The sequence below is a fragment of the Camarhynchus parvulus genome, chromosome 3 (assembly GCF_901933205.1).
Source record: "Camarhynchus parvulus chromosome 3, STF_HiC, whole genome shotgun sequence".
Taxonomy (NCBI): domain Eukaryota; kingdom Metazoa; phylum Chordata; class Aves; order Passeriformes; family Thraupidae; genus Camarhynchus; species Camarhynchus parvulus.
Genome location: NC_044573.1, coordinates 41,503,107 through 41,646,569, shown reverse-complemented (window position 1 = coordinate 41,646,569; position 143,463 = coordinate 41,503,107). Strand labels below are relative to the sequence as shown.

Sequence of the window (143,463 nt, the reverse complement as noted above, 5' to 3'; positions counted from 1 at the left end):
GAATAAAGGCATTCCCTGGAGTAGTTTTCCCCATTTTTGAGCACTGTTCTAAAGTTTCAGGAAGTTCTAGCCTATAGTTTACTTAGCAGTCAAAATCTGCTACAGGGATTTTACTGCATATAAAACATTCTTAATCATGCTGTGCTTTCCCAGACTTAAAAGCTGTAAGATCTTAAACAAGTAGCCTTCAACAAGAGTGGTCTGTATTTTTATAGCTTTGTGCTTAAAAGGCAGGTTAAACAAAAAACAGTTTATAGTGTCATGGATTCTAGGATTTAATTTAACAAAGTTAAAATTGTGAGTAATGAAACCTTTAGTGATGTAAGACGCTAGGAGGCAGCAGTGCTTGGACCCTTTGCACAATTGCTTTCTTCAAGAACACAGACTTTTCACTAAGCATGCTCTGTTGCAATAGTAATTCCAGAGTCCTCCTTAATCACTGAGATTGTGGAATGAAGCTAAAACTAGTGCAGGTTTCTGCTCTAGAAGTGCAAGTATGCTTCCTGTGGGAATGTGTCCAGCCTGTAAAACACAAGCTTCAAAACAATTAAACTGAGATAACCAACATAAGTAACTAACACACAGCACATCTCAACAAAACTTCAAAGCTCACAACTATAGCAATCATCTGCCTAAAGCATAGTTAGCAAACTGAAAAAAAGATATTTTACAGCCACCTGAGGGAAACAAAACCACCAAGGAAATCACAATGACTGTCTTACTATGTAGAAGTAGGACCTACAAAACAAAAATGTTCAAACTTCATTATATGTTCTTGTTTACTCAAGGATACACCCCTCCTTTCCCTAGCCCTTACCCCCTCCCCATCCCCCCATAAGTGAAGGGTTCTGCACCAATTTCGAGAGGCAGCAAGTTTCTCAGGACATCATCTACAAGTTTTATCAATACAATTTTCAAGTTTAAACCCTTTTACAATATACCTGTACAATACCTCCAAAAAGAATGCATATTGCACTCTGACCCCTACTGAGCATAATAGATACTCTGAAGTGTTAAAAATAGACCTCACCAGAAAGGAGCCAGCCCTCTCCTTCAATAAATGCATTTACATGATTAAGTACAGACTAAGTGTGACCACAAGGTTAGTACAGTGGTACAGCTCTATATTTGTAGAACAAGTAACTGCTTATTGAGTGGCAGCTATCAGATAATGATTGTCTACATTAGTTATTTGGTACAACAGGAACAGCTACAGCAAAATGATCCTGTAGCTGTTTCTTGCCCTGAAAATGAGTGGCTTCTTCTAATGACCTTAGAAACAGTGATAAAAGTTAGCATCAGCTGATTTACTAATCAACAAGGTTGGTTTTGTTTGGGGTTTTTTGTTGTTGTCTTTAAAGTTTCTCTGTACAGACAATACTTGGTATTTGCCTGCCTAAAGCATCTACATTTATTAGTGCTAGTTACCAGACACACTGACTGCCTGCTGCCTGTCTTCATATGCTTATTGTCGTAAAAGTGTTAAATAGTTTTATAATACAAAGGCACCTCCATCACTCCTTTAAAGTCTTTCCCCAATACCATCTCCTCATGACTTGAATTTTAAATAAGGGAAAACAGATTATTTGTAACCATGATCATCAAAAAAGTGACTTTGCTTTGACTCCCTGTATGTTAAGGTTCCCCCTCCCACCCTCAAAACAAACCAACTAAAGCAATAGAAAAATTCCCAAAAGGGGAATTGTTTAAAAGTTTGGGTAGTTATATCTAAAAGCCTCTTCAAATGTTATGGCTCCAAGGATACACCCCACTGTGAGGTAGGTAGCCAAGATAAAAACATTGTAACAAATACTTTAACAGCTGGAAACTCCCTATAAAAACCTTGCATAAGTGTTTTGGTTCCTTGTACCAGTGTCCTGATATGCGTGACTTCTTCTGAGGATGCCTAAGGGAATCCAGGTTCAGAGAGCTCTTGCTGAGTAGCATCTCATGTACTCTGTCATCCAGGGGTTGTCTGCTGGGGAGGGCTTTGCTCGCCAGGTGTTTTCTGCCTCTGCTGATCGCACTCGCCTCTGAGAAAGCTTCCTTTTCTCCACTTGCCTCCTGTTCTTTGCTCGTAGGGCAGATTCGTGAATCTAAAAGACCAGAGTTAGTATTATGGAAGGAGAACAGCCTAGGAAGCCCTCAGGAATGACAAGGATCACTTTTTATTTGTCCCAGTCCTGAAGAAACAAGGATTGTGAGCAAGGTTATATTTTCTTCTCTAATTTGTACCACTAACTGAGCATAGATTTCTTTTTTTTTCCATGAGAAGTACTTTAAATTCTGTTCTGCATTATCTTTCACACTTCTAACTATTAAATGATTGCAAAAATCTTGAATGTTTCATAATCTTAGTCAGATGAATTCTAAAAACCTTAATTCTCTGTTTGTATCATTTAAAAACAGTCCTCAATATGCCTAAGCATCCCTTAAGTCTAATATCCCTAAGCCATATTAGTAAGACCAAACCCTAGGGATCCCTTAGAGACTAAATATATTAATTTTGAAAAATGTGCTGAACACAATTACATACATTTTTATATTGCTAAATTACCATATTTCCCCCAAATTTTAATATGAAGAGCCAGTTTCTATGTTTGTATGTGTCTATATCCATATTGAAAACCCTGTCTCCCATCTCATTAAGGGGTAAGTAACACCTTTCAGACATGCAAGAAAAAGTAACCTCGGCAGGCAGTAAGTAGTCAGTTCCTACATAAAGAAACACCCTCAGTGACAAAACACCACATAATTGGGAGTGTTTCCAAAATGTTCTTCCTGTTCAGCCCAAGCTCAAGACCCAAGCTGAGGTGTTCCATTACTGTTTCTAGTGTAAGAAGTATTAGGTGTCTAAGATAAAATAGAAATAATTCTACTCATGTCAGGCTTCAGCCTCTTCTAAGCTTCAACATAAAGCACCAGTCAACTGTTTTGAGCACTGACCAAAGTTTATCGATTTAGCATAAGTGTCCACTGTCAGGAAAGACAGCTTCATTCTAAAGCTGTAAGGCCCAAGTTCCTCCTTTTGCCCAAAGGTTTGAGGTGTCCAGGAAGGAAAAGCTTGGGCTTCAAATCCCTTCCAAAACAGCCCATCAAAGGCCAGCTCCATCTGGATATGGACAAGACACTGGCAGGGATGCATTAATGATTATGTTTTACCAGCCTAGGAGAGTTATAGAGAAGAAAGAAATGGATCTGTTAAAACACTCCCTTGCTGTTTCTAAGCTAGGAAACAGAGCCCCAGTACAGCAGAATCCTGGTGCTATCCATGCCACATGAATTTCATTTGAGCTATTTTGGTAATATTTACACCAGCCCTGTAATCCATCAGCCATCTGATAGACCATTCTGCTGCAAGCAACATTTCCTACTGGCAAGCCACCAAATCAGGCTGCTAGACAAGACATCTTAGCAGAAAAGCACTTGTACCATCTCAGTGAGGCTCCTAGTCTAGGAAGTGCCCCAGCAAAAGTCACTCTCACAGCTCAAGGACTTCCCCAGTGTTTATATGCCTGCCTGCTGTGGGAGGCCTGGTGTTAACTACCTGCTCTTCTCCTGTTCTCATGAAGTTCAGAATGCAGAAATGCTTTTAGAACAGCCAGTTTTGCTAGGTAACACTGTAACAGCCACAAACAGGACAGGCAGTTTTAATTAGAACTTGCAAGTGTTAGTCAAACCCGGGAAGCTTCCAAACCAACGGTAAAGAGCTCTTATTTGGACATCAAGACTCTTCAGGTTTATTGCTCGAACCTAGTGCTGGAATCTCCATGCATTCAAATAAAAGGACCCCTGAGAAGTTTTACCCAGCTCTTAAGACATCTGTAGGCACTAAGTAGTCACTGCCTTTTCATGAAACAGAAGCTCTTACTTACTTCGTTCACCGAAGCAGAAGCACAGACGTTGTGAGTTTTCTGGCTCCCAGTATCTGTCTGTCTTTCTCCCCACCCATACAGAGCAAATGGATGTTTATTCTCCTTTGGTGCATCTGTCCTTTGTGGACTTTTGGCTGATTTTCGATCGTTACGACTGGACAAGGCACTTCGACTTGGACGTCGTCCTGTACGGCTGGTTTTGTCTGCTTCCTTTACAGAAGTGTGTTCTACAGTTTTCTCTTGCTCTTCCTTCTCCTGCTTTTCTTGATCTTCTTTTTCTTTCTCTGAAGAAAAAAAAAAATTATGCTTTAAGCTCCCAATGACAACATATTAATGTCTGATTTGCACAGCCTCTCAATACATCACTGAAGCTGTGCTTTTTTTAGAAATTCAAGAAGTCATTGCTCCCTTAGCAACAGACATATACCTTGCTTAAATGTCTTCATTCTTTCTTTAGTGACTACAATACAGCTTTCCCATACTTAAAAATGCCTTTCACTGGTGAGGTTACAGATAACCAACAGCCCCAGGAAGAACTTAAAGACTGTTTCCAGTGATCTTGTGTCTTCTCATCCTTGCATCTCTCAGACAGTAAACAGATAGAGTGCTGAATGCCACATAGATGCTGCTAGCCAGTCAGAGATGAAGACTGTGTGCAATATTAAATCCTTCATATTATCAGCTTACTCTGAAAAAGTTACTAATTTTCAAGCTCTGTTTATATGTCTATCTCTGTTAGGGTTTTCTGCTTAGGAAGGAGAGGAGAGCATGAAGCAAAACCCCACAAAGTAGTAGACATCACCTTTGCTACCTGATCTGTGAATTATGTGGTACATTTAAAGTGCCACACTCTGCAGGCATTACTCCCCAAGGCTCATTTATCCCACACATTTAAGCCTTCCATAGCTAGGGGCCAGCAACAGTCCTCCAGGTACTGGGTATGGAAAGAAGGGTTTGTGAGAAAGAATTTAAAGGCTGAATCACTGCAGTTTTAGATCATCACTGAAGACTGAATCAGCATTCTGTAAAAAATTAATAAAATCACAAAGGAACAACTGTTCCATAAGAGCCAATCTTATTGCCCTATAGTGTGTGATCACCTACAAGACACATACCTTTTATTCACCTAAGAATATAGGAGCCCACTAGTAACCAATTCCTTTCAAGTCTGATCATTAGATGCTGTCTTTTGCTAGACTCACACAATGATCACTCAAACTCTGCTGACATAAACACACCAAACTTGCAAGTTTATTTCTGCTTCTGGTGGGGACCAGCTCCACGCCACCTCTGTTCCAGGTCTCAGCACATTCAGCCATCACCAGCATAGACTGGTATGGATAGAAGGAATTCCTTCACTCTCATAGGGAGTTCTTCTGGTTTAGGGCTTGCTTACATATTGACAGGTTGACCACAGACAAGTACTGCAGTTTTTACCCAGGTGCTTTCATCATTAAAAGCAGAAGGGCTTGCCAATCCTGTGACACATTCCTGATAATTGCTGTGATTTCAAGCAGGTGCATGCCCAGTGTGACACTGCTTTAATCTCAGTTCTGCATCCATCCAGTTCTGATGAAATAGAAGTTACCTGCCTGGCACACTGATTAAGCATCCATTTACTCTAGCACTCTCTTCACATTTGCAGGGTAAAGATACCAAGGCTTGTTCCATACCCCAGAATTCCCCTAAGGCAAGCCTTTTGCTCTCTTGCTAGCTGTTAGCCTGGCCAGCATTGTTTCTATGTGCTGCCAACCAGCACAGAGGCCCTGGTGCTGGGCCCTGTTCAGGCTTGCCTATAACCATCTTCTAATATGTGCAGGTGTAGCATTCATCTACAGGTAATACTGCAGTACAGCTGAGTATTTGGTAAAGAGTGGCCAGCAGTGTTAAAGTATTTAGAGCTGTGTTTGTTGAGAGTTCCGTTGAATGACATCACAAAACAACAAAAAAAAATTAGTCAAGGCCAAAGTAGTGGCATGTTGAGAGCAAAAATGGCTAGATGAATATTACATGCCTAAATATTGGCTGGATGTAGTTTCAGTTATTATAGACAAGGCTGGTAAAAGACAGCAGCAGTGAGCTCAGTGTGGTATTAGACTTGTTATGCTTGTTTTCCCTGTGCTCTGGGACACACAGCTTCACTCTGAAACAAGGCAGCTCATTCATCATGGCTGCAAACAGGCAGCACAGAGTTATCCCCTTACAAAATATTATCTGAGCATCTCCCTGCACAACCACTCCAAAGGAGGGACTACCTAGGTCCATTATCAGAAGGAAGCACTATTTTGAGAAAATTAAACTCTGAAAGGGAACATATTGCTGTCAATTCTGCAACAAGACTGCTTTTCCTTTTGGAAAGCTGTTCCATCCTCCATTCAAGGGAAAATGTCATCTTCCTTCTCTGCAAAGGGGGATGGAGCAACACTGACTTCATAAACAGGAGAAGTGGCATTTAGAGACTTAAAAATACAGGAAAGTGGGGGCTCTGCAATTACATGGATAGTTCAGCTTTAAAAAACAAGGCAACAGCCATGCCTGGGGATGCTGCTCACCAGGATACAGCTCCAGCTGGTCCAGAAATGATTGAGCCAGCTTGTCCCAAAATAGCAATAAAAGCATATGGGTAAATGGCACGCAGAGTCCTGTGCACAGCCTTACAGTCAATGCTATATGCCAGAGTGTACTGTAGCACTTATGAGCCCCTGCTATTAGAGCAGGGGTTTCCATGAACCCACTGCTACAATGCCATTTACACAGAACTCAGCTGGTGAAGGCACAAGATGTCTAACAGTTATTTAAGCCTTTTATTTTAAAACTACAGTTTATATCCAAGCCATTTTCTTAGGCATCACTTTTCACAAGAAGTCAGAAGAGCAGCAGTTGAAGCAGGACTTAGACCCAGCTGTTCAGGAGGAAGTCCAGGCACCAGCAACTCCTACCCATCTCCTTCCCATGCAGAGCACCATGCATCACTCCAGCAGACACAGGAAACTCAGAACTGACCAGCTTGCAGCATGACAGGGATTAGAACAGGAGAGGGGAAAAGCTAGAAACGTTTAAAACTGCATCATGGATGCTAAGCACAGCACACTGGATGGACAGGAGGGGATTAAGTGCTTAACCGGCAGAACAGGCCCACCCAACATGGCAGCTGAAAGCTCCTGCCCAGAAGAGGTCATTTAAACCCTGCAGCATCGCCCCGCTTGCGTAACAGCTCCGCTCCTGGCGCAGGTGGGAAGAGCCCAGGGGAGCTGCTGTCTCCCACAGCACTGCCGCACAGGACCCCCATTGCCAAGGCCCTGATGACTTAACCACAGGTATCAACAGCCTTCTGGTTAGACCCGCGGGCCAGGTCACAGGGTCAGCAGTGTTATCTCTGCGTAGAGATGCTGGCTCCTTACAGCACTACCTCAGCACCAGGAGAGGCACTTGGTGCTTGCATTGCTGCAGGCAGAACTGCAAGTTTCCTGCTTTTGTGCCGACACCTCCCCAGTGGGGCAGGTCTCCTACACCTCTTGCAGGAGCCATATAACCCTGTGGGTTTGTTACGGGTATCAACAAACTACAGCTGGGTAGAAAATAAGTTACTACAGATGAAGCAGATTGCAACATAGTTTCTTCAAGGCAGATCTTGCATGAGGCAATAATGGAGCTAGCAGTCATACAGCAGCTCAGAGCTGATTAGATTCATGCAAGCTTCATTTGCAGCAGTTTGGAAAGTAATTACTGGATTGGCTTGATATCAAAGCTTGTTTCCAAAGGAAAAAAAATGGGAGCAACTTTAAATAACAGTACTGTAAACCCCTGAATTGGTGCCCTTGCCTTCTTCCCCCACTACAAACTGCTTCTTCCCACATACATGGGCCAGCAAATGCCCCTGCAACATGGTGACACACAAGATCAGGGAACAAGTTTGAAACTGGATCTTCTGTTTAGTTCCACTAATCCACATCAGTCACTTTCCAAATACTTTTGAGGCAACTCCTTCAATGGCAGCTTGTCACTGCTGTCACTTAAGATCACTGCACAAAAACGCTGAAGGCAAAATGGCAATGAGGATTGAAAGATGCCTTCATCCTGCATGTGTGTGCAGCAGTGTCATTTCACAAGCAACAGGTCTGACAGCAGCACTGCTGCCAAGAGCTTCTGTCTTCTACTTACCAGCCCACTGGCTTCTGTTGACAGCTTTGAGGATGTGTCTACACCACAACTACACCAGTTCATTTAGGTCAAGATTTTGTGGGATTATGTTTAAAGCACATCTGTGCCTGGGCATGCTTCACAGAACAATCCCACAAACAGCTGTCACAAGTGCAGAAGGAATTAACCCAAAGTTGCCTCTGAGCACACCTTGGTATCATCAGCCATAGCTTCAGTGCAAAAGGGACAAAGCACATTTGTCCCACGTGCTGCCCCAGGGGTTCACACTGGCAGTGTTTTAGACCAACACCACTGAACATTAAAGCCAGGCTGCCTACACCCACTTTCTTTCAACATACCAGAAGCATTCACAACTTTTACAAACACACACGGGCTCATTTCAATGAGAGAAAGAGGAAACCAGGGCAGCACATGCCATTATGAATTGTGTTTACCTCGGATATTAAACAACATTAGTGCTGACCAGCTTGTTGCCATCTTGGCAACAGGCATTGTCAATACCACTCAGGCAGAAATCAGATTCCCCACAAAACAGCAGGAAGCAGCAGTAGCCAGGTAACAGCTAGGATGTTCCAGCGTGTGGGTGGATGTCAGATTCAGAAGACAAAAGATGTCATCAACATGAGCACACTCAGCTACCCCCACAGCACTTCAGTGTAATTAAGTTCTTTCAGAGTAAAGAAAAAAAAAGGCAGTTTAATAGAAGAAGCTTCAGAGTGGTAGTTTCTATGTTATCTCTTCCACATGCCTTAATTAGCCACTAAGCAGAAGAAAAATGTATCCTTATGATTGTCCAACACTAAATGGGTCACCTCCTTATATATTATATGTGCATTAAGATAAAATAAATATCCACTAAATCCAGCTGCCTAACCAGAGTTGTTTTCAGTCCTTTTGCTAAACACTTAGCAAAGCTCTTAAATACTCACAGAAGTTAAGAAATGTTTATTCTAAGCCATTTGGCAAAGAAGTGAATGTGAAGTACAGATTTTTTCTCCCACTATAAAATAGCAAGGACCTAGCAAAACCCATACAGCATCCATGGCAAAGGTGTATCAGTTACAGAAGCACAGTTGCCCAGAACCCTGCAGCCTGGCAGGCCACTGGTGCTCCGCAGTCCCTTTGCCACTGCTGCAGGACTGAGGACACAGCTGGATGCACTGGATAGTCACTGCACCATCACTGACCGCAGACACAGCTAGCCAGCTGTCGTTCCCTGCCGAATCCCAACCAGAATCAGACTAGCAAGTAACTCCAGCTGGGCCTTTCCCTAGGGAGGAATCAGGGAAGGAATCGGGGAGCAGGCTAATGAGTGAGCAGAGCACCCTGGCCAGCAGTCTCTAGCCTTGGCAATGCCGGTGCCATTAGATTGTAGCAGGTTTATGTGCTCTACCCATAGGCTCAACAAGAATTAAAAGACATTCAGGTCCCTACAACATCTGCCCCAGGCTTGTACATATTCAAAGTGCATCAGAAAAGCTGGGAATGCCAGGTTCTGAGTGCAGCTTCAACAGCTTCCACCTCTTCTCACTAAAAGCCAAGCCTTTAGAGAGCATCACCCATGCAACCAATCCCTGATCTTTTGCAATTCCTTAATTCTTCTCACCAAGATACTATGGAGTTCTTCCACACATGCTCCGAGTCTAGCTTCCTCAAGGCCTGATTGAGGAAAGCAAAACTAGGCCCACTAATACTCTGTTTCATACTGGTGAGCTGGGGTGCTTCCATCACTGCACAGCTGTTGTGGTTCAACTTCAGCCAGCAATGAAGTATCACATAGCCACACACTCCCTCCTTCTATAGTTGGATGGCAAAAGAATCAGAAAAACTCATGGGTTGAGATAAGAACAGCTCAGTAATTGAAATAAAGTAAAAATATAATAATAGTAATGAAAAGGGAAGAATAAAACCCAGGAGAAACCAGTGATGCACAGTCAGTGGCTCTTGGGCAACTCCACCCAGTTTATGCACTGGGCAGGACTTTCTGGCTATGGAATATCCCTCTAGCCATTTGGGTCAGCTGTCTTGGCTGTGCTTCCTCACAGCTTCTGGTGCACCTGCTGGCTGGCAGAGCATGGGAAACTTTGAAATCCTTGATTTAGGGTAAGTACTGCTGAGCAACTATTAAAAACATCAGCTGTGTTATCAGTGTTATTCTCATACTGAATCCAACACAAAGCACTGTACCAGCTACCAGGCATAAAATTATCCCAGCTGAAATCAGGACAACAGCTTTGGGGAGGTGGAATGTATTACCCCAGCAGCTGTGTGTACCCCATGTGAGACCTGGGCACCACAGGCCCACCCAGCTGACTGCAGGACCCCACATCACTAATATGCTCTGAAACACCAAGCCTCTGGAACAGATGACAGCATAGCTAAAGCTTTTGTGTAATGTGGAATTCTTAAGGTCAAGGAATGCAGTTTAGTCTTGAATATCAGAACACAGATTATTCCAGAAAGCTCAGGTCCCAAAGGGCATTGGATCAGATTTCTTTCCCCACTCCAGACAAACACATCTAACTCCGGGGAGGAAAGAAAATAAAAAACACACACCACAACAACAACAACAACAACCAGGCAGCATGAGGCTTAACTGAACAGTTCTCAAGGATTTTCCCTGCTACTGTACAACAGGAAGGCAGCTGATTCAAAAGGCATTTCGAAACACCAGTCAATGGCTGCTAGATACAGTATTCTTTCACTACAGGTAAGAAACTGTATCTTATGGTTTAAAAAAAATACCAGCTTGAGAAGCTTGACCACGTTATTATCAGCCTAACCACTCTCTTAGGCCGTGAGACAACAGAAGGGAATTACTCTGTGCTAGAACAGAACAAATTGTTACCAGCTCAGCACCTGTTCAGGCTACTTAGTTGACCCCACTCAGCTGTGCACCCAAGATCAAACCTCAGGTGGCATTAAGAACCAAGCGTTCAGCCGAGACAGATCGCATGTGTTGGTCCAGGAAAGCAATTGCGTTAAGAGCCAGCCACTGGCACACAGTCCAACCTGCCGCTGCTTTTGCCGGAGAACCCGCTTATATAATGGCAGAGATGCTTGGCTCCCATGGCAACAGTTTACATAAGTGGCTGTGACTCAGGATGAGAGTTGCCACCACTTGGCTCTTTAAAGAGACACCTCCGACGCCGCAGCCATGGCTTCTCCGCAGGCCCAGCCAAGATCCGGCTGGAGGCGGCCGATGGGCCCTGCCACCCCCGGGCCGTGTCCTGGGGGCGGGTAAGACGGGCCGGCTGCCCCCGCACGGTCACCCCGCCGGCTCGGGCGCCCCCGGGATCGGGGATCGGCCCCAAGCCGCGGCGGGGCGGCCCGGGCAGAGCCATCCGTGCCGAGCCCCGCGGAGAGGGCAGGGCAGCACGGCCCCGCCGCGGGGAGGGGGCTGGGGCCGCACCGGGCACACGTGTCCCCGTGTCCCCCCCGCCACTGCCACCGCCGCGCTCCCTACCGGGGCTGGCCCGTCCCTCCTCGCTCGGCGCCGCCGCTCCCGCCGCCTCCTCCTCCTCCCTTGCGTTCGCGGGGCTGCCGGCGCCCGGCGGCGAAGGGGACCCGGCGGTGCTGCCGCCGCCGCTGCCGCTGTCCTGCTCCCAGCCGTCCCAGAGCCAGGGCCGGTGCGCCTGCTCCAGGAGCCGGCGGCTGAGGCGGTAGTGCAGCAGCTCCAGGTAGCAGGCGCCGCACGATTCCCACTTGGGCTCCTTGAAGCGCTTCATGTACTCCGTCTTCACGCGCCGCGCCGGCACCACCATGGCGGAGCCGGGAGCCGCAGCCGGGAGCCGGGAGTCGGGAAGCACCGGCCGAGCCCGCCCCCTCCCGCTGCTACGTTTAAATCCAAACAGCGGCGTCCGGCCCCGCCCCGAGCGGGGAGGGACGCCTGGAGGGGGGGGACGGGGCCGTGAGGCGCAGAGAACAGGATGATATAGAGTAACAATTGGATCAAATATAAAATAGATCATAAATACACCAAAGCACCGCAGCCCTGAGCGCAGCAGTAAGCGTGCTGGGGCCCGGGTGAGGCTCCGGGAAAGCCTCCCCGCCGCCCGGCTGAGGGGCAGCCTGGCGCTGCTCGGCGCCTGTCGGGGCCCATTGAAACCCTGCGAGTCCGTGCAGTGCGTCAGAAGTGATGCAGCAGCAGCAGCAGCGCCTTCTGCGTGCGGCACCCCGGGCCGCGGGGCAGCCGCTGCCTCCGGGGCTGCTGCTGTGAGAGCAAAGGATGCGCAGCAGCCGGGGCCGGCCGGAGGGAGGCGAACGCCTCTGCAGCAACACGGACCTCTCTCAATTTTCCACTAATCTGCTTTAAAAACCCGTCGCCAGAACAGCATTCACCTAATCCAGCCCTGCGCTGGGCGGCCACCGTCTCTGGGGATACGAAACGCTTTAGAGACAAATGCAGAAACCAGGGCGGCCTCTGAGCCCTCCTGCCTGCCCGCGCACGGACACGCACCCTCGGCTCTTCAGCGATTTCTGGATATTTCCTTCTCTCACACACCGTATTTAGGGCATCACGGCGAATCTGCCCCTGTGGGACACGATTGTCCTTGAAAATGGTTTGCCGCAGAGCCTTTGCCACGGCTCGCTCGCTTCACAGCCCCCTCTGGGAGGGGACAGCGCGACCCCCCCGGCCAGCCCCAGCCGCTGTCCTGTTTTGGACACCTGCAAACCCGCCTGCCCTTGCCATGCGCAGGCTCTGCACAGAGCCTCTCCTCGCCAGCCCCCGCTCCGACACACGGGGGCACTGACGGATTTTCAGAAACAGTGTTTTTCCTTCCCTTGCCCTGTGCATCCCTTGACTGGCACAAATGAAAAAAACAAACCACAAGCTGGCACGGGTTCCCGGGATGGTAAACGATGGCCCAGACTCCTCCAGTGAAATAAAAGTGTTGGTGGCTTTAAGGTGAGGGGGCGGGTGTTACACACAGCACCTCTGCCTGCGCGGCAGTGATGCAATCATCGATACGGCTAGCATAACCAAATTGACTTACTTTAATCGATGCTCAGATCGAGGAGTATTTAGATCTGGTTTTGCATGTACTGGCTCAGGCTTTCTAACCCCGTGCCCAGGCATGAGTGAGGGGGACAGAGATGTTGTCTGACCTTTGCAGAAGCACCTGGGTATCTCCCTCCAGCCCCCCAGCCCTTGCAGTTATGTCAACAGCCCTGTGACAGCAGATGTTGGAGAAATCCAGTGTCCAGCTGCAATTCAGGAAAATGCAGTCAGGAGGGGTCAATTGCAGTGACGCCCAGTGCCTGGTGCTGCAGGCATGCACATTGCAGATCTGCATCCATTAACCTGTTAAGTCCCATTTAAAAATCTGTCCTAACTCCCTTCAGCTCTGCCTGCTGCTCTCGGGGGTGGGTGGTGATAGGGCTGCCAGGGAGGAGAGTCTGGGCACTGTATTTACTGGGAAGAGAGGCACAGAAATAGCAGGGCACCTACCCCTGCTCAACAGCCTCAAAAACGAGAGAGGAGCTCCCTCAGAGAGCTCTTCTCTCCCTGCTGTGACACTCATGGTGCCCTGCCCAAGGCAGACATGCAGGAGCCTTGCCTGCATACTTCCCTGGAATTAAACCAGGCAGATGGAGCAGTTTTCTCCCTCCACCCAGTGCTGCCCTGAGGATTATATTTGGGAGCTGCCTCGCTCTATTCTTTTCCCCACTGAGGGTTCCAGTGGCATCTGGGTTGTCCCTGGCGCCTTTTCCTTTTGTCCTTAGTGGTCCCTCTGGGATCCAGCTGTGTCCTCAGCACCACCTGCTGTGACAGAGGGTATTTCTTGGAAAACAACAGGGAACAACAGGTTTCTAAACACCTGTAACTGGAGACAGCACCAGAGAAAGCAGCTGTAGCAGTGCTGTCTAGAGAGAGCAGATTGCTCCCCAGTTAACCTGGGCTCTGGTTTCTGACTCTGATACTGTGCTCAATCCACACAAGCTGATGATGTAAGTGGATTTCACATAAACAGGCAAGGTCTAGGGGCTGCAGAATTTGCTTTCCTTTTATAAAATGTTATTTTGTACAAAACATCTTTTTGAACCAATCTGCACAGTTTCAGCTGGTTGCAAGCATTATGAAAATGCTGCTGTTCTTTCCACATATTTTATAGTATCAATATTTCATTTCCCAAAGGACTTCTGTTCCCTGTTGTCCTGGTTTCAGCTGAGGTAATTTTTTTCTTAGTAACTAGTACAGTGCTGTGTGTTGGATTCAGCATGACAATAATGTTGGTAATACACTGATTACTCCAAATCAAGATCTTCAGTTTCCCATGCTCTGCCAGGGAGCAGGTGCGCCAGAAGCTGGGAGGCAGCATGGCCAGGACAGCTGACCCAAACTGGCCAAAGGAATATTCCACACCATAAAACATTATGCCCAGTGTATGGACTGGGGGGAGTTGCCCAGGAGCCACTGGTCACTGCTCATGGGTAGGCTGAGCATCAGTCAGAGGATGGTGAGCAATTGTACTGTGCAAGCACTGGTTTCTCTTGGGTTCTATCTCTCTCTTCCTCTCATTTTTATTGCTATCATTATATGTTATTATTGTTATTATTATAATTGGTATTATTATATTTCACTTTATTTCAGTCATTGAGCTGTTCTTATCTCAACCCACAAGTTTTACCTGTTCTTTTCTCCTGTTTCTCCTCCCCATCCTCCCAGGGAGTGAGAGGATTGAGCAAGGACTGCAAGGTACTGAGTTGCCAGCTGGGGTTGAACCATGACACCAGTTTAAAAAGACACATTTGTATCAGAGGTATATGGATGCTCTTTGATGGCTTCTCTGTCAGGAAGGGATTGCCTTTTGCAGAACCAAACTTCTCCTGGGGTGCTCATGAATATACTGCCCAGTCATTAATCCATGTCTGATCCATCACACAGGAAATACCGGTATGACAACTTCCAGATCCTGGCACACAGTCTCTGAGTTCCCATTTTCTGCAATTTTTTTCCCCCTAAACTCTGCACTCTTCAGAGGAGGCACCAAATCTTCACAAGCACGTGCAAGGTGTCAATGTTTCATGATTAACACATGAGGTTGGGTCTTCTTAGCAGCTGCCTCCACCCATCCTCTCTGTTGTACAGCACACACTTAGCACTCATGCTGACAAGACAATGAGCACCCAGCTCCCGTGGTATGGGATAAGCTGCACCTTCACACTCCTGCCCAGGTTTCTCCTTCACACTGCAACCCTCCCAATCCAAGTTTGCCTGTACAACCCCCAGTGCCTGGAGAAGGGGCAGCTGCAAGGCTTGGAAACCAACTGGGAACCACTTGTGTAAGAAGACTTGTGACAGAAGTGTGCAAAGGCCCCAGCAGAGCTGATATTGTACTTCACACATTATCTGAGGCTGATGCATGCAAAAGCCTGGATGTGGCTGCCAGGCACCTTCCCCATGACACAATCTAATCTTGGCACGTACAGTGCAGCAACTGCCACACTGGGCCCTGGAATGGAATATGGATATGGGCCTTTATGGAATATGGAATAAAGAACCCCAACCCCAGGGCCCAGCATCCCAAACCTGCTCCAGAGACATTTTGCAGCTCCAGGGCAGGATGCTGAGACCATCCTGGGCAAAGAGCAGCTCCTCCCTCACCCCTCCAGCTACAGCCAAGCATCTCTGTATGTGCCAGACAAGAATCATTTCCCGTCCTCAACACTGCAGCTCTGGATATTCTCAGTGTAGCTGTATAAACATTATTATTAATCTAATCCTAATGAGTTTTGGCTTCAATACCTCATGGCAGAGATTTCCATGTACTGAGAAAAGCCAGTTATTAAATGATTCCTAAATGAGGAAGTGCAACATTTATGAGGCTGGTACTAACATTAGAATTTCCTCCCTTGCATACTTTGCTGCATTTTTGCCTTCATTAAAAAATGAAATAAAGACACCATTTGAATCATGACACTGAAATTCTAAACTCACTTTTTTCCTTTTAAAGCACTCTTTCCCTGAGGATCTTATTTATGCCTCTTAATCCCTATTATTGTTTTTCTACACCTAGCAAACCAGATGGCCAGGTAGGCCAAGAGTTTCTGACCAGATCCATGACACATGACTGATTGATGCCAAACCCCAGGAGTCCTAGTTTCCTCCACTACCCCCATTTGAATGGGAGCACCATTCCCACCAGGAAGAACAGCAGCCAGGGCTGGGAAACAGCTTTATTTCTGGCTGAAATAACCACAGCAAAGTCAAGAGCAGAGAGTTTTATGCAAAAAGTATCAGGTAATGAAAAATGGATGGATGTTATTTTGTGGAGTGTGGTCCAGAAAAACACTGGGTAATCACATGGGTCATTTCCACATGGTTTTGGCTTGCAGTCTTTTGCAGCTGCACCTCTCCTAGCTCCAGGCAATAAGGGGAATAGTGGACATTTCCTATGCAGTAGGAGTGAGAAAATTACATGTCAACACGTCTTTCAGATCCACAGACTGGCCTCCAGCCAAATCAGAAGCTGTCAGAGTCTGAAACTGGGCTGCTGAGTTTGCTTGGATAAGGTCTGGAGGAGAAGGAAACCAGGGAAAACAAATAAGTTGCTTCTTAAAGAGACATGCATTTTTAAAGTATTTAACAGCATAAACTCCAAATCAGCAAGAAAAACCACAATATTTTTAGACATGTAAACTCTGCTTTCACCTAGATCAGTGTATCTTTGCCAAGTACTGGGGGTAGCTGTCCCAGTCACTTCACAAAACAAGCCATCATGCTGCTCATAGCAGCCTGGTTAGTCCTACAGGTGAAGGTTCTTTGGTTTCATGGGCTTTTATCCCTTTTTGGTCTACACCAGCTTGCCACAGGGTAACACTGTCGTGGGAGAAGGATCAGAAGGGTTGATTCAAATGCTCTTAGGGACAGGTTAGTCAGCAGTAGTTCACATGGCTGCAGAAGTCTCCCAGAACTGCCTGATCCCGATATCCAAAGTTATGGGAAACTTGACCACAGCTGTTGTGAGTTGCAGCCTGCTGGGGAAGCCCTGCAACCCCTCTCTGGCAGCTCTGATCACAAATCCTGTTATTTGTGCAAGTCTCACATTTTTTCTTGGAGCAGGTTGAATCTTTTTGCTTTTACGCCTTAGTGGCTGTGCCTCCAAGCACCCACAGCAGCAGAGCTCGCAGCAACCTTAGCAACTCCTTGTTGTCTTGTCAAAGGTCCATGCTTTCTATCCACCTTGCTAAAAGATGAAAAGGGAGATGTAGCTTCTTGGGTTGTGTGCTAGGAGTGTGGCCAGGAGCAGGGAGAGGCATTTCCCACCCCTGAGTGCCTTCTGGCTTCCACAGTCCTGAATCTTGGACTGGGCATCCAGTGAGGCTGGCTGCTCACACAGCTCAGCTCCCAATTGCAAATTGTCACAGTGGCAAAGAATAAAGTCCATACTGGTATCAGCTCTTTTTTTCCCCTTTTTTTTCCTGGCCCCTGAAGGTTGCAAGGTTGCACACTGCTGCTGGCTGGTCAAGTGAACAGTTCCTAGCAAGGGAGCAGATCTTACAGCCTGCACTAACGGGGCGCTTGTCACGGCACTGCCCCCAGCCGCACATTTGCAGGCTGCCCACTCAGTCTGAGAAAAACCCAGGTTTACATGCCAGCTGAGTAAGAGGCAGGAGAACTGGGAGACATTTCCCACCTGTCCCTTTTTATGTCCTGCCTGAGCAGCCCCAGTGAGCAGCAGGCTCGCTGGTGACCCCTGGGTCTCTGCTCAGAAGCTGCCTGTCCCATGGCCAAGGCAGGGAGCTGGTGTCCAGGGGTGCAGCTCCAGGGCAGTGCAGGACACCCCACTCTCAGCTACAGCCTGAGTGTTTTTCATGTGGGCTTCCCGCAGCTCCTTACAAGCAGTGGGCTGTGGGCACGTGTGGAGGTGACTGCTCACCACATCTCTTTTTCCCTAGTGAATGGGGAGTAAATCCAGAGTTGGCTGCTCTCTAAAAATCCACATGTATTCCCTCCAAACTAAAGGCTCTGCTAAAGGCTTGGGGCCACTGTGGGCACCTGCATCCACCTCTCCTTTGCCATGCTTAAAGGGGTGGTTCAAAACAAACCCAGTCTGAAAGTGCCTGGGTTTTGAAAGTCTGTCAGGAATAACTCGTGTCATTTATGAAGTTCCCCTGAAAGAAAAGGTAAACAGGGATTGAGGCAGTTCACCCTGTGGTGGGATCTTGCTCCCAAGAAAGTCATCAAGGCAGACCTACACCATGCTCCAAGTGGCAGAGTCCAGCACAGTCGCTTTGCAGTGTGCAAGACATTGCAGGGTTTGTGGTCTCAGTAGCACCTGCAGGATGCCACCTCCATGAGTCAGGGCAGGAGGCAGCCTGAGTGCACCCACTCAGGCAGAGACAGGTGATGGAGAAGTATCTGTGCCCACACACTTTCCTTCAGTCTCATCTCAAGCTCATATGGCTGCCCAAAGCTGCTCTTGGCTCATACTCCTTCCCTCTGGAGCTCTGGGGCAGCCATCTGGGCACTGGACAGGATCACTTTTGCTGTTTCTGCTCATATTCCTTTTTCAATCCCAGCACATCTTCCTCTCCTTCTTTTGGGATGACACCCAAGAGGCTGGTACAGCATTTGCCACAAGCAAGGGATTCGAAATCTCCACTTAAAGGCTGTGTCTGAGCGCCCATCTGTCACTGAGAGAACATAAGTTTTGGGGGCAAAAGAGACACCTGCGCTGCAACCTGCTCCCAGTCTCACAGCAGCAAGGGGGTGCTGCTGAAACAACGAGTTCTGAAAGATCTCAGACCATCACTGCTGGGCTAGAGGCAGCCTCTGGTGGTGGGGACAGAAGCTGTTCCCATGGCTTTGGGATGTTTCTTCCAGCATAGGAACCCATGCCTCACATTCCCCACATGGTGGCCCAGTGCCAGTCCTGCATCCAACAGCAGCCTGCTGTTAATGATGGATCAATTTCCCAAGCAGTAAATTGATGGGTAATAACAAATGATCTGTAGAGAATAATTTAATGCTTGAAAAAGCTTCACAGAATTTGCAATGAGAAGGCTTGGGAACAAGGCTGGCTCAAGTTCATATTACAAAATCTGCTTTTAAACACCAGAAATTATTGGCAGCTCAGTGCTGGCTCTGGGTTGATTTCACTGGCAGATTGTGAAATCTCTGTAACCTAATCTCATTGTTCCTCCCCCTGGAAATAAGTGGGTCTTCAAGACAAAAAAACCCTCATTTGGATATAAACTCATTTTATGGATCCCAGTGCCATGACCATGTGCTTTGAGGTCGGTCACTGAAGGTTGCCACAGCTACCTCATTTTTCCTGGAGCACCTCCAGCACCAGTTCACAAAAACTAATGTTTTTGAAGTTCTTTCCCAGATAACCTAGAGAAGCAGTCCCAAAGGATGCCCCAGCTCCTGATGAGCACACGGGGTAGAGGAGGTTGCCACAATGGGGGCAAGATGAAAACTGTGCAGGGAGCCCCTGAGAGGAGTTTACCTGCCCTCGGCAGCACCCTGCAGGTGAGCAGGAGTCCCAGCCTCTCGATGCAAAATTTCATCCCAAATAAAGCCAGTCACATCGAGGGTTCAGCTCGATGTGACTGGCTTCTGCTTCCAAAATTGCACAGGGCCAGCAGGAAAAAACAGGAAATGGTGGTGAAGAAGACAAAGGCAAGCTGGAAAATCACAAGCAGCAGGCTGGGCACAGGCTGACAGCTCCCCCTTCTCTCACTGCTGGCACCTTGGCTTGTCCTCACTTATACCCATCTGGGACAAGTGCTGGCTTGGAGGACAAGCAGTGGGGTCCCATTGTCCCTGCCTCACCCCAAAGATGCTGCCTTCACTGCTTCCTTAAGACAGTGCAGGGGGGAACCCTGCAGGGAGCCTTCCTGAGGGGAACCTGGTGGAAACAAGGAGTTCAGGCTCGGGGAGAGGCATCCCTAATATGGTCTCAGCCACGCTGACTGGCTGGGGGCTCCTGAGGGAGGAATGGAGCCCCTTATAAAAGTACCCAGGTCCTCCCACAAAGGCAAACCTCCCTGGACTTCAGCAGAGCTGCAGTGAAGCTTGCTTGATATGGGAATTTCATCCACCCTTTGGAGATTATCCAAGCTTTCTTGGGTTTCATATGGCATGAGGTGGTGGCCTGGTCTGTGCGTGAGCTGGCGGATGCCAGCAGAGAAATCCCCTTTTCAAGCAGCACACGGCTCCTGCCAGCATCACTCTGGGAAGGAAATCTGCTGGTACCCCCCTGCCTTGCTCCCTGCTCCTCTCTCCCTGCCAAAGCAGCAGCAGCAGCAGCAGCACATGCCTCAAGGGTGCAGACCAGTGCCACCACATCAGTGCCAGCCCCACTACTGCTCTTCTCCACAGCAGGACCGGCAGCAGCTCCTCTTTGCTTTTGCTTCTTCCAGATGTGCTCAGGCGCCCGGCTGTGTGCTGTAATCACCCCATCCACACCCTAAGCAGCCTCCTTGGCCCCAGGAGCCACGGGTGGGGAATTCCCTGACCCGCAGCGCTGCCCAGGGCGGCAGCATGCCCGGCACACCTGGGCAGACCCTGCCACCCCTGGGGAGGGGGCACTGCGGGAGCTCCAAAGGGGCCGGGCCGGGCCTGGGGCTCACTGGAGCTGGGGTACCTGGAGCACAAAGGTCCAGCCCCAGATGTTTCCTGCAGCACACGTGGAGAACGCTTGGAGGACCACGTGTGCCAGAGGAACGCTGCTGGGCTGTGCACCCCGAAAGGCAGCACATCCATCCCAACACGGCCAGCACGAACGAGTAGCAGAAAGGATGGTACTTTTCTAACAGCTATTCTCTGGCTTATTAAAAAAAAAAAAAACATTTTACTCGTTTAGATAGCAGCACCCTGACTTGCTCAGAAATACAAACCCATGATCTGCTGGCTGTGTGTCGGGGCAGGAGCACCACAGCCATGCCAGCAGTCACACTGCAGCTGCTCGTTCAGAGCAGGGCAGCCCCCCGAAATAGCGCTCAGAGCGGGGAGCCAGCCCGGGCAGCCGTGGGCTTAGCGAAGAGAAAGAGCCTTGAACAAAATGTCAGCACCATGAAGGCATTTGCTCAGGTCTCAGGGAGGATGGAAATGCATGGCACACCTTTAAATGGACATAAAATGTGCCATCGGCGGGGTGGGATCTATTTTTAACCCCTTGGAGTCTGCAGATGTGCAAACCCCCTGAGAGCTGTAGGGATCAGCTTTTGGCTACCGGGCTGGGAAATGCCGCGCAGCCAGGGTTGGTTTATCCCCCAGCGAGGAGGGAGATTAAAGTCTTATCGTGCCCCTTCCTTCGCCTCGCTAGCAGCCCCGGCCGGCAGCCTGAGGGCGCACATACCTGCTAAGCACCGCCAACCGCTCACCAGCTTTGCAGTTTTCCTTTTGGAAAAGGACTTTCTGGGCCTGGCTAAATAACCTCGGCACCCCCGGGCTGTGCCTGAGGGAGCTGCAGAAATGCTGCTGCAAGGCCAGGAGCGGCAGGACACGCCGGGGAGGGTGAGGCGCACGCCGGGACGCGCTGGTGGCCGCCGGCGGCGGGACAGCCCTGCGGCAGGGGCTCAGCCCTGTCAGCGCCGCTGCGAAGCCACCAGAGCGGCGTGGCAGCCACCCTGGCCTGTCTGGCATTGTCCTGCACCCCCGACACCCGCCAGCCCAAGGCTCCTCCAGCTGTGTAGGTAAAGCACCAGCGCTCCTTGGCGGGCAGCAGGGTGTGTATCTGCAGCCCTTCACATTGCACAGCATTCTGTAAAATCACCCGTCGTGTCTTAAGGGTTTCCTCATCACTTCCTGGGAGGAAATCCAGCTGTTCAGCAAAGCCAGTAATGATTTAAAATGCAGAAAAGCAAACACTACAGACATTTCCCCAGATTAAAGTTTTAATACATTTGTCTCTGGACACCTGTTTGTCCCTGGACACCTGTTTGTCCCCTCTAGCACTCTCCATCCTCCAGCAAAGCAGCCTCCTCACAAGGACATTCACCAAAAATCCAGCTGCAATCAAAAAGCAGCTGTGGATCCTGCAGCATCCCTACAAGAAGGGTACCTCAGTTCTGCTGTCACATGGCTTGGCTCTCAGATTTCAGTTCTCAGAGGATGGGGAGCAAGCAAAACTTGTGTCCAGTGGAAAAAGCCCCAGCTTGAAACCCAGCATCCCTCTGAGGCACCAGAAATTATCTTGAGAATGGTTTTGACAAATGGATGCTCTTGAGGAGAACCTGTGCACCACTTGTGAGCTGCTCCTCCAGAGAGTGCTGACATCTGCCTGTGTTGTTTATAATGAATTATCCACTCAGCACGGGGAACCTGTTGGCTCTGGAGAGCAGTGTTAGGCTGGCTTTCATCTCCCCAGCCTGCTGGTGGGAATCCAGCCTCAGCCTCCTGTGAACCAGACCTCCTCCCTGCAAAAATCCACCCTGGAGCCCTGACCCCCTTGTCCCTGCCACCGCACAAAAAGTGAGACATCCACATCCAGGAGCATCACTGTAAGCATCAGGCAGGCTGCTTCTGGAAAATTATGTGCTGATTTTGCCACTGAAAAGAGCCAAGGGTGGCATAGAAAAGGAGCTGGTTGTGGAGCATACAGAACTAAAAAAGCTTCACTGGGCCAAGTTCACAGGAGAAGCTCACTGAGCAGGACATTTTGCTAGCAGTGGCTGCTGAGGTGGCTGGCTTTACCCCTGAGAGAGGAGAATGGGATTTTGGGGTTCTCCTGGCACTCCCACAGCTGTGTGGGCACCTTGTCAACCCCACAATCCTGCTCCCCATGCCCTGCAAGACCAGAGAAACATATTCCTCTGGCTCAAATGGATGAAACACTCATTCATTTGTAGGTGTAGAGCCCTGTGTGCCTGCTTCAGATGCTGTCCCGTGGTGCTCAGCCCCATTGTCTGCTCCAAAACCTCTTCAGAGGAGGGCACTCAGGATAGGTGAATGAACACTATGGCAGCACTGCCCTGCTGAGCTGGACAGAAAGAAACTGGCTTCCTGTGAAGTCCTTCAGAGCCAAACCACATCCAGCAGAAAGCAGTTAGCTCCTGCACACAGAAAGGGGTGAACAGGAATAAAAGCAGTTCCTCCAGTCACTGAAGTCTCAGAAACAGGGGATGCTGTAACCCCACCAATCTGCTTCCCAAGGGGCTGGCTTTGGCTGGGGTAGAGTTAATTTTCCTCACAGTGGCTACTGTGGGGCTGTGTTTTGGATTTGTGCAGAACACAGGGTTGATAAAGTGGAGATGTTTTTGTTATTGCTGAGCAGGGCTTACACAGAGCCAAGGCCTTTCCTGCTGTTTCTATTGCCACACTGGTGAGGAAGTTGGGGGAGAATGGGAGTCTGGGAGGGGACACAGCCAAGCCAGGTGGCCCCAGCTGACCAAAGGGATGGTCCAGACCATATGGCATCATGCTCAGTATAAAAAGTGGGAGGAAGAAGGAGGAAGGGGGGGACATTTGGAGTGATGGCATTTGTCTCCCCAGGTAACCATTACATGTGATGGGGCCCCACTTCTGCAAAGGCAGGCTCAGGATGTATTGTGTGTCCCACATTCAGCCCCCATCTCTCATCCATCAGTCATTTGCAGATGATCACTATGGAAAAAGGACTGGCAGGGAAAAAATAAGATCATGCATTCATCCAAACCACTCTTTAAAAGAAATTTTCATGTGTTTGTCCCTCCTTGCCTGTTGTTTGTGAAGAGGAGATAGAAAAAGCAGGTCAGGATTCTTCCTTCTACTTTTATTGGCACTCCTGCTGTGCTTCCCAGTACAATTTCCATGCATTCCTCATGTCCTTTTGCCTCATCTCCCCTGTCCTGCACCCACTTGATAACCACTGAGCTGTCAGCATTTGGAAACAGGCTTTATTGCAGCTCCAGCCAGCTGGGGAGGAGGATGCAGCTCTGGAGATGTGTCCCTCCTGTCCTGCACATCTCAGCCCTGTCAGCACCGAGGCACCCCACAGCCACAGCCAGCTGGGGGCAGTGACCTGGAAAGGGCTCCCGTGTGTGCAGGGGCCAGGGCAAATGCCAGCAGGGACCCCCTGAGGCTCCGCTGCACTCCATAGCTGGGCAGGGAGCAGCTCCAGCAGCTCCCCAGCCTCCCTCCAGGCACTGTGCACAGGGAGAAGAGCACTGCCTGTCGGGATGGTTGGCATGCTTCCCTGGAGTGACCTCCCCCTGCTCCTCCACACATCCTGGAACACCTGCAGGAGCTCGGCTCAGACAAACCTTCACTCCGCTCTTCTTCCTCCACCTTGTGCCCAGCAGACTGAAGCCACCCACCCCTGCCTCCTGGGCTTTTTCATGGTGGAAAAGCCTAGCAGCCCATTTGATCTGGTCTTCAGAGGGCAGTCAGCATGCAGGGACTTGTGGTCTCCTTTCTATCTTCCCTTACCCCTCCAAACTGTTCCCTGGTTTCCACACTGTGCCACTAGAATCCCCTCCACAACTTGAAAGGCTTATTTAGAGAGTCAGATATAGCAAGGCATGACTTTATAAATAGAGAGGGGCATGGTTGGGGACTGTGCAACATGACTCACAAGTCAAACTGCCAGTGAAGGACTTATCAGACACTTGCTTTAAATATTCATTTAGCAATACCAAACCCTCCTTACAGTTACACCTCCCATATGAAAACACCCTCCCCATGTGCAGTCAGTGTATTCATGCTGCTTTCTCCAAAACTATTCCAAAGCCACTTACTGTTGTTCTGGTCAGAGATAAACCAGGGTCAGAAAGGAAAACACCTCCTTGGAGTCTGAGCCTGCCACTGCTTCCAGCACTGCAGCTCAGCACTCTTTCCCAGCACAAAGTCAATGGCACAATGATTATGTCATAAAACATTTTCTCTCTTAATGCTTTTTTTTTTTCCTACCCATGTATCTCATTTGTCAAAACTACATCTCCTACAGAACACCTGTGGTCCAGACTTGGGTTTTACTGCTCTTCACTTTCCTTCTATACCTTCATTTGCTCAACTGATCCCTAACTGAGACAGATTCTTCCACAGAAAATGGAGAAAAATAGATGGGAATTATGAAATGAGCAATAAAATCTCTACAGAACAGGCAATTGATTCAATGCATGCATCTTATACATTCCATGCCTCAAGCCATGCCAGGTTCTGGACCTACAGCAGCAAAATTAATTATTCCTTCTTTCTCCTTTCAGCTTCCTCTTGCGATTGCTTTTATTGCTATGGCTTTTTTACTTGAGCTGGGATCTGATCATTCAAGCACTTAAAAATTACCCAAATCTGCAGGTCCCTCGCAGCTTCAGTGGGGCTGAATGAACTCCAGCACATTTGGATGGCAGCAGAGGGTGCCTGAGACTGGGTACACAAGCTGAAACTTTGCTGCAATGCTGAAATGGAGCCAACCTAACACACACAAACAGAAATGAACACTGAGTGTAATGTCACTGCAGCACCCAGAGCCTTCTCCATTACTTCTGTGCTGCAGAACATCCCAGACACCTCCCCTTTACGTGGCTATGCCTCCATCCCAGGATTTGTCCTGTCCTTGCCCAAACTCCCCTGCCCAGGCACGAGCCCTTCCCCTGCCATCTGCTGACCTTGCAATATTTTCCATGTTATTCTTTTCTCTCCCCTTTTTATTTTTAAACAGTGATGCACATTCAGCAGGTGCACTCCCCAGGCTGCCCACATCCTGCTGCAGCCTTTGCCACAGGAGGCTGCAACTGGTGAAGAAACCAAGCACCCCCAGTTTGGGCAGAGCCACACCTGGTTTCTGGATTCTGATCAAGGTTTTGTGGGAGGAGTTACATCAACTTTCTGTCAAACAATTGCTTCTCCACTCAGGCACTTGTGCAGCGGGCACTAAACAAGATAAAGCAATGTGTCAGCAGAAGCTAAGTAGTTCAAGGATTAAATTACACCCTTTTAAAACTGACTTTGGAATTTAGCTCCAAGTTCCACTTAATACCACATTTTGCTGTCTAAGCAGAACCAATCTTCTTTATTAACCTGTCTGGCATTTAACCCATCAAATGTGACCAGAGGAATCATAACACCTTGGCCATGCAGTCTTGGCCAGGATGGGCTGTCTTCAGTGGACCAACAAAAATTAAGGAAAGAAAGAATACATCTCAAAGTAGAAGATCTAAAATCAATCACCATGTTTCTCCTGAAAGATTTATCCCAAGAAAGACTTTTCATATAGTCCCTGAGTAGACTGGTTTGAACACTGTAATTCCCCTGAATTTGTCATTTCTATTACATTTTAGGAATAATCTTACCACAAAGGGCTCTTGGAGGACCAATATAGAGGCACCACACCCAGAACGAGGACAGAAACTGCTGGTGTTCGGGGTTGCTGGTGGGAACAGCTTGGGAGGAATTGGGAGGTCTGGGCTCTCAGCAAGGCAAAGGACCTGCAGGAGGGGCAGCCAGAGATTCCCAGAGCCACCTGTGGCTACTACAGCCTCCAGCTTGTGGCTGCAATTGGAAAATGTTCAGATTTCAGGACTTTCTCTGGTATTTGTGCCAGGAAATTGGTCTGTATGACTTTCAGAGCTAAATTTAGGATCACAAGTATTTCACATTCCCCAAACACCTTCTATGACAACATCTCAAACCCCTTTATGGGCATTAGCTATTCTTCTTTATCTTCCTTTGAGATGGAAAATAGGAAAGCCACTTCGCTGGCAACAAACAGGGCTGTGAATGTTGACTTGCTCATGGTCACAGAGGAAAATTGTGATGGAGGCTTGGTATGGGAAAGGAGAAAGGAGGGAGAAAACCAACTTTCCAGTGTGAACTGCTTGGTTCCTGCAGTCACAGAAACATGGCCTGCCACCTGTTGCAGTGCTGCTGGGATTAAGAAGGAATAACACCACCGCTACTTCAAAATGGCTTGGATAACAAATTTCTGGTAGCTCTTAGTAGATTTTTTTTTTTTGTTTTAAAATGTTTCTAGTGTTGAGGATAAGGGCTTCCAGGACAAGAAATCCCTGTAGAGAAAATACCCTGCCCTTGGAAAAGTGTCTCGGTACCCCCAAACCACTCTGAAAAACTTCTGGCAAGAAAGTGGGCAGCTTTAGCGCCTGGACCTCCCAATTTTCAGTGCAGAATGTAGTGCAGGGCAGGCAGAGCTCCCCACGGTGCCCTTTGGTGGTGCTCTGCAGGCACAGTAACAGTATTGTTCAATGCTAGCAAACTCAAACCCGTTTAGACTCTTATGCCTCTGTTATTGTAACTATTTTTTGTGATTATTCCTGCTAAAGGGAATTAAAAAGTCACAGAAGGAGGTACAGTTGCCCTGGGAAACCTTGAGGGCTTCTTTTGTGCTGATCTGCCTCAGATCTCCTTCCCTCCCTCTGCAGGCAGGCACAGGGAGGTTTGGGAAGAGCAGGACTGTTCTGCCATTGTCTGCTCACGGAGATTCTTGCATTGCTCCAGCCCCCAGCCCTTCCCCTTCCCCAGCTCTGACCTGCCCAATGCAGCACCAGCAGCTCAGAGCTGGCCACCCCAAGCAGCAGTGAAAACTCCCTTTATTCTGCACTCAAATAGGTTATGTAGTGCCTGTGTCTGGGGGTTTGAGGAAGCAGCGGTGTGAGGGGAAGGGTGACTCTCCTGTGACCACCGTCACTCTGCCCGTGGGAGCCCCCTTGTCCCTGCCTGCCTGCTCCAGGGCAGCTCTTCCCCCGGGGAAAGAACAGAGCTACGCCCACACAGGGATCTCCTCACACACCTGCAGCCTTACAGCTGCTCTGGAGAGGGGACAGCCCAGCGGGAGGGTGACAGGGCGTGAGCTCCCCTGCAAGCACAGCCCAGCTCCCGGTGTCTGTGAGCCGGGCTCCAGGGCTGGTTGGCGCCTGCTGGCGCTGGCTCTGGGCTGCTCAGCTCCAGGCATGTGCCAGAGTCTTCTTACAAGGCCATCTGCCCCCTTTTCCCTCCTCCCTCCAGCAGTAGATTTCTCAACTTTAAAGCCTTGTTTACCCTGGAAGAGAGAGAAGCTGCTGGAAGCCAAGCAGTGAGGGCGCAGGGGAGCGGGGAGTGTTTGTTTGGAGCGAGTTATGGGTGGCAGTGATGTGCCAAGGAAGAAAACTGCTTCCAGGGATCTATATATATGCAGCTCCCTGAGGTGGGGTTACAGAGAGGCTCATTCCCGGGCTGCCTGTGGCACTCCCTGAACATCAACAGCCAGAGCTGCCTCCAAGCTGCAGCTTTATTTTCAGAGCGTGGCCTTGAGCAGCCGAGACAAGACGGGGTTTGGCCGTGCTCCCTGCAAGCACACGGGGTGGGCGGCCAGAGTCACCACACTGAGGGGCTTGCTCGCTGCTGGCCCCAGCTCTGCCCTGGGCAGTGGAGTTTCAAGGCTGACAGGGTGTCCTGGAGGGGGGAAATGAAAGATTTCCCCAACATCTGCTCATCCCCATCACACAGAGCCCACAGCCTGAGTGGGAGCCAGCGTTGCTCCAGCTTGCCCTGTCACAGAGCAATCAGCAGCTGCTTTGTATTTCAGATTCTGTGCAAATGAAAAACAGAGTCTTAGCAAGCTGCAAATACAACTACTTCCCCAAGCCTGCAGCCGGAACATTTTGGTCTCTCCAAAACATGTTCTGGCCATGAGGGTCTGAAGAGGACCCCCAAAGCCACCAGCAATTCCCAGGAAAGCGCTCAAGGCTGGGGGACACTTCCAATGGTCCTGTTGCTAAAGCAGCCCACGCTGACTGGCATCTGTCCCACGTGGGAGCCCTGCACACCAGCACTGCCTGCAGTCATCTGCTGGCTGATCAATAGGTTACAGTCACCCTTGTGCACTCCATTTTCCAGCCCCAGGAGATGAGCCATGAAAATCTATACAACTGCATAGCTCTTTTTTTTTTTAAGAAAAAAAATGCCTGTTTGGTTTAAAATAAGTAAATAAACAAATATGCCCTAACAAGAAACATTCAATTATTTCTTCCTGTGGATTAATGAAGTAGAAACAGCACAAAATTTTCCTATAAAATACAATTGTTTGAATCTTTGAAGGTCTTCATTTTAATGCCTCACTTTAGGAGTTTCCTGTGAAAGGCAGTGATAATTTTCAAGTGTCCCTTTAGTAAAACTCTTTTAATAAATATTACTGGCCAAACCTCCATGGGAGGCACACAGAGTACACAGGAGTGGGGCTGCACTGATGCCAGGTCTGAGGGGGTGTTCAGGTCCTCCCAGCAAAGCCAAGCCCAGTAAATACTGTGGGTCAGAGTGCTTTTTATTTCTGCAGTTTTGGAACCCAAGGGGAAAAGCATGTTGGGGTGCCAGCTTCCTTTGCACAAGGCCATCACCTTTGTGGGAGGGTAGCCCATCCTGGGACATGTTCTGCTCTCTGTGCAAATGCACATTTCCACTTCAGCAAAATCTGTACCAAAATAAAACTAGGAAACCCCTCCAGTGTGCTCATCTTCTCCAGGATTTCCTGTGCTCTTTTGTTCAGAGGCCCCCTCAAGACTTTCCCTCAGAATCCAGGTTTTCCCTTAGCTCCTTATATAATTGAGGTAATGGCCCAGGCATCTGCAGATCTGGGGGAAGCTTACATCAAAACCCAGTCATGACTGTGCCTCCCAAGCTCATCTAAACAGCTCCACATCATTTTTGGCCTTTCAAGGACTCTTCCTCTCTTGAGATTTTCCATCCCTTGGTGATATTTGGACCGAGGGCAGCTTCTTGTCTTGCCCACTGGATGTAGACTGAAGTTATGGAGGGTTGTCCAGCACTGGTCCAGCTCTGGATGCAGATGGCTGTGGAGCCAGCAATGAGCTGCAGCCCCAGAGGATGTTTTTGGTGCAGGGAAGAGCCATTCCCTTTTGTTACCCTCCCTCCCACAGAGTGTGAGCATCCTGCATCCTTCCTTCTATCCCCTTTTACTCCTCTGATGCCCCATTTATCCCTCTGCCTTTCTCAAAACAGAGGATGCTGGTCTTGGGGATCCTTTGGGTCCTGGGGATCCTTTGCCTGCTGCCAACAGCGCTGTCAGAGGCACAGGGAGGGCAGTGAAATTACTGAGAACTGCACAATAATACCAAACCCAGGCCACTGTGCACAAGCAAAATCCTCCAAACCACCTTCCCAGCAACGGGGCTTGTGAGCCATATGAAAATCCAACTCACCTGTTTCCAAACAATCTGTGTCTTCAACTGATAAAAATATTAAGGCAAACCCCAAGCTCAAATAAAAGGCTGGTTTCAGGATAAAGAGAGTGTTTCAGTTTGAAATTAAAACCTGAACAGGGTGGTTTCATAGGTTGAAGACTCATGGCATCCCTGTTCACTGATTAAGCAACAAAAACAGCAAACCAGTTATTTCTTTTCAGCTGTAAGAATGTACTTTAGGTCATTTATCTTCAGCTGGAGGAAACTGGCACAGAGGCCGTGGAGAATACCTGATGCTGTGGGTTAGAGCGAGACCAAATGCTGCTGCTAGAGGCAGCAGACAATGACAAGGCAGTGGCAGCATCAGTCTCTCAGTGCAAGGCAGTCTGACTGTTGAAGGACTCACTTCTGCCCTGCCCACAGTTGTGCTCATGAGGGGTCCTAAACCCAGGTTTGGCACTGCAAAATACAGGCCTTCATTCAGGAGGAGTGAGCATCTCCTGATCCCTTTGATTTTGATCAGGCTGGAGATGAGTGGCTGGCTCAGCATCACTTGCCCTTTCAAAAATCAGCCTGTCCCATTGTGGGTTTAGGGCCATAAATTAATATTATAGGTGAAAAAGTGGAGTCTGAGAATGCTGTCTAACTCATGAGGCTACTATTCTAAGCTAACTTGTATCTGTGCTTTTAAAATGGTCTTTTAGTTAAATAGCAGAAGCAGGTCCTAAAATCCATCTCACCACCTAAGCCACACCTGAACCTGAGATCAGGGGTCAGGTACTGAGGACTTAATGCTAAGTACCTCCCAAAATCCCAACAGGGAGCTGACAGATGGAGCATGTGCCACTTCACAAATGGCAACAAAAATTCGTGTTTGCCTTTTTAGAAGCAACAGTTCTTTTGAGAAGCAACTACTTTCCAGTCCCTCCCCAGGCACTGAGAGCCCTTAGGGCTGCCCTGTGGCCCTCCCTGCTCTCAGGTACCAGGGAAGGACCAGGGCAGCTCCTCCCACAGGCTTTTGCTTTGGGATAGTGCTAAACAAAAAAGTGAGCTCATGCATGGGTCTCAATGCAAGTAACACCAGCAAAAATGCAAAACAAATGCACCCTTAGCATAGCCACGGCAGAACAAAAAACCTTCCTGGGCTGGAAGTTCATTGAAAATCATCTTCTTTACCTAGTACTGCTGTCTCCCGCAGCAAAAGAATATCCCAAAACTCAGGCACTGCTTTCAAGACAGGGTGCTGTGCTCCAGGAGTCCTCCCTCTTCATAGGCTGATGGCTCCTGCACGTGTGTCCTGACCCGGGAACATGTGCCAAGCCTGGCAGGGCTTTAGGATGGCTCCCAGGGGGAGGGGAGCTCCCAGAGGGAACACCTGGTGGGTGTGTGTGTGTGAATGCTGGAAATAAAGAGGGGTCCCGGAGATCCCTTGCCCCAGTAAGAGAGAAATGACACAGGCCAGGAGCATCTTTCCCTCCTTCCATTCTGCTCTGCCTCCTCACCGGCAAATAAGGCAGGCAAACGCCCTCGGCAAGGGGAAGCCCCTGGAGTTTTCCTTCGGGCTCCTGGGGAGTTCCTGAGTGCAGGACGTGATCCCGGGAAGGGAAGGGGTGGTTCGAGGGGGCAGAGGAGGGGGTGGTTCCTCAGCAGGCAGCTCCCCGTGCGTGACCACTGGCAAGGGCAAGCGTGTCAGGCAGGGTGAGGAAGTGGCCCTGGCTGCCCCCAGCCCCCCGGGACAGCACCACGGCAGGTGGGCTTCCCATAAGTGGAGTGGAAAGCTCTTTATTTAACCTGCACCCGCCACCTGCCCTCAGCACCAGCCTTGCCTTCCTCGGGAGCATGCCAGGGCTACTTTTTTGGCAGGCTGAGCCAAAAGAAATGTTTTGCAAGCAAAGGCTCCAGGTAACCCTTTCCCGCCTGGGACTGGCACGCCGCAGAGCATCGGGCACTCCCATGGCAGCAGCATGACGCTGCACTGCCCTCAGTGCCACCGAGCAGCCTGCAGCCCAAGGAGTCACAGAGCTGGCTCCTCTGGCTGGGCTCCTGTCCCCTCCCCAGTCCCCATCCAATCTGGGGACTGCAGCCCCACCGCCCCCACGCCAAGTCCACAAGTGATGGAAGAACCCGAGCAAAAGACGACAAACGACAGCATTAGGGGTGTGACAGAATGACTGATGATTTAATGCTTCTTGAAGTTTTTTGTTTCCTTCCACAGGGCATTGGTTTTAAAAACAAACAAAACGAGATAAAATAAATTAATTTATGTACACTTTACATACACTGTGTCACATGGAGCTTTGCAGCAACAGTAACCAGAAATTGTTACAAAATAGAAAGTTACATGGCTGTTGCAGGCCCTCGGCCGCCTGCAACCTTGAAGGTTGTCATCCTGAGCGTGGTTGGCAAAGTGATCATGTAAACATGTTTAGAAGCATTTACGGTGGACAATGGATGGGCCAGCTTCATCGTATTCCTGCTTTGTGATCCACATCTGCTGGAAGGTGGACAGGGAGGCCAGGATGGAGCCACCGATCCAGACAGAGTACTTACGCTCAGGCGGGGCAATGATCTGGAAAACACCAAGAGAGCTGGGATCAGTACACAGGACTCTGCTGCAGGGGGCAGGTACGGGGCTGGGCACAGCCCCATCCAGCTGCTCCCAGGAGCTGCGTGCTCCAGCCTTACCTTGATCTTCATCGTGCTGGGGGCCAGGGCTGTGATCTCCTTCTGCATACGGTCAGCAATACCTGGGTACATGGTGGTACCCCCAGACATGACGTTGTTGGCGTACAGGTCCTTCCTGATGTCAATGTCACACTTCATGATGCTGTTGTAGGTGGTCTCATGGATACCTGCAGACTCCATACCTGGGGGCAGCAGGAGGAAACAGGCAGGCACAGGTTAAGTGCAAAGCGAGAGCTGACACCTCACAGAGTGGGGTGACTCTGGAGAGAGGGGAGAGCTGCCAAGGGAAGAGAGAGGGAGGGGGGCACGCACCAATGAAGGAAGGCTGGAAGAGGGTTTCTGGGCAGCGGAAACGCTCATTGCCGATGGTGATGACCTGCCCGTCAGGCAGCTCGTAGCTCTTCTCCAGGGAGGAGGAAGAGGCAGCGGTGGCCATCTCGTTCTCGAAGTCCAGAGCCACATAGCACAGCTTCTCCTTGATGTCACGGACAATCTCACGTTCAGCTGTCAGGGGGAAGCAAAGACATCAGTGTTTGCAGAGGAGGAACAGGGAGCACTTGCGCTGCCTCCATAGCTCTGCTGGCACTCCACACCCCCAAGCGCACATAAGCTCCTCCCGGGGACTGTTTTCAGGGCTTGCAATGGGGTGAGAGCAACTCTAAAAGTGTGAGGGTTGGAAATGGGAGGGATCTTTTTGGAGGAGGGAATGGTGCTTACCTGTGGTGACAAAGGAATAGCCACGCTCAGTCAGGATCTTCATCAGGTAATCCGTGAGGTCCCGGCCAGCCAGATCCAAGCGCATGATGGCGTGGGGCAGGGCATACCCTTCATAGATGGGGACATTGTGTGTCACACCATCACCAGAGTCCAGCACGATACCTGTGGAGACAAGAAGCAGCCGTGTGAGAGATGTGGCCACAGAGGGTCCTGCCCTGGGGGGGCAGAGTGCTTGTCAGAGGTAGGGGACCAGTCCTGGGCGTCTCTGCTCAGGGAAGAGGAGCCAGCAGGACTTTGCACTCACCAGTGGTACGGCCAGAGGCATACAGGGACAGCACAGCCTGGATGGCCACATACATGGCAGGGACGTTGAAGGTCTCAAACATGATTTGGGTCATTTTTTCACGGTTGGCTTTGGGGTTAAGGGGGGCCTCAGTGAGCAGAGTCGGGTGCTCCTCTGGGGCAACACGCAGCTCATTGTAGAAGGTGTGGTGCCAGATCTTCTCCATGTCGTCCCAGTTTGTGATGATGCCATGTTCAATGGGGTATTTCAGGGTCAGGATACCTCTCTTGCTCTGGGCTTCATCTCCTACGTAGGAGTCCTTCTGACCCATACCCACCATGACGCCCTGCAGGGGAGGAAAGCGGGGACTCAGCAACCTCTCCACGGGCAGCAGCACGGGGCTCCCCAGCAGGACAGGAGGATGCCGAGGGCTGGAAGGCAGCAGGGATCCGCAGCCACGGCTGTGGCAGGGCGTGCGGGGAGGCTCGGAGGGGGAGTGCGCCGTACCTGGTGGCGGGGGCGGCCAACGATGGAGGGGAACACGGCCCTGGGGGCATCGTCCCCGGCGAAGCCAGCCTTCACCAGGCCGGAGCCGTTGTCGCACACGAGCGCGGTGGTCTCGTCCTCGTCACACATGGTGTCGGCTGTGTCTGCGGGGATACAGGGCAGCGGGGCTGAGCCTCACGGCCGGCCGGCAGCCGCGGGCGGTGGCGGCGGGGCCGGGGCTTACCTGGGCTGGCTGCGGGCTCCGCGCGTCGGGCAGAGAGAGAGGCTCCCGCTCCTCGCCGGGTCACTCGTGGCCGCCGCGGCCGCCGCCGAGCCTTTTATCACGGCGGGCGGCGGCAGCGACCGGCCCCCAGGAATGCGGCCCCGGCCGTCCCCATATTTGGTGTCGGGCCCGGCGCGGCCCCGGCCCGGCGGTGCCCAAAGAAGGCGCTCCTGGCCCCGGCCCAGGTAAGCCGGGCCCGGCCGTATAAGGCGCGTCTGCCGAGCCCCCCCCGCCACCGCCCGCGGCCGGGGCCGAAATAATCCCCCGGCAGCACCGGCCCCGTTAAGGGCAAAGCAGGTGGGGGCGGCCGGGAGCGCCGCGGGGCTCAGCGGGGCCGGAGGCGAGCGGGCATCGGCTCCGCGGCCACCACGTGCCACGGCTTGGGGCTGCGAAGGGAAACGCGTCCCTCCCGGGTCTTTCCCAGAGCTGTAGGTGAGCCCAGAGGAAGAAAGGGAGCTGGGAGAGAAGTGAAGTGACAAGGTGGATCCCTAGTTTGCAGGGCACACGGCGACAGCCCATGCAAAACCCACAACTTTACACATGAAGTTAAAGCCGTGCATGGTTTCCTTGCTGTGATTTAAAAATGGAAAATAAATGCACAGGATAACATCTGTCAGACAAATGCCTGAAGAGAAGCCCGGTAAAGGATTAATCCTGGTCTGATCCCAGAAGCCTGACGTAGTGGTGAATGCTGGTGCCATTACGAGTGCCCATTGCTGGCCACTGAGCTCGGCCAGGCAACACAGAAGCCCTTCAGCCATCCCTGTGGCTCACCCTTTCCAAAAGGAGTGTGGTCTCACAGGCAAGTCATCTCTGACGAGCTGAAAGTACTATGCAAGTGAAAAGGAACAGTTCATCTCCTTCAGCTATGGGTATTTAGGCAGGGATTCCATCTGGGACACTTGGAAGATTTTACAGATACTTGGTTTCCAACGGAGAGAAGAGGCAGTAATGCAATCAGATTTGCAGCCCTGACACCATGTTGATGCAAATCAACCTTCATGATCCTCTCAGAAGACACAGTCAAGTGTAAATCCTTCGAAAATTTGGGGAGTCAGGCAAGAAGGAAGAGGAATAGTAGGCTAGAAGCACTGTGCTGTGACGAGTCTCCTGCGAGTGAAGCTATTTCTGCAGGTGATTTCCTCCACTGCAAGGCAGAGCAGACAGCTCAACAGAGAAGCAGACAACTTTTCTTCTCCTCTGTTTAATTTCTGCATCCTCCAGGTTGACAGCATTCTTCTTTACCTCTGGCAGCCATTTAATTCCTTCTGCTATAGATTTTGAATTCCTGTCAAGTTGTTATTCAAATGTGTTCTTCTCTCGCTCTGTTCCTCAACTTGTGTTATTCTTCAGTTCTGTCATCAACAACTGGCATAGTACAAAAATCGGAAGCCTGAGAGCACTTAAAGGCATCACAACCACCAAATCTATTTACAGAACTGTAGTGCTTCATTGTGGTTTCCAAAATACGGCTGGTTGTGTTGAATCAGAAATCAAGTAACAGAAACTCGAACGCTGCTGAAAGATAAACATCCTTAATCCTGCAATGAAACATGATGCAAGCATAAACCCACTCTATCCCTCCTGTTCCCTTTTATTTTCTCTCTACCCCAATCTAGTTTACAGCAAAGTATCCAAATGGCAATGTTAAATTCTCCCACTTCTAAGTTAAATATAATTTTCTGCAGGTAGATCTGATGTTTATCTGGATTCACTAAATGAATGTGGTTTTTGTCTCAAGTTGGAGTTAGTTTCCAGCACAGGGCACAAAGAACTCACTATCCACCATGCATATGTTCTGAAACTGATCACAAATGACAACTGAAAAACTTTCCTGCTGCTCTGGTGACAACAAAGGATACAAATATGTACCTCCCGTACCTTGCATGCTCTCCATTACTGAGAAAATAGCTATTCAAGAAACAACGTATATCCTTATTCAAGAGGAGCTATCCATCCCCCCTCGGGCAGTTTTAACCCTCATCTTTTTGTCACAAGTTTGTTTTTGTTACACTTAGAAACAAGCTAGAGCTGTGGCATTTGCCACCTTCCATATGCAGTGGTAAATGAAGGCATCCTCCTGGAGCAGTAATCTGAGACACGAGTTCTGCACCAGCACAGTTTATTACATAATGAAGCAGAGGACAGAGAGGAGGAATAACCCTGAGTCCCAGACTCTTCAAACTTTCCAACAGAATAGAGAACCAGTTCAACATTACTAGTACAAGAACATTAAACATCTGTTTAGACATGGAAGTTATTTTAATGAGGCTTTGTTTAAGTAAACTCATTGTAAGTAGCCTTCTGTTTTGGCAATAGTCAGATGGAAAGCTGTTGTATAAACGCCAAGTGCCTCCCAACCCAGCAGTAGAGTAAAACAGTTGAAAACCCTACACAGCTCATCCTTTCCCAAAAACCTGGATAATACTTTTACACCAACCATGATAAACATGATCCAGCAGGGAATCCAGGCACTTTGAAACAATGGATAAGGGTGATTAGAACTGCTTGCACCTGGAGAAAGCTTTCCAGGGCTTGCCCTGCCACTCCTGACAGAACACAGAGCTCTGGCCAACAGTCTAGGAAGATATGAGATATCCCCAAAGTGATATATGGTGGACAGTCAAAGAGATTGCTCTTCAAGCAAAATTCAGGAGTCTAGGAAAAGTTAAGGCAGAACATATTTTGGCAGGGGCAAGCAATCACTTCTTCCATTAGTCCCTTTCTCCCAAAACCGTGCTAAGTTTATCGATGTGAGACCGCCCTCAAAGTGACATTCAGGCGAACACGTGGAATTCCTCCAAGGCTTTCAACGAGAGACTCCTTTGAAGCCGGAGCTGGGAGTTAGACTCACACTTCCCAGCCATGCAAGACTGCAGAAGAGCAAAGTTCGCTGCTCAGAACAATCTTAGAAGATGACTGCTCGTGCATTTCTTTCCCATATTAGTTTGAACCTCTCTACATAAATCTATTCTTCCAAACATGTTCAGACTCTCAGCCCTGCTTACTGTATTAGTACAGGGAGGAGGGGAAGCCACGGAAGGGGAGCTGTGCTTTTAAAACGAGAAACTGGATTCTCTTCAACCAATTTAACTTCTGACCTTCTCAGCTGTTAGATCAAGTTGTTGCAGCAGGCATGGAGCCAGACAAGTAAAACATAAGGGCGTGCAAGTTGCTCTGCAGTTTCTGGCTCTTGAGCTACATGCAAAAAGAAAGGCGCAACACATCGGATTGCAGTAACTTTTATTGAAAAACCAAATTCTGCTGTTAATCAGAATAATTGACAAATTCGGTTTTTTTCTAAATTATTCCCATGTCAGAGATAACTAACTGGGGCAGTGGGGTTAAAAGGGAAAAAAGGAAATTAGTAGTGCCTACCAGTAGAGACTAAGGCATGGGAGTAAGTAAGATCATGTTGTACTCCCACACTTTCATAAATGCTTTCGAGGTTTCTTCTGAGCCTAGGCACAAGCAGTTGCTGTGAATGACTGCATGGTAAGCTGCTAATCCCATTTTACATGTATGCTAGAAATAGCTTAAAGGGAAGTTAAATGGACACAATACTAAAATGTTTGGAAAAAGTTTAATTTAACAGATATGAACTGAAAGAATGGAGTCTTTACTGGACCAGAAGGCTTTGAATGAGAGCTGCACTTTATTCCTTTCTGTCACAGACAAGCTGAGTGATCAGTGACAAGCCAGTTATCCTTTTTGTGCAAATAACAAACATGCAAAACTGAAATTACTTAGTTTCTACTAGGAAAGAAATGTTGTAAAAAGATAGAGTGGAGTTATCTGATAGAATAACCTGTTGTTCCTCAAGTAATGTACGCAGCCACCCAGCATTAATGTGTTCACTATTTTCTCTGAACTGAAATCACAGCCCCAGCAGTGACAACACAAGTTTCCCACCCTCTGCAGTGGGTCTGATTTTCACCCTGTGTGTGATTTTCACCCTGTATGTATCCTTTAGTCTCAGACAGGACACATTCTAATCAAGATAAAGAACAAACCAGCAATTTTATGAAAGGCACAGAAAATGAAAACTTTATTTTTATTTCTCCTGAAAACACAACTCTGCATTCCCTGACTAAAGCATCAATGTGGATACATTTAAGACCAAGTATTATTACTCATACAGACTTCATCACAAAGCTTTAGCAAAAAACCAAACAATATAAAAAAGTAAACATGAATTCAAGAGTCCTTTAGAAAAAATATTTTAAAATCCCAGTGAGAATCACACTTGTCCCTGAACGTAGAGTTCATAGTTTGCTTTTAACACAAATTCAAAGTAAGAGCTGTATTTCAAGTTGCCGAGTTCATTTGCTTGAAGCAAGTCCTTAACCTCTGGTAAATACTCACTTAACTGAACTCCTACAAAACAAAACAATTTATTATAACACTGAAAAGTACTTTGCATTAGCAGTTAATATCATTTTTAAGCAAACACTCTGCCTGCCTCACAGCTAAATTACTCTTCTGGAATTGGGAAGCTCTGATTCTATTACACACATCAAAAAATACAATGAAGCTTAAGTAGCCTGTAAAACAGAGTTAATTTTTTTTTGAAATCCAGAGTTCAGTAATTCAATGATTAAACAATAAATCCAAGTCTTTACATAGTACTTCATCAAAATAAAAATAAATAAAAAATAAAAGAAAGGCAAGAGAAAAGAAAGCTCAGTCATACAATAACTATGTATCAGTTGCAACAGTTCCAGCATAGGGTGTGCAAGTCTTAAAAAATGCAAGGGAATTGACAGGATTGAACACACAAAACTGGAACTTTTCTGAAGTACTTGAGTTTTGTGTTTTTCACATGAAGCCTTATGTGATCTGCAAAAAGTTCCTAAGCAGTAATATTTGAAACAGGCTTTGACTCCCAGCTGCTTCCCTTCTCTCCCTCTCTCCTCCAGCTGTAAATTCCATGGCCATAACTTCCTATAGTCAGCTTTAAGTGGAGAATGGGAGATGTTTTGGGTTTTTTTTTTTTTTTTGCTTTGGCTTTTGGAGAGAAAAAACAAAAGCAAAAAAAAAAAGATTAAGTTCTACTGAGTGACAGTCAATTAGTTACTATCCTGTATCTTACAGAAGAGACGTATTTACCCCCAGAAGACCTACTTTACTGTACAGCAAGCAAATGCTAAAAATATGTTCAGTGCTCTACTGAGAAAACAACTTAAAGATACTAAGATTACAACCAAGAAAACTGCTCATCTCTTATCTCCCTGAACAGTTTACAGAGATAGAATTAGCTCCAAATGATTTTAACTGCCTAGTGGAATGAATTTTTTATTACTCTGAGAATTTAATAATGCTACTTTTTACATATTGATCTTAAGCAGCTTTTGAAACAACAGTTTCATTCAATTATATTTAAGTACACTTTACCTTCTTTCAACAGCTTTTGTAGTATTTTCACAAATATACTATCTTTAGATGCTTCAATTGGATCATCTCTACCATCTGGACAGTACCATCTGCAAGTCAAAGAATAATTTTGGGAAAGAATTACACAGACAAAATAATAGGAACACTAACAAGAAAAAAAACAAACCACAGGAAAATTAGATAAATTATCAAAGGTGATTACTACATGTCCATATGGAAGCATTATGTGCTTGGTTATAGATCAAAGCAAGAGTTTTTTTCCTACCTTGTGTTAATTAGTCATTATTCCAGTAAAACAAGAACAAAACTGCTCTACATATATGTATACATACATACATAATGTAGTCCAGTTAGGAGGAGAACAGAGATGTTTCCCATTTTTAAACCATTAAAAATCATAACAAAACGACATTATTTCTTTGATAACATAAAAGTATTATCCATTGAGATAAGAACTACCTATTGTCAGCAATTATATTTTACAATTGAGGTGATGAAAATGTAGATTTTTTCTTCTGGCAGAATAAAACAAAAGAAGCAATTCTCTAACGTGGAAAAAACCAAAACAAAACAAATATCAAAACACTGAGAAAATAAATGGGGAAAAAATTGCAAGACCTAAGTTACAGGCCTGTAACAACACACGCAATCACAAAACAAATAGTTTATCTACTCTGTGATTAAACATAAAGACTCATGAATACCAATCTCATTTGTGATAAAAAAAAATCCCAAACAGATTTTTCTAAGAGGAAGATTGTTTTAAATGATAATTTTTCATCCTTGCAGAGCTTTTTATGCTCCAGTTTAAATTCAACACCAACCTAACTTGTTTTGCTGTGATTCTAACCTTTCAGTTGTTAAAATTTCCTGTTCCACGTGTTAAGCTGTCAGACAAAACTGGTTCTCATATCACTCCCTAAACTACCACAGGCCTGTGGGACGTGCTTGTAACAGATCTGAACCTGGATCCAGAAGCTATTATTGACAAATCCTCTGTACTTCACTGGTTTTACCCTGGATGTCTCTTCAGCTCCAAAATGTCTAGGATTACATCTTTAATTCCACTGGGAAGAATGTGAGGAAAGGAAGGAGGGAAGGGGGATTTTCTCCCCTTGGGCACAGAGGAGGACAGTGAGGACACAAGGAGAGCATCAGGAGCCCATTCAGCAAGGCTCTCCATCCCACCCAAGAACCTTCTCACCATCTGTAGCCCTCAAGTTAGAAACCACAGGACATCCTCAAAAGCAGGAACTGTCACATCTCGAATGTTTACTTTTGTACACAGATGAAAGTTAACATCACCTCTCTGTAAGCCTTTGTGAGCCTTGCTGGACTGGAAACTCAGCTGGGACATCAAGTTTTCTACCCACTATTCAGTGTAAAGTCTGCATCTCAAATTGCCTCTGGTTAGCTGCCAGAGTGGTCAAAATATTGCCACCATTGTACATGCTTGAACTGTTAAAATACCACATTGAAAACCCCCTGCTTGTCCAGGGTAGATAGATCATAAACCACTAACTGGACTGGTGCTATGCAGGAGCTCTAAATTCTTCTGCCTTTAAAATTACAGGAACGGAAAACAGTTGGAATAGTGGGAACCTCTCTCTGCTTATGATTTGTGTTATATATGGACATAACTTAGCCATGCAATTAGGAATTATTTCCTAGACACCACTGCCATTTGGAATCTATCCTATGCATAAGTGTGAATCCAAATGTTGCTTATTTCCTTTTTAATTGCATATGGCACAGTGCATTTGGAATACTCTCTCCTCATCTTTTCTTCCTTAGCTTCCTCTTGGAACATAGGTGGGAGTTAGGAAAGTGGGAAGACTTCTGAGAGTTGGAAAGGAAAGGGAGGAAATGCCATTTGTGTTATTTAACCTGGGAAAGAACAGTACCACTGTTTGATGAGAAGATCCCTGTGACCAACTGGATTCTGCCTGTATTTGGTTTTGAACATCCACAAGAGTGGCTCTTCTAAGCACAATTTAGGCTTTGATCTCTTACAGCCAAGAATGCAGTTTTAACTCAAAAAGGTAATGAAATTGCCAGTGTGGCTCAATGGTAAAACCCAAGTGAAATAACAGCTTGCAGGAGTGACCTCTGCCTATGTAATCTTATTAAAAATCTTCTACTTGAGATGCTTCATAGGGAAAAAAAAAGGTTAAAAAAGTTCAGCGTTGGTCACTTCTTTTAATTCAGGAAAGGGTTCAAGAACAAAAGCTGCATGGGTTCATTTCTACATCAGGTGCCAGGACTGCACAGTAGGTTGCCAGTGAGATAAACCAACAAAGTGCAGATTTTTTTTTTGCTGTGGTTTCACTTTACAAATAAGAATACATGTTTTGATCAGACACATTATACTTTATTAACCTTATCCTGTGAAATTAAGTATTTTTTGTGAATTAGAGAACAGTACACTAAAATATAATTCTAGAAGAGTTGTGTCTCAGGAACTTATATTTATACTTACCCATCTCTTTGGAGAGCCTTACAGAGAATTTTAAGTTTAAGATCATTTACATCCACTTCCTCTTCCTTCAATTCATGTAAGGAGAAAAGACAGGCATATTAAAATTCTGGGGTTTTTTACAAAGAAATAATCACTCTGTCACACAGATTGCACCAATGAATTAGATTCTTCAATCACCAAATGAAGTTTTTATGATTTGCTGTTTTAACAGATGATCTGATTGGATTTTTGAAACACCAAACACTGTTTGTTTCCATATGAAATCATGGATTCATTCAGCCTTTCTACAGCATCACTTGATTGCTGTCGACCAACTAACACAGCTTGCAAAAGGGCACAATAAAACCAATTTGTAAAACATTGTATTCTAGGCAAATTTTATTTTACCACATGCTAAATGATGAGTGGAGTCAAAGCTCTTTTTTTGGTATGGCCAAGCTAACTAACATGCACTAGTGTCCACATTAGCATATATGTTTTATGAATATATTAGTAAATGTTTTCAAAGATATACATTTAATTTGAAAAGGGCAGGTTCTTCGTTGCACAGAAACCACCACCTCTGATTTGTGCTGAATGGTTCTACACAAGTTGTTAGGAATTTTCAAAATTTTTTTCCCACGCATATTAAATTGCATGGGTTTAGAGTAACATTTACTTAATTGAGAAGGAAAAAAATACAATTGGAAAAAAGCATATGGCAAATCTGTGGTTCAAAGCTATTTACGTGCTAGAATGTGGTGACTATCCCACAGTACCTCATGACAATCAGTGAAACTGTCAAGAGGGAAGACACAAGAACTAAACTATGAAAACAAGTTCATCTTCGTCCTGTTTGGAGATAGCCTGTAAGGAAGCAAGGCTCTAAAAAGAAACTATAGACTATAAATGGGCAGTGAAGATGAAGAGTGTAATTTTTCTTAAATTATCCAAACTACATTTGGCATCATGTCTCCAGCGACTTAAAAACAAACTGAAAAAAAAATCAGGGGTTGCCTTAATTACCATACACTAAGCTAATATGTTAATTAATTACAGATGCACCACCCTAGCTTAAATAATAATAAAAAAGTCTCTAGGTTAGAAATCCTTCAAGAAGTTTTCCTACCTCATCAATATATTCCAGGAGATCAAGTGCCTTCTTGAAGTCATATTCATTGGCTCTTCTGTTCTCATCACATATGAACAACTATGAAATCAGAGATTAACACGGAGAATTATTTTTAGCCTACAAACTAATGTAACTGGTATCAGGGACAACCCACTGTAGGAAGACCACCACATATTTTCTACTTACATGACCTTCTCATGAAAATATGTCTTGATTCAACCGCTAGTATTTTTATAGTAAGGAATATACTTAAGGTTTTAGAGCAGCATTCCACCTACGTGACAATGGCCTGTGGACAAATGATACTGGATACAAGGCTGCTGGGTTTCAAATTTAAGTGCCATTTAAGGCTGTAACATTCCTGGACTACTGTAGGCAGAGCTCAGCTCCACAAATAAGCTCTCAGAATTATTTTGGTAATTAATCTCAAAGCAGTACTTCGGCACATGTGCTGCCTTTCACTCCTTAAAAACAAGTTCCCCTCAGTATTTCGTATCACCCAATTATAAATTAGTACTTCAAATAAAAATTAACATTAACACTTTTTTAATTTACACTTTCTGAGTTTCATTTTTGCATTGCAAGTAGCAAGTATTAACACTAGTTTGACAATAAGAGAGAATTCAGAAGGAAAACTGTTGTGGTGCCAGCACTTGCCAAGTCCTGACTTACACTTCCTACCCTTCCCTAATCCCACAGATAGCCTTACTTAAAGACACAGGTAAGGACTTCACAGTCTGCTATTGGCACAGCTCTAAGAAAATGATGAGAATGTAAACAAGCAGCTTGTTTACATGTTAGCTTTTGATTTTCCACGGGATTACAGAAAAATACAGAAATACTGACACCCAGATATAAGTGACTTCTTTTACAATGTATTGTTGTTAATCATGAAGTATTTTTTGTGTGCATCACTGGATGGTAAAAAAATGTGGCAAACAAGGCAGAATCAGTAAGGCTACTGGTTCCTGGCTGATCCCAGAAAAGAGTGTGAAAAAGGAGTCAGCACTATTACTTATCCCAGTACTGGAACAGTTCTAATTTTTGTTTCATGATGGGTTGGATTTTTGTATAAGAAACAAAAGTAAAAAGACTTTTGGTGCCTCTTTGCAACAGGTGACCAAAAGCCTCTTCCTGCTTCTAGTACATCCTTTTTTTAACTTGCAGCATCCTTCTCCACTAAGGTAGAATTGTTTGTTCATTCTGCCCTACCAAGTTCTGCTCTATCAAGAATGTAAAGGAAGGTAAAAACTGTCTCACATCCAAAAACTGGTTTAGACCAGTAAATCAACTTCTGGCACTGATCTGATTTGCTTTTTCTTGCAGCAGCACTCCAAAGCACACATTCAACAGAAAAAACTAGGACTAAACCCATCATTCTGATGTTTGCTGGTAGAAACTAAGTGAAGTTAAACTAATTCATACATCAGATCTTCAGGTGCTTAGCAAGTAATATAAGGGACAAATGAGAAGGTCACAGCTGCCTTTATTTCATCACAAAGGGGCAGAAAACACACTGGAAGTTTACCTGTGTAATGCAGACAACATGGGACACTTACTTCAATGAGCTGAGATGCAGACAGCACTGGCATATCGTTGAGGTTCAACTGCTTCTCTGCCAGGAGTTGTTCGGGAAGTGTCTCCTGATGTAACAAAAAGCGCTCCTGCTCTGATATTTCTTGTAGTCATTTAAGGAAATGAATGTTTCATGTTACTAAAATGTAATAATAAATTTTGTGGCACAACAGCAACTGTCAAGCCACAATATTATTCAAGCCTACAAGCGTTTGTTACGAAGCATTCCCTTTGGACTCTCATCCATGTTCCCAAAGCACAGAAATACTTCCACTTCAATACTGCCTTCCCAGGGAACCAATTCTTACTTTCCAGTCATGTTCCCAGTGTAATGAAAATGCATAACTCTAATTTTGCCCCAAAACTTCAAAATTAGTACAGAGGATTGAATGGAAGCTGTTGCACTGTGCATGAAAATGAGTTGGTTGCAACTTGAGGAAGCTGTGCCATGGACATGTCCCATCTCATGAACTGTTCAATTTTTGACTGTTTTATACTTGCCAGTATGAGCTGCTTTAGGACGAGAAACTTGCTAGTCTGAGACATCCAAAATGGAATAATATCAACCACACTATATGAACCCTGCCCTTCCCATAACTTTCACTGCATGTTAGAATAGGGAAAATAATTCTGTGGAGCATTTTATCTGTTTAGAGGAATAAGCAAAATGTGGCAGAAATAATTAGTCTTTCTTTATCAACAGGAAAGTGATACATGAAGAGTTTAAGTTTTAATAACTACATCATGTGCCACACAGAAATGTGTAGCAGAATGCAGTCCAGAACAAATTTTGAGAGTCTTCTAGTCCACTGAAATAAAGCTTTGATTATCTCATTTGTCATTTTTAAATTTTCCTATTTAAAGGTGAGATTCTTCACATCAGCACAGTCATTTTCACAGAGATAAAAAACAGATTTAAACTTCAAGATTTCATGTAATGCTATACAACTTAAAAGGCAGATAATATATTATTATTATGAGCTAAAAATAATTTTTAAAGCCTACTTAGTTAACCTAATTATTACCAGGCTTTTTTTACAGGATTTAAGAACTATTCATTACATAGATGGATAAATACGCAGATAAACAGAAGTAAGCTTGAACAGCAACCCTGAGTCATATTCCAAAGCCTCCCCCTGGTGGCCAGAATCCTTTAACCAGTACTGCAAAATTGCTTTTTCTCAAACTCACAGCACATGTGCCGCACAAACAGTATTTTCCAAAGGGATAGGAATGGCAGAGCAGTGGAACCATTGCACTTGGTAATGAAGCAGGATAGATATTTGTACTTCTCCCATTCACATAACTTCAGAGAGAGTACAGCGAAACACTGTCATGGTAACCTTCCTAGATAGAGAGCAAAATCCTGAGAAAGCACTTCTTGATCACAACTGTATATATTTGCAACTGCATTGCTGCACTACAGCACAGTTACAGGATTTCCTTGTATAGCCTAAGAGCTTCAGGACTTGAGAAGAATTCAAAAGTGAAAGCCATTCTATAAATGGGCTCTAAGAAATTAATTTTTACCTTGCATCTGAAATATAAAATGCAGATTCATTAATATACATTCAATGTGAATGGCTGACAACTTTCAGCCACTTCTCAAAGCACAGGTGCAGCTTGTTATTTTTGCCAATATTATACATGTTAGTAGAAAAAGTGGAAAGGTACAGATTTGCCATGCTCCTAGTCCTCACAGATGAAAGTGAACACTGAGATTAGAGTCTCACGCTGTCTTTCTTGTGCTTCCTAAAATGAGCAAAACCATCAGCCCATTTATCCTTACCACATTAAGTCACCACCTTCAACATAAAGATCAACAATCTCCAAAATTAATGGGATTCAGTGATTTAGTAAGTCTTTTCTTCACTTTGTCCTGTTTTTATTTCTTACCTTCTATTTTCTCTTGTAGTATGTCTTCTGAGAAGTCTGATGCCAGTGCAGCTAATTTGCTCAAGCCAAGAAGTGTTTTCTTCTTTGCAAAATACCGTGTCTCCATATTTGCTAAAGTCTGCAACGTTCTGTGAGCCTAAAATAAATACAGATGATAGAAATCAGTTTTGTAAATTAGGATCAGAAGTTTAACAGATAAGAATTTTATCTGAACAGAAGTCTCACAGCTATTTATTGTTTGTAATACTACAACCTTTAATTTTAAAAGTTGTACAATTTGCACAGTGAAACTCTGCATTACACTCTTCAAGAAGATGCTCTCTCTTTCAACAAAACATTCAAAAAATCTTTTCATCACTAATTAAAAAACCCTACTGCATTCTCAAAGGACAAATTGCAACTTCACACATTGTATCTTTAGGATCTAATTCAATACTTTGCAATAAAAGCCAGGCAAATATGTTTTGACAGAACACTTTTTCATGCAGATTGCTTTACCTGTTATATGAGAATTTTAAAAACCAGAATTGTGTATAACTTCTGCAGTAACCAAATACAGAAGCAAGAATTTATCAGACAAAGGAACAGTTTTGAGCACTTACTCAGAAATAAACCATCTACACGGAATTAAATGTATATTTTAGAATCCTTAACCCCTCTCAAAGTGCTTTGCCATGACACAGAAAACCTCAATTGACACAAATGGAATATTACAATACTCTCAGAGTGGTTTTTATTTGTTTTGGTTGGGGTTGGTGGGTGGGACTTTTTTGTTTGTATAAGAGGGATACAGCATCATGAACCTAGAATTTGCAGTAGGATAAATGTTTGCATGGCTTTCATGCTTAACAAACGTGCATGTGGATTGAAAGAATCCATTTTTGATTTGAAATACTTTTAACTGTTAAATGAAATGCATTTTTAAGTCTAGCAGAATGATGGAAAGACTGACCAGCAAGAAGAGGTGATGTAAATTGAAAGCCCAGAAGGCAACAAATGATCATGTTTAAAACCAATGTCACATTAATCTATCCACATCCACATTTGCTATTAAAAATACTTTAAACTAGGAATGTAAGTGATTAAAGTTACCAATAGCTTTTTTACTTTCATGGTACCTCCAAATTCCTTAGCTTTAAGATGTTAGTCTTGAAAGAGAAGTTTCAGTTTTTCCCTGGCTGGATAATATTATAATGCTATTGATATTCCCTATAACTCCCCAATTCCATCAAAGTCGTGATTGTGTAGCCAAACCAAACTTCCTCAGCAAGAAGTACTAGCCACCAGCCAGGAATGAAAAGCAGCCCTAATTTCCATTACATGGTGCAGTGGTTTACAAGAGATACCAGATGGTGCCTGAAGGGAGGCTTTTGGTACTCCAAAAGTACCAAATTAATTATCTGCCATCTTTCTCCTAACTCACCTGGACAAGCTGCCTTTTGATGGGGAAGAGTCATAACTCAGTAAATTATCTACTTGAATATGTACCTGACCTGTTCAACATGTGGTATTTCCATTTGGCTGTATTTAAGAAACCCCACCTTTTGCAAATCCTGGCTGTTGATGTCATGTAACCAGCTCAAATGTTCATGTGCTTGCAAGAAACTGGCCAGCTGTCCATGCTGAGCAATAGGCTGAGATAACAGCTTTCCTCGCTTTCCTTTTTCCAGATACCAGCGGAACAGGAAATCTGAGAAGTTCTGAACACAACAGAAATATGAACAAAGTTTAAAAGTTACATTTCAGTATCTGGCTTGCCTTCTAAGTGCTTTATAAAATACAATTAGGAAGAAAATAGTAAGAACCTGCTTGACAAAGCCAGACACACACATACATACACACGACAGAAATTACAGTGTTGATAAAAATCCCCCTAAGAGTCCTGATAGAAGGTGTTTAAAGCATTCATGAGCTCTCTGCAACAGATGCTGATAAACACAGAATCCTTCAATTAAAGTGATGGAAGTGCCAAAAGTAAATTCTTCATGTTAATACATATGAACAGGAATCACATCAATCACAATTCTTCTTGTCTCATTTTCAGACCTGTTTCTTTGCCTCCTTTGAAACTCCATACTTACTATTTCCTTTCGTAAACAAGTTTACTTCAGCTGTCACTGTTTTTGAAACATTCCCTCCTACCTACAAATTAACCTGTAACCTTCCTTCTCTCAGGCATTGTTTAAAAAAATCCTTTCTTTTTTTAAAAGAAAAACCATCCCATTTTATCCTCAAAAACTTGAATGTGAAATAACTAATCAGGACTTCTGTTCAAGATTTAATTTAGTATTTTCAGGACAATATTAGAGTAATGCTAAATTTTAATTGCATTAACACTTTAAAAATGAAGTCTGAAGAAGCCATCAATCTGATAGTCTATCCATTATATTTATCTATTCATCTCTACATTTGCCACAGTAATTTCTTTTCCAGAAGTTTAATGTTTCCCCTTTAAAATAAAGCATATGAAGAGGGAAAAAAAAGCTAATTTATCTGGTTTGACAGTCAGGCTGAGTATTTTAAGATGCACTATTTTAAAAATTTGCTATAATTTCTGTCTATTACTGACACTTCTGTTTCTTGTTATTTAAACAATCTTTATGCACTCTCTTTACTAGGAAACATGTGGACTACAGGATTTCTCTTTCCCCAATAGTTGTGGAAAGCTAAACAAACTCATCTCACCAATTCTCAAATTAACACCTTTCTGTTCCAGTCCCACACATTTCAAGTAATCTCTACCACCTTTTCCTTAAGCTTTCTAATATTTCAGCACACTTAATTTTTACACTAGATCTTAACAGACAGTGGAAAAACCATCCAACAAATACATAGCAGGACAATGCAAAAAACCCCAAAGCAACAGCCCTACCTTCCTACTCTTCCTAACTGCCCTTATATTAACACATTAATTACTTTTCTATGTATACATTTAACAATTTCATCTCTTTTGGAAATTATCCTCCATTTTGTATTATGTTAGTTTAATAAAACAACAGTGTAATGACAACAGCACCTGAGTGAAGAAATCACAAAATGTTAAGAGTGAGAAAACATGTCTGGGGCACAAAAAGGTCCCATGAAAAGGCACTGCCCATACAGGCAGTATCTTTATTTCTGCTGGCTAGCTTTGCCTTCCCAATGTAAAATACTCCACTGAATATTTTACAGTGAATATCGACTTCAATTTTCCACATTACCCCTGCATGTATACATAATTACATAAGCATTAAAAAAAACAGGAAAAGAAGCCCCAGAAAGAAATAATAAATTTTGCAACATTTCAGGTGCAAACTTATTATAAAACACTGCCTAAAGGAAATAGAAGAGACTTGCCTGATCTGCAAATTGAGTCATGTAGCGTTGTAATCTGGCCTGGTTGTCTGTCTGCTCACACATTTGCACCAGGATATCAAAGTCGCAGTACTTCTCTGCTAAAGCAGCTGCCAACTGGTACTGTCCCAGGGAAACTAAGTAACCAAGAAAAAAGTTTTATCAAACGAGCTCACCTTTGTCTGAGACCAGAAAAATGAAACAAGTTTCAAGTGTTGCTATCGAGGAGATACTCACATTCCCAAAGGAACATTCCCCTCCTGCATAAATCTCCCATGCACACCCGCACTCACAGACCTACCACCTCTGTCCCACAGCATGAGAGGGAAAAAGGGAATACTAAATGGCATCAAGTCTTCTATTTCCTCTGGAAGCTAGTATCATCTGCTATTTGCACTGGGGGAGGCAATTCCACCTGCGACTTAACATCTACAATAACAGCCACTTAGATGCACAAAGCAACAAAGCAGCAGCCATAGGCTTTCAAAAATGAACAGAACAAACAAGGATAATTGGGCTTGCATTGAAGAGAAACTACTTAGAATCTTCCTTTTTGTTCAGTTAAATATGTAAGAGTCAGCGGAAGAATTAGGTCTGTTTGTAAGGAAATATGAACCTTAGATTGAACATAATGATATAAAATGCATTTATAAGCTAATAGAGCCCATGAATGTAGGCAATGATAATTTAAAGGAGTTTTTTCTAAGAATGCTCAAAAATTATCATTAGATTGTTCTACTTATATAATTTACTTCAGTCAAAAAAAGAAATTAAACTTTCCAAAGCCACTAAAATGCATCTACACCAACTTATAGCCATTTCAAAAGGGAACTTTTCTATGGCTTACTCATTCAGGACTTGACCACATGCAACACGGTAAACAATGGGTACGATAATTAAATAATTTGGCTTATTTGGCTTCAAAAAGTAACTATTAATTGATAAACACCAAACAAGCTTTCAGGCATATAGGTTACCCTCAGCTTGCAACAATATAAACATTCAGAATCCATTAACAGGGCTATTTTCAGCCAGGCAGCACAAGATAAACTACCTAGATGTTTAACAAGAGGTACAGGCATGGAGTGCGGTCCTGGATGCTAACTTGTAATCTGCTTTTATTTTGTAATTATCTCATTAAATCATAGACCAGCCATTTGTACTCTGAAAGCAAGTATGTAAAGCAAGCAGAACTCATACACAGATGCCACCTCCTCATCGAATGGACCACTTAATCTTTGCGTTAAAGAACACGGAGAGCACTCACGGAGAGGGGACAAGAGCTCGGATCTCTTCTGGACATATTCCATTTCCACGCTGCTGTAGCGCTCCTGGTCAGCCAGGCGGTCCACGGACTTCAGCTGAGCCACGTAGCCATCCAGGAAGCAATCCAGCAGTGCCACCAGCTGCTCGGCCAGCACGCTGCGGAGGTTGCTGTCCACCTGGGGATACACCACCTTCAGGATGGTGCCGTGCTGCCGTGCTATAGCCGCGCGGAGGCTGCTGGAGGCTGGGGAAAACAACACAGGGAACATTAAAGCAATAATCCAATCACCACAGCAATATGTGGCAAAGTGAAAGAAAAACATTACTAAGCATAATAAAAAAAAAACAAGGAAAAAAAGCCAATAAATCAAAGTAATACCACCATCATTTCACCCCCAGCAATAAACAACTGCTCCCATCTACTTCTACATATCAAACTGAGCCCAACTAAAAGCCTGAACTATGCAGATTCATGCTACCAGCTACCAATATCAGCTCTTTTTTCAGAAGAAAATAATTACTTGCACTATTTCTAAGCAAAGTAAGAGAATACACACAAGGAAATGGCAACTTCTGTTAACCTGATTTAAATGCTTTGTCATCAAAACACAGGATCAAAAGAGTTTGCATGGGTCTTGCTTTTGCGAGGAGGAATAAGGATTTCAAGACTTCTGTCTTAGAAGCACTAAACAAAAGTGTTTTACATGGAGAAGCTACAAGGAAGCTCAAGCATCAATTGGAAAGTGCCTGCTTCTGAGAACATTTGTTCTGATAGCTTTACACAATATTAAATCACCAAACAAAACAACATTTCTGCAAGCAGAGTATCTTCAGTCCTTTTAAAACAGCTATGGATCACATTTTATGATTTATTTTAATGTTATGTATCCCGCAGATCTGCCAACCAGAAGCAACGCATTAAAAAAATCTATAAAAATTCTAAAACTAGTTTTCTTTCCCAAATTTGGAGTTTTATACCCAAATCTGAAATGCAAGTTTTAAAAACGCATCATCAGTACTGGACAAACTAAGAGTTCATTGATTCATCCCATTTCATTCCCCAAATGAAAACTTCGTTTTCACTTACTCTCACTGATAACACTGTAGTAGCTTTTAACAGAAAGTTTAAAATCCAGACAGAAATTCATGTGTTCTGAAACTTATGAACTTGTAATAGTATTTTCTCACCTGTCCATGGAATATATTCAGGTTCTCTTTCTGGAAGTTCTCCTGTTTTATATAAAGAGGCTCTAGACTGACGATACTGACAGGCAGCTTGTAGCATATCCTATTGAAAGGTAAGGATGTCAGTATTTTAAAGTTTACCTCAGTATACACAGACCACAGAAGAGGCTGTCTTTTGTAATTCTGAAATGTTCCTTCAATACCCACATTATTTCTACACCACTTTCTCAGTTGGACAGAAGGGGACATATTGACTGAGCAAGAAACCTCAGTGCTCAAACACAAGCTCTTCACTCTTTGCTACATATTCATGACTTCACAACTTCCAACAAAGCTGCAACTTCTCAAATTATCTTTAACAGTGGCTCAGGAGGAAAGGGAACATCCCTAATTCTGCCCAAGGCTGTCTTTTCCTTCCTGCTTTATTTGGACATGTGAAAAGCACATTCATTTTTCTTCACAGGTCAGTAATTCGGATGAGCTGCACTCAACTTGTTCCCTTGTTCTGTGCCCTCTGATGCTTATCTTCCCACAAACATCTTGGTTAAGGCAGTTCTGTACCTTAATGATGTTGTTCACATTGACAACTATCTGGGCCCACTCAATTGATTCAATAGGCATGTCTTTCAGGATTTGCTCCTCCTCTTCTAATAAGCATTCAAAGATGGAATCTATCTGGGATACCTTGAAGACAGAAAGAAAAGTTACATTGAACACAAACATGTTCACTATCAGCTGACACCTGAAAGCCAAGAGCTATATAGAAAATAAGTACATTAGTATAAACCACATAAATAGCCAAAAATATCAACTAACCTAATGCATAATGATAATCAGCTTATGGGTCATCCAATACTTAAAACTACAAAAAACACCTTCTTTCTGGACTTATATCTGAAAGGAAAAGGAAAAAATCCTCACTTCTGAAGACAACTCCATACACTTCCATTAAGCATATTCCTCCATCATCTTCTGGAATATTTGGCAGCAGAATCTTTGTTACATAAAGTATACTGGATAACATATCTGCTTTAAAATAGCAGACTATTATTTCTATTTTCTTTTATATTTATTTTTCTCCCTTAGCAACTATTGTTCTCTGCAGTAAAAAACTTCCTAAAAATAAATGTTTTGTGCATAGTTCTTCTTAAGAAGGAAGAAAGAAATAAAGACAGAGCACTTGACTGGAACGCAGCATAAACGGAGAACTAACTTAGCTTGACTAATGTTAGAGAGGACAAAAATTGTAAGTGACTGAACTTATAATTTCATCCAGGACAGCTCATCAAAGCAGCTCTCCTGTCTGGAAAGCTTCATAATCTTCAGTTCATCCCTTAAATATTATAATTTAGCATGCATCTTCTAATGTGTCAGAGAATTTTTCATTGCTTATCCATGTTGGGTAGTTGGAAATTGTAACTTCTGCTACATAAAATTTGTCAGAAATTGTGTTTCAGCTACAGACACAAAAAAGTACATACACCAAAGTGAGGAAAATACTACCACATTATCCCTATTTAAAGGGTAGTTGTGTAAAGCTGAATTGATTTTTACAGTTTTACAGGGAAAAGTTTCAAAGTGTATTTCAAAGCACAGAAACATTTACTAAGTGCAAGGCTATACAGTAATTCAGGAAGGACAGGTTTCTTACCTCTCTGAAGAACACATCAGCAGGGGTAAGGCTTGGTGGAACATCACATTCCCTTTTGTTCAATGCAATCAGTATAGCAGCATTCACCAGCTCAGGCAGCCTGGAGTGGTGATTCTTGAGAACAATAGCTGCTGCCAGTTTCTCTGCGTGTTCACAGAGCAGCAGTCGGGTGGCCATCGGCATTCCTCGCACTGGAAAACTGCCCAGACGCTCAAACACACCAACCTTTTATTAAAAAACACCAAAACAAAACACCTCATGCACTTTAAACAGTGTTCTAGAGGAATCAAGACAAAGTAATAAACTGTGTGTGCTGATACTGTAAGAACAGTAGGACTTACCTGATGAAGAAACTCAATGAAGAACGAGTGTGCTTTTGTCTTATCCTCTAGCTGATGAAGAAGAATGAGAGATGTGTTGCTGAAACCAGCTGCTTCTAAAAAAGGTAAAATCCTAGGTCAGAGCACTTGATATCTTAATTTCTGGATGTTTTGTGCCTCTGAGATAAACTAATCTGTCAATTTTTATAGCGGTACCACACTGGTACTTTTTACAATGTATGCACACACATTTATATACTGCTCACGATGCTATTTTAGTCTGTCTTTTTCAACTCTATCATGGCTGAAGAAAAGCTTTTAGAAGAAATAAAGTATCTTTAGATCAGTACTATTCTGAAATATTCAATTCATTATGCTGCTAAAATAGCAGCTCACGAGCATATTCTAGTTTTAGTAGGATTCAGACTCATTTTTATCCTTGTGGTGGACTAGCTATTGCTAAATTTATTATGCATTAGACCACAGCTACTAGAAGCTACAGTGTTAGCAGGCTCTAGTCTATTTGATAGATCTAATTGTCTCTGCATCCAGATTTTTTGTACAAACTAAGTGTGCTTATAATATCAAGACAAAAAACTTGGAAGAGCTATCACTGAGCAAACTTAGCAAGATGATTTCCAAGAAGCTATCAATTTTCATTTCTGGCTTTAGTCAGGAATAAGCACAGGCAGGCTGCCAAATTAAAGATGATTCAGAAAATAGTGAGGATGTGATGCCTAACAATTTCCAACTGGCTGCCCTACACGAACAACAAAACATCATCCAACTGTAACTATTTACATGAACTTTCAAATTAAGCCTCTACTCTGTAACTGGCAGCTACTGCCTAGAGGTTTGAGGCCCCTTTAAAATTAAAACTTGTAAGAGACACCAACACGTGAACAAAGAAGTTTCTTGCTGAAAACATGTCTGCTTTAATCCTTTCCGTACAACAAATACCCATAAACCAATTTCTCTAGTCCTCTTTCAGGCAGATATAAATACCAAAGCCCCAGAGAAACACCAGTTCACTCTACCCAGAATCCAAGGTGAACAGAAGCTGTGCAGTCACACTGACAAAGGGACTAAGAATGAACAAATAAGCTCTTTCTCACAACACATCTATTTTTTGGAAAATTATTCCAAATTACACAAGGCATCATGGAAATACTAGAGTAGCACCACCTGATCCTTGCACAAAATACCCTTCTCAGAAATATTTTTTCCTTGATGTTTCTGCTTACTGTATGAAGTCAAGAACTAATCACAGCAGACTGCAAGCTTATCTGGTAATATCAAAAGATGCATCTTTAAGTCTTTCTGGAAATGTATCTAGTGGTGATAGAGGGCAAGGGACACTTATGCCTTCCTTGCAAAGCTTAAAATATAATGTTCTCTAGAATATTATAGAAACTACTTCAGAAAAAACAACAACAACAAATAAAACCAAATAACAACAGCAAAACAAACAAACAAAACCACAAACCAAAAAGCTCAAAAACCAACATGTTATATTTACCTTCAGGTACAGATTCAGCCCATCTTGGATCAGAGGCAGGGTAATCATCCATTAAGTCCCCACTGATCTGAGTCACTGCTCTATCCAGCTCAGCATCAGATTCCAAATCTGCATTACTTGGAAAGAGCTCCATTACCGTGCTTTGTGCATTGACTATATCTTTCCTGAAATAAATGAAACAAAATACGCTAAATAAAATCAACCAACAGGATCATAGAGAAAAAACCCCTCAGTTAACAGGATTTTCTGATACACTTTTTGTGAAGCTTTTTAGATTATATACATCAAGCATTTTTTGAACTCTCTCTAAACTAACTGTGGATAAAAGGTACTCCAATTCTTTAAAAGCAAGAAGGCCGCACAACTTATCAATCAAAAAAGCACAAGCAAGGAGTCAAGGCACACTTTTTATTACTACCTCTATTATTATTATTCAAGAGAAAAGACTCATCACATAGAGCTAAGCCTGGATGTATCTAGTAGTTAAGTCACTAAATTTCTATTGCTTGCTTTACAATTTTCTCATTTTCTCAATCATTCCCACTAATGGCAATAGAGGGGAAGCTCATAAAAGCTCAGGAAAATGCTTCAGCAAATATAATGCATTATTTTTATTTCCTATCATTTCAAAGAATCCTCTCTTATTCATATCAGTAAGTCAAAGAGTAAGAAGCAACCAAACACAGACCTTCAAGGCATGAAGTTGTACTTCTATGTAAGAATTATGCAATATACACAAAACCCAGGGATTTGATTTTGTGACTAAAAAATTATAGTATTCTGATTGAGAAGGGATATTGTCAGTCCAACATTGGATGTATTTATATTTTTAATGAAATTTTCAGTTTGAACATTTAAATGACCAAGATGTCCACGAATTAAAAAAAAACAACAAAACAACACAGCAGTGCGTCCAGAAATTGCACAAAGGTAAACTAAAACAAAGGATACTTTTGAAAAACTGGAATAAACTGAATCTTCTATTAAAAAAGAAAGTCCCATCTTTACTACCCAGCAGGATGTGTTTCTAAGGAAATTACATGGGACTTTATTAGCTCCTTCTAATCATTAAGTGCCCTGAAAAAATGTCAATTTGATCTTTCCATAGAGTTTCCTATCCCCTCTAAAGATTACAAGGTCTACAAAGCTGCCAGAGTTCACTGCACAGCTGGTACACTTTACACCTCCAGCGGCTGCACAACCTTCCATTATTTGGTCTGCATCAACTCACTGGCCATCTGGACAGGCCACTGCTACATCTGTTCAGAGGAAGACTGCTCCATTCATTTTACCAGACTATTTTTTTTCTGGAAAAAAATTCAGAATAACTACTATATACATAAAATTATTATTTTCTTCTAGTTTCATAAATATAACCCAGATTTTTATTGAAATAACTTCCAAATAACTTTCATACTGTTTCACACTGTTTTCCTTACTACCTCCCACTTCCTTCTGTTTCCAACCCCCTTGTACACATCCTCAATGACACTGCTTGTTAACTGTGCTCTCAGACCACAACTACTCCAGCCATGTTCAGTAGTTTCTGTTTAATGACACTTCTGAACACAAGCAGAATTTGTGTAAATTCTATGCCTGTTTACAAATCTTGTATTGGTATCCTTTATTCTCTGTACCTAATCCCCTTCATTATTTTTTACCTCATGTGAAGTTCTATGGCAAAAGCACTCCTACCCTCTTCTCATCTTGAACCTGTTCTTTCCAAGTTCTAAGACTCTTTAAGGAGATTAGTCCTAAGAGGGTGTGTGGGTTGTTTGCTTTGCTTTTTAAATACATAAATATTGACAACAATCCCCTCTAAATATAATTAATCTAAGCCTACAGATGTGTTTATCTTCTTTCTCCTTTTCCTTCTTTGTTTACATCACTCATCTCAACATCAAACCTGGCAGGAGCATCACATGCCTCCCCACACTCCAACTGATTTAATCAGGATAGTTTGACAAACAGGGTATTTTGTTCCACTAATTCTTCCATATCAGTCAATCTGGAAAAAAATCATCATCCTGCCCAAAGTCTGCCATACCAATTATCCTTCATAGCCATAAGTACACTCAAAAGTATTACTGAAAACAGCCAGGCAAATAAAAATGAGGACAAAAAAGTTTCTTCAACAACAAAACAACACTTACTAAAGAATAAGTAAGTCAAAATGCAAAACTGAAAGTTGTTTCACTGGCACAAACGTACCCCTAGAATTTACACAGAGCAAGTGACAAGTGATTGAGATTACAGAAGTCTGCTACTTTCGAGCACATATCCCTTCTACACTGGCCCAAGGTGCATTTAATGCTTTCTTAATAAAGATGTGTGTCGTTAAAAAAGCTGCAACTAAAATAGCAAAGGAATATCCTAACCAAGACAATCTCTTACTCAAATACCAGAGCGCCTTCAAGCACAGCAAATAAAGTCTCAAAAATGAAGTGCAATTTCTACCTGCAGTACTGTAGAAAAGCAGCTTTCAATAATTTGGTTTTATCTTCTTGAGCTATAACTTCTAGCCTACCAGTTGCATCAAATGCCGGACTCTGAAAATGAAAAATAAAAACTTCAGCTGCAAGACAAATAATAATCTTCTTTATGAAATAAAAATAATTTTTTCAAGTAGTAATGCCACAGATTTAAAATACAATTACCACTGGAATTACACCAGTTGTGTTTAGTACGTCAAACATAAACCTCTAAGATACATTATAATGGAAGTGACACAGAGGTTTGACCAAAATTCACACCATCTGCAAAGGAACTTACACCAACTTACTCTGCCCATCTGATTTTTAATGAAAATTATTTGAAGATTGAAACACACCATGTTTGACAGGATTCAAAAGGTATTCCTGAGTACTATCACCACAAAAACAGTTTAACTGTAGACAAACTAAACTAGAAACTAGTTTGTTAAGAAAAACAGTTTCATCAGCTCAATCACACAAAGGACTTCCACTAAAATACCAGCTAATAGTAACAACTGATTATAGTGTTATATTAGGCCTAGTGATTGACAGCAACACACCTATAAGGAAAAAATGCAAATTTCATGGAAATCTCAACTGTGAAACAAACAACACCAAAAAATACTACTCAAACTGGCAGATGCAAAAATTTTTGTTTTGAAAACTGCTTTCATTACAAGTGTTTGAGTCTCTATTAAAAAAAAAAGTTTTAAACCCAAACAAGCCAGGATTTCCACAATGAAAACTCAAAAGTGACATAAAAAACCACTTTATTTGTACCCTGTTTTCAACCAGACAAGCAAATAACCATTACCTCGCTTCTTGGTCCAGCAATAGAAGAGGACAAGGCATCTTCAAGGTCTTCAGGAAGCACAGAAATATTTTCCCTGGACAAGATAGTGACAAGTCCACTTTTTTTGGCAAAGAAGATGGGAAGGCTATTACAGGAACCTGCTCCTAAAATACTATCTCCTAAAATAAGGAGAGGGGGAAAAAAAGCAAGCACATAATTACCACTTTATTTAAAGGCCAAAACCTAAGAGTTTCATAAACAATTATTGCCTTTTGTCATTAATAAACCAACGGTAATTGGTAACTGCACCTGACTTAGAAAAATTGTGGAACTATTTGCTACCCTAGATGTAGACTTCCAGATACTGCAAGTGTTAAAAAAAAAAAGGAAGAAAAGAGAAGAAACAAGGAAAAAAATTCAAGATTCATTTAATTCAAATTCTACCTAAGGACTGATGCTCCTTCTGTACTTCAAAACACCTCTGAAGGTCATGGATGACATACCTAGAGACATCTGGCACTGAATTAACTTCAAGGAAAAATATCAACCCACAGTGCACGTTAAGAAAGAGAAAAACCAAGGAAAAAGACCCACAAGCAAAACTTTCCATCCTTTCATATACCAAGAACAGGGATTTGCTTCATTTTGATTTGAAACTCCATAGAGTAACAACGTGACTGGCTGTCACATCAGCACTTCTCCATATACCCAAGAGACAATCTCACCTTGAAACATTTAATACAACACTGCTCTCTGAGATATCTAAATACTGTAAAAATATTGAATTAAGAGGTACCAACAAAATGTGATTTCCCTCCACAGCAAGTTACCTTGTATGCCAAATATGATTTTTTCCTGTGGTAAGGAAACTCTGCCAGTTCCAGTGGAACAAGCAAACACTTCATCTTCCTTGTAAAGGTAAGCAGCATGGCTGAAGAAATCTGGGACTACCAGGCAGCACAACACTTCATCTTCTGACTGAAAATGTTGAATACAAACAATATCACATGTGTAATCAATCCCTTAAACGTTTAAAATTTTACATGCTAAAAATTTGCTGCCTGAACTTGCTAAAAATGCTGCCTGAAGTTGTTTTACTTTTTAACAATGAGGCATGGATGTAACTTACAACCTAAAAAAACAAATAATATCACTTTTAATTAGCCCTAAAATTTTAGATCCTGTTTTTTTCCCCTTCCATATGCATTATATTCTTGCTAATTTCACATGGAGAGGTAAGTAAACAGATCAATTATTCAACAGTTTTCACACTCTTCTTCTACCTTTTAGCTTTAAGATGCCATTACAGGCAGTGGGGAGAGAGTGGAAGAAGTTTACCAAAGCAATCTAATCCCCAGGTTTATGCTTCCAGAAGACACAGTACAGACAATGTACTCCACACACAACCAATGCGTCCTCCCCTCTGAGCAAGCCAGCTGCACAGCAAGGACCAAAAAACAGATCTCATAATTCCTTGTCCCACAACAAGAGTGTCAGAGTTTGAGATCTGTTCTAAATGGATTACAAGAGCATATGATAAAATCACTCCGTAGAAACTTTCAAAGACAGCACAAAAATTAAAATAAATCAGATTACACTTACTATACTTATTTTTGACGGTTTTATCTTATAACTTAAAATGCAAAGCATAAACTTTACATACAGTTAGTATTAAACATTAAGAGATGCTGGTACACATTTTCCTCAGAGTATTACAAATACATACTTCCAAAGGAAACTGATTTTCCTTTAGACAAAAACCTGACACTGAACTTAATCTTAAATCGGTATCAGAACCTCCACTAGCATACCTGAAAAGTTGGATTATACTGTGTGACCTCCACAACAACATCATCAGACATCTGACAGCCTTTATCTTCTACTGTTATCAGAGTGTAGTAGACAAGACATGGACGATCTCCAGGATGCCATGCTGCAGCGAGTATGACCAGCCCATCACTATTCAACAACAGATACCACACCATTGAGAGATGATTATTACATAACTTTACTTGCTCAAAAATTATCACTCAAAACAAAAAAGTTTTCTAACTACAATCTCAACTAGATATTGTTCAATCTTTTATTCTTTTAGAAAGAAAAACTATGCTTTTTGTTCTTCCAAGTTGCTTTATTAACAGTATTCACATTGCAGTACAAAACTGAACCAAGACAATTGTAATTTCATGTAATTAAATCAAATGCAAGAGATACTAAATTCTCTGCATCTGCTGGAACAAGTTACAGTTGCTTATTTTTTATCTTTGTAAAATCCAGACAAAATAAATATACAATCTTCATAAAATGACACTAAAAAAAGTAAAGGGAATTATTATCAGGTAAAGATTTGTACTGCTAAAAAGATAATAGCATGAAATATAGGATAACCTAATTACCTAATATAAAGTGCTTATTTTATCAACAGTTCCACTCCAGTAAAATTAAATTGCAATTCCTCACATGAAATTTTTGCAGGTAAACAGAACAGATTAATCTCATTAAGGAAGGTCTTACCAGATGCAAGTGCACTTCCTTACCGATTCTGTTGCAAATCCATGTATTGTATATTTACTCCTCCTTTAATATCTTCATAGTTACTTTCAGATCCCTAAAAAAAGAAATATATCTGTTGTGTAACTGAATAAAAACAGGCTATCAATTAAAACAAACACACTGACCCTTTCCAGCTGGGCTGGCTCTTACCCAAATTGCATCTGTAATATGTTCTTTCAGGATCCTGTTGATATCCCAGCTGAGAATGTAACGTTCTGATGAATCATCGATCTCCCATTTGTTTAGATTTGAACTTGTTAGCATGTAAAAGCTTGACCTCTCTCTATCCCAAAGAACACTAGAAATCTGCATTTAAAAAAATGAAAAAGCTAAAAAAGTTAAAGGAAAGCCTGAATATTTGGGTAGAATAATCTGTATCACCCTCAGTCCACAAAGAGTCACTTCCTTGGACAATCTACAAAAGTTGCACTCAGGAAGAGCATTATGATAACTTCCAAGAGAAGTCTTATTTTATAGATAAAAGAACATCCACACTAAAATACATTTCTTGTACTTCCTGCCAATTTCTGTGGAGTTCACTGACAAAACTCAAGCCAATCATCAACCCTTGGCAGTGCTAAATCAGAAAAGAAGAATTACAGGGTGGTTTCTTCAATTAGTAACGAGGCTATCACTAGAAAGAGGCAGGACATGCAACCATTGTATGTTCCCCGGAAAGGACTACTATTCCAAAGTCGCCTTTTATTCAGAGCTAAAGAGTAAACCAGCATTTGCCTTCACAAAACATAAAGATTTATTTGGTATCTGTTTTTATTCCAAATTTCAAAGAAATATAAGTAACATAAATAAGCTGAGTGAGTCATGTCTTTTGTCATCATACATCTTTATACAATCTTTTCTTTTTCCTTTCTTAAAGACAGGCTAGAAATTACAAAGAGAAATTAAAGAAGATTAATGTTTCTCAAGCTTACCACTGCATCACTTCCAGGAGATAATATACCCAGGAAAGAAGAAACCTTTCTACCAATTCCAGAAAACATGCCCTGCCCCTGTGGCAGGGCATGTTGATGAATCTTGCCAGAACTATCAGGTATCAACCGGACTAGTTGACCTCTGGAAGATGATAAAATAAAGCTTCCCCCCTAACAAAAAGAGAAAGCAACTACATTAAAAAAACTTCAAATCACATTCTAGAAAACTCTACTGTCAGCTAAAATGCCTTATGACAGCTCATATGGGTAAATGCTGAACAAGACACAAGGCATCCTTAGAAAAAGACAAACATCTCACAGGTACTTAGCACTGCAGAGACTCATTTTCTTAACTTTATGTAACATTTTTATCTATGAAACTCAATTTCAGTTAAAAAACAGAACTAAACTCTCACATAATCCTTGGAATCTAATGACAAAAAATAGTGTTACCTTCACCACATTTATTGCAGATTTAAGACTAATAAAGTAGAGCATGCTTTTCCATCTTTAGATTAGGAATAAAACCGGTATTTTAATAAAAATCATACAGTTTTACCTTTACTGCTGTGAGGAAACTGCACAGAGAGCCTCCAAAGTCTGTGAAAGTGTCTGTATAGGATCCTTCATGTGCAAGATTGGGCCAGTAGCGCACAGAACCTTCACTGGTAGCAACCATTATTGCCAGAGACTTTAAGTGAAAAAGCAATTAAGAGAACAGGCAAGATGATGATAATAATATTAAATCAGACTGCAGCTCTAACTTAACTTATTTTACACATCAAGACTGTGGGCGACAAAGACACAAGAAAGTAGCAAATACACATGGATGCACACTGATAGACCTGGAACTGAATCACAAAAATATTCTGCAGCACAACTTAATTAATGCAGGGAATATTATACACATTTATTTTCCTAATGAATACTTTCTACTGGTTCTTGTTCCTGATAATTCAGGGTCTGCTGCTGAAATGCAAACAAAATTTACAGTTGTAAAACAGAAAAGGGCCTATGGAGAATTTCAGATGCCAAGAGCTAAAAGCTACTATAGAAGGCTTCAAATACAGACTATAATTTAGCAAAGAATCTGCTCTAGTGTCTTTAAGAGAAATATCAAATCACATGGCAGCTCTTCTTTTCAAAGGCATAGGCCTACAATGTAACTCAGGAAATCACAGATACCAAAATAAAAGTGTGAAGCAAGAGACTGTTAGAGATTTAGAGAAAAGCATTGTATTTATCAACTGGTTGTCAAAAAAAAGTAAAAATCACAGAACAGTAGAAAAACTGTAGCTGGGAGTTGTTGTAGAGCTCCTTGGCGTTTTCTAACCAATTTTTTACTAGACATTGACTTTCAGTTCACAAGTTAAAGAATGGTGAAATCAAAAACTATAATAAAGCTTTAGGGTTAGGTGTATTACTTCCTCTTAAAATAAGTCCAAACATTTCAGGTTTCATGAGATAATCCCAAAAAACTAAGATTGCATTTTATCATCTGGAAGAGTAACACATCAACAAATCAAAAGAAAAGATCGTATTACATATTCTGTGCTGCTGCTTACTTCCAAACACAGCTTCTTGGCCAGTTTTATCAGAGCATCACACATATTAACTGAAATCTAAGCTGAAAGTGAGAGGTTCTTTTCATGAATGATAGTAACAGACACATTAGCACACTTTCAGAACACAACTGATCTTCGAACCTCACCCTCTAATACAGTAACTCCGGCAAAACACCACTTAGGAAACCAATCAGTCAAGACAGATTAAGCCTGTCCTTCCAGTGTCAAATTCCTTACAGAGAGCAGCCAAGGGAGGGTGCTGGGGTTTGCCTCTCATCTATGGATACTGGGAATTAATCCACAGAACAATTTTTTCAGCCACCAATTAAACTGCACTTGGTCAGACCCCATTTTGATTGCCCTGGTGTTTGTTAACAAAACACCTCTGAGTTTACTGCATTGTTGTTTGCTATGAAAGCATCTCAAGTAATCCTTAGAAAAACTATTATTAATCTGATCCTACAGGATGCACAAGGTGCAATTTAACAGGACTAGCAGAAGTGTGTTTAGTCCAAAGGTATTTACTGCCAACTATCAATCCTGACCTTTTGAATAGATAGCATACCATCAAATGTTTTCAAATACTTTGAATATATCCTTTTGACAAGAAAGGATATATTCAAAGTTATTCTTAAGGCACTTTTAAACACTAAAATTTAAAATTTGGTCACCTGAAGAGAAGGTGCTTCACCTGAAGAATTGAGACAAGATATAGCTGCTAAACTAGAACTCCATTGGAAGTCACTGGGTGGCAGCTGCAATTCCTTGCACAGAGATAACTGGAAGAAAGAAAGAGATGTCATAATAAATAGGTGACTGGAAGAACTTATTCCTCTGCCACAAAATCTTTGGACTTTTTGACCCTGCTAAAAACTACATTTCAACTAAGTCAGACTCAGTGTAAGGGAACCAAAAAAAGTCATGAAACAATTTCAACAAGGTTGTCACAACCAAAAAACAGCTAAAAACCATCTTCAAATTTTCAAATATCACTGGTTTTCTTTAGTTATTTCTGAGTGTTTCTCACAACACTACAATATTGGATTATTTGACCATTCCCTAATGTAATATTAAAAAAAATTAAACTAGAAATGGTTGGGAGAACTTACTAAGTACTAACAGGGTAGAGAGGGGAAACACTTCCCACTCCCCTACGTCCTTGAATTTAAACAACCAGAAAAATTTTAATCCCTTGAAAAATCTCTTCTGGTGCTAGAATGTGTACCTGACACTCCCCTGTAAGTGCAGGACCTGTATAATGAACATACATTGTCCTGTTTGAAAGAAACTGATTTTCTAACTTTGATTTTGTTTCTCTCCGACCATCACTGAAATGATGCTGAAAGAAATACTGCCGAGAGGGGATACAAAAATTCTTGACCTTAGAAATCTAGGTGAAACATATATTCAGTACCTCGGAAATTAACCGTGTTTTTGGGGCTTGTTGCAAATTGAAAATTGGTCCCAGAATAATCTAAACCAATCCATAACATATCAACTAGATTTTAATTATCAAAATAAGCTTAATCAAGTCTATCTAACTTAAGAGCCACATCCATTAAAAGATAAAGAATTAACCTTAGTGCCAAGGTGACAATTAAAACTGAAGAGAGGAATATAAAAATTATAAGCTCTCTCAAAAGCTTGAGTTTCAGTTACTGTTGTTAGCATGACTTCATATCAATCCTGCTGCTTTTGGGGGAAACCAGACAAACTCCAGCTGAAAAAAACCCCCAACCTCATAACTGCATGACCACAGTTGAAACAGCAAAAAATATAGACTTTCCATCTTGACTCTTTAGTTACCTTAGCTACTGCAGATTGACCAATCTTCCAAATAATCAGCCTCTCCTTATGAACTAGCCAGGCCCATCCACTTTCATCCACTTGAACACTGAGCTGGTCATCAGCTACATAAAAAAGTAACTTCTTTAAAGCATTCAGATTTTTAAAACACTGCAGAGTAACATTTAAACCAATAAACTTTCATTCTTATATGACAATAAGAAATATTTTCTATTAAACTAGTTTTCATGTTAGAATTTCCGTCTATGTGATTAACATAAATTACTACATCTAGTTTAAAAATCCACTTGATAAGCCCTCAAGCTTTGAGAATGAAAAGACAACCCCAAAACCCATTTCCATGTATTTAGAGCAGGCTATAATAGCTTTGTAAATCACTCAACAATTTTAACATAATTTTTAAGATACATATTTGGTTCCTTTTGTATCTACTATAAAGGAAAAACTTATCCACAGAGAAAAAATTGTTCAGGAGACCAATTTCTGGAACTCAGGGAAAGGTATGTATCACTAGGGATACAAACCTTTGGAAGAGATAACAAATGGGAATTGAAATAAAGAAAAATATTAAGCATCCACTCTAGGACATAGCAAAATCAAAACAAGCAAAAAAGGTAATGAAGAACCAATAAGTAAAAGCTACTAAAAACCTACTATTAGCTTTCCTTATACCCTTATTTTTTCACAATAAATTGCATAAGCAGCACCTGAAGGGTATTTTCATGCATTCACACCCATATGGGCATTATTATAATTATTGTTACAGAGATAACCAGGTTGGATTCAAAGCAAGGCACACATTTTAGCTTCCCCTGTAAAGTCAGCATTTCAATGGCAATGATGCGTTAAGAATTCTCTCACCTGTCAATTTTCATGGGGAAAATAACATAAATTCTTACCATCAGCCTTCTTCAGGGCTTCCATAACCTTAACAGGCAGAGAGGATCCAAAAGCCTTAACATCATAGTTAATAGTCTCAGTTCCTGTAGGAAGCTGGATAACTCTAGTAGGAGTCGCTCTTAAACAAAACAAAAAGTTACAATTAACTTTTTATTGCTTATTCATCAGTTGCAGCAGGCATTTACTTCATGAGTATCTATTTAGAAACAGATTTATGTAAAATAAACATGCTTTCTCTGGGAACACCACCTAGAGCAATAATTTGGTGGCTTCCTTACAAGTCGCTAGCTGTCATTAAATTCTTTATTTTTAAAGAACTGACTTTGAATATGCATTATTAACTGACTTTGAATATGCTCCACCAGCAACAAAATCACTGTTCAACTTCTCTACACTCTGTTTATCTACAGAATAAAGACATTCACAATGTCAGCAGAAGCTCTCCCTTGACTGCAGGGACTACTTCCACCCCTAGCACTGGCACTGCAGGGCAGCACACACTGAACAACACTTTAAACAGCCATGGCAGCTCGGATCCAACAGCACTTCTGCCACCCTTAGCTTGCTCTGGAGACTGCATTTCCTACCATTTATAAAAGCAGCTTTGCATCTTTCCCCACCTCCTCTCTCTGGAACAGCACAGGTCTGTGTTGTCTTCTGAACACAACGAGGTGGGCAAATTTCTCTGCTTTTACAAGTTAATGCCCTCTTTTTATTTCTCCTCACAATGATGCCTCAGACCTCCCTGCGTGAAACGGCAAAAGCTGATTCATAGCTAGTGGACAATCCTTGCACTCAGTTAGCAAAAATTATTAAGCAGGTTTGAAGTAAAAGCTCCCCAAAACTGAACATGGGCAATCCTTTTTATCTCAACTACACAACAAAGAGCTGCTCCCAAGAAAAGAGATTATGTAGCCTGAAACTGCTCTGGGGCTCATGCCGTATCTCAGTTTTGATCCGTATGGAAAGGAGAAGAGAGGGGAAGAAGCTGGGGAGAGGGGCGGCTGTGAAATGCCTGAACTTTGACTGTTTTATCTTCCTTATAAATACGGAAGTTCTTATAATTTTCATATATCATACTTGTATCACACAGGGACATATCTGAGGAACCCGCGAATTCAAAACCTAGTAAGAGGTATTCATAACGCCGAACACGTGATGCCGTACGTGTACCGCTTTAATATACAGTACTGTAATGTACCCCACACTGGCTCTGCCACCGAACAGCGAGGCCGGCTCTGCGGCGAGGGCCGGGACTCACCGAGCCGAGAGGGAGCCGCTCCTCCGCGCCGCTGGCGAGAACAGCACCGGGGAGGCGGCTGCCGCCACGACGGGCAGGCCCTTCTTACCGCCCGGCCGGGAGAGAGGGCTGGGCGCGGCGCTGCCCAGGGGCCTGCGGGCCGACCCGCCCGGGGTCCGCGGGGAGGCGGGAGCCGACGGGAACATGGCTGAGGACGCGGAAGCAGCACCGGCACGGCGCTCCCGCCGGGCGCCCTCTCAGCGCGTCACCGCGGAGCGCGGCCGCGCGGGAACTGCCGGGAGCCGAGCGCGACCGGCAGGAGCCGAACGGAGCCGACTGCGACCGGGAGGATCTGGGAGGAGCCGAACAGCTCCGGGTGGAGCCGAACAGAGCCGAGAGGATCCGAGCGCGGGGCGGCCCGGCCCCTCTTGGGGAGCGGCAGAAAGCCCACGGCGGCCGCTGGTGCAGGGTGCGCGGCCGGACCCTGAGGCGGTGAATGGCGACCTGGGCTGCTCCTCAGCGCCGTCGGCCCTCAGCGCCAAACTGAAACACGGTCCTGTCGCTCAGATGTTCCTGAAGCTATGCTCCGTCCTTCGGGGCGTTCCCAGGAGCATTCATGGGGTGGGTGTGAACTCATCCCTCGCTGAGTTCATGCGATTCGCTGGCACTAACCAGCTGGATATGTTCAAAAAGCAGCTGTTCAAATACCATTTGGAAGGACGCATTTTTCAGTAGGAGTTGCCTTATCTTTAAAACAGCCTGTGCATACCTGTGTTTGTCCCCAAATTTCTAATAAATAAACAATTATGCAAAACCATATACCATGCAGACCTTGGCATGTTTCACATCTATGGTAAATAACAACCATGCATTACAGCTATTTTGTGGTATAAAAATAGATTGTAGCCTTCAAGGGGAACTAAATGCTCAATGGAATCATTGGCATGAAAAAGCTTTCAGAAGGTAAGTATGTACCACCCTCTTGGGGAAGAAGTTGAGTTGAATGTGTATTAACAAAGCAAATCAGTTAAGATAAAATTAACTAAAAAGAAAATATTTTTTTAAATTGCATAACTTTTCAAAATGTGTTCTTTGATAATAGATTCAGGGCTGTTAGGCTTTGTATGTGGATTGTGGTCCCCTATGACTGAACCCAAATGCAGATGACATAAACTTGAGATGGTTCATCTGGCAGGACTGAAGTATGAGGCACCTGTCAGTGCCAGTGCTTTGTCTTTTTCATTCAAATAAGCTCCTTTGGCTTTGATTTTATGCAAAAAGCTAAATACTAAAATTTAGTGCAGCATCACTATATTGTTACTATATTGTTACTATATTATTAATATAATAGCCTTCTATATAGCCTTCATTATACATATGATGCTAAATCATCAGATTACTGTCTCTTCATCAAGAAAAACAAACTAAACCAAACCAGGAAATGCACACACAAACAAGCAAATACAGAAAAATCTGGAAGAAAATTCAAGATGACATCCACATTTCCCAACATTCACGACTGGTGACATTCAAATTATTTGAGAAACTGAAAGTTCCTCTTCACAGCTTGTTCCTAAAGTATTTAAAACGATGCAGCATGAGCAGTTCTGTTTTGTTGATTGAACCCTATCTATATGCAGCTACACTTCCTCAGAGAATTAGTCGGTTTCCTTTGGCTGTCCAAGCCCTGTAAGAGCTCTATCTTCAGGAGAGAGAGACACAATTCAACATTCAAATCTCATTTTCTACACAGAAATAATTTGTACTGATACCAGTTAGAAACTTAACCAGTTCTTGACTGTCCCATAAATATCCCAAGGAGTTTTTTGTATGGTTCTAACGCAAATAAAGTCTGTTAACCAATGTACCTGCTATGACAAACACTTGCCTTTCGGTGGACTAGAGCTTTTGTTTAGCTTTTCCACTTCTCTGTCGGCTGCAATACTTGCCAGGACAACTAATGAAAAAAAGACATGAAACATTCATTCAGTTCAGCTGCAAGTAATTCCTGTAACCCATGTAAATACAGGGATAAAGGGGCTCGTTGGATCTCATGTAAGGAGAAATTACGTGAGTGAGGATTACAGGTGCAAACCCCTCTAAATACATTAACTAATAGTCAACATTGAAATTAAATATTGGGTCACAAACATTTTTTGAATCCCTTTAGTACAACATATGCTTCCAGGAAAATTTTATCTGACGATACAATCACATCTGGATGTAATTTTATTTTTATTCTCTAATACTTTCACTATATTCCACAAGGTGCCATTAATGGCACTAACATTTTAAGCTTGCCCAGCACTAGGTGTTTCAGCTCTTGCCAATAAGGTCTTCCAGCAACAAGTTCTCCTAGCATAGATGAGTTTTAATGTGACCTGGGACGTTTCTAGCTTTGTAAAATCTCCTTGTGGGGTTTTGCATCTTCAGAGATTCTACTGAAAGAGGCTCTTCAATCAGAAACATGAGGCAAACTCTTCACTGCCAAACATATCCCCCTGCAGTTATTCAAATTAATGTAATGCTGCTATTTTACTAGTTGTCCTTGAGAAGGTTGTTTACTGGTTGTTTCTAATAAAGTAGTTAGGCAAAACTCATGATTTCTATCACTGAATTTTTAATTAACAATAAAAAACTTACATATGCCTTTAAAAAGGACAAAACCATGTGGGAGGTCATGTTGTTTTGGATGTCATCTTAGAAAGGAAGTGAAACTAAAGAAATGGGAAAATAGAAAAGGGAAGAAAACACATGCAAATTTTAGATTTTCCTATGCGATTTCATATAGTAATACGCTTCCTTTGTCCTTTTGTAAAGTCAGTTATTTTGTTTGGTTGCCTTTTTTTCCATTGGGTTGTTTGTTTTATTAAAGAACTTTCCTCCAACTTGTGCTTTCATATTCTCTAAAATGTGTTTTAATATGTAATTCTCTACAGGAACTGTAGATGGGGATCATAGTCAAGTTCAGAACACATAATCACATTTCAGAACAAACAGTAACTGGAAGGACAGTGCAGTGGAAGTCAGACAGAACTTTCAGAGTGTGTTAGTGTCATGCATTTTTGAATTCCAGCATTTTAAGACTAATGACAAGCACAAAACATGAAAGTTCCTTGGAAAGAGAGACAATGATATGAAAACGATAAGAGTGTCATTTAATTACCTTTAAAATACTGAAGTTACTTGAGAATGGAGCACATCTTCATACAGTGCATTACAGCAAACAAGATTCTAGACAGCCTCAAAGTAACACAAGCAGAAAAATCTATGCCCTGAAATTATCTCAGTGTGACAGGTATTTTTAAAAGTTACAATAGTTATTAAAAAGCTTTCAATAAAAAGTTTAAACACATTTAAGTTTCAAAAGAATATTTTGTACATTTTGGAAAAATATAACATTTACTTTACATAACTGAAACATAAGTTATAGTCTTTGAAGTTTGTAATTATTCATACAATGTCTCATACATTTTCTTTTAATATATCCTTTTCTCTGGATTGTAAATCCAATGCAAAAGTATCATTATTCTGAAGAAAAGCTTGTTTCTGCATTAGTTTCCTGAAAAGTCCATTTGGATTTGCAAGCAGTTCCTCATGTTTCCCACATTCGAGAATTTTACCCTGGCCAAGGACGGCAACGAAATCAGCATTTTGAATAGTAGACAGACGATGAGCAATGATTAGGACTGTCCTCCCTTCCATCAGCCGGTCCAGAGCTTCTTGCACTAGATACTCATTTTCAGCATCCAAAGCACTAGTAACAAATGGGGTGGGGATGGGAGAGACGAGGAGATTTGTTATTGTAAGGCAGGTTGGTTTTGTATGCATGAGGCTTATTTTGCCAAAACTGCAAACCCTCTCTATTTGTGGTGAGGATGAACCACTGGAACTGCAGGAAAGTTTAATGAACGTGCTCAGTACTCCCATCCAAGCTATAGGCAGGACATATTCTCATATGCAAAAGCAAGCATTGAGAAATAACACCAAATTAAGTTGGTGGAAAAAAAATCAGTTACATCACACAATAATCCTATTTCTTTTACACAAGGATCTAAGTTTAAACTGAAGATCCAAAAAAGCCTTAAGCAGATGTTTCAAAATCATGTTACATATTATGAAGGTAACTCCATGAAAAATCACAATGTACCAGCTATCCTTTCTGCTTTGCATAAACAGCTTTTATTATAGGTTTCCTAAACAAGTCACACATTCTAGAAGGCACATTCTTTTTTGTGACTAGAGAGCAATAAGGGCTAGATAATGTATAATGAGAAAGGAAAAGGAAAGGAGAAGAAAAAAGAAAGAAGAGGGAAAGAAGAGGGAACAGTTCCCAAATCTGAGTTTTACAGGTACATATTTTCTAAGTTTCTATTTATTTTTCTTCTTACCTTGTTGCTTCATCTAACAGAAGAATTTTAGGATTCTGAAAAAGAAAGTAAAATTGGTTATAATAACAATTAAACAAGATCTGAATATTTACGTCAATAGAGAATAGGATTCATATAACTTAAAACTCCAAGTAAGAGTACCTACTTCATCAAAAGTGTCATTCAAAGCATTACTTCTAAGAAATCTAAATGCTAAGAAGACAAAACAGAATCAACACTCCTCCATTTTCAAATTTTCCAAACTAAAATAGCAAAATACTGTTCCTGGACAACCATTTGAAAGATACAAACTAAAGGGGGGAGATGATTTTTAAGGCATTCTTGGCAGCACTGTGGTCAAAAGTTCTACATTCTTATGTGGCTCTTTCACAGAGGCTCAGCTACCCTCTGCTTGCAGTCAGTCTGCTAAATAAAACTCTCTTGGTAACTGAAAGTAACAAAGCCCTACCAACAAGCAGTATTTCACTCACAGGTAAAACACATAATACTTAAAAACTAGCATTTAAGAACTTCTCTCCGTTAGAAAAAATTGCCAGCTCTCAAATCCCTTAGAAGAATTCACTATTGAATTACAGAAAATAACCCAAACTTCCTTGATGAAGTTGAGAGTAAAAGCTTCAAACTTTATCAGTTTAAAGGAACAGACAGGAATCCACTACACGCACAGATATCCCAGTATATCAACTACTCATTTATTTTTTTATAACCTTTTTACTTCCACAACATTAAATCTTTAATCTCATGAACCATATAAAATGCATGGCTTGAAATACAACCATCTTTTCAGCATCAGTGGTAAAAGAGAACAGGTATAATGAAATTCCTATTAATCTAGCAGAACTGGGCATGCTAGGATGCTACCGACACCTGTGTGGCTTAACATGAATGTAAACTGTGTTCAGCAAGGATTAAAACTTCCAGCTGAGCATCAGCACCAAACTGCCTCCCTGCAAGGCCCCGTGGCTGTCCCTGAACCAAACTCTCTGTCATTCTGATCCTCAGAAACCCCTCAAATTTGTGCAGCACAGAATCTGCCCTGAAGCTAGACCCATACCAATCTTCAAAGAAAAACATTGTGCCTGAAATATCACCTTGGTCCAAATCCAGGCCACCTCCCCTCAAAGCTAAGACAAGGCATCTGAAGTCCTAGTAAACTGCAACCCAGAAAAATTAACCCATGAATGATAGAGATCTGAACAGAGACACGTCATATATGCATTTAATAGCACCACATTCTTAAAGTCTTACTTCATTCTTGACCTCATCTTATGGAAATAGGCCATTTTACAATGATTTAACATCAGTCTTTGCAAGAACTATCAAAAAACATGGCTAAAATACAGGGAGAAACACTGACATTAAGTAAGTTATCATTAGTTAAGCTACTCAGCCCTTTCAAACTTCATTAACATAAAAGATACAGTTTTTCCCTTTTAAAACATTTTCCTACCTCTACCATTGAAATACCTCCTCCTTGTTAATCCTTCCTGCCTCCCTCCAAGAAGTGGTTAAATAGTTGTTTGGATGCTGGCTTACCTTGAGCAGAGCTCGAGCAATTGCAATGCGTTGCTTCTGTCCACCTGGGGAAAAATAATCAGTAAATTGAAACAGGAAAACAGATGTCAGGTAATTTTAACTGAATGCCTGGGCTGAGCAGAATTAGGTCCATGCACTTTAGTGGAGAATGGAGATGAGGGGTGGATTCTCTTAATACTTATGACAGGCCACAGCTTGGAGAAAAAAGTGGTAACCAAAAATGATGGAATTTTCACATCACTCAATCGCATCAAGATTTTTAAAATAAGCAACATGAAGACATACCTGAAAGCAAAACTCCTTTTTCTCCAACTACAGTGTCAAACCCTTTTGGAAAATCTCTGATAAAACTAGCAGCATTAGCTATTTCAGCAACTTTCTGAATCTCCTCTGGAGTCACAGTAGAAGGATCCTCTGCACCATAGGCAATATTTTCAGCAATAGAACAGGAGAAGAGAATTGGTTCCTGACAAATGCAAACACATAACTGATATGGTAGATCTGTAATTGTGTGCATGTGTTATCTAGTACGGCAGATAACATAAATCCCACTTACAAGACCGCACTTACAATATCCATATAAATAATATGTAAGCTAGAGTTAATTGAATAAAAGACTAATAAAAAACCTCCTCCCCTAACACCAACATGGACAGTGAAAACCAATTAAAAATTAAGTTGCTTTTTTAACTGACAAAACAGAACTCTCAATTCCTAATATTTTAGGAAGAGTTTAGGAAGAGCTATACATTCAAACATCAAAAGTCCTTCCTTTGTATTTTGCCACATATTATCAAATGGAAGGGATGGAGCACCTGTCCTGTGAGGGAAGGCTGAGAGAGATGGGGCTGTTCAGCCTGGAGAAGAAAAGGCTCCAGAGGGACCTGATGGTGGTGTTTCAGGACTTAAAGGGGGGCTCTAAGAAAGACAGAAATAGACTTTTTAGCAGGGCCTGTTGTCATGGGACAAGGGGTGATGGTTTTAAACTAAAGGAAAGTTGATTTACATTAGATATAAGGAAGACTTTTTTACAATGCAGGTGGTGAAACTGGAAGAGGTTTCCCAGAGAGGTGGTGGATGCCCCACTCTCAGAAATATTCTAAGTCAGCCTCATTCAAGCACAGGGCTCTGAGCAACCACATCTAGTTGAAGATGTCCCTCCTCAGTGCAGGGGGATTGGATTAGATGACACTTAAAGGTACCTTCCAACCCAAACTATTCTATGATTTGCAACAATGATGATTCTTTTCTTAATCTCTACACAGATTTTATGGCATTATGTGCATTTAATTTGTATTCAAGCTTGCAACAGAGAACTGTGAGATAGGACAAGTGATGTACAATGGGAAAATGTCTGAAACAAGGTAAGTGAGCTCTGTTTAAAAAGTAGAGTCGTGTTCTTTAAATACCAGTATTGAGCTCCTACTGGTAATTTAAATGGAATAGATTATTTCAAAAAGAAAAATGCTAATGTGCCAACAAGAAAATAATTTTTGCAGAAAAGCTTTTGGTGGCATTATTACATAAAGAAGTTGTTTTGAAATGCAACAAATATTCAGTTACTCTTATGCTTTTAACCAGAACATCAGCCTAACAGTTAATTGCACTGTGAAATATCTGGGGAGACGAGGGAATGAACATTTTAATTGATGAAGTAGCTTATTTTTAAGACACCATTTACTTCCAGAGTCTGGAGGTTGCTAGGGAGGTGGCACTATAAAAGTAAGTAAGTGCTACCTGTGCTGTATTTTCATGCTTTCCTAATGGAGATTATGGTTTCCTGGAAACTACTCAGAGCACAGAAGGTCAGTTTTTTAAATGGCTGTGTAAACTATTATTGTATAACTTTTATCGATACAAAGGTAATTAAGTGTTAAGATTTTTGTTACTTTCTTCAACAAATTGCAGCAAGCATTAGGTTGGTCATACCTACACAATTTACAGCAATTTACCTTCCAGTCTCCACCTGCACACTCTTCTTCTAAACTAACATTTTGGATCTCTGTGATTATGTAAAACCAGACTATAGAATACTGGAACTAACTCTAAATACTTATTTTTATAACAAAGCCTGTGCAACAGCAGTTATGGTGAGATGGAGGGATTTCACTGAGAAGCAAGATTATGTCTTTTTAAAAAGAAGGAAAGTGAGGAAAAGCTAGTTGATCACAAAATTTCATCCACTTGGATTTTTTTTTCTTCCTTACCTGACTTACTGTTCCAATCTTTGTCCTGAACCACAGTGGATTTAACTGACGGATATCAAAGCCATCAACGGTGATAGTACCTTAAGTTAGGAAACAGTGAAGTCAAGTGTGTTTGACACGTACTGAAAGAGTCTGAAGGAACAGCTGAGAATGACAACCCCTGGGGAATCACACACTCTACTGGTGGATGAGAAATGCAAAGCTATGCAGGCACCACCACAAGGTAACCATACACCCCAGAAGGAGACAGGGACCTCAAGCACAGGAACCCCAACTGTTTATAAGGTTTATCTGAGATGCAAAGCATTAATTATTCCAAATGAGAGGGCAACAACAGACAGAACAAGAGGACACAGTCTCAAGCTGTGCCAAGGGAGATACAGGCTAGAATTAAGAAGGAAGTTTTTCACAGAAAGAGTGGTCAAATACTGGAATCATCTACCCAGGGAGGTGGTGGAGTCACCATCCCTCGTTGTGTTTAAAAAAAGACTGGATCTGGCACTTGGTGCCATGATGTAGTTGAGGTGTTAGAACATGGGTTGGACTCGATGATCTTAAAGGTCTCTTCCAACCTAGAAATTCTGTGATTCTGTGATTATACACAAACCATACCTGAGATAGGATCATACAGCCGCAGAAGAAGGGATACAATCGTTGATTTCCCTGTACCACTTGGGCCAACAAGAGCCATAACAGAGCCAGCTGGAATGGAAAGGCTGAAATCTTTGAAAATGGATACTTCTGGACGTGTTGGATATGCAAATTCAACATCTTTGAATTCCAAAGCACCTCTGAATACGTCTTTGTCTAATGTGATTCCCTCTATATAACAAAGAATAAAATACAGAAACATGAACAGAAACAAAAATTAGCTCAGCCCTCCTAGAACTTGCTTTACAGACACTCAATAGAAGTATCTATCTCCACATTCAATCTATGGATGACTGCAAGCCACAATTCAGGACCACAGTGGTTATATTTCAGCCATGAGTGAATCAGTGTGGTATACCAATCATTCCTGAATGCAATTTCAGGTTGCTCACCAGCATGGAACCTGTAGGCTACCTCCAGCAAGAGGGAGAATTTGCATCTTGCTAATACCTAACCACTAACAACAATCACTTCTCATAGCATTATCTGAATTAGTGAACATACTGTAAACAATTAAAGTTTTGTCAGTTAAGAGCAATGAAATAAAAAGGCATTGGTGAAGGCCAAAGTCCCGTTGCCACAGAACACAAAAAGATAAACATTGCAAATCATTTATTGCCCTTTCACAGAGCCACAAAAGTTGCCTGAAGCACCCCCCTCTGAACAAGAGCAGTTCCTGACACTGGAATAAAGCTGCTGATACGTTTGTTGCACTAACAGACAATTTTTAGTTTTATTTTCTCCTTTCAGTGGAAAGAATATTTAATAAATTCAAATACCAATCAGAGGTCTAACTCTTGGGCAACAGCTCATAGAAATGAAAATTTCACTTTGTGAAATTTTCCATCAATGAAAACACCATGAATTAACAATTACCAAAGTTAAATAAAACCAGTTTCTTTCTGGAACACAGCATTTGACTTAAATAAGTATCTTAATATCATTATTAGAAAAAGCTGATAAATAGTTAAGACAAAGAAACAAAATTTCTTCAAGCCCTGTTAGAACCCAGTGACACATATCCATACAAAGCAAATTAATTGGACAAGTGGGGCTGCATTCCCAAAAGATGAAGTTCCCACCAACTTTGTAAAAACTGGCAGTGCTAGAGCAATACCCAAGTCATGTTTGTTTGTGCTGGAGAAGCACAGCTCAAACCCTTAATTCTTTTCAGATGCAGCATACAAGTAACTCCCAACCAGCCATAGCATAGGGGAGCACATGCCAATGTTTGGTTAAATAGTAACTGTGGATAGGAAACAAAGACACCCATCAGTAGCAATCAAGATTTCACTAGTTCTGCTCTTTTTTTCCCAGGTTTCCATTTCTTCTCCAGGCTTTCAGTTTAATGATAGTAGCATTGGAATGGAAAAGGCAAGAGCATACAATTCCAGATTCCTTCCTTGACTTTAACCGATGGACATACACACTGTAATGTTTCCACAATAGCTTGTAAACCTCCTTTTCAGAAAAGAAATGTGTTTGCTAAATCCTGTGTTAGCAGAATAATCCTTATTATTACCACGGCAGCAAGTAATCACTTGTCTTAAGTCTCAGTTGCAGTTACTGCACAGTCTATCCATGGCCTGAAACACTGAATCTACTGCAATACAGGAAGTCTGCTACCACAAGTCCTTCCTCTATATATAATTGTAAAAATATCTGAAAGCTATGTACTTGTCTCTTGTTTGGACACAAGAAAAAAGACATTATTATTTGTTCCCAAGATATCTGCTGTCACCAGCAACAATCGGAGTTCTGCAGAAATAGAATCCTGCCCCCTCAAATAAAGAAGAAATGTGGGTAGTATTACTGCAAGGAGAAAGGTGCAAATCACTCCAAAGCAACATCTGCTGTGGCTGCACATCCATACTATTCCAAGAAGCAAAAGTCCCCCTATCAGCCCTACCCTTTATTTCCTTTTATTCCCCAGTCATGCCTCAGTCCTTGATTCCTATGGCAGAACAACCCAAAAACTCAGTTTAGTATGTGTTGCTGAAAGGCCTCAAATTGCGTGTGTGCAAGTTAGGATTCATATCAACATGTCTTACTATGGGCTGATTTTCACTGGATCAGTATGAAATGTTTAAGCTTGCAATACTCTTCATGAAAACCACCTGGTTCTGAAAGCTTCTCTGATCATTTCTTAGCCATTACAGACGAGCACGGTAAACCATTCAGTGGAAATATGAGATACAGCCATCTCAAAGAACTTCTCCCTCCTCTCCTTTTTCGTCTTTCCATTCTTTTCACTCTAAAGCTGAATCAAGAGGAAGTAGTGATGACATCAACAAGAAATTCCAAAAAGCTAGAAATGACCATGTCCTCGGTCACATAAATTAGAAAGTGATATGATTTAAAATCATATTCTGAATTAAATAAATAAAAATAATTAAATCAAAAGTAATTAATTAAGCTAAACTTTTGGCTTCTAAAATTTTTTAGTGAAGAAATTTTTCATCATCTGTTTTGTACTTAGGTAAAGTCAGAAGGATTATGACTATATTTAGTTTCTTTGAAAATTATGTAAGTCAGTACTACCTTTAAGTGTTACACACGCCCTTCTAAAGTATTTCTGACTTATAAGAAAAATCAACCTTTAAACAGTAACAAACCAAGAACCTACCATTAAATGGAAGTTGGGGCTTCCTTTCAATAAGTTCCCAAAGACGTCCACCAGCACCTAGTCCTTTCATTAGCTCAGAATAAAAGGAACTTAGACCTAAACAAAAAGCAGAACAGTATTATGCATCCGTATGCAATGGAAGACATAGAAGAGATAAAATTAGCATTATACATTTCAGCAGCAGCATTGAAGGATTAGAGTGTAGAGGATTTCTATTCCAACAAAAGGTTAAACGTGTTAAATCCTATCTAGACTCACTTGAGAGCTGCCAAAAACTCTTATTCACCATTCTTTATATCTGTAAAACAAATCATTCTGAAGAAAAGAAAATGTTAATACACTTCAGCTTATGTATGCCCTTTGTCATTCACCTGTCAGGAAGAACAGCATCCAACTTTAGGAAAATGGCTTTGCATTCAACCAGCTATATTCCCAGATCATTCAGTAGAACAGAGCATTCTGAAGCTCTTCTTTGTCAGTAGGTTTACACTAATACAGGGGAGCCTGGCTGAGTCAGCCACAGCAGAGAGAGGGCACAAAACTTAAGGCTGAAGTGATGCTTGAGAAGGTGTGTGGAGAGTGGACAATGGAAAGAAATGTGTCTCCCATGCCAGAATACTTCAAACAGTACTGGAGAAAGCAAAAGCTAAGAACAAGGCCTGCACATAGTACTGGGTCCCAGTTCTCAGCAGATGTGTGAATCATCTTGAAAGTAGCTTGGTTGAAGGGCTTTCCAGCTGACATAAACACAGAAACTAATACAGGACTAAAAATGGAATAGTACATAGATATAAGATGTCAAATTTCTTAAATTTTTGTGTGCCTTTCAAAAGAAAGACACCGATTTCATGATCTTTGAGTTCCTGGAAAGTGCTTAAGAGTTATTTCAGGAAGGCAGAAAAATGAAGGTGCATATAAAAATATGTATATCTAAATATATATATATATATATATATATATATATATATAAAAATAATGGATTTACTTTTGGTTTTATAATGGTTTACTTTTGCAGAGCAAGAAGCCCAGCTCAAGGTCACAAGTCTGTAAGTGTAGGCAGGGTGTTTCACCATGCTGCTGCTGAGGACTATCTGAAAGTTTGCAACACTAGCCATGGCAAGAAGCTGTCTGCTTGGAAAAAAGAGCCAAAGAATCACATCCTAGAGCAGAGCATGGCAGGGGAAGGCATAAGCCTCACAGAGCAACTTTGAACTCAAACACCGAGGTTTGCAAATCCACAACCACTCATAAACAAAACATTATATAATATGGACAGCAAACACAAATTAGAAAACATTTTTATTTTTCATAGCCCATGTTCTGTGTTTGGAAGAAAGCACAGCAAACTTACAACAAAGAGGGGCAAAGCCACAGATTATGCAGTGAACTTCACAGTTGCTGCATTGACTCCTATGTGTATTGATGACATACACAGAGCAGACTTAGGCCTTGGAAGATTTATATGCCTTGTAGGCATCTAGGAAGGCAGGCCTCTTGTGGCAAGACACTGCTTGAGAGTCCCCATGACTACATTCTACAATAATCTGACCTAGAATTTAAAAGTATGTTTTTATAGGAAATGAAAGTTAATTCAATGATATTTTTAGCAGTGCTTCTAATCTTCATTTATTTAATATTAGCTTGCCCCATGTTCTCAAAGCGTCAGGTATCTCTCCATTGACCAAACTCCAATGATTTAAGCAAAGAAGAAAGGGGCCTGGAATGGGTGCCACTGGAATTTTGATATACAAAGAAGCAGGTTTGTTAAATTTTGCCCTCAAATGCATCTTTGTGCTTGCTGTGATATCCCACCTAGTCTTAAAAAAGAAAAAGCTGCATTGCCCTCCTAGTCTATCAGAATGAACAGGCTCATTTTAAAGAAGAATGCTTCCAGTAAATTGTAGAGCTTCTGAGCAACTTATCTTCATTTTTGCCTGTATGCAGCCATGAAGACAGCTCTGACAAAAAGATGAACAGCTTGTTGCTGGGCCAGTAGATTACAGAGTGTGGGCTTCCAGGAGGAGTCAGTGAGTAAGGAAAACCAGAATGTTAGCACTGAGTGCAGTATTCTGCTGGCACTTTGTTTACTCTACCAGTTGAGGACACTCTATACTGAATTACAGCTAAATGTTACATGCCTTTCTAAATAGAGTATGCTTAACATAGACCCAAATATTTTATTGCTTTACACAATACAGCAAGTATCTTAATTTAGACCTTAAGAAAATTAAAGTAATATATACTGTCACATGCACACATTGAAAAAAAAGACCTTTATTTTGGGGGAAAAGAAGGCTTATATTAAGTTACAGATTATTATTTTCATTAACTCTTCAGAAAAAAAAATCATTTCTTGAGAAGTTCATTTGCAAGACTTTTTAAGAAAGTCAGATTTTTTAAGAGCTTCTTCCCTCCCGCCCCTGTTATGACTGTAATGCTTTGAAGTGAAGAAAATCTAACTTCCCATTCCATACCTCCAATGCTTATGCCAACCCAGAAAGCATACATTAGGAAAGAGGAGAGTTCACCAACTGTCATGTAGGCACTGCCCATTAGTAATCCTCCTTTGTATAACACTGAGAGGACAATTAAGTTCCCAGAAAGGCCAGTCTAAGGAAAAAGGAAAAGGCAGATTTTGTCACATACATCTTAAATTTCATCTTCTAAAATGTTGTTTCAGAACTTTCCTTGTAATGAAAAGAACTCTCACACTATAGGCATCTAGACTTTTGGAGGACTGGGGTAAATTCAACAATTCTAATGTAAAGTCAGCCAACAGCCAGCCAGACATCATGGCACTGTGCTATCCAACAAGTGTTCAAAAAGCAAGCAACTCTTTTTGGCTTTTTTTTCCCCACAGTGGAAAGGAACACTAAACATTATTCTCGAGTATCATTACCAAGGAAGAATTGATAGTCTGCAGTTATGTTCCAGTTTTAGAATTCAATTAGACAAACAGTTATGGAAAAATCCAAGCCTCCCTCCCCTAGCTGTGCACTCCCCACCTTCCTATGATTGATGCTCCTCTCACAGAGGAGCCAAACCTCTAAATGCTAAGGGTAGGGGAAGGTTTTCACTGGTTTAATTCCTTGAATAGAAGGTGTGGCCTCAGATAAGTAGTCCCCTGCTATGGGGTGTGGTGCAGAAATTGAGGCTTATAGTGACTTTATCATACTGTTTTATCTTGAGATGCAGTTTCACAGCAATTTAGGCTTATTTAAGTCCAGTCTTCCCACAGTTTTATAAACGTTCAATTTATTCTCAATCATTTACTTGCAGATTTTTAAGTATCATTGGGAGTTTTAAAATAATTGACATTTTGCATAACGTGGTTGGCTTACTTTCATTAAATATACTTACTGCTCCAAAGAAGCCTGCCCGAGCTAGTGCCTCTTTTTTAGCCAGCTGTAGCACATAATCAACTTTATTTGTATACTTCTCCATTTCAGCCATTTCTTGTCCAAAAGCTCGAACTGTTCTGATGTTTCCAATACGCTCTTCAGCTAACTGCATTGAAGCAAAGCACAAAACAGATCCACAGAGACACACAATTTGAAATGCTCATATTACAGAACATCTGAAAGTTAAACCAATATCACTTCACTAATCTACATATCTTTGGATAGCACTGGAAAATTTCTCATGCCTTCCTCTCCCCACCCCAAACCCCATTTTTTAAATTTTATTAAGTTAAAAGCAAACTGCATGCCCAGGCACTTTAAAAAAAAAAACCTCAAGATTGTCTTAAGTGCTAGCAGAGACAGAAAAATATAAAAGTAGGGTTAAAAAATTTGGTGTGAACAACACCCATAGGGAAGTTACTATTCACAATATGTAATAACAATGTGGGAAGGGAAAAAATAAAGAATATCTGTTCCATACTAAGTCTGCAAAAAAGCCTGCAGTTATTTCCTAAAGCAATTCCACTCATTTGATCAAAGCAATGCTGGGAATTAATTTAGCCCAACTATGAATGTCTAATTTCAACTTAGTATTTTAACTTCTAAACAGCAAAGTATTAATTCTAAAATACCTCAATTGTAACCAATTACACTAAGTTGTTAATGGACATTGTAATGGTCTTAGAAAAAACGAGTTCCCCTTTTGTAAGTAAAAGTATGATACAAAAAAAGAATTCTCCTTCTTTCATCTCCCATTCAACCTGAAAATTCGAATGGAACACAACAATTGCTTGTTCATATGAAGTCCCACACCTGGTTTACAAAGGCACAAGCTTCCCACCAACACAGTCTGAGGAAGACAAACAGAAGAGGGCTAATCTTCCTCCTACACAGTTCTACAAAGGACATCCCAAGTTCATAACAGCTGACAACTGTGACTATTTTAACTACAGCTTTCCTAATTATATTTCTATGCTTTATAATAATGTTTCCCCATGCTAAGCCTTTGAGGAAAATGTTTAAGAAACAGGCCCCATAAACATTTAAGAGCTGACAGTAAGGTCAAGCATCAGGGATGCATTTCAGAGACAGACTTGCTAGCAAAGGAAGCATTCATCTAGTATGCTCCAGACAGCTTCAAGCTCAAAACCATAATCCAAGTGGTGTCCAAATCCAGGTACCAACTTCCACAGGACTTCATAGGCTGATTTTTAAATTTTTTTTTGCTCTCACAAAGCTAAAGCCTAAGCTCCTTATAATTTCTTACATTTCCAAATTCTCAAGGCCTAGTATCTCTGTGTTATATTGCTACGGACAAAGGAAGCATGGTTGTTTTTGTAATTTGTGAATAAGTGTTACTGACATTTACCTGTCATACTACTCAAGTGCTAAACTACAGTGTCAGAACTAACAGTACAATTGTCTTCAGAAGATCTGTAACTTTAGAGATATTAACTTAAATACATTAGAGCAACTTTAACTGGAAAGGTTACCTGTGTTGCTTCTGCAAGAGAATCTTGAGTAACTTTAGTAAGCTTTCGCAAGTATCTGCCATAAATCACAGCCAGGACAGCCAAGGGTGGCACAACGCCCAGAACAAATGCAGCAAGGCTAGGGGAAACAAAAAACTAGAAGAAAAAGGTATTGTCAGAGTTTAGCATTCAGATTAAAAATAATCCCTGGCATACTGAAGTGCAACTTTGCTTGCTACTTTTCTAAAACTAGTAGGGATATAGTGCTGCCATGCTTTCATTTATCATGTTTTAATTCTTTTTCCAGGCAAAATATCCATTCTTTCACAGCATTTGGGAAGTTAGAACAAAGGACTATAAACAAAGCCATTTGGATTTAATTTCTAGCTTTCTCACTGGTTCTCTGTGTGGACTTAGTCAAGCACTTTAACCTGCCAGTAAACAGGCCTACCAGGAAATCCCTTGGGGATGCTGAAAGACATAAGCTATTACACAGTTTCTAAAGTGCTTTCACAACTATTAAATAGATGGTGTAATACAGAAGCTCAGAGTAGAGAAATATCATACAGTACTTCTGGGTAACTGAGGAACAGACATGGAGTCACCACTACTCCCTAGCACCCATGAATGGGTGGAACAGGGTATTTAATTTATTGCTGCAAAACTTATCACTTGTAATGATCATTGCTTCTAATGAACCTAAAGAGGTTCTCTTCATAAGATTTACTGACTTTAGATCGAATGTGTTTTAATTTCAGCTTGCTTTCTCTATTGAAAACAGAAATCTCCAGAAATATTCAAAAGCAACATAATTGATAGACTTTATAATTATTTAATAATAATATCATCTTCTTTTCCTTGGCAAGCTTTTATAGTCCTCCTCTTACAACCATCTCATGGCAGTATTTTGGAGTAGGATGCATTATATAAAGTTATCTCATTTTATCTATGGTAAGATAAAGCCTTAGAGTCCCTTTGTAAGAGAGCACAGAAAGCCATTCTTATCAGCAATTCTTATCAGTGACAAAATATTAAAGCTTTAAAGTTTCATAGTGGAAAGTCTTACCAGTTTATAATAATGACAATATTGGATGCTTATTTTTATGAGGAGACTATTTGCTGTCTGTTTTTAACTCCAAGTATAGAGCAGGAATTACCACACCAATGCATAAGCATAAAAAATTAAGGCCACAAAAAAAAAATCCCTCAAGAGAAGTCAGATGTTCATGTAATCCAACTGACCACCAAGGAATATTGACTGATGCCCTGCACTGAAGCCTCCATTAACAAGGCTCCTACATAAACGTATTCTTTACTGACAGACTAAAGCAGAAAGACTAATACTTGTAAAAATCCTTGGCATTAATTAGATATGCAGTGCTGCCTTTGCTTAACCAGAATCAACCAACTTAAATTATTTTCTATCAGGCCCTTCACACCATATTTTACCTGCAACCATGGGAATGTTATCACTGATTTTAGTATCTTCAGTAAGAATGGAATTCAACAATTTGCCTATTACATTTCGCTTCATAACTTTGGCTAGAAACAGTAGCTAATATCAATCTATCATCCTCCAAATTTTGCTTATGAGTAAACATCAAGTGGCTGGCTACTGGCACATCACCTACTGCAATAATCTCTGCATCTGTTGTAGATAACCAGTGAAATACAGCTGTACCCAAAAGCACACAATTGTTACTGGTCTGACTCACATTCACCTAATAGAACTGAAATAAATATGAAACCACAAGTAGTGTCAAGCAAGTAAGAGACCACCATACCATCATTCCAACCCCCACAGATGCTTGTGCTCCTGCCCTGAGCCCATCGGAAAGGTTTTCAGTCACTGAGCGGCCCAAAAGGGCTGTATCTGAAGATAAGCGGTTTATCAGCTCTCCTGTTCTGGTCTTGTCAAAGAAAGCCGTTTCTTGCTTCACAATAGAGGAGAACATGGTTGCTCTCAAACGCTTCACAATTCTTTGTCCTGCCAAAAGCATAAGCCAGTCAAGCATGACACAAGAGACTTTACATAGACACCAACAATATAAAAATCACAGGATTGCACAGCACTGAACAAGGCACATTACAGGGCATAGAGTCTGGTAAGATGTGTAAGATAAGATCTTTAAGATGTCACCTAACAGCAAATAAAAATGAGCAATCATTCCAGCATACTTTTCTTTGCACTATTAGTTTACCTTTGCCCTGGTTAAAAAAAGGTACCAATTCTAAAATCATCTCTTGGCCATGGCCAGGAATTTGTTTAAGATCATTAGATATCCTGACTGCAAAAAAACAAGGTGACTTTCAGTACCACTTCTGCTTCTGTTTTTACCTGCAGTCTGCATGAGGTAGACACGTGTAGCATTAGCAGCAGCACCACATAAAAAGATTCCACTCAGCAAGGCACACAGGCTGGTCAGGCTGTCAGTGAAATCCTCACTGGGATTTGTATAAATAATGTCAATAACTTTCCCCATAAAGAAAGGAGCTGACATGGTAATGACACTGGAAACTGCCAGAAAGCCAACAGCAGCTGCAAATCAACAAGAAAATGGAAAGTTATTCTGAACTTACAAGATCGTTAATAGTACAAATGAAATGATTTTTCACTTGAAACTTCTATTAAGCTTGCAAGTGCCAATTGAAATAATCAGCAGTCTTTTACACCCAGTGAAAGGGGTATTTTAAGCTACTGTATAAATTAACTTAGGCAAGGCACATTTTAAGACTCTGAAAAGCCTCTGTATACAGACAAAAAATATACTGTGCTGAAAGTCCTGAAGTTTAGATCCATTCTACTGAGCTTCTTGTATCACTTCTATGATGAAGACAGCAGCCAGACTCCCTATTGCACACTGTTGTAAGCAGTATCTCTAACATTTGACACAGGTGGCTTGATGCCTCTTACCACCTTCCCACATACATGCAAAGCTTTGTTTCAGTTTGTTCTTGAGGTGTAAATAGAGCCGTGTATTTATAAGGAAGAATTCAGAGTACAAAAAATGCATAGCTGCAGCCTGTGCTTCTTAGTCAAGATTTATTTGCAATCTTTCCCTTGTATTACAGTTCAGCCAGCAAGTGTGTGAAAGATACAGGATTTGGATCTGTACTTGAAGCTATAGAAACTATAAGAAACCAGAGGAGGAATGAAAAACTTTCTGGTGCAAATTTACTGATCTATGCCATAGGCATATCTCATAAGAATATTACTTATTGGCTAAAAATGAATGACCTTATTAACAGCCTGGCAGCACTGGTGATTCAAGCTGTGAAGCAGCAGGGGAAAATCCAATAAAACCCAGGTTATTTCCTGTCAGGAAAAGCTGGTTGGTCTCCAAGGCAGCTGGAGATGGACAAAAGCATTGATTATAAGCACAGTACTGCATGCCAGCTCAGTCTCCATGAGTCCAGACAATTTCTCAGTTATGGATGGAACAGTACATATGAGCTGCAGATATAACTATTCACAGAAGGAAGAGGATTGTATAGCTAAACCCCTCATATGTTTCTGTCTAGTGGCTTGAATTTATCTTCAGTTCTTCTTCATTCAAACTAGCACGGGTTTCACTGTAATTACTTCCAACAGCCTGAAGTGTTGAATGAAAAGCAAATACTACTATCTAAAGCAAACTGAAAACTACTGAACTAAGCAACATACATGTCTTTATTAATTTAATCACAAATCACATGTACAATAAGGTTCCCTAACTGAAACTCTCACGTCGATTATGCCAGCAGACCAAGTAGAAAATAGCACAGTTGCAAAGTGGCTGCTCTTTTTTGTTTCTTTTAAAATGTTGACTAGTTGAAAAAATAGGAACCAGCAAACACTCATTGCATGGCCTCCTTCAAAGGAGCTGTCATGGTGATAACTGGCTGAAGGGAGGAGTTCAATGTGTTCAGCAACCAGATATGAAGACAAGCCAGTGACACTGAAGGTTGTTACTGATAGAAAAAAAGGTCAGAGTAAACTCTATAGTATTAGTTTTACATGGCTTATTCTCTTACCCAGAAAATGACATCAAACAAAGACCCACAACACACCCTTTTATTTTTTAAAGTAATTTTTTGGTAGGCTCTGAGATGATAGTAAAGAAAATGTGAGGCAGATCAGTGGAACTTATAAAACCAGGACTTCAAAGTGGCAACAGGAGCAATGACAAAGAAAGCTGGCTGCAGCAGCAGCTGAGCAACCCTCTTGGAAACGTTAGGCAAACATTTTGCTTGTCTACTTGCACAGAAATCCAGATTGCTGAACAAAGTGATGCCTTTATCACTATTAAGATCAACACACTCTCTGTTAAGGCCGACAGGACTTGCTTCTTGACAGCAAACCCGCGACTTACTAAGAGGATGAGGTTGCCAACTGATAAACCACGATATTTATAAGCAATAACTAGGCAGAGCTATCAGAAACCTCTCTTCAGAACGTAGACTGACTCCAAAGAATCATAAATTAATTTTTACACACAAAAACAACACCAATAGAGTGAATGTTTCTAATTTTGCTGGTTTTTACCAGAGCACCCTTCTCACCTACTATAGTATATGGAAGTGTATGAAGACAAAATACTTGCAAACCTGTTTGCTGAGGGGTTGTTTTGAAGACAAATACATAAGGATTTTACCACAGATGAATTAAGATCATCCAAACCAATCAGGGATGAAAGATAGAAAAATGAGGTATTGATGAGATCTGGCAGGGCACAGTAATCCAGCAACAGGTCACAGTAGCTAGATTTTACTATTCCATAAACTATGAGTATTACTTCCTCAAATCTTTTAGGTATTGTACTGGTTTCATTTAAATATGGAGGGCTGCTAGATCAGACACAAGCTTTGGATTTGTGAGGAATATCTTTCTACCAGTAACAACGAACATCTGTCCTTTACCAGTTATCTGTGCAGTTTTACTTCATATGTGGGGAATTTTTAAGCTGAACACCGACTGGCCTTCCACAAGGGCATTTGGAGTGCTGAATAAAACCTACCACATTATAATGTGCATTCAGGAAGATTGGGCTCTTCAACTGTTCTTTTACGGGAGAAAGATGCACTGGTAAATTTTAATTTGTCGGTCAAATAAAGTTCATTTCCTTTTGGTGGATCCTGAACCACAATATTTTTGGGCATCAACCCTGCAAAGGTATCAACCCTGCAAAGAGTCAGCTCTGCAAATACAAGATAAAAATCTTCCTCCAGAGTACATTGTGAGCACTTAATGATGTTCTGTATTGTTCTAGGTTAGGTATGAGTGGTGTGTTTTTCTGTATTAAAGTAAATTCATACATGACATCTGCACTGCATCTGTTATTATGCAAGAACTTTTTAGAACCATACTCCTTACATTGTCAAGAACAACGGTGTTACTGTCCTCAGGAAAAAAAAATACAGTTTTCAAAATGCTATAAAGTAACAGAATAACTCTAGGTTTAGAGGAGAAAGTATGGCTTCTTTTTTTATCGTGCATTTATTTAACAGTAAAGCATTTAACTTGTTCACATTTACCCTGTATAGAAGACAGTCTTTATGTCAGACCAATCTAGCTATTACTCCTTCCATATCCACAGTTCACACAAATAAAGCAGCAACAACATTCCCCAAGGAAATTAAGGTCTAAGCACCTAACTGATCACAGTGATAAGCAGCTACTGTTTCTGCAATATCTTACTTAAGTAGCTTCGCTAACAGTTCACGCCCAGTTTAAAAGAAACAACCAATTACACAGAAAAACAAACTTTCTGTGGTAAAGCTGCAAGGCTGCTCGGACCTTTTGAGAATTTCATACCAAACATTGACAAAATCAGAAGAAAAACTAGGGGGAGAAACAACAAAAAGCACCTAGCCTATATTTTATTGGTGCACTGCACATGTGAAAGCACTCAGCAAGTTACCTCTACATATATATCCACATAAGAATCACGATTTTAAAACCACAAGAATTGCCTTCCAAAAAAATCAAAGGGCATCACCTGGTGTAATTTTAAAGTAAAATAAAACCCGATTATGAATAAAGCAGTGCTCTCCTAACTTAATTGAAATTTTAATCTGTAGGAAAGCAGCTATTACAAACTTGCCAAAAATTACCAAATAAAATATCGGAGATAACATTTCTTGAATGCCTCTAAAGAAGACCTGTGTAGAAAACAAACCTTCTTACTCAGTGCACATAAAGTTTGATAGAGGGAAAGCGCACACTTTGCTATGGGATTAAAAATCTCAGAGTTCCTTGTGCTTACTTTACAATTCAATACAACTATTGTTTCCTTCGAGTGTGGTTTGGATAAAGTGCAACAGACAGATTCTCACGGGGAGAAACAAGGAGGCAGGAAGATATAAAAGGGATCATGTTGAAAAGGCATTTTTGTGGTCTCTCACATACACAGCAGGATTTAATAATTCCAACAATGGCCCTGTCCTCTTCCCCAGGAACTGAACTGAACCAAAGATGCAGGTTTACCTTACCTGACTACATCAGATCGGCCAAGGAATTCCTACAACTACTTCACTCCTTTGTTAAACCTGGGAGGTATTATGGGATTTACAAATTCCTAATCGCTACACAAAACTATGGTCACTAACAGAGTGAATTCCCACCATAGTATTTGGGCTTCTTTTTACCACTTTAATTGCAAACAACAAAATTTAACACACATGTCCCATTTAAAATACATTCATACCTCTATCCCACTATAGAAGTAATTGGAATGGAACATATTACACTGATTTTTTTTTTGGACATTATGACATTTGATACATTTATTTTCATTCCTAGGAGCCTCCAGAAGGTCAGAAGCTCCTGCTGCAAGAGGTGCTGTGTGCCAGCGCATGGGAAGTCTGGGCCAGAGCACACTGCTTCTTCCTGAGCCATTGGATGGTGAAGAGGCCCTGCACAGAGCAAGATGGGACCTTCTCCTCCGCTGCCAATCACAAGGGGAGCGGGTCACCTTCACCTCTGGACCTGCACCTCATCAGCTGACACCACTTCCCCTGCTCACCAAGATGGGTGAAGCTAGGCTTGCTCAACTTCCTCACAAATCCTCCTCTGCTCCCAATCTCTTCCACCGCCCTCACGGCAACCACTTCAGCTTCTGTGACTGTGAATTTCAACTCACAACTGCAAGGAGCAGGCAGAGCATCATGACTCCTGCCATGTGGGATGCCAGGAAAGGCACACAGCACTCCACACTGGTACTGCTACACTCCTAGGCTACCAGCCACCCATTCTATACAATACAGAAAGCCTGGAAGAACTTGGCCTTCCTGCAGAACTGAACAGCACCTATAGAGATCTCAACACCTCTGAAGAGATCTCACAGCATTTGCGTAACAGTTATATGGACTTGAAGAGGAAATTAAATGTTTTACCCTTGGTTCATTGCTTCATATAGTGAAACGTTTTTTTTGAATGGAGCAAATCCAGACATATTAGGTTTTTAAGGACTAGTTTCTCTGTACAAAGCTGCAACAGGAACAAAATGCAACTATTTTAACAGATTTTAGATACAATGGGTACCTGCAATTGCCCTACAACCACCTACAATGCATTTTACCCATATTTGTTATCCCTGCACTCTATAATGACCAAAATAATTTTCCCTGTTAGCTTTTCCATCTCCCCACCTAATTACAACTTAACTACAAAATTTCCCTTAAGCAGGGTGTCAGTAAAGAAGAATGCTGCATAAATTCACTCTTCTCCCAGAATGAAGACCAACCGAACGCTGAAAAGCAGTTATTACATTTCCATATTTTTTCTATCGTCATGACTTGATATGATCAAGTTGTTGTGTTAGGGTTTTTTTAAACTTTAATTCAGGCCATTTTGTTATCTTAAAAGACAAAACTGCACGTAGCTGGTTCTTAGCAACTGTGATAGCTGATTACTTAGATAAAACCATCAGCAGACTGCACAGACTAAGGATACTTTTCTCTATTTCAAAACATAATTACAAACAAGCATGCCGTAACCCTGCCAGTGATAAACAAGCTGGCAGCGAGTGCCCGGTAACGTGAACTAAATTAAATTTTCAGTTATTCGGAAGCCTAGGGTCCTAAAAGCCAGCCTTAAAATAACTGTTTTATTTACTTGATTAAATTTAAATGGGAAAACCACAGTCTTTTAAAACTTCATTGTAAAACCAGCAGGTAGTCCAAAATCTATAAACATTCATTTGGATCCAAATTATGTTGGCTATATAGTACCAACATGTAATGAAACTCTGTAAATATCCAGTGTGAATAAAATCTTGTGCAAAGTATTTTGTATTCCACAAACCACTTCTTCATGTGTCTAACTACCTCACCTCTCCTCTCAAACACCATTTACTCATTCCATGGGAGCTACCTATATTTTTACAGAGGACGACAGGCCTCTCACTCGTGGGACAGTGCACATGCTGTCTGCCAACAAAGATACCTTAAAAAACCCAAAGCACATAATAATTTGACATTGTTTTCTTACCAACAGCTATTATCATATTAACCCATGAGAAGGAATGTCAAGAAAAGTTCGTTTACACTATGTTGAAAATATCAGTGTTAAGGGTGTAATTTATACAGCCACAGTGTTTTGGTTTCACCGCACAGGCACTAGACATTTTACAAAAACATCAAAACACCTTACAAAAGTTTTAAGCAAAAAATTCTTGAGGGAGAGAATTCAAATTTATTTAAAAAAAATAAACGCATCAGGTTCCCCTTTTTACTTAATTTCATGTAGTCTTGGGCCCAAATTTATCGCAGGGAGATTGTGAAGCCAGCGCTGAACATGCGCAGAGGCATTAAACAAACGGAACCGAGTTCTGTTAACTTTCAAAACTTTTGCCTTCCCTTCAAAAGCCAACAGATTAAGAGACGGCAAAGTGAGAAGAGGGGAGAGAATGTATGTTTTCAGCTTTTCACACGTATGGAAGGCTCGCTCCAAGACCCCGCGCTGTGCTGGGATGCCGCCAGCAGGGCCGGTTCACCAGGGAAGCACGACCTTCTCCTTCGCCCCGGCGGCGTCCTCGCCGGGGGCGCACTCCGGCCGCGCACCCCGGCCCCGGCAGCCCCTCCGGGCGGGGCGCCCGCCGCCCCCTCCCGCTCGGGCAAAGCCCCGGGGCGGCCCCGATACCTGTCAGTCTCCGGCGCTCGGGGTGCGCCAGGGCCAGCAGCCTCCGAGCCTCGAAGCGCGGCGGAGCGCCCGCAGCCCCCGCGGCGGCTCCGCGCCCGCCGCGCTGCTCAGGGAGCGCGGGGCGCCGCCCGCCGCCGCCGCGGCGAGGAGGCGGCGGCGGTAGGACGGAGAGCCCGGCGGCAGCGGCGGCAGCAGCAGCGGCGGCGGCGTGGGGTGCGCCCGCACCTGCCGGGCTGGCGCGGCGGAGCGCGGAGCCCGGCGGCCGCGGCGGCCGCCCGAGCCCAGGGGGCGGCGCCGCCCGGCGCAGCAGCGGCAGCAGCCAGGGCAGGCGCGGCGCGTAGCCCGCCATGCGGCCGGCGCGGCACCCGAGCTGCTGCTGCGGTCGCAGGTCCCCCGCCGCGCGGGTCTGCGGCGGGAGGAGGAGGAGGAGGCGCCTCCGAGCCGCCGCCGCCGCCCATGGGCCGGCGGCCGGGAACCCGCGGCCGCGCGGGCCCGGGCCCGCCTGCGGCGCGCTGATAAGGCTGCGGTGGCGGCCTCCTCCCGGCCGCCCCGGCCAGCGCCCTCTGCCGCCGCCCGGCCCGGGAAGCGACGGGAGCGGGCCCGGGCCTGCCGAAATGGCGCCCGAGAAGACAGAGGGGACCTCGCTAATGCGTGTGAATATCTCAAAGACAGGTGCCAAGAGGATGGTGCCAGACTTTTTTTCAGTGGTGCCCTATGAGACAGCAAGGAGCAGTGTCTGTAACTGAAAGCATAAGTTGTTCCATCTCAGTGTGAGGAAGAACTTTATGTTGAGGGTGGCAGAGCACTAGAACAGGCTGTCCGATGAGGTCGTGGATTTTCGCTGTCTGGAGACATTAAAAACCTACCTGGACGTGTTCTTGTGTCACCTGCTCACGGTGACCCTGCCTTGCCATGGCGTTGGACTCAAAAATCTCCAGCGGTCCCTTCTAACCCTAACAAGTCTATGATTATTTGAGTCTGCCCTGCTCAGTGATGGCAGAGACTCATCTGGGAGGGGATGGGAGGTCAGACAGTCAATCCCAGGAGAAGAAAGCAGGGACTTGGCCCCCTCTCCTGTTCCTTCCTTCCAGGCCTGCATGGGTCACAATATCTCCAGCCATCTCAGGCTGGCCACCCGGCCTTGCCGGCTTGTGTCCATGGGTTTGGTCTTGGTCCCAACAAAGGAAAATGTGCATCCAGAAGAGACCTGCCTTTTGGGGCCACCATGTGCCTGATGCCATGCTCAGGCTGGTGTCTAAAGGATCAATATAAACTGGCCTTGTGTGCCCATGCTTGGGCTAGAGCCCACAGGATTAGAAGGACTAATGGGTTCAAATGGAAAGAGAGGAAATTTAGGATAGATATTAGGAGGAAATTCTTTACTGTGAGGGTGGTGAGATACTGCAACAGAATACTCCGAGAAGTTCTGGATCATGCCTGGAAATGCTTAAGGCCAGTTGGGATGGAGCTCTGATCCAGTGGGAGGTGTCTCTGCCTGTTGCAGGGGAGTTGGGACTAGATGGTCTTTTAAGGTCCCTTTCTACCCCTTAACTTGACTATTTTTTTCACATATCACTGCTCAAGGTGCAAACCATTTCCCAAACAATCTCCTGCCCGAAACTTGATTTAAGAAAAAGAAAACAAGTCATAGCTTTCCTGCGGCCACACAGTAGCAGCAGCCAGAGCAGGGAACTGACTATCCTGTTTTCCCCACCAGAGTGCCCAGCATCGGGATACCTGTACTTTAATTTTAAATTTTTGGGTCAAACATCTGTATAAATTAGTTAATATCAGTTTGTGAGACTAGATTTGGCACAGTGGGTTGAACAATCACACTTTCAAGTCTACAAATGAGCAAAATTGTATTAAAATATAACGAGAAAACAGGAACAGGCTTTTACTACTGCAAATGATATAGCCAAATTCCCAGTATTTAGGGAAATCAAGGGGTTAGCACACCCAGCGACAGTGCTGAAGAATGGAGCCTCATCCTGGGAAAACCACCGTAGCAGTTTCCCTTGATATTTGAGTGAATTAGCATAAACCTCCCTTGATACGTGAGTGAATTCCCATAAACCTTCCTTGCAGGAGGCATGCAGTGCAAGGGCAGTAGCTCCACAGCCTCACCCCAGTACCTGGGTTTCCTCCTTTCCCACACCCAGCCTTCCTGCCCTCTATAATGCTGCTCTTAGGCGCTGCTAGGAGGGCATGGTGTATACACTGTGTGAGAAATGCATATTATATGGCTCTACGCAGATATTTACCAAATGGATTTTGATGTATTGATTAGTAGTGCTGTATTAACATTTTAATAGTGAATGTAGTCTTGTAATTAGAAGGTAGTTTTTTAGTCACAATAAGAACTGTGTTAGTGTAGTTTGTTTTTCTTTTTTCTCTCTCTAAAAGGAAAGAGACACTCTAATCAGATAAACAACCACAAGGCACCTAAATCTTTCAGAGAAAAGAATTTATTGCTTTCCTAACAAGAAGAAATAGGCTCCGTTCAGCCTCTTTGGCGCTGTAGAGATTAAGTGAAAAAGTTAACACTGACCAGACAGAATCCTGTGTTTGAATAGAATTTATGCATCATGTATGAGGCGTATGAATATGCAACAAGCTATTGCTCTTAAAAGATTACTCCTTTTGTTAGAGCGTGTCCTTTTTCCCGGGCCCGTGCTGCCTGGAAAAAAGTACCTGGACGTCCGTGCTCTTTGTCTTTGTTGTCTCATATTGTCCTAAATCCTGATTGTCCAAATTATTATTACTCTAATTGTATTACCACTTTTATAACCATTTTTATTTCTATTAAACTTTTAAAATTTTGAAAACAAGTGATTGGCGTTTTTCACAGTATTAAATCACAGAATGGGTCAGGCTGAAAAGGACCACGGGCAATCATCTGGTGCAGTCTCCCTGCTCAAGTAGGATCACCCTAGAGCACCTGGCACAGGATTGTGTCCAGATGATTCTTTAACATCCCCAGTGAGAGACTCCAGACAACCTCTCTGGACAATCTGTTCCAGGTGGAATTTCCTGTGTATCAGTTTCTGCCCACTGCCTCACGCCCTATTGCTTGGCACCACCGAGAAGAGCCTGGCTGAATCCTCTTCACACCCACCCTTTAGCTATTTACACGCATGCATGAGGCCCCCTCTCAGTGGTGTCTTGAGCCGCAATCCCGTAGCCATTTCCCGGCACTCGGGGTCCTCACGGCAGCCGGGCCGGTGTTACCGCCGCCGCCAGGGGGCAGGGTCGGGCCTGCGCGGGGCGGCTCTGGGCGCCGCTTCCCCGCGCCGAGCTCCCGGGGGCCGGGCGGGCCGTCCTCCCTGTGAGGGGCGGTGGTGGGGTGTGTGGGACCCGGGCTGCGCTCGCCCCATGCCCAGGTTTAGGGCGATTTTTTTTTTTAGTAATTCTCTCCCGTTGGAAAAGGCGTGGCCGCTTCCCGCAGGCCAGGAGAGGGCCCGGGCGGCGCCTTTCGGCGAGATCGTCCCGACCGAACCCGCGTTTCCCAAACAGAGGGGCGGAATCAATCGGTTTGACCTCTGCGATCATCAGGTCTAACCTATGACCAAAGATCACCCGGTCAATTAGACCATGGCACCCAGTGCCACATCCAGTGGTTCCTTAAACACCTCCAGGGACAGTGACTCCACCACCTCCCTGGGCAGCTCATTCCAGTGTCTAATCACCCTTTCTGTGAAGAAATTCCTCCTAGTGTTCAACTTTAAACCTCCCGTGGCACAGCTGAAGACTGTGTCCTCTTGTCCTGTCGCTGACTTCCTGGGAGAAGAAGCCATCTCCCACCTGGCTATACCTTCCTTGCAGGTGGTTGTAGAGAGCGATAAGGTCACCCCTGAACCTCCCCTGTAGGCTAAACAACCTAGTTTTGGAAAACTACTGGTGTAGTTTTGGGGCAACACTACACAAGGCTGTTAAAGGGAGAAACACTCAAATAGTGCATTTTAGTGAGAGGGTTGGTGAACTGACCCTGCTGCGGCCTGAGGAGCCTCACACCACTGCAGGCTGTGTGCCATGGTGTCTCCCAGCACTGCGTCCCCCACACCTGCCCCAGGGTGGCTGCCCCCATCTTGGAGGGCTGGGGATTAAATGGGGTCCGGGACACAGGACAGAGCAAACTTCAAACCTGAGTGTGATGCTAAGGGCCAGGGTCTTGCCAGACCTGCTGCAGCACTGGCCCATATGGGGTGCTGGAAGGTGCAGAGGGGAAACCTAGTGAATGCAGGGGAGGATACAGGTGAAAGCACCACAAGATGGGCACACCCTTCTTGTTTGTGTCTTGCAGTGAAGCTTCAGGTGCTGTTAAACCTGTACTGTCCCCAGGTTATCTGACTGGGTGTACGAAAGCCGATGGGGTTAGATGTTGTAGATTAAACTGCAAACATTAAATTTCTATTTAGTTATTGCATGTTACTGAAATAGTTTTGTAGCCTCTGCATCTTCAGGGAGAGAAAAACAGGCACTTCAGGACAAAAGTTTTTGCATTGAGTGAAGCAAGCAATACAAAAGCAACAGAGCATTAAAATCCCATCATACATGTTGTTTCAAAGTGCCGTTTAAAGGAAAATGAAACATTTCCATTGTGAAATTAAACCTGAATGAAGCATGCAGTTCCCAGTGTACCCGAGCAGTGAGGTGTGCAGGGTGGGGCTCTGGCACCTCTGCATGTATATGTCACTGAGGTGTGTGATCTCTTTGTTCAATAAAACTATCCATGGAGACACAAATAGTGCTTCAGAAAAGCAGGTTCTCAGCATTTGTGTTTATCCTATGCTGGTTGCAGGATGAGGGCAGTTGGAAAACCCAGGATGTTTTCTCTTGAGAGACTTTGGGGAAGTGAGACTTATGGATAAATAATTTTAAAAAGAAAAGAGAAAGCCAAGCACTCCCCACCTCCTGCACAACAAGGAGATCTGCCTAGCAAAGGAACCAGAAAGTTTAGGTTCAGCACAGCTTTACACTCCTGTTTGGTTTAGGCTTTATTTCTGGGTTAAAAAATAATATATAAAAACACGACCACCTCCAAACTCACAGATGGTTCCACAGTCATCCTAAGTGGTCATGAAATATTTGCACTAGTGGAGTGGAGTTGCCACGGGGGAAGAGAGTGCCTAAAATTCTGGCTATTCTTTTCCAGTCTGTTAACTGCATGCAGATTTCTCTGCTATTGCCTTAAGCAAAAATGGCAAAAAGCAGCAGCAGTCCTGCACGTTTCCAGCTAAGCTAGTCACCAATTAAAAAAAAAAAAAAAAAAAAGCTGTGCAAACATGCCTTGTTTCAACTGCAGTAATGGGCTGAAGTTGTGACGTGTTAACCTAAAATACTCCAGAGTGACACGTGCACTCACGACTCCAGTCCCTGGGAGCGAATGTTTAGGGCTTGGCGAATTCCTGCTGTTGAAGTACATGCAGCTCCGGAAGGATCTGTGCTAGTTCTAAAGGGCAGCTTGTCAGTACATGAGTTTTGTTGTGCTTTGTTGTGCTTTTCTGGATGCCAGACAAATGGCCATTCTCCACATGCAGTTGGCACTAGTTTGTCTGGAGTTGTCTTACAGCATGACCCCAGTTTATCACTTCAGCAGCACACAGCAGCTTCTGCCCTTATTTGCCCCATCCCTCTCCATGAACTACAAAGCACCAGTGGCTGTTGCAAAGCCAGACACAGGGCTGGCCTAAGGCGGACATCAGGGAGCACAGGTAATATCACTGCTGTCCAGAGAACAAGAAACACCTTCTGGCAGGAGTGGTTTGTTATCTAGCAGCCTTTCTCCCCTTAGTGTCCACCTACCTCACTTCCTTCCAGGAACTTCCCAAGATTCATGTGCAATCCAGCCTTTGGATTTTTCAGTGGGGTATTGCTGTGTCTACGAATAGAGCGACGGCACTCACTGCTGTCTAGGTAGCCCACTTGCCTAAGTGTAAAAATGGAGTCTGATCTGGCAGCTTCCAAATTATGGGCAGGGGGTTCAAGATAGCCCTGAATATCCCAAAGAATATCCCAAGATCAAAGGTTTCTTTGAGATGGAAACAGGCAATTCAGTCTGCTACAGCCTACCTCTGTTAAATAATTTTAAGCCACAGGAAAAACAAACAAAACAATAAATAAAAGGCAAATAAAAATCGAACAAACAAAAGAATAACAAACAAGAAACACCCCAACCCAAACCCCAGGCTTGATATTTACAGGCCATTTACAAGGAAAGCAGGATGATCATTTCAGTTGGCTGCCTGACCAGACCAGCCCCACTGCTGCCCTTCCAGGGCTGCTGGACTAAGTGTTGATGCTTGATGTGCGGCAGTGAACAGGAGCATCGCTACTCCATTGGGGAAAGGAGTGATAGCAAAGAAAGAACTGGATACCATCATGATCCTTGTCTTGTTCCCTGACACTCATGGCTCCCAAGCTGCCTCCCATCCCATTCTCCAGAGCTGGGATAGCAATTCCAGTATACCTCCTCCCTTTGGCAGCCCGGTAGAGGGATTAGGATGAAGTTACTTCCTCCTGTTCTCAGGCAAAGTGTCAGAGGAGCACTGCCCACATGCTTGTACAGCACCAAACACTATAAAGCCCTGCTGTTAGCTGACCTCCCATCTGTATATGCTAAAATATTGTTATCAGGATTGTCATAAGCAGAAGACCATAACTTCAATGAAGATCACAAATCTGTGCAAAGAGAAGACAATTTCATCCTAAAAGGAACTGCAAACACCTGGACTAGGTAGGAAATCATGGCTACTGATAAAGTAGGCTTCTGAAGTTGTCTCTTTCCTCCCCTAACCTTCAGCTTAATGCAAGAGTAATGCTTGTAATATCAAGTTATAGAAATAACTTCTACATCTTCTTTGTTCAACAACTTCCTTGTCCCAAGAGACTGCTTCTTCAGGATAACATACAGTAGATAACACCTTGCCTTAAACTGTGCACTTAGAATGTATCACCTTCTCTGTTCACCTGCTGCTCAGTGCTGCTGTATAGCAGTGTCCATGAAACAGAAAGCCAGACAGAGGTTTAAAATCGTTGCAAAAAATTACAAGGAAAAGTTTTATTAGTATTTTGTACTTGAAGTACACTGAGCAGGGTGAACGTTGTTATTTCAGTCAGTTTGGGCTCCTATCCAGTACCTTTTTAAAAAAACCCCATAGCTGATGTGCAACATGCCAGGATAGTCTTTGGCAAGGGACATCCAGGCACTTAATTTTACTGTCACATTGGTCTCTTGTAGTGGTACAGTTTTAGAGCCTGGCTCACCATGAGCGATTAGACACCACTCAGAAGAAAGGCCATTTCAGGACTTTTTTGAACAACCCACAGAGCCCAGAGGTCTAACAAAAGGCAGCAAGTGTTCAAACAAGGTTAGCAACATGGCCTGAAGCCCTTTTTATTTTTCTTGGCAAACCCGAAGGACCTGTTAATGGAAATACCATTTCTGTAAAATGTTTTTAGACCTAAAAACACTTTTAAGAGACAATCTTTTCACAAAGTGACAAGAATGGGGAGGAATAGGATGAACTTTACCATTTCAGAAATTATGACATTTAGACTGAAGACTGCTTGGGAGATGCCTGTGTTGAAAGTGAGAAGGGAAACTTTAGTACAGACCTGTGAATGGGTGTAGCAATTTATTAGAGCACATACCCTTTTCTTTCCTCAGTATTCAGTGACTAAGCATGGACTTTTACCTTAGCTTTGTCTATACCTGCTGTGGCCCGGACTACCTTACACCCTGGAAAGGGGTTTTGCTCTTCATTGTCTTTTTCAATTCAAGAGGTTAGGGAACAGAACAAAATTATCAGATAGCAAATGCCAAAACCAAGGAAATATTCCCCCCCCCTCATAAAATCAAGGTGTAGAACTTCTTGCTGCAGCAAACTATGTGGAAGTATATAGCTGATTAATAAAAGAGATGAGTCTATTTTAGATGAAACTAAGTGCATCAGCAGCTACCTAGCATGCAGTGCCAGGGGTCTACTATAACAAACCCCAAACCCCAGCACACCTAAGTGTGAGAAGACAGGATTCTGTACACCAGGAAAGGACTGCTGTCCGTTTGTCCTCTGAGTATCTCCTGACAGCCACTGGCTGGGACCATGCAGTGCCTCATGCCCTGTACATCATCCAGGAGGCACAGGAAGGAAAAAGTTTTGCAGGGGAAGGAGGACCCAGTTACCCAACTGAGAACTATGTTACACATGGACACCCAAACTGCAAGATCCTGCTATCACGTTTCTTAACATCTGAGTGCTTAACTACGTCAACTTAAGTGCTTTTGTGGTTTTTGGTATATATTTAGAATAGGAAGTGGTCCATCCAAGTGTACTTATTTCTGAACTAGATAGCTAATAGAGACTAGTCTAAATTTTGCTGGACTTTATGATGTTCCTTGCTTCCACTCATACTTTCCACCCAATTCTGGCTTAAAATTCAGCCTGTCAATCAACTGCAGACATTTTTTATAGTTTAGATTATTTCCTAGCTTCCTTCAGAGAGCACCAAAAACTCTCCACACAGTACGTTGCTGCTTATATATTTGAAGCATGTAACTAATGTTCGTTTTTCCAACAATTCCAGGAATCACTTTTACATCTTTTAGCCTATGTGCATATAACAGGATTTGCTGCTGAAGTCTCTTTACCCTTGTCACTTCTACATGCAATACTTCAGAGCAACCGAAGTAGTAATAAGCCCAATTCTGCTGTAGAAGTAAGATGTTAAAGGGAAACTTTGTTCTCAGCCCATCTCACTCTTACTTCAGCCCCCTACTCTTTCCCCCTCCCTCCTCCCCTTCCCTTTTGGTTGTTGTTTGCTCTCCTTCAGGACCAAAACTCCAGCTGCTCTAAATCTAAACACTGCTCAGGACATATGGCAACCAACAGCAAAATGAGTTCCAGTGAGCACTGGTGGGCCATATCCTTCCTGGGTATTCACACAGGCATTCAGCCAAAACAGTCATTTCACAATAAAATCTTTGGGCTAGAAACTACAGAATCCAGCAAAACCACTCAAAACAATTAGAGGGATTACTGCAGGTTGAAAAATACCATGTGCTTGGTCTGGTGAGCAGCACTGACTCAACAGAGCTGAAGGAGGTCTCTCTAGAGACCTGTATAGCACAAAGTATCAGCAATACAACTGTCTTCCATACATTTTTCCTCAACATGCCAAATCCTGGTCAGGGATTAAGCTGCTTTACACTTCTGATATGCAGCCATCAGAAGATCAGCAGTGCAATTCAACTCCAGGTGTACAGAGGGGTTTCTGGTACTCCCAGTACTGAGCTGCAGCACATGCTGGTGTTAATATCAGAAAGGTCAAACACTTTTCTGGTAAAAGATTTTTGTAGTTTACTGTTTTGTAAATATACAATAAAATAAAATGGCAACTGTGAGTTGTTGTTTGAACTCTTCGATTGTTTAGACATTCAAGAGAATTTTCTCATGAAAATCCAGCAGGGCTGAGGGAAGCTGATGGGAATTATCATTTAATACCCACAGCCTGTCTAGAAGACATCTGCTTGAAAGAGGCATTTTGACAGATCAAACCACAAAGTAAAGGTCATGTAGTACGGCAGAATGAGGCCTTTTGGTGCAGTGTTAACCTCAGAGGGTACCTAGATCCTCCCCATACATATCAGCTGGCCTACAAAGCTGTATCAATATCCCACTCCATGACGCGTCTCATCAGCTCTGTGGAAAGCAAGTAGGGTGACATCAAAACAGCACCAAGTGAGCGACACCACCAGATTCAACCTCCAAGTGGATCTGTCTCATGCAGTGTAGGGGAAGCTGCTGCCCTCTTCTTGTCATACAAGTCAGAGTGAACTTCCCAGAAAGGGACCAAACAATTTTTATTTTTCTTTTTAAACTAAATGCTTTTAATAGAAAACAAAATACAAAATAACTCTTTCCAGAAAGCAGAAATATTTAATCTCTCCAAATGACAAACTAGAACGTGCTTTTTCTGCAGATCCTTGTAAATGCTGATGATTTATCTCACAAAATGTTCATGAAACCGGTATTGCAACATTTGAGAAAAATCCAACACTGGCAGAGCTGCCTCTGTGTACACACAATAATTTAGTAATACTATTTTTTCCCATGTCATTTTGTGTGTTTCTCCTCATCCCCCTCTCCCTAGACTACCAACTTCCATTTATGGAAATCTTTCTGTGAGGTGCAGTGGTGGGTTGCCATGCCCTGTTTCCATTAGGAGTCCAAACTTGGCTGTTTCCATTCTATGGTGCCCTCCCTCCAGACAAGGCAAGTTGTTCATTATTCTTAAAGCCACCACTCTGTCCCCACTGTCCTCCCACCCTCAAAACACAGTGCAACCAGAGTCAGAAAATTTCCTAATTAATGGAACATAAATACACATAATCACAGCTAGTACCAGGAACCAAACCCAAACAACAATGCAGAGATGGGCCCCAACTGAGGTCAGATTTCCTTGCCCTTACTGAAAAAGAACAAGGGTATTTTCTACTTATTTAGTCCAAAATATTCTGGAAGTGCTATAGGGAGCTGAAATATTTAGGACTACTATCACTGTAGAAAATACATAATGTTCTTTTAATAGAAGGGTCTTAAAAATGCTGGTCCTCTGCAATACCAGGAAAGCAAAAGCAAAACAAAACAAAAACCACTGGGCCAGTAGTTCTCCACACACTCAAGCCAAATTAACAGTAGATAAGATGTGCCCATCAATCAATGAAGGATATTTAAGTGCAGGTCACCAGCTTATCTGGTTGGCAGTTTCACTTGTCTGGGCCAGGCTTTCAGTTTCCTCAAGTTACTGGATTTACTCCCCTTTTTCCCATTCCTAAAAGTACAAAATTAGAATGTGTATGTATTTTCATCAATCCTCCTTTTTTTCCTTATTTTGTTCAACAGCACAGGCATTTTTGTGACATCTTAAAGCATTTGCATCACCCTGAACAAGCCTTTCAAGGGGGCAGAGGAAGAGAAGTGTTTCACAGTCAGTAATCTCAGTTTGCAATGGACTCTGGCATACAAGACACCCACCCACTTCCCTAAGACAAAAAGCAAAATTAATGTTCCTGATTTTCTTGTGCAATTCCAGTCACTAGAAGAAGATTACAGGCCATAAACTGTACGCTCAGTACATTATTCATCTGTCCGGTATATACACCAACCAGTTCACTGGAAGACCCATCCGCAGGGGCGTTGCAGTACGTGTTCCGAATGTCCCAGACCCGAACTGAATTGTCCATTGACGCCGAAGCAATTAAACTACTGTCAGGGCTAAAAGTAAGGCTGGTTATGTTGTCTGTGTGCCCCCTCAGTTCTTTGTAAAGAGTTCCTGATGCCAAGTCCCACAGCTTCAGCCGCTGGTCTTCACCTGCCGATGCCAGGTACTTACCGTTGGGGGAAAAGGCGAGTGCCAGCACGGGGCCCCGGTGCCCAGTGAAAAGCCGCACTGAGTTGCCCTGCTGGGTGCTCCACAGGCGCACGGTTTTGTCCGTGGAGCCCGTGGCTAAGTAGTTGGAATTGGGGTGGAACTTGATGCAGTCCACATCCGCCAAATGGCCCGCGTATATTCGCAGCGGGTACGTCCGATCAAACGACCAGAGCCGGGCGGTGCGATCATGGGAACCGCTGGCAAAGTACAGGCTGCAGGGGCTAATATCCAAATCCCAGACAGGATAGGCATGTCCTTGGTACAACACAGTGTTTGTAAAGCTTCCGAGGTCCCAGTACCTGATGGACATGTCCTCAGAACAAGATAAGAGTCCTGAACTGTCTGAAAGGAACCTTGTGCTATACACAGGTCCACAGTGTCCTCTCAGGATCTTCATTTCTGTGCCTGCATTGTCATCCTCTTCCTCCTGGTCATGAAGAAAAAGAAACAAGGAAGGAAAGCATGTTTATCGGTTCAACAAATATAAAAACCTCCACTAGGAAATCAGGAGGGTGTTAATACAGAAGGAGTTAGATTATTTACTTTGGATGTGGCACAGTTTGTGCAACTCTGAGACACCAACATTGCTGGTACATTTGCTACAAGTGAATACTGAAAGAGATGGTGAGATAAGACTTTAATTCTGGTAGCCTTATGCTCAGTCCAGAAGGCATCCTAACCTGAGACTGCAGGCACAGAGGGGATAAATATTACATGACATTTTTCCTTTTGCTAAAATATGTTTTTAGCAAAACATATGCATAGTCTCTATCCACTTTACTACAAAAACATTTGGCTAAGATGTTCAAAGCAGATCTTGGCATCTACTCTTTTTGTGTGGTCACTGTTGGAAGTGAATCTCACAGTAGAGGGAAACAATCACAGATGTCTTAAACAAAAGACAGGAGATGGGAAGACAAAGCATATTTGACAAGCTGTCTGCTTAACCTTCTTTCTCAATCCCGCATGTGAACAGAAATGCAGCAAGGCTCTAACATCTATTTCTACCTCCAAGCTCCATCAGGATGCTTTCACATCCTCACCCTCCAAGAACCACCTTCGAGAATAGCAAATGTAGGCAGCTTATTTAGGCCAATGTATCTACTTTGGCATAGGAGAAGATGAATAATCACAAAAATGATGGCACTGGAAACCTTTCTATCCTGTTATTCTCTAATTCAAGTACCAGGACAGATAGTCAACAAGTAAAGACTTTTGTGTTTAAAGACTATTCAGTGAGCTGAGCTAAAGGAATCACCTGATGGATGGTAAGTCTCTAAAAGCCTACTCAGCTAGCACCTCTTGACACTCTAAGGCTACAGACTACACAGGTTTCAACAGATCTCAGAAGTGTCCTTGCCTGACAAGCAGGGTTCTCACTGACAGTACAAGATAATCCTTGCTTGGGGTACAACTGTGTAGTAGCTTGAGACCAGCCCTCCTCAGGGCTGTCAGGAAGACACTTTTCCTCAGTACCGAATCAGTAACACTCATTCACAGACAATCTCTGCACATCAAATTCAACACAACATCCTTTTGTTTGTGAGCAGCCCCTTTATCATTTATCATCTTGAACTGGCCCATTTCCTGCAGAGGGAGCACTTCCTGCCCTGAGAGGAAACCCAATTCCCCAGGGCTGCTGGATTGTTGACAACCAGCAGAAGCCAGAGCAGCAGAAGTCAGTGTGTTGTAAGCAGCTCTCTATCTCCCACACCCCCACCCCCGACACCTCAGGACCCACAGACAGTTTGGCTTCAGACTTAGCAATGGCCCAGAAAGTGCTTCTCCTCCAGTGGTTTCAAATTTCATGCTGGAGGTGAGCAAACTCTGACTTGGCTATCTCCTTGCCTTTCTCCATCTCAACAGCACAGTACGTAGTAGGCAGCAAGCCATCTTTAACAATGCTGCTTCTCCTCATAGTCAGTGCCCATGGGAGCTTTATGGTGGGGCTGGAAGCCAACTTCCTCTCTGCTATGGAAGTGAGGCAGAGAGAAACTGCAGGCTCTGGCATGCAAAGCACCATTCTTATTCAAATTGCTTTTCTACCTCACATAGAGCAAGGCTTACTGGAATCTACAGCATCTCTAGGCTGTGTTGCCACATTAAAGGAGAATGGCTGATACCTGCAGCATTTTGTACTATTTAATTATGACCATAAGACTCCTGAAAAGTTACCAGTGGAAGCCCATTCAAGTTGCCTGTATTGTACTACAGTTTCTGCAAATTTTGCAAGTCCTGGTACTTAATTTTGTGCATTCAAATACAAGGCTACATGGGCTGTCTGCAAGCACCTCCTCTTCCCTCTTCCATATTACTGTACCAGGAGACTTGACAACACCTTCTGCAGCGTTGAAACTCATACTCCTATATAGTCACAGGTAGCAAATCTTATCTTTCTGTTTGACACCCACTTAGCACAACTGCACACTCCTGTCACAGCTCACTGAAAACAGTACATCTATAATGCTTCTGAGTCACCACATTTTTCAGTTTCCTCCCTATCCAAGTTAGTCTGCTGACCAGATTAGCAAAGCAGCTGCAAGTGCAGCCACCAAGCCTCAAAAAGCAACAATGATAGCCTCAAAGAAAAACAAACCATAAGCTCACATTCCTCCCCTTTTTTTTCCTAACCAGTAACAGGTTTTCCTGGGCGCCATAATCTCTCTCATCCTGCAGTGCTCTAAAGATGCCAAAAGGAAGACCTCATATCTGCCTGTAGCAGGGAATGATGAAGAAGGATGGCACAATTTGCAGGACATTTTTTACTGCTGCTTCCAGAATTCCCTCCTATCTGCCATCAAGCAAGCATCATCCCCACTCATTATCACTTGAAGGACCACTGCCACTTAAAAGCAGAACCTTAGAAGCAGAGCTAAATGGGGTCAAGTCTTAGTCTTCACAGGATTTAAAGGCTGGCACTGTTGTGGCTTGGAACAGAGCATTATTTTCTGATGTTGATTTATGGAGTACCAGCAATGAGCATGGTAAAACTGCAAAGAGACAAACAATACTTTCATTTGTACAGCTACAAAACTCCATTTTTATACTGGACCCAAAGTTAGAGAGACTATAAAGTGGCATTTGTGAGATGCTACTATAAAGAAAACAGAATTACTGTATTCCAAAATAATAAGCCTCTCGTATTTGCAAGAAGCAAGATTACACTAGTGAAGTACACTGCAGCACGACACTGAGCAAAATTTAGTAAAACTACACCTAGAAGATGATTTTGACCTTTGTGACACAAAGGCTTCACATGGACTAGGAAAAATCTTGTTCTAACACATTTGCTAAGTCTCACCTTGGTTTACATATATATATATATACACACACACACTCCTTCACAAGAAGAATTAATAAACCCAACAGAGTAGCTTTAGTGCCACCCTGAACAACATTCACTGAAACTAGCATGATTTTAGACCTTTGTGACTGCATAAAAGGAAGGATCTGTTTCCTTGCAGAAAATTAAAAACCAGGCTGAAGACTACTTATTTAATGCATTACTATTTAAACACATTATCCAAAGCTAATTATAGAATACAGAAATCAACCAAACCAAATTTTAACATCCTCGCAAGTTATTCCATAGAACTCACAGAAGTAATGTCAAAGTGCATTCAGAATTTTTGTTCTTTGTCAAAGTCTGAGTCAGCTTTATCCCTGTGAATTGCTACTGATCAGACTGCAGTGACAATCTGAAATACAGCCCCTGCTCATACTGAGCTGCAGCCCAGTCAAGGTAGTCTGGTTGGTCTTGGTATCTGGCTTCCTCTCCCATGGAATCAAAGCAATTGCTGGCCTGTTCCCACCTGCAATGCTGTAGGTGCCTGTGTATTTCAACTTAGGGCTCCCAGTTAACTGAATTTATTTCCTTGTAGTCAAGGGGCTTTCATTTGCATTTGGTAACCAAACTTGTGTTGAGGCTGGTATTGGTATCCTCTCTGAACTCCTGCTCAGGTGACTGTTTTGTCAGTGGTGAAAATTATTCAGGGCAATGATGACTTTGATCTGTGCTGGTTTTTGACCAGTTTTTTGCTTCAGACCTGTGCACAAAACATCCAATAGCCACCAAAAGCTATTTGCATTCAGGATTCCATGAATTCCAGGATACCATGGCTGTCTCCTAATATGTGTACAATAAGCAAGTCTATGACTACATGCCAAAAAAAGCTAATACACATACTCCTGACAACCTGGCAATATCTAACTTTTCCACAGTCCAGAGCCAAAGAAGGTGACCTGCTGATTTACCAAATTTTCCTCTGTTGCAGGTGCTGACATTTGGCTTCTATGATGGGCAATACACAGTACATGCCCTATGAACTCTTGCAGTTTACAATGAAAATGAGCCCATAACTCTATTTTGGGCTAGTCTGACCTACTTATCTGCTCACTCTGCAAAAAGGGTTAACCTGGGAAATCCTGAACACGCTGCTGTGCTGTCTCACCTTGATGCTTGCCTCTTTTCTCAAGCTGTTTAACAAAGCAATCCCTAATCACAGATCCCTAAATACACCAAGCTCTCGGCACTCTTCCAAAATAAATAGAACCTTGCCATTAAGTATTTTTTAGAAGAAAAAATAGTGGAAAAAAGGGTGGCTCTCCTGCTAAACACTCAACACAAGAAGAAATAAGTTAGGTTTTTTTTTTAAGGAGAAGAGTGATTAAACAACAGAAGAGTCAAAATTTTGATCTCTAACCAGATATAAATTGCTACTTGGGCACTTCTGTGGAGAGGGGAGGAAAGGTGTGACTAGAAAGGAAAAAAGAAAAAAAAAGTCAAGCAGAAGATGCCACCTAGCATTGCATGTGAAGTAACGGTACACACATCCCTGTCCTCATCTCCAACACTCTGGAGTAGGAAGCCTCTAAAGTTTCTACACTTCAGAATCCTTAACAGGGACATTTTGCATAATTTTTCTATAACTCTTGACCTCTGGTAAATTAAGGTGACACACCTGAAATACAGTTTTGCACATAGGCATCTGATCAGACTTCTTTAGCTCTTTTCCTTACTTTGTCTATATTTTCCTCTTCCTGTGCATCTGCCCTTCTCTCCACCCTTCTGCCTGGCTTTTCTGAGCTACTTCTCATCCCAAAGAAGGCTCCATGCTTCTCAGGGAAGAGAGCCTACTCTAGTCACCTGTCCTTTCTGTGTTGCCTACCTACTGTCATCTGTTCAAGGACAGCTGGAGGAGGGGGACCAGCACCCAGGACTAACAAACTATGACCTAAGCACAGACTGATTGCACCTCCGTTTACCACTAACAACCACTGCAGGAAAGAACAAGGATGACAGTAAGTTATCAAATCTGTGCATCAAGGCAGGCAGGTTGTGCAACAGCCTCAGAGCTCCCTAACACATGACTACATACTCAACAATCCATGTTCAAAGCAGTCCAGTAGAAGGGGAAGAAGGGGGGAAAAAAGGGTATCCAAACCTCCTCATCCAGGATGTCACAAGCCAAATGGATGCGGGACACATCAACAAGGTGGGGCTCAGATTTCAACTTCCGGGAGCGCAGGCTCCACAGCTTCACACATGAATTATCGAACCCAGCAGCGAGCAGCTTGCTATTTGGTGAAATCTCTGCAGTGTTCAGCAACTGCTCTGTGTTATAGAAGGCATAGAAACAGATGGTGGTTAAGGAAGGGGGCCCGTCCTTGACACGTTTAATGCTGTCCTGCAGTAAATCCAGCGCTGCCTCATTCTGCAGAATGGAAGCTGGCACGTCGCTGGGTTCCAGGCCGTTGCTCTCGCTGCGTGAGGAGCTCCCGCCGGCATAGAGCTGGTAGTCAGTCCTCTTGGCAGGCTGCACATCCAGGTGAATGTGCAAGGTCAGGACTTTGCACAGGGCGTTGTTGTTGTCACTTTGGAGGTAGCGAAGAAGGTAGTTGTAGCTGTCCTCTTGAAGGCGGATGACATATTTGTTGTCCAGAAAAGCCCGGAGCTTCAAGTTGGACAGGATATCTTGAATAGTCATGGTAGTCTGCAACTGTTCAATGATATCCTTCTGGCTGGCATTCTGCAAGAACATGCCATGGAAGCGGCTGTAAAAACTGTCCACTGTGCTTTTTAGGCCATTCTGGACCATGTTCAGATGGAGGTAGACGAAGAGGGGATATAGAAGAGGCATCACTTCATGGCTGTGCTGAGAATCCGAATCTGTATTAAAAAAACAACAACAAACTTTGAGTGACTTTTCAAACTGCTTCCTACTGGGAATAAAATAGAGCAAGGATGACTACTGAGAAAGCCCTAACAGTGACACTGGAAAGCAAGCAAAGAGACATTTGTTGGCACATCTAAGCAAACTTCTTCTGTCACCTAAAGGAGGTACAATAGAGATTGCCACATCAGTGAGGTACCTTGTCAGAACAAAATGCAGATATTTCAAAACCGTTTTCAGGTATGGGACAACTAATAATATACCACCTCATAAAATACATGATAGTTGAATTTTCCCCATTTATTTCAAAAGAAAAAGCATGCTCTTTTTACTCTTTGTTTATTGTGATAAATGAACTTTAAAATGTATTAATTATATTTAAAAGAGTATTTTTAGTGTTTAAGCCACAATTATTTACCTAGCTTGTCTGGCCTGAGCTTTTTTTCTCTCAGCTTCAGTAAAACATGAGTGTGATGCTTTGGATGGAACTGATTTGTCTTCAGGGGAAAGGAAGCTACAGTTTCCAAAATGTACTGCAATATGCGGCGCTCCCGTTTTATTTCTGTGCCGGCTCATGTACATGCTTTTCTCTCTCTGCCAAGGCAAAGCCCAGCAGTAATTCCTAGTACACAGTGTAACAAACCCCGATTAGGCTGCGCTGTACCTTGCAAAGGCTGATCTGTGCAACAGCTCCACCCCTCCTTCCCCAGCTTCTCTGGGGCTGTTTGCCAGCTGCAGGGAGCTGTGAGGAGCAGAGCCTGCTGAACACCATAGCAACAAACAGGGCCACAATGAGTTACTACCACAGGACCAAATGGTCCGAATTACTGGAAAACAAATAGGCACTGCTGATCCTCAAACATTTGCTGATCCTCAAAATGCAAAAAGCATTGCTGCTTTTCAACATGCTCTTCCCTCCTGCCACTCACCAACGCATGATCTCTTTTCTCCCTTTCCATTAGGTTATTTTTCCTTTGTGTTGAGCACTCTTCCGGACTTTCTCTAGTCCATACTGTGCCTCTGCCTCATTTCTACAGGAGTAACTACAGAGTATGCATGGAGTGCAGTGTATGCATACATATTTGCATACTTGAGCATCACTCTTCTTCCTGTCCCACTGAAACTGGGCCAAAGCCAGTGAAAACAGTGGTCTGCATGTAGTAAAAGTTCTAAGCAGTCAGCAGGTCTCTTTTTTCTCCAGGTGCACTAGCCCAGAAATGAAACAAGAAGAAGGACCTCACTTTGCAGTAGGGGAAAAAGAGAAGAGATGGGAAGTTGGCAGAAAGAGGAACAAAGAAAATGTTCCCTAGGAACATATGAAGAGGTTACAGGAGCTGGGTATGTCTAGCCTGAAGAATAAGGGGGTGGGTATTCAACTGCTTGCCTTCAGTACCCAGTGGGGCACTATACAGGAAAAGGAGCCAGCTCTTCTCAGAGGTACTCAATGGAAGGACAACAGGCAAGCTGCTGCAAGGGAAATTCTCACTGAATTGCAGCAGGGCCACAGAGATGCACAGCAATCTCAAGAGTGTTTGATTTTCTAAATCTGACTGGAAAAGGTTCTGAGCAACCTGATCAAACACCCATCTTGCCCAGCTCTGAACAGGTGGTTGAACTAGAGACTGCTTAGTTAAGTTACTATGTCGCTATGCCCCTGCCCACTCCTCAGTGGGGCAGGCATCACAGAAATGGGAAGTGCCCTGCTGTGCCTTGTGGCTGGTTGGCAAGCTACTCCCGCGAACAAACAGAGGTAGTTCATCTGTGTAAGATATCAAACTAGAGCAAGAGGGACAAAAAAGATGAAAGCAGTCAGCATGAATACCAAAACCTAGCACTTCATCAAGCATTAAGCAAGCACTTCACCAAGCACTGAACAGAGCTATCATACTTCTAAAAATCTATTAAACCATAAGGATTTACTTCAAATTCTAAAGCACAAAGCTATTGAACTGCTGTAGATGACAAGGCTCCAAGAATTCACTATTTTCTGCCTTTGCCTTCCTGCTCCCTTCCCCTCCAAAACTATCAGAAATAATAATCCTGATGGTATGCACACTGGGATCAAATCCCTGCACTGGACAAATATTGTGTGTGACAACTTCACTTTCCTTGGTACTATTCTTTAAAAATTCTGTCTCCTTTCTTCTTCCCATGTTGGGGGCTTACAGAAGAAATAAAGACATTTCCAAGAATACTTGTTAAAAAAATTTATAGAATAATTATAAAAAAATTAAATAATTATTTGACTTCTGCATCATTATGGATTAAGAATTTTTTTACTTTGCTGTATTTCTTCAGTCTCAAAGCCAGTACAGCTAAATTTATGGGAACAAATTCTCCCTTAGAAATCCATACCATCATAAAAACAAGCCAATTATGGATAAAATTAAAAACCTTAAACTAAAATACAACAGAGAACTACAGTCTTTTCTCAGTTACTTGCCTTTCACATAAAACACTGATTTTCTTTCCTGTCCTATGTAAATATAGTGTTGTCTGAAGACCTACAAAGGGCAAGTGCTTGAACAAGAAAGGGCAAAGAGCCAGCCATCTACAAAATGCAAAGCTATTCAGCATATAGAAAACAACCAAAAAAAGAAAAATGAAATATTTCTATTTTAACTGAAATCTCAAAACTAGAAATCAAAACATTGTTAGAGACATGATTTCAAATTTTACTATATTGCCCTTTACTCATTGAAATGACAAAAAAAGTAATTTTTCTTCCATGTTTCCTGATTTACCTGTCAGAAAATTGCGTAATCGTCCAAACTGTACTTCATATTGCTGGGGCTCCGCCAGGCAGGGAGCTGCAGACACGACGTTGGCACAACCAGACTCAGATTGGACTGTGAAATAAAAAAAGCAAAACTTATATAAGGATTTAAGGATTTTTACATATGTGTCTGAGAACAAAGCTTCTCATAAAATCCAAGGTATGCAGCCACTCAGATGACATTTCATCTTTAAAACCATTCAGGTATGACATAGTCCAAAGCACCTAAACATGGCATTAACCACCTAGACAGATCATGAAGGAGAAAATACACTGAAAGCTAAAACCCATCCTAAAAATCTCAGCAACTCACCTGCTCCACCCAGAACACATTTTCAAGTTTTCAAATACAACCTTAAATTCCCAAGAAGTTCAGTGCAACAACCATCAGAGACCCCTTAGAAGTTTTACAACTGTGGTTTTACAACTTTACACTCAGAAAAGATGAGGAAAGCAACATACAACTTTCTCCAAAGTACAGTTTCTTTTTCAGTGAGTCCCATCAACCATCATGAACAGGTCTAAAATGACACTACTTCAGATTCTCAAATTTCTTGTCCCGGTCATTATAATTTACAACAAATTCTTATCATTTATTAAGTCTCACAGAGGTGGTGGAGAAAACACCGACTCTCTAAGCAAACACTTTGTATTTTTTAACCAAAATCTTCCCTCCTCCCGGAGGCTTTTAGGTTAAGGGGTAACTGACAACTGACCACAAACCCAGTTGTCACGGTCTCCTCAGACCATGCTAAACTCTTTTTCAGAACCAGATTCTGGAAAAAGTGGTTCTGAACTGTTTAGGAAGGGAATTGGCTTCTCCTTCTCTGGCACCAAACCTTTGCTGTTCTGCTAACAGCCTGGAATCCACGGGGGACTTCGTGCAAGTTTACAGACATGCATCAAGAAACCCCAGGCACATGCAAATGCCAGTGATTAGAAACCCAAGTTTTGCTGTTCTAAATAGAGCACAAGAGGGCAAGGAGTTTCACTATTTCCCTTTCAGTTTTTTTTTCTTCAAATCATAACTCTCGTCCCCACCAAACCCCCTATTTTTATTACTTTCACTTCAACTTATTTTGGTCTTCCTTGCCCTGCACCACTTTCCATCCTCTGCCCTTCTACTCCTGATTGACTGGGGGGCTTTTTGTTCCAGCATTTGGCTCATGCACAGAGGCACAAGTCTGACAGCCCTGGAAGTCTATAAACAACATTATCAAATGTTCACACGCTAGAGAGAGATAGGCCAGCCTCCAGCTCATCTCAATGCCTCTAATTAGAAAGAGATCAGCACATGGTACACAGGCAGCCTGCTGCCATTCTTCCCCCACTCCTCTCTCTCTTTCTGTCTGGTAAGACACAGGTTTACCTTCCTTCAGCTTATGTAAATACAGAAGGTATGTTTGGCAAGCTGAATTCAGCTCTTGAAACAGAGAGATGGGCTGAGCTCATCATCCACTCTTGGGGAAAAAAAAGAAAACCAAAACAAAACCAGATTCCAGCACCAATATGATATCATCTCTTAAATCAGTTCAGATATAAATGAATATAACTTGCTGAAAGGCACAGCTACACTGAGCTTTCTACAGCCTGAGTGCTTCAGAAACTCAAAGATGGTAAGAACTCCACGTTCACATACTGGTACTACTCAATACCTAAAGTAAAAGGTTCTGCTATTTGTATGTAAAATTGAATATGATCAATATTCAGCACGAGAAAGTAAATTGCACGTATGCACACACAGTAACTCTAGAATACTTCGTGACAGTTTCCAATGTCACCCATACAACTCTTCGTAAAAGCCAAGAAATACAGAAATATGAGGGCCTGTCTCTTATGCTGTCTATCACAGGATTACATGTAACAGTAACTCAACAGTAACTCAACTCTTCACAGAGATCTGGTGGCCTCATTTCGGCAGGAATGGCAATGGCCTGCCACTTTATTCGTGCTATGCAAGCACAACTCATTGGCCTAGACTTTATGAGATATTTTCTTCAGGGCACAACTTTTTCTGCATAAGCAACTTAATTCCAAAATTAAGGTGTACTTCATGCTTCAGAAGGTGGAGTATCATCTCTGACTATCTGTCCTGAAACAGTCTGACCGGGCAAACATTATGGTCTATGCTTTCAGTAATGATGCTAGAGCTCATTCCCATCCAGCAAATGCTAAATTAACCCTACATACCAGACAGTTCTAACAAATTCTAATTCTTTGCCTTCCCAAAACTTTAAACCAATGAGAACTGCAAAAAGGATCAAGAAGTCAACTGATTCCAAAACAAGAGTAAAATTTCATGCACATTTTCCACCTGGTAGAAGTAAAACACTAGCTAGGTTAATAAACCTACCATAGTTTCTTTTCCACCTTCCCCATTGGCCATAAGAATATCTATTGGAAATATCTGCTCCTCCAAATCCAGTAAGTGTGGCCAGCTATGCAACCTGATAGGAAATTCAAAGGAGCTCACTCCTAACTCAGGGATATGGACAGTACCCTCCTGGTCTTGTGAGTTAGCTACCAGCAGAATTGCTTCCAGCTAACACATGTGTTCCAGCTAAATATTGTGTAACAGCAACTGATTCCTATTTTAGGTGAGTATGATGATGTATAATTGTACATTATTTCAGACACTCATATGCGCTAACAGTGCTATGGGCAGTATTAGATGAACCTGTTCCTTGGTCACTCACTCTGTCCTCAGACATTGTTCTTGTTTTCTAGAGAAATATAGGATAATCACAAGGAAGCTCTGTGCTATATTTTACTGCAGATATAATCAGACAGAATTCTAGATAATCTCATCTGGGCTCCCTCTCCCACAGAAAAGGTTGTACCAGATCATCTTCTGAGGTTGCCTCCAAGTCTCCCATTCACACAGGCTAGTTAATTTAAAAGTCAAACAATAGAGCTGAACATAAAAAAAAAAAAACAACGTGAGCTTTGCAAAGGAAAAAGCAAAAACATCTTCAGAAAAACACATTTGATCACTTTCCCCAAAATAAAGCACTGCAGGCTTTGCAATCTGCTCAGTTTTTACTCAGTTTGCAAAACTAAAATGACTGCAGCAGAAAGTATTTTCAGCATCTGTTGTCAGATTAAGTAACAGGCTTGGGTTTACTTTTACAGACATTTTTCTAACAGCCACTGCTGGAACTGCAGAATGCTTACTGACAGCTCACTGCAAGTACATCTGACAAGTAGCAAGCAGCTGAACAGATGAGAGCAGCCCATTTTCAGTTCTAATGAAAACTGATTACTAAATTCTCAATGGCCATCTACAAAAACCATGCACTGGCAAGAGGATACAGATTGACATGAAATTTACTAATAATATTTTGTGATAGTTAAAAGGCAAAATGTAAACATACACTCATTCACACTCTTTATTGAATTTTTTTTCCTTGCATGAGGTGCCTGTGCTCATGCAAGGGCTTGTAATCCAGTTCATCTCCACTACTTCAGACACTTCTGTGTCCTCCTTATATGGCTGGTATCACATTCTGAGCACATTTTGACACTGACCTTTCTACCCACTTCTCACAAAAAAAATCTCCTATTGAAAAACAATTCAGCAGTTTACTTTGGTTTCATTCTTTCCCCATCTTCCCCAGTACTTTTTCAGGGATTGTAATAAACTTCTGATAGTTAGGCTGAAAAAAGCAAGGAAATGATAAGTACTATGACGTAAAGGTAAGGAATGCCTTTAAAGTATTTTACCTGTTCCTGCATCCAGTCTTATCTAACCACAAACACAGTTAAATAGCCACTAATATTTTGCCAAATTAAGTCATATTACAAGTAACTCCACCACTCCCCTTCGTCTGAGATACTGTCATAATCTAAGCAGTTTCATTGAGGGAAAAAAGTTTCTCCTTGCTTTTTTACCCAAAATGTCAGCCCAGTATTTTCTATTACTTTTACAAATAAATTTAATCTCTATAACATCCACATAGCTTTCATCCTTCCAATACTTCTGTGTGCTCAAGCAGCAGCAGAGTTTGTTGAAACAAAAATAATAATTACAATGACAACTGTTACAGACACAATTTGGAAAGCAAGCAGTGTGGCAGGATTCAGAAGTCTTTAAGAAAGAGAAGAAAGTTTATCTCCCTCCATGCCTTTTCTCATCCACTGAAGGTTTTGGGTTTTTTCCCCAAATGACAAGAGCAGATCTCTCATAACTACAAAGCTGACTATGCCAGAAAAAGACACAGCCCTATCACTTTAATTTCACATGATATAACTCTGCTGGAGTACAAAGGTACAACAGAATTTCCTGCTTGTACTTCCTTTCTCATCTAGGTTCTTCTCCCTTTCATTCCAAAGCACCACTACTCACCAGACTTCACATTATTTGGGATAAAACATATGCATTTTTCACTACCCTCACATGGTATTTCAGCCTGATGTTTCACTGACTATGAAGTCACCTTGTTACACTTCCACCCACATTTTCGGTCTTCCAAAGTTCATAATTCACACCAACTTAAGAATGAGACATTTCTTAATTTCAAAAGGAGAAATATCCACTTGTGCAGACAAATTCATATAGCTGCCAGCACATGTGCTCACAACTCTGCCAAGATGTAGTCATGGAAAATACGATAGGATTACCTGTGAGATTAGCTGCCATCTCTTCAGCAGTCTGACACAGCCTCAGCCCTTGTTTTAGGGGACCTTCCGAGTCCACATACTGACGGCGCTTGAGGTAGCAGGACACTGCCATCTGAATCTGCTCTGTGCGTACGCGTTTCATGACCTCAAAAGGAAAGAAAGAGGTGATGACACTCTTACAGGGCAACCTGAGATCAACTTAAGACTGTAGTTGCACTGATACTGAGAGAAAACAAACATCTCTGTGTTTTTGTTGCGGAGTTATGAAACAGAACCTTCAGGGATCTGCCTCTCAGTACTATGGCCCAGACATTTTGTAGATCCCTGAAGATATTCTGCTGCCTAATTCTACTGATTTCACAGAGGAATCAAAAATAGTTTTGAGGATTCTGGACTAAAACCGCAATGGTGAACTGAAGCATTTTTGTTAAAAACAGCTCATAAAAAGGGAATATCTCTCCTTCAGTTTTGACAGCAGCAGTTTGAGTAATCTTCAGTCATTTTCTGGTTCCTCTGCTCGATAACCAACAAAAAACTCCAGAAGATTCAGTGGAATGAGAAATTAACATACAAGGATGGAAATTCTGGAAACATAACGCTTTATATAGCAAATCTGTTTGGAGAGTCCAAGAAGCAAAAGCTTATTGGCTGAACTTAAAGATTAGAGCCAAAAGAGGGAAATTAAAAGCAGAGCCTTCTTTATCATCTGCCTTGACCTATCCAGGCTTCCCTCTTACAGAAGTTTGAAACAGAAATAATCTTTTGAAGGTTTTTTTTTTTTAATACATTTAGGAACCCATCCTCACAAACACCGCTTGGAAGTACCTCAAAATCAAAATGAGCCCAAGGCTACCTTTTAGCCCCTGGCTTGTAATAAAGGAACCTCAGTAAGATGAATGCTACAGCTCCCTTGCTATTTGCGTAGCCACTGACTGCACCAATCCTTCATAGTAGCCATCGACTTTACACACAAGTTTAGATAACCTGAAAGGCTTGAAATAAAGCACAACTAAGCCACAGGGGTTTTTTCCTACACCAGGTAAAGCCTGCCTGGAGATAGTTCAACACCTCACAGCCCCACTACCAATGGCATGAATGTTTCCTGAGTGCTAGTGCTTCCTGATTTGAGCAGCTAAATCTGATGAAACTCAACCTCTCTGATACAGACAAGGATGCTCTTCCTCCTTTTGTAAGAACCATTATTTCTAACAAAAGGACAGCTTTAAAAATACAAATGAGTTTTTTTTTCCTAATAAATGTACATGCACACTTTAGTGCTTATTCCACTTGTTAGAAAAATAACCATTCTGTGCAGTTAGGTACAAGTGGATGAGGATGCAAGATTCCAGCAACAGCTCACTTTCAATGGATATGTGGAATTGCAAATCCACACGCTCTGGTGAAAACCTTAAAAAGATTCTCATTTGTTCCTACAGGTTAAGTAACTGTTGAGCGTGGGGAAGGGGCATCAACAGGTGGGAGTTTTCAAAGCATTTTCAGATAGACCCATTAAAATAAAAAGTTTTCAACACCTTCTTTCACTGCAAAAGCAAACTTCCTTTTCATCTTCCCTGCAATTAAAGAAGTTAATTCTAAAGAAGACACTGTCTCAAGTGTAACACTTCTGCTGCACAAGACTGTAGCAAAGACAGAACTCTTACCAAGACCACCAAGCGGAATGGACCCAAGGATGGACCAGCAACATAGCACCCTCCTACAAAACACCCTTAACTAAGCTTCACAAGGTACTGCTACCATTCTGCATTTCAGCCAGCTGCAGGGACTCATGTGCAAGTGATTTGCCCAGGTCCACACCAAGGCATTTATGCAAAAACCGAGGTATTTATGCAATCTGTACAGTTTCTTGCTCCTCTGTGTACTCCCCCCTGCAGTCACAGTAGGGGATGTTAGCAGTACCTCAAGGAGATTTTTTTCCCTACTCCCAGGTGACACAACCCTTAAGGAAATGTGTCTTCATCAAGAAACACCCATTAGCATCAGAAACAGCAGTCACCCATACTCTAATTTCAGCTCTTTGCTTCTTCCTTCACTTTGCCTTTATACTTCACACGCAGCATTACAAAGAACAATGTCACTGAGGCAAGAAGAGCATTCAGGAGAAGTGCAAGAGCAAAACCAACGCTCCCACAAATATTCTTTATTGAGCCTTTTATCAAAATTAGAGTGTAACATAAAATAAACATAAGAATGGCCTCCCAAAATGCTGTCAGGCTGGTTCAAGATCCAAGCTACACCAATTCACAACAGGTCAATGATGCAGAATTTAAAGGCATAAAAGGACAAGCCTGCCATTTTTAACTTCCAATCAATTTTAAAATTCTAGCTCTCATAACTGAGGATAATCTCCAAAATATGTAATAAACTGAAAGCATATAGTGTTCCCTGTTCACAAAATGCATAAAGCTTGAAACAATTGTTCAGAAGTCCCAGTTGTCTCATTCTTCTCGAACAACCAAAGAGAATAATAGATACTAATGCTGCTAACTAATTTTACTGATAAGCAAAACAAGTAAGAAAGAAAGAAGATCACATTGTGAGAATGCAGAGCTACAATGCAGCATTTTCTGCAGTGTTCCAAACTGGAGCACTGATAAAAGGTTAAGGTAATTTTTTTTGAGGAACCAAAACTACTGAAAAAAAGAACAGAGCAGAGGCTAATAACACAAAACACATTGCAAATTCCTCCTTCCTGGAAAAGCTGGAAGTTAGTTGTGAACTAAGCATTGGGCCAAGGAAATTATTTTCCCGCCTATGCTACATTTCAGGTACAGGTTTAGGCAGATTCCACGGCCTTGAAATAATCCCAGTACAGACACACTAAAAAGAACTCAAAAACTAGCACTGGAAACACTGCTTTTAAAGACTCTGTATTCCTGTCCTGACACTGGGACAGCAGTCTCTTTCTTCCAACAGACTGAGGAAAGACCTGTGAGCATCAGAGAGCTAAGTTAAAAAACACCCAACCCCCAAATTAATAAAAGCATAAAACAATAGCATCTTTTGAATATTCTCTAATAAGAACTCTGTCTCCGGCCTCAGCTGTGAACAGCAAAGAGTAATCTTTTATCCTTTATCACTGCAGGTGAAATGTGGGGCCTACCAACAATAACAGGTCTCAATTTTTAATTTTGTGACATTAGGATAATCTGAAATTTACAAAATTTCAGAATAAACGAGATAAGGATAAACTGATATGGAGATAATGAACTAAAAGCCAGGGGATGTCGCACATGCAGCAGCTGCAATTCACAAAAACAGGCAAGTAAACATGACAAGTTGACTTGGAGAGCATGGTGGTGGCGCAAAATAGGAAAATAGGATCGCAGGAACTACGGAGAAGGCTTTTGCCTGAGCAGTGGCATTCATGCGAAGAGGCAGAGAGGGAACAGCTGTGATTTTAAAAGAGCATGAATCCATTTGCATTTGGACCGAGATCTGGCTCACCATCCACGAATGACGCTTTGCCAATTCCACATTGTTTTCCCCCGACCCCCCCGCGGCCCCAACTCGGTGCCAAGCAGCGCTTCACCGATGTCCTCGGCGGGACCTGCGGGACACGCTTTCCTCCAACCCACTTCACACCACCTCGGCTCGGGCTCCGCCACCGCCGGGCCCTTCCTGGGCCGAGCGGAGCCGCGGGACCGGCACTGCCGGCCTGTGGGCCCTGCCGGGGTCACCGGGGCCGGGAGCCCTGCGGGGCCCCGCGCCCGTCCTGGGGCTGCTCCGCGGGCCGAAGGGCGCTCGCTGAAGGGACGCCAAAGTTAAAGCCTTCTCCTGTCAATATTAAAAAAAAAAAAAAAAAAAAAAGGAAAAAAAAAAAGAAAAGGGAAGAGAGATGGCGCGATAAGAAGAGGCTTACTAAACCCACGCACTTTCCAAGGGAAAGAAGGATATCACGACCAGAGGCCCCCCGCGACCGCTGGGCGCAGGGCACGCGCCCGGCCCGTCCGCAGCCGGGGCTGCCCCAGGGCCGCGCCCGTGCCCGAGGTGCCCCCGCCGGCCTGCCGGGAGCTGCCGGGAGCCGCCGGCCGCGCCGGGCCTGCGGGCCTCCGCCACGAGGCGGCCCGCGGGACGCCCGGGCCCTGCTCCCGTCACCGGCCCCGCCCCCCGCGCCCCCCCGGCGGGCCCCGGGCCGCGGCCCCGGTTCGGTCCCCACTCACTGAGCATCGCAGGCGGCGGGAGGCGGCGGGAGGCAGGCGGGGGCCGGCGCGGCCGGGGGGCGCTGTCACTGCACCCAGCGGAGCCGGGCGCTGCCGGCGGGCGCGCCGCCGCTGCCGCCTCCCCTGCGGGCCGGTGCCGGTGGCGCGGCCGGTGCTGCCCGGGGCCCGGCGGGCGGCGGCGGCCGCTCCATGGCCCGGCTGACACACACCGGGGCGGGCGGGAGCGGGGCCGGGGCCGCGCAAGCGCCCCTCTGGCCGCCAATGGGCGCGGGCTCGCCCCAGCGCGCCGCCTCCCGGGCTCGGCGCTCGGCTGGAGCGGCTTGGCGGGGACGGAGGCCGGCGGGCAGGGCCCGACCGTACCGGGAGCGGGGAGCGGGCACTGACGGCCCTGCGAGCGGAGGGGAAGGCGAGTGGGACCGGGGGCTGGTGGGGGAGAGGTGGGCGCTGGGGAGCGGGGCCGTGGGCGGCGGGCGGGCGGGCGGAGGGGCGCTCGGGCCCCGAGCGGTGCCACGTGCGTGAGTGCCGGGTGCGTGCCCGGTGCGGGGCCGCTGCCCGTCCGTCCGACCGCCTTCTCCTTGCTCGGCGTTTCTTCCAGACGCGGGTCTGCCTCCTCGCTGTACCCACGTGCCGCCCCCATGGCAGCCATCTACTCCGGGATTTACCTGAAGCTCAAAAGCGCCAAGACTTCTTGGGAGGACAAACTCAAGCTAGCCCGGTTCGCGTGGATTTCTCACCAGTGCGTTCTGCCTAATAAGGAGCAAGTGAGTACTTTTTAGTGGTGAACAGTGATCAAAGAAGAAAATACCGATGGTGGATTGCTGCTGTGGATGAATCAGTTGTTAAAATCCATATCTAGCTTCTAGCTAGTGGTTAGCACTGTAAATATAGCACTGGTTTAGGATTGTGATCAGCTTTTGATTTCTTTGTCGTTACAGGAAATGTTTTTATTACAACATATTGCAGGTAGCTTCAGCACAAAGCCCTGCATTCGTGCAGGATGGAAGAATCTTTATTTTAGAGAGGGTAGTGCCTGTGTTCTGTTTCCCAGAGACACGAGAAGTCATTGTCTTTAGAGCTGTTGTTGCCATTGGTATTATGTCCAGTACAGGATGCTCCGAAGTCAGATGCTTTTGGGCGTAGTGAAAAACAAGAACTTGAGGATGGGAGGACTGACTGAGGCTGTGTGTGTGTGTGTGTTCTTTGGTGCTCAGAACTTGCTGTGCATGAGCAAAGAACACGCAGTGCATTCATGGACTGCTGCTTGGAGGGTGATTTGGTTTTCTCTTAATGGAACCCACACTTCGTGGAACCCACCCACATGTCTCCTAAGTCTTTTGTTTTGACCCTCTTTGCTGAGGTTCTGTGCAATGTTTCCCTGGGTTAGGGGTGTCTGGTCCTGTTCCTCCAGCCCTGGTAGTACTTTCAGGCCTAGAGTTTGCACATCTGAGATCTGTGTTTCAGCTTCTTGTTATTTGGATTACTTAAAATATTAAACTTAGCCATACACTAGAACTTCAGTTTTAAAACAGTAATTAGTAGATTTCAATGTTTTCCAGTTTGCACCCATCTAAATTGCTAGGCCTGAATTTCTAGGTAGTGAATTTAAACATATGAAGAGAAGGATGTGAGTGGAATAGCTGCTGTCAGAAAGTGAAAACCAGCTGATTCTCTGAGCACTGATTTAAAAGACTACATTTGCAACCAGTATCAACTGTTAAAATTAGAATGTTGTCAGAGTAAAGATGTTTACTCCTGAAAGCTGCTTTGGGATGCTACATGCAAGCACAGGTCCAACATTTGGTGTACAGTGTAAGCTCTTAGGAATTGAAACCTTTGGGGGCAGACTTCTCTGCTTACTCAGAGGCTGTTCTGCTTGGATGTAGCACAGTTCCCAATGCACAAATGCTGTAACTGTGAGGAGGTACTGCTTTTGTCCTGTTTTTGTTTGGAGTTTGTTAAAGATTTCTTGTTTTCCCTTCTCTTAACAGGTTTTACTCGATTGGGTAAGCCAGGCATTGGTTTCCAACTACAACAAGAAACATGAACTGGAGGATGAAGTTGTTGAAAAACTCTGGGCATATCTTGACAATGTTATCCATAGTAAAAGACTACAGGATCTCTTAAAGAGTGGGAAGACAGTTGGTCTCAGTTTTTCAGTTGCAGAGGTAACTATGACTGTGGATATCTGGAAAAATTCTGGATAGCAATAAGTATCTCTTTCAGTACTTGACTGTTCCTCACAGTGTCAGATGTTGCATGAAATATGTATTAATCTGATAGTTTACAGGACCTGTACTGAAAGTTTCTCTGTTTCTGTCCTGCAATACATTTTGTATTGGTGCAGTGCTAAGGTTAAAAATGTCAGAATTAGTGAGTGGCTGCAAAGGCAGTGAAAATGACTGGGAAAAATGATCCTTTTAGTTTTGATCAGATTGAAGGGAAGCAAGAAAAGATTGTCTTTACATGTAGAAATTGAGCTGTGAAGTATGGAGAATTGGTTGGATGAAATCTGGGCTTCAGAGATGTTAAGCAGAAAGTGTGGCATATTTAAATGTGGTCTACTTGTGAAAACCTGTCTGGGTGAAGATCAGGTCAGAGGTACAGGTCAGGGTACCCCGAACACCAAGGACAGAGGTGGTAGAGGGTCCAGTGCGAAGAATTTAAGGGTCTGTTTTAGTCCATCACTGTTGCAGCTGAGGAGATGAACCATCCACAATAAGGTGTATGGAGACAGGTAAGGTTTTTAACAAAATAGATGCAGATTTGTAAATTGTTACTGAGTTTGTTTGCAGACATTATCTGAAGGTGAGAAAAGGGAGTGAGTGAAAAGTGGATTGAAGGAGAAAACAGCAGGGAAATATACATAAAGTTTGAGAAAAGGAAGAGAAATGCAACGTCATTTCTCTAGAAATATTTATCCCTCAAAGAAAGAAGAGAACAGTCCTTCACATTCCAGGTATCAGGACCAGAAACTGTCTCATTTTCAAATAAAAGGATGATATTTAGTCATAGAAATTCTTACTAAATAAGCTCCCTGTATCAGAGCAGGGATGTGTATTGTGTATAGGTTTGTTGTTGTTGGGAGTGTAATTTTGGGGACCATTCAAGAAGGGAAGAAATTTACCCCTACTCCATTTCTACAGGATGAACTATTAGTATCATGTACGGATAGTCTTGTGCTGTTGCCCGTAGCGTGCATGAGGGCTTCTTTACTTACCTGGTGCTGCAAACAAATGCAAGGACAGTGGAGCTTCTAGTTTGAAACCTGTGATGTGAGAGGCCCAGCAGCAGCTGTTGGCACATCCCCCTTGCTTGCAGCCACAGCTCACAGGAGGTGTTGTTGGTTCATTATGATGGGCTTTGTCTTTGTATGCTAAATTGACTGGTTTTGGGGTTTGTTTTTGTTTCTTTTTTCAGATCATAAACAAAAGGTTATCAGAGGCCTATTCTGAGAAAACACAGCAGAACATTGGCACTGTGCTGAGCTGCTCCAGTGGCATCCTTTCTACTCCTTCACTGTCCATCATTTACACAGCAAAGTGTGAGCTTTTGGTTGATCTCCTCAGCAAGCTGTCCAAGCTGGCATGTCAGCAGCTGGCTTCTGACAATGCTGTGGGCTCCCAGTTGTTCAACGTCCTCCATCTTACCTTTGCTCAGTACCTCCTGATCCAGAGGCAGCAAACCAACCCAAACCGTGTGTTTGGGCGAGTGACAAGTCACTTGCTCCAGCCATGTTTGCTCTTGAGGCACTTGCTGACTGTGAGGAGCTGGACACAAGCGGATGATAACCATGTGTGTCAGCACCTGAGCAGAGAAATACGAAGCCAAATAGAGACTTTGCTGCAGGCTGGGTTATTTCAGCCTGAGCTTTTCTCATCCTACAAAGAAGAGCTGCTGTCAGAGCAGGAATCCCAGGAGAAGAAGAAGGGAGCTTGGAAAACTCTTTTGCTACCAGTCAACACTGTGCAGACCAAGCTGGGCAGTGACTTGTGTGAACCTGCCCTCCACGGAGCAGTTGTGGCTGGTTCGGTGTCCCTGCTATATAAACTCTTTCTGGACTCGTACTGTAAGGCAGAAAACCACCTTGTATGTTTCCACATGCTCAGCAGGCTTTTTGGCTGTCTCAGGCTCTCTGACCTGCAAGAGGAGGGGAAGAATGATAGGCTTTTCCCTGTGGACTGGAGCATGGAACTGCTTGCTTTGGAGCAGCTTCTGAACTTGGTGCTCAGCAATGACATCTATAATGTCGCCAGTGACCGTATCCGGCACAAGGAGGTGCAGTTTGGGTTTTACAGGAAGCTAGCACAGATGCTGCTGACACACTCCCAAGCTTCCATCCCTGCTTGGTTCAGGTGTCTCAAACTCCTGATGTCATTAAACCACCTTATAGTAGAGCCAGACCTGGATGACTTGGTGTCGTCAGCTTGGATTGATGCAGAGGCCTCTGAGCCACGTACAAAGAAGCCGCAGGAGGCTCTCATCAGCACCATATTCCAGATCTACTCCAAGCTGAGGCAGTTCCCCCGGCTCTTTGAAGAGGTGCTGACAGTCATTTGCCGGCCAGCTGTTGATGAACTGAGGCCGCCTGTCTTCTCAGCTGGCCTGACAGCAAAGCTTCGTGAGTGCCTTCTTGAACTGCCACCCAACCAGATTCTGGACATTCTGTGTCTCTTCGTGGAGAAATGCCAGACCCTTATCATTCCAGCTGTTGAAGGGTCGGTTGACATGGCCTTGAAGCTGATGTCAGTGTGCTCAGTCCTACATGCTTTTCTGTTCAACGTGAGGAGCCTGGATGATGTCACTCCTTCCCCTGTGGTGCTTCGCACTCAGCATTTGATGGCAAACATACAGAAGGGAATAATTCAGCCATTGATGGAGCTGCTGCAGGCTCCTAGGAGAGAGGGAGAAAAGTCAGAACTTTGGCTAAGAAAGGCCAGTGATGCTGCTCTCCTTCTTGTTTACACTTGGGTTGAGGTAGATGCTCTGTTTGGTGTTAGCTGCAGTAAATATGTGTCTCCAGCAGCTGAAACTGCTGTTACTGAACCTGCTGCAAGGTACTGGGGCATTTCAGCTTTTCTGCCTGGTGTGAAGGACCAGAGTTGGAGGAGAGTTATGGAGCTTGCAGGTAGTTTTGCCTCCCCTAGTAAATACTGCTTAGAACTGCTCACAGTTCAGAAAATGAAGATGATGTTAATGCAGACCGAAGCTGACCTACAGGCCTTGCAGCATGCTGCAGCTTTCATCCTGGAGTCTGGGAGACCCACCATGAGCAGAGGAGAATCTGAACCGTGGGATGGAGATATCAGCGCAATAACTGAGCTTAGCTACCCCACAGCCCACTGGCACCTCATCATGTCCAACCTGACCATCCTGTTGCCATATATTTCCTTAAAAGATGTAGACTACATTGCAAATATGCTTCTAGAAACGTTGATGTTGGCTGAAGCTCAGGAAGCTGCCACGGACCAGGAGCCTTCCATCAGCATTGCAAAGATAACCCTTGGTTTGATCCACAGCTCTCTTCTACCAGAAATGAGGGTCCTGCACTGTGCTTTTCTGACCCATCTTATTCATCAGTTTGCTATGGTGCTGCCCACTGCTACCAGGGATTCAGTAGATCTGCCACTGCAGCAGCTGTCTGTGACCAATATTCCTTGGCATGAAGAAATTCTGGCTTCTTGCAAAACTGTTGACCCATTGGAAGTACCATCAGAAAACAAACTGCAGAAGGATGAGCTGAGCTTGTCTTGGAAAACACTGGAGAACGTTGCCCAATGTATAGTATTGTTAGCAAAAAATGGCTGCCCTGTCATACTGAAAGAACATCAGCTACAAAGATGCCTGGGTTTGCTGGAAATTGTTTCTCTCCTGAAATTAGACAGTTTTCTTCCATCTGACTGTACTCGGTGTTTTCTGGTGCTGCTGTCCCTGCTAGTTAATACCAGGGCTAGTGTCTCTTGCAGCAAGTTGTTATTGCTGAAGGTTTTAAGTACTTGCCTCCACCTCCTGAGGTGCCTGCAAGCTGGCAGGAACTCCAACTCTGTTCTTAAGGTGTTACATGCCAGCGATGTTCTTGAGGCTGTCATGACCTCCCAGCTTACAGCTTGCAAATTCTTCACTGATGTCTTGACTGGTCCTGTTTGGGCACAGTATGTTCAGGAAGTCAAAGAGTTTTTGGAAAACTTTCTTCAGATGATTATTGAAAGAAGACAAAGTGTGAAGCTCAACTTGGAAAAGTTCATGTCTTTCCTGGTGAGCTGCAGGCCAGACACAGGTGCAGCCAAAAGCATAGACTGGAAAAACTGGAATCCCGCAGCTGAGCAGTTGCTGCTCACAGCATTCACCACACTCTGTCATGTTGTCACACTGCACCTCCAGCAGCTGCCAGAAAAGAAGCTGCGTTCTGTGGATGTGTTTGTGTGCTCTGTTGGAACCAGTGGTTCTGCAGATGGTCAGAACTGTTGAACATGGGCTTCAGAGTAGCACCCCAAACCAGCCTTTGCCTGTGGCATTCATACCATCTGTCACTACTCTCCTCAAAGCAGATCTGAGCCATCCTGTCAAGAAGGACTGGCAGAAGGAGCCCAGTGGGTTTTTGAAGCGGCCCCGTGTTAAACTGTACCAAGAGTTTTACTCTCAGATACTGAAAGAGCTGCCCTGTGCAGCGGGTAATCTGCAGTTCCTTCAGCTTGCATTACAGTTCCTGACTGTCTTCTGCTCTGTGCCAGAGCTGTATCCTGAAAAAGAAACTGCAGTCATGGTTGTTTTTGCTATAAAAAAGCTTCTCTCTGGTATGAAAACTTTCTTTCTCCACTTCCTTTGCTAATTTTGCGAGTTAAAAGCCATTTATCAAAGCATACAGCTTCTGTAAAAGTCTGCATTTGTTTACTTGTGTTAAAACAGCAGGCTATCCTTTTTTAAATGCATAACAGGAAAATTTTCAAGGAGGCATTATTGTGGTACCTGGACCACAGCCACCATCTAGTTTGGTAATGAACTGAGAGATGTTAACATCTTAATAAAGTTCAGTCCTAAGTTACTCATCCCTGGTAGAACATTTTGAAAGTAACTGGAATATGGTAATACTTCTGGAGGTAGGGCTGAAGTGCAGTGTCCTGCTCGTGTAATTGGTACAGTAGGCACCACTGAAGCAGCTGATCTGCACCAGGCCAGATCTTAGAGTAAAATACTCATCTGCTTTTGTATCTGGTAGGTGAGTTTATAGAACAGTGAAAGTTACCTAACTGTTATGGATGATGAACACCATGTGGTAATTCTGAAAAATTCTGTAGGCTATTGGCAGGTTGGTTCCTTTATCCTCACCAAATAAAGAGCCAGGGCTGGAAATTAGATGAAAACCCTCTGCTGCCAGCTGTGCGACCTAATGGCTCCTTTACATTGTCTCATTCAGAAAGAGAGATGAAGACAGAGCAGGAATAACTGTTCTCTTTGACATCTTCAAACTGCTGGAATTTGTCAAACTTATTACTGGCATGCTCTGATGCAGTGATCTCCAAACATTTTTGATTGCACACACCTATCATTAAAAAAACCTAAGAAATTGAACACACAGCCTGAATATAAGTTACTTATAAATTATACATGTGCTACTCCACTATGTATATTATAAAGCATACATACAGAAAAGGCATGAGATAAAGATGAAGTAAACACTGTTTCAAATATCTTTTTGTATTAAAGATATTTTACTTATAATTCCCACACCCTGAGGTGTGCACATCCTGCTTTGGAGACTGCTGCTAAGTGAAGTACAGTTGTGATCTCTGTTTGTATTGCCATTAAGTAGTCATAGAAAAAGCTTTATGCATTTATGTTTTGTGGTGGATCTCTGGTCACCATTTGTAGAAAAGACCTGTGGCTTGTTTAGCCTGCTCCCTTGGCTTGTGCAGCTGCTTTGGTGTAGTCTTTCTGTATTACTGAAGAGTTTTTATTGGTATGATGACTGCTGTGAACCTGAGGGTAGGATATACTTGAGATCATCAAGTTATTGCACTAGTGGGGAGAAAGGTAAAGTATCAAGCCCTCTATGTATTTGAGTGTTAAAAAGGTACCCCCAGAACTGTTTTATTTTCAGTTTGCCCTATTCTTACCTGTGGAAGTCCTTGTCTTGGGAATTGATTCCTTTTGTCTCTTGAATATGCAGGTCCTGCAATTACAACGCAGGTGATCCGAAGTACGGAGATGGAGCTGACAGAGGTGCTTGTCCGGGTGCTGGGAAACTGCTCTGACGAGGAGTTCTATGCCATAATGAGGCTGGTGCTGCAGGGACTGGAAGTGAGGAATATTTGGCAGCAGAAGGCTAAAGTAAGGCATGAGCTTAATGTGTTGTCAACTTCCTTCTGCAGTCTGCTGTATCTTGAAAAAAAGGTTGTTGGCTGAATAAGATTTGTTAAATATTTTTTTGTTCTTCCTGCTTTATGTTCAGTGATCAGGTCAAATTAATTTACATGGATAAATGTATCTGACTGTGCTATGTTCTGTATATAAATTGAGAAGTGGAAAGATCATGGAAACCTACTCAAAAACTTTTCTGTCCCTCTTAAGGACTCAGCAGTCTTGAGTCCGTGTATTGTCAATAGAAATCACACAGCTGTGGTCTTACAGGCCATGCTGAAAGCTCTTTCCTACTTGCTGCTCAGAGCTCTTGCACAACAGATGCCAGCAGTCAGTGCCTTTAACCTTGTAAAAAAGAGCCACATTTGTGTGTGGCTCTTTTTTACAAGGTTAAAGGCACTTTTAGAAGTGCTGGCATTTTTAAGTAAAACCAAAACTGCGCCTGAGCTTTCAGTACTTGTTGCTCTAAAGGCTACTCAACAATACCCAGATAGCACTCAGTATCTTTTTAAATTATGTGCCCTTCTTCAGAGCAGCTTAAGCACCAGTGGTGATGTACGGAACACTTTTGGCAAAAAGAGTCTGCTGTATGCTCCATAGAAAGCCCAGTGATTTGAGAATGACAATTGGATTAAACTTGTGAGATTATCTGGCCCTGTCTTATTTGTCAGAAGAGAGGCAGATGTGCTGCGTCAATTCTTGATGCATCTTTTTGAAAGTGTATCTGGAATTCCTGAACTGTACAGATCATTCCTGCCACCTGAATGTAGCTTGCAATATGCTTCTTGTATGAGTCTGTATAAACAACTAGCAATTAAAAAAACTCTGCTGCCAAAAGCAGCATTCTTAATTTATAGTGTACTGGTATCCTTGTATTGCCTCTGCTTCCCTCTGTTATCTAGTGGCAGTTGTATGAGGAGGCTTTCCTTTCTTAAAAGTCATGTAAGCTTTTTTGTACAGTAAGTTTATTGTGAAGCAAATGTGGCGTAAAGTACATTTGGGTCATCGCTGCTCAGTGCATTGAATTCTGTTGAGCTGCTGCTTTCTTCACAATTTCCAAAGAGAGGTATTGGTGGGAGGCCTTTCATGTGTCAAGGCTCTGTTAATGCTCAAAAGTGCCACTGACCTTGAAAGAGCTTTCCTGTACTTGAAAGGAGCCAGTGTGCGTTGTACCCCTGACTGATGATCGTCTGCTTTCTGCAGGAAGTATTGTCAGCTGTTACGCTAACGAAATTGTTGCTCAGCTGCCCATTAAGTGGAGACAAAGGTAAAGCTTTCTGGTTTGCCAGCCCACAGATAATCACAGCTTTAGCTGTAAGTATCTCTTCATTGTAACTTCATTACCTACCCCTCCTATCTCTTAGACTCTCTAGTGGGTACAGCTAACGTGCACAGAGGCACACAGGAACAAAAACTAAACAAATCCATGCCAGATTCATCTGAGTGTTTTTGTGTAGACCCTTTTTCTCCTCCTTCCTCAAGTAAATCTCCTGTGAGTGCAGTGTGCAGCTCATCCATTTATTATGCACAGTAATTTTATGGAACTACACTGTGTAATTTAGAGCTTGGGAGAAACTTGTTAGACCGCAGAGTAGAGAGTCTGTCTCCTGTCTTTCCTGCTGTCCAAAGGAAAAGATAACCATCAGCCATGTGTTGCAGCAGAAGCCAGCAGTAGCAAAACAAAACAAGTGCTTATAGAAAAAAGTAATTATATAAATTCACTGAATTATGGAAGGGAAACAACTGAAACTAATCAAAGCCAAGTTTCCTGCACTTCATTTTTACAGCATATAAAGCTAGTGATGTAGGTTTTTCTTCTCTTGGGATGATACCTGTAGGCAAGAATTTATCAGCAGCTGGTTCTGCAGTGCCTGGGAATCATAAGCTTGCAGTTTCTGCCCCTTCTGATAGGTCTGCATGCATGTAAAGGGCTGAACTGCATCATTGGTTTGTGTGAAAGGTGCAAAGAGGTGCTGGTTTTCAGGGTGCTGGGGATTAGTTGTCATTCCAGTTACGCTCACAGCAGTGTGTGTTTGAAATGCATCAATCCTCACGCAGGGCACAAGTGCATGAAAATGGCTCAGGTGCAGGAGTCTCCCTGCCAGTCCAGCTAGCACAGGTCTTGTTCCATTGACTCCAGTCAGAGCGTTAGGGTTCTCTGGTGTTCCAACTAATGATAAGTGGTTAATGCATTTCTCATTGTCTGTTTCCTGTCTTGTAGCTGCAAACCAAAGAGGCCTGTCAGGACCAGGCACTGATCTCCATCATAGTTATACCTATTCTAGAGACTGTAGCAGCTCTGCTAAGGCAGGGAGAAGGGATTCTTGTGAATCCACATCACGTTTCGTTGGCATTCAGCATTCTTCTAACAGTCCCTCTGGATCATCTGAAGACAGAAGACTATCATGGTGTCTTCCTGGGGGTCCATGAAGTGCTCTTCTCTATTGTGCAGTGTCATCCAAAGGTATATCTGTGATGGGGTGGGTGAAGGGGAAAGATTTGAAAGAGAAAACATATTAGTGATAGAAATTTTTTATATGATTTTGAAATATTTTGTTTTGATAGTATGAAAGTGCATTGTACTGATTGTTATTTAAAAGGCTGGGAATCTCAAAATCACATAATTTCAGTTGCTGTCTTGCTTTGCTTATGCCTACACTGTTATGTAGGCAGTATGAGTATCTGATGCTGCATTAGGAGAAAACACTTCCTTTTTCTGTGATTGATTCTAGAAGCACAAATGGCTCAGGGTGCAGAATGAGAAGATAATTTCTACCCTCTCCACTCCCTCTACTATGTGTTCTCACATGTTTTTGTTTCATGTGTTTTTCAGGTGCTGTTGAAAGCAGCACCATCCTTTCTGAGCAGTTTCCATCGTCTGGTTGTTTCTGTCATGCATGAAGGGCGTCAGAAAGGTGACAGAGGTACCATATCTTTTCCACCTTTACTTTATCTGTATATACTTTAGATGGGGAGATACTGAACAGGACAAAGTCCTCAAAACCTAGCTGTGGCATTGAAACTGTCATTCCTACCTGTCCTTTATGAAAAACTGGGGATGAGCTTTGTGGTTTTGGGCTTAGGAGGATAACTGGGGTTCCTGGAGTGCTGCATGCAGACAGCATTGCTTTTGGTGAATAAATTATTCTTCACTGACTGGCTGGCAAGTAGACAGGAAGCAGTAAGGCTTACTGTGCTCAATTTCTGCTCTTCTATCAACCCCTGTGTCTGCGAGCATGGTGGCTGTGAGCTCCAGTGATTCATGCTAACATTGTGTGAATTATAATCCCAAATGGATACTACTAAATGGAATTTTTTGAAATTGGGACTATGTTTACTACAGAGCTGAGCTGTCACCATTCTATGCTAAGTATAAGAACTCTGTGTATCTGAGGCATCAGTTGGGATTAGATTATATATCTGTATGGCCAAGGATTTGAAATAAGGGTAATTAAATATCCTAAAAGGAAGGGGGAAAAACAGACTTATTACTGGAAGTTATTAAAAAGTTTACATAGTCAAAGTAGACAAGTCAGTGATGTCCACAATGATTAAGATGGTCAGGGCATAGATACCCTGTCATTAATAGTGGAGTTTTGAGACAAGTTGACTTCATGGCCTGAAAGTGATTGAATCCCAGCTTTCTGCTGATGTCTTACAGCCTGTGCCATGTTCAAATTTATTTCAGCTGATGTGTTGCCCACAACTTTGGGCAAATATAAGTGTATTTATTCATTGTAGAGGAATATATTAGCTGAGGCTCAGTGATAGAGGAAAAGGTATGTTAAACTGGTGCCAGATTTGGAGAGTTTTCTTGTTTCTGCAATGTGTTTGCATAAGGCAATCATCACATGAAGCTCAAAGGTACATGGCATCCTCAAGCTGAAAATGATGCTGTTTGTCTTTGCAGGGTTGTTCTGTTTTTGTAACAGATAACATGGAAGTAATTTCTGGATTTCCCTTCTCCCTTGTTTGTACTAGCTCTCTTCATTCTCTGCCTACTGAGTTAATTCTCAGCTGATCTCACCAGTCTCACTTTAGATACCTCCAGTGATGCAGCTTTTGCTGCTATATTCCACATAATAGAACTCATCAAAGAGCTTTCTTACTATGCTGTTTCTAAGAAACATCTTCTGATTTTCTCTAGGCAGGGAATACAATTTTCTTGTCTCCTCATTCTCTCCTCCACAGTGCTAGCTGGGACTGAATTGTGGAAGGGACTGTAACTGCTGTTGTGAGCACTTCAACATCTATAACAAGTAATTTTTGTCTTGCAGTGCACATGAAATTGGAATCAGTATGCTCTTACAAAGAAGCCACTCTGAGAGATGTATTTTGTGTGTTGTGGGGGGCCTCTGGCTGTGGCTTGATAAGAAAAGATGATAAAATAGGCAAGCTGTCCTTGGCCTCATGTTGTTCAAGGATCATGGAAGACTGAATGATTCTTTGGGGTTTTTTCCCTAATGTTTTTGAACCTCAAATGCCAGGCTGCATCTCAATTTGTGTTTTAGGCAACATGGATGAGTTTGAAATGATACTGAAATGTGCACACTTGGTGGAACGGATGTATACTTACATTGCTGCAGAAATGGAGGACTTCACTGTGTTTTCTGCCTTCATTGTGGCTCACTATGTGACTGAATTGCAGAAGGTATGTTCTCATCCATCTTGAAAGAGCCATAGTATTGTGCTAGCTCTGGACTTTCTGTTCCAAAGGCAACTCTGTTAAATTCTGTAAAATTTGTGAAGTTACAATTGTTATACCTCATGGAGATGCAGGTTTGATCCAGGCTTTTGTATTATGCAAGAATTCATGAGAATCTTTCTTACGAAACTCCTGGAGAATTTTCTAAAGATGTGGGCTGTGTTTTTTTTCTTTAGAGGTAAAACAGTGCAGTGCCCAGGTACAAAGCTGTTTTGTTTTAGCGCCGCGTTGGGCGTTGCTTTTCTTCACAGAATCATAGAATGGTTTGGGTTAAAAGGTTGAAAGATAACCTTTAAAGGTCATCTAGTCCAGCTTCTCTGCAATGGCCAGGGACATCTTGAAATAGATCAGGTTGCTCATAGCCACATCCAACCTGGCCTTGAATGTTTCCAGGGATGAGATATCCACCACCTCTCTGGACAACATGTTTCAGAGTTTTGCCACTATCACTGTTAAAAATGTCTTCCTTATACATCTGGTAGTTAAGTTTATCTCCCAAATAGTCTCAGTTGTCCAGGACTGCTAGCACTTAAATCTGGCAAAGTAATGGTGGGAGATTCTCCTGGAAAAAAAATCTTTTAATATAGTGTAAATGATTAAGTGAATTTAAAAAATGTTGCCAAGGCAAGAATTGTTAGCTTTTCAGTAATTCTCCTTATGTACCAAAGATATAATTCTGATCCTTACTGAAAACAACTACTTCTACTCTTATGGATGCCAGAGCCAGATCAGTGTTTTCTCTCATCCAGAGGTAACTTCAGCTTGTCATTTTCTTCAGCCCAATAGATGTAGATTTCACCAGGATTTGAATGCTGCTTGTGGTTGCAAGTAACTGCAAACTGATTATTTGTGGTTCTGGCCTGGGCATGGGCTGAAATACAGAAAGGAAATGTAGTCTTTGTTTTAAGGCCCTCTTCAAAAAGAAAATCTGAACTAGTGCTGTGTTACTGAAGGATTGTGGTGTAACACTGTAACTAACCGTGAAGGTTATTACAGGGGTTAAACTTCTCTACCTTCTCTGTTGCCTCTTCTCTTTCTTTTTTTTTTTTTTTTGGTGGGGGGTGAAATGGGGGAGCAAAACAATGGGAGATATCAGATTTAGCCATATTATTTACTGTTCCTGGTTAGTTGGTTATTGTTTACATAGTGAATGTAGTAGTTCAGCAAAGGGAAAATTGTTGGTAAGACAGCTTCTGTTCCCTTTAGCCATCTGTGAATCTGTAATCTGGTCATCACTGAATAAAAGCCTGACTTGAATTGTCAAACGACCTTTTTAAGTTGAAAGGACACTTGTCTCAGTATTAGCAGGGGTACATAGTCTCATGAGACATCTAGGAAAATTCTGTGCAAGATGTTCACTGGGAAATGGAAAGTGATGGATGATAGCTGAAACCACAGATCAGTAATGTATGCACGGAACCTTTGGGTGTGGAAGGGGAAATTGGTGTAGTGAGCCACCAGACACTGTGGCAAAGGAGTGTTTTCTGTCTGACAGAATAGATAGATCACAAGTAGGTGTTGATTTATTTGCTCATTAGACTGCAGAGAATTGATGGATATCAGAGGAAAGAGGGCCCTCAGATGCCTGTCTTAAATGGGGCATGTGCACATCTTTCATGTTGCTCTGCAGAGAGAGAGAAAAGCTCTTTTAACCATTCACCTCTTCCGAGTCAGGATCAGTGGCTTTCTCCCTGTGATATGAAGACCCTGTGGGTCCATCAAAGATAACTGAGAAAACCATGTTAGTAGATTTAAGTCTTTCTGTAGGCATCTGCACACTTACTGGAACCCTTTTAAGGGTCTGTGAACTAGAACTGATGAAAGCTGCTGGCCTAAGCTGTCACTTACCCCTAAAGTGGTTGTGTAACAGCTCCCTCAGTGCTTCCTCTTTATACCACAAATTATTTTGTATTAATCTAGAAAGATTCTTTACTGGCGTGGGTGGCATCTCTTTCATACTGTTGGCAGTGCTTTCTGCTTGTTGCCTATGAGCTGTTGCTTAATTCAGCAATAGTGGAATACCTCTTCACACATTTAATGTCTCACATCAAGAACTCGGTAATGCTTGACAAATTGGTTGTGCTAACTGTATAGACCATAAACCACTTACAAGTATAATTAACTGCCAGCCAGTGGTGGCAGCTGTTTAAATCTTTGGCTCTGCTTCCCATGGTGTTATTGGTGTTTATAGGAAACTGCAAAGCAAGAATGGCCCAAATAAGGCTTGGGTCCAGATGAATTTGTGATGTGAGGGATGCGGTTTCATCAACTGCAGCTCTGAGATAGCTGCTTATCCTAAGTGGGCTATCTGGTCCATATTGTCAATAGCTGTGGGTTTTCCTGTCCTTGTTCTCTGCAGTTATTCCTCTGCCCTAGGAAGGGAGAACCCAGCCCAGTGCATTCACTGGGAGCTGTGATGCTCAGCTGTTCTCCAACTGTATTGTACAGTGCAGGGAGAAATAGCATCTGTTGTAAACAAAACAATTGATCAACTGACAGAGAAAGGAAAAATTACAACGTCTTGCTCATGCAAACTCTTTAGGGTCACAGATCTAAAGGAAGTCTTATGTGCCTTAATGCCTGCTATATGTTTTTCCCTGCTATGTTAGTGGATCTAACAAAACATATTAGCTGTTCCACATTTAGGGCAGAAAGAGAGCGGGAGCCTGTCACAGTGATGAGGAGTGCACTTCATTAGGAGAAAGTTTATTAGTTGCCTAAGGAATAAAGAGGCCTGAATTTTAATGACGACTTTTTATGTGATTTTCATTATGCCTGGAGTGCAGAGGCTCACATCTGGAGGCATAAAGCTAATTTTGGGATTCAGCAAAGATAAGACATGGTTCTGCAGCAAAAATAACACGATAACGCCAGAGGCCAGCACTGTCTTGGGCAGTGAAGTATTTAGCAAGTGATTTGTGGGCGCAGGACAAATTTCAATTAGCCTAGAGCAGCAGAGGGCTCCAGAGTCAGTGCTGATGTTCCTGGTTGTCAGTGGCAGTTCTGCTGGTTGTGGGGTTGAGCAGAGATAATGTCAGGAGCAGGGTGCTGAGTCCTGAGTAATTTCTTCTATTCCTCCAACTTTCTGCATGACTTCAGGCAAGGTACCTGATTCTTGGTGTTAAAACAGATTAAGGAAATGTACATTTCTGAGATTTTTGAAGGCTTCTTCTATTAAGGCGTGCACATTGAAGTACTCAGAAAAAATTTGTTAGATAAATATGAAATTGTTAAGTGATAAGTTAAAATTGTTTCTACCCAATGTAAATGAAGTGCTCATTTGAAACTGACATAATAGCATACAGCCTATACGGGACATACAGAATCTACTGAACTGTGTAATCCAAGGCAAGCATTTTAGGGATTTTTAATTAGAGTTGGTGTACTGAGGAGTGTCCATGTGATTCCAGGATGATTGGTGTCTTTGCCACCTCAGCAATGTGTATAGTACTCCTGTGGATTTTACTGCAAGGGCTGTGCTTGTTTTGCAAAACATGTTTGCAAAATTCAGGAAAATACTGCACAAGTCAAAATCTTGGATTTTATCTAATGGGCTGTTCCAGATGGTCTCGTGCAAAGGATAATGTTGTCAGCATTTAATGTATACTGACTGTGGAAATGCTGTTGTCTTATCTTTCTGTCTTCAAGTTTAAGGCAATTTTGTTCTTCTTGCAGGTGACTTTGCATCCAGCTGTGAAGACACATCTCACAGAGGGAATATATCACATCCTTGACCTTTGCATTGAACGGGACATCAAGTTCTTAAATGCATCTCTCCCAGCAGGTGTGAGGCAGGTCTTCAAGGATCTGTATAATGATTACAACCACTACCACAAAGCAAAGAAGCAGGGGGAGGAAAAGTACACTGCATGATGAATCCTGCCTGGTGCTGTGTGATCAGTTATGAATTGATCTTGCAGTGCTCAGAAGATGCTTGATTGCTGTTTGGCTTGGGATAATGACTAAGATTGAACTTGAGGAGGGTCCTAAGCATGGATTGCATTTATCCGTATACAGCCAGCTTTCATAATGGGGAAAAGGGGAACTGGGGAGAGAGGAGGGAGGATGTGCTGTGCTGTTGGTTCTGGTCTGTGTTGTGCCACAAATGGCAGAACTGCTATGCCTCTGCTGGCCCCTGGTGAACTCTGGGAGCCCTGGGGAGTTCACTGCAATTTGGCAGCAGATGTCAGGCTCCAGGCTTTGGCACATCGTGGTGCTTTCCTGTGGAAGCAATAGTCTGGTCTAAAAGCCAGTGAGGGATAAAACCCCTTCTTTTGCTTACATGGTAAGCAGAATTAAAGCAGTTAAAGTGCTTATTTTTGTACCCTGTTATTTTACATTTTGTAACTGAAGAACTTTGTCAATGTTATACAGCCGTACAGTAGGTTACTGTGCAAACCTGCAGAAGTAAAAAATTTGGAAGATTGTATCTCTTTGCTTGATTGGTTTTGCTGTCCAGTCATCCCTAGGCAACCCGGTCTGACCTATTGAACTTCCTTCCCAAATGTATTATCCTCTGATCTCGTGACAATCAAAAAGACTGACTACCTGGAGCTCTGTTTCATTTACTGTCATTAAGCAGTTACACTTAGTCATCTGAGCTGTGGTCACTCTCTGCTTAGCTTGTGACAAATGTTAATTACCACTGTTACTATCTGAGACTCTTCTTGGCCTAAGCTGAGCCTGGTTGCTTTGTATTCACTTTAGGTTAAGTGTAAGCCCTCGACTTCTTGCAGCTCAGCTCAGCTTCTGACAGGAATCTTTATCAAGTTTTATCAAATAACTTATTTCATTACCTAAATGACAGAAGTTTATTTTTTTTAGCAATACATACTAAAGACCTAATTTTTATGTAAATGGTAAAACAGTCTTCACATGTACATGTAGGTAGTAGAAAGAACTCAATACTCTCATATGATTATTTGCTTCAATCTATAAATAGGGGATAGGCAGAGGGAGACTGGAATGTGGTTTAGCACTTTTCTGGGTCCATTTGCCTCATAGCAAGGTCCAAAGGATGACGTTTGTCTGGGGCAAAAGACTCTTGTGTGACTCAGATGAGGGAGGTGACCAGGGCTCGCTAAACTTCATCCTTTGGACTGGGGATGACCCTCCTCATCCTGGAAAAGCATCTTGAAGGGCTTTGGTACTGTGGAAGCTCTGTTCAGAAGTAATAGTTATGTTATTAAGCTACGTTATTAACACTTTTCTAGTCATAAACCACAGCTCATAAGCTGCCATGAAGCAAGTTAACTCTGTCCAAGCTGGATCCTGTGCACCACTGGGCCACTTCTGTATTTTATTTTGTGTGGGCCAGCGATGGGAAGGGGAATTACTTCTGCCCCACCAGGATGTGGGACAGTGACATATGTCCCAGAAGGGAAACATGTAGGAGCTGGGGGTGTCCAAACTGGCACCAGAGAGGGCAGGTCTCCAGGGTGGTGACCTTAATAGACTGGAAGACGAAGGAAGGTTTTGAGCACTGTGAGAGGATGTGGAAAGAACAGCAGAAAAAAAGAGAGCTGGGTTTGGAGCGGGGGAGGAAGGAAGTGAGGGAGGAAGGAAGTGAGGTAGCGTCTCTGGTGTGTGAGTGTCAAGGCTCCCCTGATGCAGCCATATGGTGCAAGCCACACACACAGCTCAAAAGCTTCTGAGTGCAGACCACAGTAAATAACGCTAGCCAGAGGAGGTAAACTAGTTGAGATCAGTTTTATTTCATCAATGCTAACTTTTAAATTGTCACCAATTTTAACCTCTTTGCTTGGAAATGAAAATATGTAACTGACTTAGATGGACAGTGGTGATGGAATTAACAAACCCCCACTATCAAAAGGGCACAGTGCTTGAATGAATGAAAATCTGAAATCCTGCCACAATTAAACCTTTATTTCAAGCATCCCGTGCAACTGCCTCTTATCCCACAGCCCCCCTCCTTCTCCATGCAAAGCAGTGGAGTTCTGAAGCACAAAGCAGCGTTTCTGTGTAGAAGTGGCAAAGGGGTTAAAAGGAAGGCTGTCTTTCACTTGCTAATCCCAGGTCTTTGTCCAAGAACTGCTCCGGATTTTTTTTTAGCTAGAATAAATTAAATCACTGGCAGAGGACCACCTGCTGAGAAAGCAGGCTTTGTGCTCCCGAGTGCATTCCCACGTGGGTGCAGTTTCCTCTGTTGTCACACGATGGGGCCATCCTGCAAGGGTACAAAGCCCCGTCTGAAATCAACCCCCTTCCTCCCAAGCTGGGTTAGTTTACGAGCCCTGAGCATCGGGAAGGTAAAGGGTGTGGAAGAAATACCGTCTCGGGTAAAGGCCAGGGATCTCAACCTTTGTTTCACTGGAGTGTTGCTTTGTGTGCGTGAATCTCCAGGCCTTACAGGCTTCTGCAACACATATTCTTGGCTAGGTTTCCGATTGTTGATGCAGCACATCTTTTCTTGCTGCAGCATGGACAGAAATTCCTCCCGTAGGCAGAACTCGGAAGCTGGGATCTCAGGGTCCTGCTGGCTGTGCCACTGGCTCAGCCTGTGACTCTGTGTGCGGTGTTTTTCCTGGTGCATGGGCAGTGCCCAAGCCTGCTGTGCCAAAACTGGTGCAAATAGCAAGAAACAGGAAAGGCAAGAAGAACAGTCAACACCAACAAAAATCATGCTGGGTTTATTTACCCCTTAATTTTGTGTAGCTGTTGTGAAAATCAGCTGATTTTTCTACTTGCCTGGCAGTGGGGCTTAATACTTGATTTACCTTGAAATTGTGGATAGAAATGTCAAAAAAAGATGATGGTTTAAGATGTTAGAAATTGTGTTGCTTATTCAAAAATTTATCATACCTTTTTGGAAGAGACTGTATACTGAGTACTTTCCTTTAAGCTTGAAATGAATCAGTCGCTTCCTATTTGTTTATTTGATGCATTTCCGGAGCTTCTGGATAACAGAAGGCTCCTTCCAAAGCCACTTTTGTGGGTTAAAACATAATAATATGAATAAAGGAGTACTTTGAAAGACTTCTACACCATTATTACTGAACCATTAAGTGTCTCCAGTGACACAGTTTGCTGGTGATACTGAACTGAGTGGGGAGGTGAACACTTGGGACAAGAGCGCCAAGCTGCAAGAAGACCTGGATAGGCTGGAAGGGTGGGCTAACAAAACCTTGTGATGTTCAACAAAGACAAACATAGGGTCTTGCACTTGGGAAAACATAATCCAAGAGTCCAGCACAGGCTGGGATCTGCCCGTGTGGGGAGCAGCAGAGGGAAGAAGTCATCCCACTCTA

At 42.9% G+C, this 143,463-nt stretch overlaps 6 protein-coding genes across 6 annotated transcripts; 1 reads left to right on the top strand and 5 right to left on the bottom strand.

Moving 5' to 3' along the window:
- Positions 1 to 846: 846 nt before the first annotated feature.
- Positions 847 to 11,848, bottom strand: CCSAP (centriole, cilia and spindle associated protein). Its single transcript, XM_030945197.1, has 3 exons — positions 11,503 to 11,848; positions 3,876 to 4,159; positions 847 to 2,096 (listed from the first exon to the last, which is right to left on the bottom strand). Exons 1-3 carry the CDS (start codon positions 11,798 to 11,800, stop codon positions 1,923 to 1,925), a joined length of 756 nt encoding a protein of 251 aa, XP_030801057.1. The 5' UTR covers positions 11,801 to 11,848; the 3' UTR covers positions 847 to 1,922.
- Positions 11,849 to 32,252: 20,404 nt separating this feature from the next.
- ACTA1 (actin alpha 1, skeletal muscle) lies at positions 32,253 to 34,633 on the bottom strand. Its single transcript, XM_030945540.1, has 7 exons — positions 34,517 to 34,633; positions 34,294 to 34,436; positions 33,808 to 34,132; positions 33,504 to 33,665; positions 33,099 to 33,290; positions 32,787 to 32,968; positions 32,253 to 32,670 (listed from the first exon to the last, which is right to left on the bottom strand). Exons 2-7 carry the CDS (start codon positions 34,420 to 34,422, stop codon positions 32,527 to 32,529), a joined length of 1,134 nt encoding a protein of 377 aa, XP_030801400.1. The 5' UTR covers positions 34,423 to 34,436; positions 34,517 to 34,633; the 3' UTR covers positions 32,253 to 32,526.
- Positions 34,634 to 38,321: 3,688 nt separating this feature from the next.
- On the bottom strand, positions 38,322 to 69,448 carry NUP133 (nucleoporin 133). Its single transcript, XM_030945845.1, has 26 exons — positions 68,569 to 69,448; positions 67,307 to 67,425; positions 66,408 to 66,511; positions 65,273 to 65,380; positions 63,596 to 63,727; positions 63,037 to 63,207; positions 62,255 to 62,410; positions 62,089 to 62,159; positions 61,363 to 61,510; positions 60,382 to 60,529; positions 59,573 to 59,730; positions 58,742 to 58,833; positions 56,285 to 56,448; positions 54,787 to 54,881; positions 54,446 to 54,670; positions 53,356 to 53,478; positions 52,798 to 52,897; positions 51,611 to 51,853; positions 50,347 to 50,480; positions 48,552 to 48,710; positions 47,011 to 47,146; positions 45,099 to 45,217; positions 43,537 to 43,617; positions 42,429 to 42,493; positions 39,950 to 40,038; positions 38,322 to 38,932 (listed from the first exon to the last, which is right to left on the bottom strand). The coding sequence occupies exons 1-26, from the start codon at positions 68,751 to 68,753 to the stop codon at positions 38,796 to 38,798; spliced, it is 3,462 nt and encodes a 1,153-aa protein (XP_030801705.1). The 5' UTR covers positions 68,754 to 69,448; the 3' UTR covers positions 38,322 to 38,795.
- Positions 69,449 to 71,153: 1,705 nt separating this feature from the next.
- ABCB10 (ATP binding cassette subfamily B member 10) lies at positions 71,154 to 94,395 on the bottom strand. Its single transcript, XM_030946293.1, is given in 16 exon segments — positions 71,154 to 72,304; positions 72,939 to 72,973; positions 74,475 to 74,518; positions 74,760 to 74,940; positions 76,682 to 76,761; positions 77,294 to 77,503; positions 79,959 to 80,054; positions 82,433 to 82,568; positions 83,319 to 83,465; positions 84,853 to 84,987; positions 86,616 to 86,818; positions 87,170 to 87,370; positions 93,953 to 94,036; positions 94,039 to 94,156; positions 94,159 to 94,241; positions 94,244 to 94,395. Coding segments are annotated over 16 exon segments (2,103 nt in total). The 5' UTR covers positions 94,302 to 94,395; the 3' UTR covers positions 71,154 to 72,012.
- Positions 94,396 to 103,817: 9,422 nt separating this feature from the next.
- On the bottom strand, positions 103,818 to 123,229 carry TAF5L (TATA-box binding protein associated factor 5 like). The gene is made up of 5 exons (XM_030946308.1): positions 123,136 to 123,229; positions 118,955 to 119,099; positions 114,303 to 114,407; positions 110,830 to 111,554; positions 103,818 to 105,812 (listed from the first exon to the last, which is right to left on the bottom strand). Exons 2-5 carry the CDS (start codon positions 119,094 to 119,096, stop codon positions 105,015 to 105,017), a joined length of 1,770 nt encoding a protein of 589 aa, XP_030802168.1. The 5' UTR covers positions 119,097 to 119,099; positions 123,136 to 123,229; the 3' UTR covers positions 103,818 to 105,014.
- Positions 123,230 to 123,417: 188 nt separating this feature from the next.
- Positions 123,418 to 140,756, top strand: URB2 (URB2 ribosome biogenesis homolog). Its single transcript, XM_030946307.1, is given in 11 exon segments — positions 123,418 to 123,541; positions 123,731 to 123,896; positions 125,124 to 125,300; positions 126,553 to 129,549; positions 129,551 to 129,926; positions 131,300 to 131,460; positions 132,694 to 132,804; positions 133,712 to 133,954; positions 134,324 to 134,414; positions 136,002 to 136,141; positions 139,871 to 140,756. Coding segments are annotated over 10 exon segments (4,620 nt in total). The 5' UTR covers positions 123,418 to 123,541; positions 123,731 to 123,770; the 3' UTR covers positions 140,069 to 140,756.
- The last annotated feature ends 2,707 nt before the right edge of the window (positions 140,757 to 143,463 follow it).

Bases quoted from the DNA above. Each gene is read 5' to 3' on its own strand.
- ACTA1 (XM_030945540.1), bottom strand. From the start codon at position 34,422: ATGTGTGACGAGGACGAGACCACCGCGCTCGTGTGCGACAACGGCTCC. The intron at 34,133-34,293 runs GTACGGCGCACT...CCTCCCCTGCAG, and splicing joins TTGGCCGCCCCCGCCACCAG to GGCGTCATGGTGGGTATGGG. The intron at 33,666-33,807 runs GTGAGTGCAAAG...TTGTCTCCACAG, and splicing joins TGCCTCTGGCCGTACCACTG to GTATCGTGCTGGACTCTGGT.
- CCSAP (XM_030945197.1), bottom strand. From the start codon at position 11,800: ATGGTGGTGCCGGCGCGGCGCGTGAAGACGGAGTACATGAAGCGCTTC. The intron at 4,160-11,502 runs GTAGGGAGCGCG...TTTTTTCTTCAG, and splicing joins GGAGGGACGGGCCAGCCCCG to AGAAAGAAAAAGAAGATCAA. The intron at 2,097-3,875 runs GTAAGTAAGAGC...CTGGTCTTTTAG, and splicing joins CTTCTGCTTCGGTGAACGAA to ATTCACGAATCTGCCCTACG.
- TAF5L (XM_030946308.1), bottom strand. From the start codon at position 119,096: ATGAAACGCGTACGCACAGAGCAGATTCAGATGGCAGTGTCCTGCTAC. The intron at 114,408-118,954 runs GTAATCCTATCG...TTTATTTCACAG, and splicing joins GATGGCAGCTAATCTCACAG to TCCAATCTGAGTCTGGTTGT. The intron at 105,813-110,829 runs GTTTGGATACCC...CTTCATGACCAG, and splicing joins GTGACATCCTGGATGAGGAG to GAGGAAGAGGATGACAATGC.
- NUP133 (XM_030945845.1), bottom strand. From the start codon at position 68,753: ATGTTCCCGTCGGCTCCCGCCTCCCCGCGGACCCCGGGCGGGTCGGCC. The intron at 66,512-67,306 runs GTAAGAATTTAT...TTTTTTATGTAG, and splicing joins AGCCCTGAAGAAGGCTGATG to CTGATGACCAGCTCAGTGTT. The intron at 42,494-43,536 runs GTAGGAAAACTT...CATGAATTGAAG, and splicing joins TCCTGGAATATATTGATGAG to GAAGAGGAAGTGGATGTAAA.